The sequence below is a fragment of the Rousettus aegyptiacus genome, unplaced genomic scaffold, assembly GCF_014176215.1.
Source record: "Rousettus aegyptiacus isolate mRouAeg1 unplaced genomic scaffold, mRouAeg1.p scaffold_m13_p_7, whole genome shotgun sequence".
NCBI lineage: Eukaryota > Metazoa > Chordata > Mammalia > Chiroptera > Pteropodidae > Rousettus > Rousettus aegyptiacus.
Window position 1 is genome coordinate 97,751,938 of NW_023416310.1, and position 128,418 is coordinate 97,880,355.

Sequence of the window (128,418 nt, forward strand, 5' to 3'; positions counted from 1 at the left end):
TCTCCCAAAACCTCTCAGCCTTCTGTGAGCACACTGATACTCATATATCCCAGAGCAATGACTACAAGCAAAGGATGGAACTGCCTATCATTGAAGGCTTGTACCCTTTCGGCTTGTGTCTAGGGCTATACATCTCCCCTCTCCACCTTAACTGCCTAAGTAGCTACTGCTTGATACCATAATTGACATAAATGATTTGGTCTTTCTGGGTAAGAACTCAATGAATTCCAGGTAATTTTTTGTTTGGGGATGAACACGATCATTTTTTACTTTTGCAAGTCTGATCTTTGGCCATCCAACTCACCTGCAGGCACGTGTTAGTAAGGACACTGTGCCCATCCACCTATGAAGAATTAGTTTTATTCTTTGCTAAAAGGTTCCATGCAAACCTAAGTAAGGGAAAGCAGGAGTTTTTCTTCATTTCCTTTTTACTAATCTCTTAGTCCTGGTCCTTCAGAGAAGAAGGGAATGGGCCAAGGAAACGACTGGGTTGGAAGAGAGGAGAAAAGTCTCAGAGGGGCCCTGGAGTAGGACAGGATGAAGGATAAGGAACAGCAAAGATAGGGCCTCTAATGCTAGTTCCAATATGTACCTGCCCTTTTCTTCTTTCTCTACCCACGACCTACAGCGGTCCCTTTAATGACACTGTGTCTAAAGAATTGGGGGAGGAGGGGCATACCCAGACTGCCCTCTAAACATACAAATCTATCCCACTTTTCTACTTTTCGTGGCTGTTAATTTCCCAGGGTTTGGATCATCTCCAAAACCTGTCTCTGAATCTCTAACAGGCATTAGCATACATTTAAAAACGACACCCTGAGGAGAAAGAGTCATATTGTCAACCTCTAGACTATAGTATGCAAAGTCTTTCCAGGCAGGGTCTCATTGCGCTTCCTTGAATGTCTCCATTGTTAAGGTAGAGAGAAGCCACTCTCCCCACTCTACAGATTAGGAAAAGCGCGCCTCATAGCCGCCGCGGTTTCCTGCTGTGAGCCACTAGCCGCGCCGCAGTTAACTAGCAACAACGCACCTCCGCAAGGCTCGCTTCCGAAGGTCGAGCCCCTTACTCCCCGGCATCTCCGATGGGCCCCCTAGCGCGGAGCCTGCCGGGAGTTGTAGTTCAAATGTCCCGCAGCTCCCTAAACTTGGACTACAATAACCAGCATGCCCAGCGCTTCTTGCCCCCATCTCTTTCAGCCTCAGCCGCAGGAGAGGCTCGGCTGACCTGCTGACTAGGAACCGATATGGCAACAACTCTGGGCAGCGGGGAGCGCTGGACGCAAGGTACTAGGTCCTGGGCAGAGGGTGGGACTGAGCGGGGTTCGGGAGAGATCTGGGTTGGGGCTTTTGAAGGCCCTGGAGGACTGAGATGCTGGGCCCCAGGTGAAGGATGGAGCCTATAAGACGACGCTGAGCCTAAGTAGGGATCCGGATGAGGTGGGGAACCGAACCAGGGGCCGGGATCCAGAAACCAGGAGAGCTGGCTTAAGCAGAGGAACACTCCGAGAGCCCAGTGTCACCCTCGAAGACTTGTTGCCTCTGGCCCCCAGCCCCGCCCCGGCCGGTGCCCCGCCCAGGGCCCCGCGGCAGTCAGGCCCCGCCTGCGCCTGGGTGGCTCGAGGGTCTACAGGGTGGTGTGGTCTCCCGCAGCTTGCTTTCCTGGTCCTTATCCTCGCTGCCAAACCGGGCCGCCTGACCTTCTGTCTTGGTTTGGTCTTGTCCTTGCAGCCTGCATCAGGACCGATAGGCCGGCCTTTCCCATCCTACAGTCAGGCAGAGTATTGATCCAATACTTATTATGTACCCTGCATTATGCTGATCCTGCAGCAGGGATTGACAGACATGGGGCCCCTGAGATCACAGAACTCTCTGTTCACTGAGGGAATTTGACAGGTAAACAGCCAGTTACAACACAGGCTAAAGTCTTGGTCTAAACACAGCAAGGTCGTATGTTTTGGAAACACACAATGCACCCAACACAGCCTGGATGTTAGAGAATGCCTTATGGAGAAAGTGTTACCTTCGATTACATAAAGGATGCGTTGGAGTTAGGCTGACTCAGAGGAAGACTGTTGCAGGCCGAAGGAACAGCATGTGCAAAGGCACAGGGAAAAGAAAGCATTGCTGATCTGAAAGCAGTTTGGTGTTGCTTGAGTATAGACTCTAAAGGAGTATGTGGTAAGAGATGAGGCTAGAGAGGCAGGCTGGATCCATAAGAAATTTGGACAAGGAGCAGTGGATAGTCACTAAGGGATGTTAAGCAGAATAAAGATGTTTTTAAAGTTTTTTCCATATCCTCCAGATAGAGCATGAGTACTCTACCTTCTTTGACTGGATTACTATGTCCCTCTTTACATTTTGCAAGCATTATGATTAATTGAATCTTCTCCCTTTAAAGTATAACCTCTTTGTGGTCAGCAGTAGGTCTTATCCATATACTCCTTGATCTATCTAAGTGTCTTGTACATATTAGTTTATAACTATTAGTTTAAAAGAACTGAACTCACCTCTACTTTAAATCTTAGTGATGAGAGGCAATGCAACAAAAAATATTATTTGATGAGCAATGTCACTTCTGACCATGGACCACAGAGATCTAGGTTTCCTTGCACAGCACTAAAGACAAGGTATTGGGCAGATGCCTCTTGAGCCCCTTTTCTGGTTCTGAGTCAGAATTCTTTGCTGACTGACCACTGTAGGTATGGTGGACACTATTATGCTTCATGTTTCTAGCATTATAAGCTTTTTGTGGTTGCCTCCATATTTTTTCAAAGATGTTTGTTCAGTTTCATATGAATGCTTCAAAATCAGCATGATGTCAGCAGTCTGGCCCTTACACTCACTTGCTCATGTATACAAGCAGCCTCCTAGGTAGCTAAAGCAGGTAGCAAAGTTGATTTGCAGGTCAGACTGAGGCATAATGGAGGGGCTGTTGCTTTGCAGCTTACATTGATGCAATTAGAAGAAACAAATACCCAGAAGACAGACCTCCTGAAAATCATGACCCCTGTGGTTGCTGTAACTGCATGAAGACGCAAAAGGAAAAGAAGCCTGAGAATGAGTGGAACCAGACCCGGCAGGGTGAGGGGAGCACCACTTATACTGAGGAACAGCTACTTGGGGTACAAAGGTGAGTCTGTGGTGGGATTAATTGAGTGATTTTATGTAGAGTGCCTGGTGTGGACAATATGCTATATAAGTATTGATTAATGATGGTAATGATGATGGTGATGAATAGTTTCTTGGCCTCAGAGGCAAGACTAGGTGGTAGTGGAGTATTAAAGTATCATCTGAGGTATCTGCCCTGCTTCTGCTGTAAGAGAAGCAAGGAAATTCAACTGTATATAATAGACATCCGTACAACATTCCACCCAAAAACAGTAGAATACACATTCTTCTCAAGTATACGTGGAACATTCTCCAGGATAGACTATATGGTAGGCCATAAAACAAGCCTCAATAAATTTAAAAGGGTTAAAATTATACAGTGTATGTTCTCTGAAATTGAAAACAGAAAGAAATTTGTGAAATTCACAAATGTGAAAATCAAACAACATATTCCTAAATAACAAATAGGTCACAGAAAAAAATCACAAGGAAATTTAGATAATACTATGAAATGAATGAAAATGAAAACACAACATACTGATGCAGCTAAAGCAATACTTAGAAGGAAATTTATAGCTGTAAATGTTTATTTATTTTTTAAAAGATTCCAAATCAATAACCTAATCTTCTACCTTAACGAACTAGAAAAAGAAGAGCAAACTGAGTCCAAGCAGCAGAATTACAGAAATAATATAGAGTGGAAAAACAGAATATAGAAAAGCAAGTGAGAAAGTCAATAAAGCCATAAGCTAGTTTTCTTAAAATCCACAAATTGGCAAACCTTTACCTAGACTAACCAAGAAAAAAAAAGAGAATACTCAAATAACTAAAATCAGGAATGAAAATAGGGACGTCACCACCAATCTTACAAATATAAGAAATATTATAAGAGAATTCTATAAACAACTATATGCCAACAAATTAGATAACTTAGATGAAATGGGAAAATTCCTAGACAGATACAAACTACTGAAACTGATTCAAGAGGAAATAGAAAATCATATAGACCTACAACAAATAGAGATTGAATAAATAATCACAAAACTTTCTACAAAGAAAAGGCCAGGCCAGGCAGCTTCACTGGTGAATTCTCTTAAATGTTTGAAGAAGAATTAACTAATCATTTATAAACTATTACAAAAAAATAGAAGAGAATACTTTCCAACTCATTCTATGAGATCAGTATTACCCTGTAATTAAACCAGACAAAGACATCACAAGAATACTCAATTGTCGACCAAGATCTTTTATGGATGTAGTTCTAGCAATATATAAAAAGGATTATATACCTTCATCAAGTGGGATTTATCTCAGGAATACAAGGTTGTTTACCAAATGAAAATCAGTCAATGTAATCATATAAAGATAAAGGACAAAAGCCACAGGGTCATTGTAATAGGTACAGAAACATTTGACAAAATCCAACACACTTTCATGATAGTACTCAACAGAGGAGTAATGGAAGGGAACTTCCTCAACCTGATTAAGTCCATCTATAAAAAATTTATAGCTGATATCATAGTTAATGGTGAACAATTGAATGCTCTCCAAGATAGGAACAGGACAATAACAAGACAAGTGTGTTCACTCCAGCCACTTCTATTCATCATCGTACTAGAGGTTCAAACCAAGGCAGTGAGGCAAGAGAAAGAAATAGAAGCCATCCAGATTGGAAAGAGGAAGTAAAACTATTCACAGACGATATAATCTAGTGTAGGAAACCTTAAGGAATACACACACTATTAGAACTAATAAATGAGTTCATCACAGTTGCAAAATACAAGATCAGTGTACAAAAATAGAAAACATTTCATTTATAATACTATCAGAAAAAGAGGGAAATGCTTAGGAATAAATTTAACAAGAAAAGTGTAAGATTGTACATCGACAACTACAAAACTTCATTAAAAGAAATTAAAGATGATCTAATAAAGGGGAGGATAGCCTGTGCTCATGTATTGGAAGACTTAATATTGGTAATATGGTAATATTCCTCAAATTGATAAATAGTTTAAACATATTCTAATCATATTCACAGCTGCCCTTTTTGCAGAAATTGACAAGCTGATCCTAAAATTCATGTGGAATTGCAAGGTACCCAGAATAGCCAAAACAATCTTGAAAAAGAAGAATAAAGTTGGAAGGCTCACACTTCCCAATTTCAAAACTCACTCCAAAGCTATAGTAATGAAGACAGTGTGGACTAACATGAAGAGATATATAGATCAATGGAATAGAATTGAGAGTCTAGAAAGATTCTAAAAGCTAAAGAGCTAACACTCAAACTCTCAGAAGAAAACACAAATGTAAGTCTTTGTGACATTGGATTAGGCATTGATTTCTCGATAAGATACCCAAAGCACAAGCAACAAAAGAAAAAATAGGTATATTGCACTTCATCAAAATTTAAAACTTTTGTACTTCTAAAGATACCATCAAAAAAGTGAAAAACCAACTGACAGTACAGGAGAAAATATTTTTAAATTTTATATCCGATAAGGGATTTGTATCTAGAACATGTAAAAGTACTTAGAACCGAACAGTAAAAAGACAAATAACTTAATTGAAAAATGGACAAAGGATCTGAATAGGCATTCCTCCAAAGAAGATACACAAATGGTGAATAAGCGCATGAAAACTTGCTCAATATAATTAGTCATTATGGAAATGCAAATCAAAACCACAATGAGATACCATACCACTTCACACCCTCCCACTAGGATGGCTATAATCAAAAGCAGTACAATAACAAGTATTGATGAGGACATGGAGAAATTGAAACCCTTGTATATTGCTTGTAGGGATGTAAAATGGTGCGGGCAGTTTGGAAAATAGTATGGCAGTTCCTCAGGAGGTTAAACATAGCATATGACTTATCAATCCACGCCTAGGTGTATAGTAAGAGAAATAAAAACATTCACTGCCACAAAAACTTGTACATGAATGTTCATATAGCATTATTCATAAAAGCCCAGAGATAGAAACAACCCAGATGTTCATTAGCTGATGAAAATGGATAACAAAATGGGGAATATGCGTACTATGAATATTTTTCAGTAATAAGGAATGAAGCATTGATTGATACATGCTACAGTATGAATGAACCTTGAACATTATATGCCGAGTAAAAGAAGCTAGACACAAAAGTGTATAATTCCTTTCATATGAAAAGTCCAGAATAGACAAATTTGTAGAGACAGAAAGTAGACTAGTGGTTGCCAGGGACCAGGAAGTGTGCGTGTGGGGGGGTGGTTCTGGGAAGTAGGGGAATGAGAAATGACTGCTAATGAGTATGCGGTATCTTTTGGGGGTGATGAAAATGCCCTGGAATTAGATAGATAGTGGTGATGTGTGTACAACTCTGTGAAAGTACTAAAAAAACCACTGAATTGTATATTTTAAAAGAGCGAATTTGGTGATATGTGAGTTATAGCTCGATAAAGCTTTTATTAAACAAATTTATTTAAAAAAGAGAGGAAAAGGAGTTATCTACTGTGGAAGCAGGGATTGGACACCAGGCCAGGGATCCAAAGGAGCCCCAGGGTCAGCTCTTGGGGAAGTGCCCTAGCCAACATTCTAGACCCTGCATTAGAGTCCAGCCCGTGTCACTGACTTACTATGAACTTTTTGACAGAGCTCTGGGCCTCTGCCTGCCTAACTGAATTGTGTAGTAGCAAAAGACCGGAGACATTCTCAATACCTATCATTAGGGCATGTGTATACATCCATAAAATGTAATAATGTGTAGCTTTTTAAAAGAATAAGGTAGATGTATAATAATCGCCAATATTTATATAGGATCAGATGCTATCAAGCACTTTAATACTTTTTAAAAAAATTTTTTTAAATAAATTTATTTAAATTAGTTTCAAGTATGCAGCACATTGGTTAGGCATCTATATTGTTCATAAAACGATTCCCTCAATTGCTCCTTCCACTTAGCCATCATGTTAATGCTAACTGCATTCCCTGTGCCATGCTCCCCATCCTTGTGCCCAACTATCAACTACTAATTTGTACTTCTCCAATCCTTCACTTCATTCTCCCAGCCCCTCAACCCCACTCCCCAATGGCCATCACCAAATTGTCCACCGTATTTGTGAGTCTGGTTTTGATTAGTTTGTTTTTTGTTCCTTAGATTCCGCATATAAGTGAAATCATATTGTATTTCTCTCTCTCTGTCTGACATATTTCACTCAGCATAATAACCTCTAGGTCCATCCATGTCATTGCAAATGGTAGGATTTCATTTTTTTTAATGGTTGAGTAATATTCCATGAACCATATGAACCATGAATTTTTTATCTAATTGACTATCGATGGGCATTAGGTTGCTTCCATATCTTGGCTATTGCAAATTGTGCTGTCATGAATATTGGAGTGCATACATCTTTATGAATTATTGTTTTGATTTTCTTTGGATAAAAACCCAGAAGTGCAATTGCTAGGTCAAAAGTTATATCCATTTTTAATTTTTTTGAGAAACCTCCATATTGTTTTCCATAGCAGCTGTACCAATTTGCAATCCCACCAACAATGTGTGAGGGTTCCCTTTTCTCTACATCCTCGCCAACACTTGCTGTTTTTTGATTTATTGATGATAGCCATTCTGACAGGCGTGAGGTGATATCTCATTGTGGTTTTAATTTACGTTTCTTGATGATTAGCGACTTCGAGCATCTTTTCATGTGTCTGTTAGCCATCTGTATTTCCTCTTTGGAGAAGTATCTTTTCAGGTCTTCTGCCCATTTTTTAATTGGATTGTTTGTTTTTTTGTTCTTGAGTTGTATAAGTTCTATATAAATTTTGGATATTAACCCCTTATCAGATGTATCATTAGTTAATATCTTCTCCCAAACAGTCAGTTGTCTTTTTGTTTTGTTAATGGTTTCCTTTGCTGTACAAAAACTTTTTAGTTTAGCATAGTCCCATTTGTTTATTTTTTCTTTTGTTTCCCTTGCCTGAGGAGATATATCTGAAAAGAAATTCCTGTTAGTAATATCAGAGAGTTTACTGCCTATATTTTCTTCTAAAAGTTTTATGGTTTCAGGTCTTACATTTAACTGTTTAATCCATTTTGAGTCTATTCCTGTACACGGTGTAAAAAGATGGTCCAGCTTCTTTTTTTTGCATCTATCTGTCCAATTTTCCCAACACCATTTATTGAAGAGACTGTCTTTATTCCATTGTATATTCTTATCTTCTTTGTCATATATTAAGTGAGTGTATAAGCATGGATTTATTTTTGGGCTCTCTATGATGAATACTTCTTTTAATCATAACAAGAGCTCTATGAAATACAGTTATCTTATTAGCATATTTCAGAAGACAGCACTAAAGCATAGAGGTTAAGTACACAGCAAGATCAGATCCCAACTAAGGCATTTTGACTCCAGAGTTTATGTTGTAGTCTGGCAGTTCTCAAAGTGTGGTTTGGGAACCACAAGATCCTCCGGGGGGTCTGCAAGTTTAAAACTATTTTCAGAATAATAAAAGCACATTATTTGTCTTTTTTATTCTCATCCTCTCACAATTGTACAGTGGCGTTTTTGAGAGGCTACCTGATACATAATTAAATCATCATTTTGCTTTAAAATTTTTTGTTTTCAATTTTAGTATGGTAATTATTGATAGATATAACTTACATAAGCAAAAGCTCTTTTGGTGTCTTCAATAATTAAGAGTAGAAAAAAAAATCTGAGACCAAAAAGTTCAGAACTGCCACTCTAGTCTCAACTATTGTTCTATACTTCTCTATATGTTATGGATCAATCTCTAAGATAAATAGTTTTTTGTTTTTTTTTTAAAGCAAGATTTAGAAAGGTGATTATAATTACCTAAAAGCTGCCATTTAGTTAAGAGAAAAATAGAGAGATCTCTATACGTATACTCACTCTATACATAGGATTCATGGAAAACTAACAGTGGTTGGTTGTCCACAGGGAGACTAGGGCACAGGGAATGTGGAAGCAGCAAGATTTTTCACTGTCTATGGTTTAGTACTGTTGGATATTTTAAATAATATATACACATCTCCTTCCATGCGTACATATTAACTTTTAAAAACAAAGTTTAAAAAGACGGCCATAAGGAAAAAAGAGAGAGAGAAAAAAAAAATAGGGTGGTTAGGTGTTTCTTCTAGCTTTGGAGTCCTGTAGTTCAACTCTCAGGACCTTAGCTTGCACCTTGATGGTAAGGATTAGCATACTTGGTCTACCCACTTGCAAAGATGTAGAAAGAATAAAATATTAGATGTAAAAATACTTTGAAAGGCATTAAGATCTTGGTGGGAGGAGGACACTGCTAATGACTTTGAATATTTCATTAACGAGTTCACCAATTTTCTTTTAGGTTTGTTTTGGGGCTCAGAGATTGGGGGAAGGATTGATGTACTATTTGCAGTTAATTGTACAAAAGGGGCCTTTGTAGATATACATCTTTCTGATATGTTTTTAGGATCAAGAAATGTAGAAATTACTATGAAATTCTGGGAGTTTCTCGAAATGCCAGTGATGAAGAGCTTAAGAAAGCTTACCGAAAACTCGCCCTGAAATTTCACCCTGACAAGAACTGTGCACCTGGAGCAACAGACGCTTTCAAAGGTCTGATCTTGAACTCATACTTAATTCTACCCTCCTTGTGAGGTTTGGCCACAAAAGTGGTTTTTGACCTCTCCTGTGGTTGTTTTATAAGGCCTCAAGCAGGGTTTTTTCCCCTGCCATACCTCTTAGTGATTACAGCATAGCTCTCTCCTGTCTTCATTCACTCAATTTCTTTTGGAAAAAAATATTTGGTTTCTCTATAACACTTTTGGAACCATTCATCTTTTGATTCAACAAATGTTTATTGAAGATCTATATGCCAGGTGCCACGGTGGGTAAAACAGACATGATTCCTCTCGTGGAACTTACAGGCTGGTGGCCACTTGCAAGTACGGCCTAGACGCATCACCAGATTTCTTTGACTGCGGAACTCTTTTCGTGAAACCTCTGTGATTGACATGTTCATATGAAAAGTCTGTGTATAAAAAGCATACATACAGTTATAGATCAAACTTTTTTTCTATTAATTTCCATGATACTTTTAGAAAGATATTTTTAAAAAATATTTTGGGCCCAACACGTAAATTAAAATCTTACTTAAGAGCTTCATCTTCGGTGAAGTCAATGATTCAGGCAAGGATTATCAATGGATTCTAAAGCATTGGGTGATAGATTGTTGTTGAATAGGATATTCATATGATGTCAAAGTATTACCCTAAAGAATACTTATTGGTTACAAAGAGGAAATTTTCCTTTATAATGGAGATAGCTAGCTGTCACCACTTTGATCAAATGATCCAACTTATCATCCCCAAATACTGGAATAACCTAACATTATGTGGTACAGTACCTATGTGGTATTCTTGCCAAAATATTTGACCTTAATTTAATAACAAGGAAACAATCAAAATATGGGACATTCTACAAAGAACAGTGACCCACTCTTCAAAAGATTAATATGATGAAAAGCAAAAGAGATGGGGAGGGGAGATTGTTCTAGATAAAAAGAAACTAAAAAGACATAAAACTAAAGGCAATACATGAACATAGCATGGATTCACTAGGTGATAATGAATTGATACTAATTTTTTAGCTGTAATAATGGTATTGCGATCATGTAGAAGAATGTCTTTTTAGGAGAAATATGCTGAAATAGCTGTGGCCAAGTTTCAAATGGTTCAGCAAAAGAAATGTATACATATTATATATATATGTTTAGATGTATGCATAGAGAGTTGAGGGAAGCAATGTGGTAAAATGTTAACAACTGATGAATCATGTAAAGGGTATGCATGTGTTTATTGTATCATTTTTTCAGTTTGTCTATAGATTTGAAATTTTTCAAAATAAAAAGTAAAAAATAATAGATCTGAGAAATTTAAAAAGTCAACATGTATCTCAGAGGACAGTCTACCTTTGTTGACATGCCATTGTGAATTTAATTCTCCCCATAGTTTCTACAAGGAAACAAATAACCCACATTTTCTTTATACCTTCCTGTAAGCTATCTCACAGACTAATGCCATTTTTTGTTGTTGTTGACAAATCTGCCAGATTCCAAGGGATGTGAATATTTAAGCAACTTTCTTTAGTTTTTTTTTTTTTTCTGCTTAGCTGTTTTATTGCTATAAACATTTAATACAATTCCATGGTAGAAGAATCATAAAGAAATACTCTTTCTCACTGTGTTTCTGAGAGTGTTGGCTGAATCAGAGTTAGTGAGTAGGAATGTCTTAAAACTTCTTTTTTTTTGAGGTTTCTTTGATTGCAGGTACAGATTATATATTTCAATGAAATTGGACAAATAGGGAGGGGAGATGATAGTAAGCATATGTAATCTATTCCGTTTTTGATCTTTCATTGAGACAATGGAGATACATTTCTTAATTTCTAAAGACCATTTTCTAAAGGAAGCTGAAATAAGGTTGTGATGAGGACTTTGCTTTTACTTAAGCAATAATTTTGCTGATTATTTTATTCGAGTGATTGTTTCTAGATTTCAAGTTAGAATACCACTATTTATGTATGAACTGTTTCTAACCATAAACTATTGCTCTCAAGTGAAATAAGGACATATTTTTGATGAATAATAGTTCTTAGTTCATCTTGAGTCCAGTGTTGTTTCTGGTTTTACAAACTAGGTCATGGAACATTTCAAAGGCAAGCACTTTGTTGAACTTTCTAGCCCCAAGTACCTCCCTTGTGCCTCTGTGAAGTTATCCAGCACCAATCAAGACTGGGCTCTTCATTGCTGCTAATGTGATCACTGTGAGCTACAGCAAGGATTGTGTACTCAGTTGCTTTTTGATTTCAATTGCTTTTTGGTTTCGATTGCAGCAATAGGAAATGCCTTTGCAGTCCTGAGCAATCCTGACAAGAGACTCCGCTATGATGAATATGGAGATGAACAGGTGACTTTCACTGCCCCTCGAGCCAGACCTTATAATTATTACAAGGACTTTGAAGCTGACATCACTCCAGAAGAGCTATTCAATGTCTTCTTTGGAGGACATTTTCCTACAGGTTAGTATCCCAATATTATCATTTAAATAAATACACCCACACCCACACGTATGTATGTATGTATCAGCAAGCTCCTATTTGAGGATCTTAATAAAGAGACATGGTATGATGGAAGCAGCAAGAATTTGGAACCAGGTGAACTGGGATTTGAGGCAAGTCTCCAGCCTCCAACTGTTCATGATTTTGACCCAATCACTTAGTCTACCTTACCTTGTTTCCTACCTTGAAATATGGGCTTATAATACCTACCTCACAGGGCTGCTGTGAGAATGTTATTTTTAAATTCTTCATAAATAAGTAGAAAGATGCCTATTGTCATTATTGCAAAATAGCAACTGTATATACAGAGATAAGTTAGAAAAGAACCCCCAGAGAGTTGGAAGTTGGGATAATTAAATGCCCAGGAAGTGAGTTGAATTTTATGGGTTGCGGTAAGGATACTAGTGATACATCTGATATTGGGCAAGGAAGCAAACATGAGCATATTAGGCAGTACTCATGGCTCCCAAATGCTCTTTCTTTACTAGCCTTTTGGAGTTCTCTCACTTACTGATTACAAAAGACTATTTTAAATAAAAGTAAGAGAGCTAAGCACATTCCATTTCTAGCTGGTTCACTTGGCTTACCTACTGTTTTATTTTTCTTCTGGGTAAAATGGGACAATATTCTCCCCTCAGAGAATGACCTGGGAATAGGCAAGGAAGGAATGTTTGCCATATCCTCTACTAAGGGTCTTTCTTTCTTTTCCAGGAAATATTCATATGTTTTCAAATGTGACCGATGATACCCACTATTACCGCCGGCGGCACCGACATGAGAGGATGCAGACACAGAAGGAGGAGGAAGAAGATAAACCTCAGGTACCAAGGCAGGACAGGAGAATTGCTGCTCACAAACACTTGTGCTGAGCTGGCCTTTATGGTGTATGATCAGATATGTCACTAAAATGTGCTTTAGGAAAGCAGAGGCAATGGTAAGAAGAGCTGGATAACAGGCCTAAATAGGCCAGAATGGTACCCCCCTTCCCCATCCACTCTTTGGTGGTTATCTTAGGAACTCAGGAACCCCCTTCAAATATTTAGAACTAAAGGGAGTTAAGGTAAGGGATGGGGAGTTCTCATGAAGCTCAAGGGCAGGAAGTACAGCTGAACCTCATGACAGATGGGAATTAGGAACTGGGGTGCTGTTAGGCACGCACACAGCTGTGCTCTCTGTGGCAAGCTGGGGCCAGATTGTCCAGTTTTCCCACCTCTCTGCAGCCTGGCTTATTCTACTTCCCCTTAAAAATGGCCAGTCCATAGTGCCTAAGGTATGTGTTCTTTCTTCAAGTGACTGCCTAGCCATGAACAGTGATAAACCTGAATTCCAGATTCCTAGAAGAATGTGATTATCCCTGCTAGGGTTAGATGTCCCCCAGTCTCTTCACTGGCCAAAGCAACAACATAGCATAATGCTAATGTGGTCCCATGAGAGTCACAGCCTGGGCAGATTCACCCAAAGGTGTCCACTTCATTGGTTTTAGAAAAGGAGGCTGCAGGAGAATTATTAGGTATCAATCCAGGTTGTGGGCGGGTCTCCTTCAGCTTTCTCAGCAGAGACAACAGAGTTGTTTGATATTTCTCAGTGGAAAATACAGCCTTCCCAGAAGAGGCTTGGGCTTTGTGCAATGTGTTGATAATCTGTAGTTTCTTTGGGAAAATAATCTTATTTTCTATAAGCTTTATATTGATGAATAAAACTTACACCAAATATTTTTTCCTTTTCAGACTACATATTCTGCATTTATCCAGTTACTTCCAGTTCTCGTGATTGTAATTATATCTGTCATTACTCAACTGCTAGCTGCTAATCCTCCATACAGTCTATTCTACAAATCGTAAGTCAGATATTTATAAATCTAAACAATCTGAAAGACTTAAAGGTTTTGTCTGTACATGATTAACATTTCATTTCACCTTTTGTTTTAGAAAAACTAATTTTTGTATTTAAAGGAACAGCTGGATAGTAACATTGCAGAGACTCAAAAATACCAAGGGCAGTTTCCTGTGTGCTCAGAACATGGATTGTTTTGTTCTCAGCGACATCATCTGGTCAGTTGCAGAGCAGCAACTGGTTTCTGTTCAAATTAAATCCTTATCACACCATGCTGGAGTTAGAAAGGACCTTATTGAGTTTGTGAGAGGATTGCTGGACTCCTGTGGGTCTGGGAACATAGTAACTGAGATCCAGTTATTCTTTTCAATTTAATAAATTGCAAGAATAGGACATTTATTCACGATAAGGCTACATAGACAAACCATAGTATCACATTTCTTTGCTTTTGATGAAAATATAGAAATTCATTGTTATGTTTGTATTACAGAAAGATTATAAGTTCTGATAGGAATATTTTTATTTCTTCAATTAATTATTTCAGTTAATTCAGTTCTCAAAGTTTGATCCCCAGACCAGCATCATCAGCATCAACTGGCGACATGTTAGACATACAAACTCTTAGGCCTCTATGTCTGTTGAATCAGAAACTCTGAGGATGAGAACCAGCAATCTGAGTTTTAACAAGCCTTCTAGATTATTCTGATCCATACTAAAGTTTAAGAATAGCGTTTTTAAATTAATAATGAGAAGCCATTACTCATTATAGTTTAGTTGATAAAAACCTCATAAACTGTGGAGTATGTGGGGCAATGCAAAACAGGGAAAGTCTTTGTTGTTGATCACTGTAGACTAAAGACTATCATTCTAGGTCAATATCTTCATTTTACAAAGAGGAAGTCTGAGACTCAGAGAGAGGTTATTGCTAACAGTTCACATTGGCTTGATTCTCTCTATTTCCTGACTTTACAAGTATTCCATCTGCTGCTGTGACCTCCTTCCTTGTCAGGCCAGTAGGGCAGTCAGGAACCTGCTAACAAATTCCCAGAGGAAGGTGGGAGCAGTCATGGCCTGAGCTCTTAGATGCGCAGCAAGATCCTTAAGTAGAGAGATCAAAGGAAAATGCTGGGAAGAGGTCAAGTGTAACTCATTTGAGATGGAATTTGTCCAGTTAGAATAAATCAGCTTTCATTTTGTACATTGCTGTCACATTGTTTTAACTTGCATTTGGGCTCCCTTCTATACTTCCATATGGTTAGAATTTAGTTAACTCAGACTTGTCAATATTTCTGAGCACCAGATACCATTGGATATCTTAGACCCACAGAGAGTTAGCCCAGAAGCATCACAAATCTTTTGTCTGAGTTTTTTGTAGTTCTTACTTAGTAGCTATGTGCGAAGTACTTTTTATGTGTCCTGAAGATTGATGCTAGGCTTGTGTAAACAATCTGGTTATTTGAAAATAATTTAGTGTAACAATCAGTTCATTCAGCCAGCATTTACCAATAGCCTACTCCACATCAGGTACCATGTTAAGTCCTACACAATATACAAGTTTTTTTTTTAAACATTAGAATTCTACTTTTAGCATAGAAAGCAGTTTAGGAGAGGTGAATCCTTCAAGACAATAAAGTAACTATGCTGAGGCGGAATCCACAGTATGAACATGCTCACAGAATAGCAATAATGACATTATACTTATTGCTTTGCCAGAAAAATAATAAATGTTAGGTGCATTAGAAAATGATATCTTCATCTGCCCTGTGAAGAGAGGTGATTGTGATCATGATATTCCTGAGGCCAGTGCTAAGAGTGATATTACCAAATTTAACAAGCTTACCTGAGCCTCTCTCTCTTTGTTTCAGGACCTTGGGCTACACCATTTCCAGAGAAACCCAGAACTTGCAGGTGCCTTACTTTGTGGATAAAAACTTTGACAAGGCCTACAGGGGAGCATCTCTGCATGATCTGGAGAAGACAATAGAGAAGGATTACATTGATTACATACAGACAAGTTGTTGGAAGGAGAAACAACAAAGTAAGACGCTTTAGCTGGTGGCCATGCTTCCAACCTGAAGCATCCCCAGCTTCCTGATCCCTCATCTCTTCTTGTTTGAGTTGCACATGTTTATATAAACAGAGACAGGACAGAGGCCCATTGAGAATACTACAGAAAAAAGAAGTGAAGTGTATTGAAGGGACAGATGTGGCCATAACTTGGAAATCTTAGGAACTTAGGCAGGCAGCACTAGTTGCCTACCTGTCTTGTCTCTGAGTCTCTACCTCTCGCTGCCCATCTGCCCTACTCTCCTCTCTCTGTCAATTGCCTTCCTTTGCTCCTTCAGCCTCCCTTCCTTCATAACCTTGTTTTGCCATTGTTTATTTTGGTTGCTACCTTCCCAGTTGCTCTTCCAAATTCCCCAACCTCACCAGTCATTGGCCAATTTCTACATAACAAGCTTCCTCTGTAAGTTCTCATTGCCCACTGGCTTGGTCCAATTTCCCAATTTCACATTTCCCTAGAAGGAAATCTGATTGATTCATCCCTACTTTTTGAGCCAGACTAAAGGTGGTAGGTTGTTGGGATCGAGTTCCATGCCCCCTCCCTTCCTATCCAGTCGGTTGTGGCCACAGAACAAAAGTGACCCTCCCTAAGTCTGCCCCGTTAGTATGGGTGGGTGTGAGCAGGCCTCCTACTCTGTTTCTCCCTCTGGAGACAGCGGGGGTAACAGTGTCTACCACTTGGCTTATAGTTCCAGCGGGTGTTAATGGGGAGTGCTGGTAGCCAGGGTAGCCCTGTCTCTCAGCCAACAGAGTCACCTTTCACCCCGCTTGAATTCCACATAAACACTCATGCACACACACACACTGTTAGTAACTATCTTATAAAACTTGGCTTTGGTTAATTTTTAAAAAGTAAACCCTAACTCATTTTTTAAAAGGTTATTACTGGCTATTATTAAACATCTAAAAGTGTCTGATAAAATTAGGCCTTCAGTCAGTGCTGCTAAGCCCTTGCTGGCCCATCACATATCCCGCCCCACCCCCAGGTTAATCTCTCTTTCCTCTGTGTTCGCAAAGCAGTTTGTTTACCCTGCTAACACAGTACTGCTCTCACCATATTAGTGTTCTGTGGGTACACATCTGTCTCGGTGCTGGACTGTGGACTCTCTGAGGACAAGAACCATGTCTTAGTAAGTTTGTGTCCCAGGCATCTGGCACAGTCCTTGCTTCAGAACATGTGCTCAACAAATATCTTTTGAAGAAAGGATTCTCAGGACTGGAAAACAGTAAGAATGCTGAATATTAGCAATCACAAAGCAGGGTTAGTCCCTGGCCCTTAGGGACCTTGTCTGCCCTCTACTTCTATAGGGCAAAGCTGAACTCTCAGGTGCATTGGGAACATGGTGGGCAATGACTCTGGAATAAAAGGGGATTTAAGCAGAAGGAGGAAGTTGCTTTTTTACTGAAAAATCTGAAGGGTCAGGAAGTACCCTACCTCATGTTAAACTGGGTTTTACAAGTTTTCAAAAATTGGGGAAGAATTAGGAGCAAGATAAAGACCTTAGACTAAAAGGCAGTATACTCATGGACTCAAATCAGGTAAAGGCCACAGTATGTGTCCTAAAAGTCCTTCATTGTTTTGGGCCCTGGGAAGGTTTTGAATTTGTTGGTTTCTACAAGAACTGGTTGAAAATCTTCATTTCACAGTTTTCAGACACATACCCAGCCACACACACACAAACCTCAGATGGAACTATGCAAAGAGCTCATAGTAAGGATTGCAACTAAGGTGGCTTCTAGGCTTTTGTCCCACCTCCATGAGGCCTAGTTTCAAGGTTTGGGCATTCTCTAGGTATAAATAAAAATCCAGTGAATAAATATGATGCATGTACCCACAAGTTCCAAATTGGGGTTTATCAGCACACACCCTTCAAAAATCTATCTCTGCCATTTAAGGATGGTGGCTGTCCAGAGCCTCCACACAACCCAAGTGCCATTTGAGAACAAGCAGCATCTGCCCTCCGGATCCAGCAGCAAGTACAGCCAACAAGGTTAAATTTAGCACTTTGAGGTTGTAAAAATAAACCCACTGGAGAACAAAGTTCACTCTTGGCAAAATACCGAATGGAAACTGTTTTTAGCAAAGATAGCCATTGTCTTTTAAAATCTTTTGTTCATTTCTTTTCTCTGCTCCTTAGGATACTTAATCCAAATGAATTTCTATGAGTAATCCCTTACTCTGAACACTAATTGCCCTGTTTTCATTCACAGCTGCATCTAAATAATAAACCCTGTGCCAGGGGAAATGGCCATGCCACTCGGCTGGAATGGATAAAAGTAATAGGCAGGAACTGCTTCCTGGCCTGCCTGAACTGAGCTGAGCTCTCACCCTGCCTGGCAAAGGGGCACTTCTTTCCATGGCCCGGAACAGGGTAGCTGTTGGGCAGCAGAGTGGGTAGAAGCTTAGGCTCTGAAGTAGGGATAAATGAACTTCCCAGAGAAGCTGTATGGATTATAGAAGATGATATGAGTATAACACTTAGCCTGGTGTCTGGCACAGAGTAAGGCCCAGTTCCTGGTGGAGTCCAGGCCTTGCTGGATTGGATGCACACTGTCTCATGGGGCTGGGCTGGATCATAAGGACAGCTGGGATCTGTAAGGGTCTTACAAATGTCAAGACTCCAATCTAGGATTTTGTTCGGAGTGTTCTTGGGAGAAGCTCCGGGACTTGCTTCTCTTGGCAATTTGCCTGAGTCAGTTTACTGTGAAGGCTCAGTGCTCTGTCCGTCCATTACACTGGAATTCAAGGTAAGGGAAACATTTTGCAGAGAAGAAAAGATGTTTTCTGGATCCTGCCCCACCCCCCTGAAGGATTTTTTTTTTCTCTTAGAAGTTACTGAGTATTAACAGAACTTATCAAAACTAATATTTTCATTGAGTTGACCTTTGCTTCATTGAAGGGCAAAAGGATTCACTGGCAGTTGGGAGAGTAGTTTCTCTAAGCATGGTAGTGGGAGTGTGGGACATGGTTTCTTGAAACACTGACCTTGTGCAAGGTCATTGCTCTGGAGCAGGAGTCTCAATCTCGAGCATTGAAACCTGGTTTTGTGAACTTTATGAAAAGCAATGTGACATTTTAAGAAAATCATTCATATATGTGCAGTTATCTTTTATTAGCTTGTTACAGTGTTCTTCAATGTAGAAAATAGTAAGAATTACTAGCCTTAATGTTATCTGGAATGAAATTTCAGGCAATGAGGCATTTAGATAAGCTTGGTATGCAGAAAACTTAAGGAAATCAAAAATATAAAAGAATGAGAAGGAAGAAAAGACAACCTAAGGAAATCATTTCAAGGAAAAGCAAAGCCACAGAATCTGTTCCAATGTGATTCTAGAGGACCAAAGGGATAGACTGATTTTATAGAGGTCTCCCAGCCAGCTTCCCCACATGACAAAGGAATCAGAGAGACATGGAGTTAGAGCAATGCTCTGGGCAGAATGCAGGAGTAGAGTGCTTTCATTTGGGTGTGGCATATGATCCTCCATGAAGCTCCATTACCTGCAAGGATGACAGTGCCAAGGCAAGCTCTGGCTAGCAGGCACTGTGGGCACCCTTGCCAAGGGAAGACAGCATGTTGTTCTAGAGCCTAGGAGACTTGCTGCATGCCAAGCAACTGCTGGGCCAAAAACCAGACTCTGAGCCCCCATTGTAGAGGGAGGGCTTTCATGCATACCTACCCCACACTCTGGAGTCCTGTGCTTAATCTGCCCTTTGGGCCTGGTGTAAATAGAATCATTGTGAGCAGAAATGCCAGCCAGTGTTTTGTGTTGATAGAAACTTATTCAGAAACCAATGCCCATTGTTCCTGTTGTCTAAGTATTAATTCCTATTTCCAGGCAGTTCGATGATTAATCAGACAGGTGCCCCTCAATCCACCAAGAAAAACAAAATCTGTCAGCAAGATGATTAAGAATGGATAGACATATTTCCAAATGGTTAAAATTGCATCACAAGTATGGTCCTTTAAACATTGAGTTGCTGCCTGCTGTCGGAAGCTTTCAGAATCCACACGGCACTTCCAAGCATGCTATCGTGTTAATACACAACACAGCTCTGGAGGTGTTTTTCAGGCCTTCCCTCCTAAGACTGTCTCTGAAACTCTACAAAAGAATAAAAAGCAGAAGCAGACAATCATCACTGAGTCAGGAAAGACAGCAGAGATTATATTCTGGTTAAAAATAGAATGACCTTCTCCATCATGAAAACTAAATTCATTTAGTCAAGGAAACAGAGGTCACCTGATCCAGATGACTTCACTTTTAAAAGAGCCCAGCTGCCTATGGCCTTTGAGTTAGGGAATGAAGAAAGCCACCGACAGCCTGGCCTTCTGTAGAAGGCATACCCACCGGAAGTAGGCTCTTTGTCAGTTAGCATGTATGAGTTATGATCTAGGAACGCAGGGGAAAGAATGAAGCAGCTGTCTTTGTTTCAGATGACAGGAGCAGGCGATTGGACACCGTTCTCTCCCAACTGCCATCTGAATACCATTCGTAGGAAGACCGCGAAACAGTCTCCTCTTACTGCACATGTGCAGGTTTCCTAAGTCTGGTGCCAAATGTTCTATTGATAAGAACTAAGTCTGGTGCTTTTATAATAGAGCACAGATATTGCAGGACTCCAGGACTACAGGTGTCCTTTAATCCCTTAGCACCTGGTGTAGTATAGCTATCTGATACATTTCTCTTGACTAAATGAGTGTTTCTTAAATGTAATTGAAAGAGAAAGCATTAAATAAAGTAAAATAAGCTTTGATTCCAGAAATATTGAAATGAAACAAAGGAGCTCGATTCTCTTGATGAATTGGTTACCTCTTTTATCTTTCAGAGTCGGAGTTGACAAATTTGGCAGGATTATACAGAGATGAACGATTGAAACAGAAAGCAGAGTCACTGAAACTTGAAAACTGTGAAAAACTTTCCAAACTTATTGGCCTACGCAGAGGTGGCTGAGAGGATGATAGTCCTACACAGGGTTGGGGTTTTGCTACTTGTTACTTATTTATGTTCCTAATTCCATTTTATAATACAAAATTAGGAAATGAACATTTTACAATTTGCTAACTTTGTTTGGTGGGCAAAGTTGAAGGCGCTTGAGCATGGAACCAGACTTGTCATCATAGAATCCTTCCTGGGGATTAGCTCCAGGGGCCGGGAATAGTCCGTCTAAGTTGAATTAAAGGCAAAGCGCTGGATTCAACCCCCCAGCTCTACACCCGCCCTGCCTCTAGGAATGTAATTCAGGGCATCCCAGAGCAGATCCATGCATTCTTCTTTCTTCCCTTCTTCACTTAAGTCTCAGTACCCAGTCATTCCTAGACATAGCCAAAGCAGCTTAATATTTATTGCTTACAGTGTACACCAAGAATTGCACCTCTTCCTTCCTAAGAGTCATCATCTCCTCCAGGATTTGGCCTTTGGAACATGCTCCTACTCATATTTCCATTTTCTGAGGGGAATCTGGAGAAATGTAAACTATTGAAGTCAATAGTTTCCTATTTGCCTAATCTCTCTATTCAGAGTTATTAGCATTAATAAACTGCCTGATTTGAGTTTCTTTTACTTCTTTAACCCTCTCTTTTGCAGAGGGCCCAGAAATCAAAAGATATTGAGTGAAGCAGTACAATGGACAATGTAGAAGCAGGAGGGAGGGACCAGGGTTGAAGGTAAAATGCAGCACTTAGGCTCAGTGCAAGTTTACCAGTCTGTCATAGAACCCAGAGAATGTTATTTTTGTCATTTCCCCTTGCAGCCTCACAAATAAGCCGAGTCCCTACATCCCACAGAGGTACAGTGGTCAGACCTGAGAGGAGGTACCACCAGCCAAACAGGCTATTGGTCAAGCTTAGAGATAAGGAGGAAAGACCCTCTTGCTGTGGTTGTGGTGTTGGGGGGTCTGGTGTCGGCCCCAGTAGTCACTTTGTCTAACCCAGTACCCTGTAGTTTGTCATATGAGATACTTTTTCATATAGTCAACATTTATCGAGTACCTAGCATGAAGCAGGGGCTCTCACATATATTTTCTTACTTTAGCCTCCTCACAACTCTGTGAAGTAGACATCTTATCCCTGTTTTTATGAATGAGAACATTGGCCTAGAGAGGATGAATGGTCGACCTTGGTCATACAATGGATAGTGGCAGAGCTAGGTGGTAAGCTGATTATCAAGTAGAAAGTGTGAGATCATCCTTATTTCTCAAGTTACTCTAACCAGATTGGTAAAACAGAATCTTTCCCAAGGATGCTGCTGTTCCTCCCGACCCTGTGACCTTGTATCCTTTCTGTGGCAAGAACCTCTCTACACCAATTCTATATACAAACAAAAGGTTCCTCATTGGCACGTTGTTCCCCAGGCCATGTGGTTCTGGGCCTTCCTGCAGAGGCAAGCTACCAGATTATCATGAACCTGAACGTGGAAGGATCAGTAGGTGACAGTAATCTACACTCATGTTTTCTTCAGGATGGAAGGAAAGTTCCTGTTGGAAGGAGAGTCTACATGAAAACTGATTTCCAAAGTAGAATTTCTCCTTTCAGATGCATAGCCATGGTTCAGGTACAGGTGTCTAGCATGGTTCAACATGTGTTCCACAAGGTCAGGAGATGCATCTAGAGGTAAAGAGTGGGGCTTTGGTGGCTGGTAGGGGACAACTGCTCAGCTGTGGGGAGGAGAAGCAGCTCCAAAGACAGCCATGTTTTGCTGTTCAACTATGTCCATCCTCCTGGGTTTGGGGGGCTTTCTTGATCCCATCTGGCTGAGGGGACTTAGGAGGTAAAATTTTCCTGTGAGCCAAATAGGCTTATGGAAAGTCTTCCTGTGTACACAAAAATCAAAGCCCTCCTCTCCCCAATCCCTACTAGAAAATGGGCCATAATTAAACTGGCTTGACAAGTTAAAAGACCCTGCTCTAGATGTCCATGAATAGTATAGTCACATTTTACAGATTTCATGACAGACATGAGTTATCTGTGATGATACTAAATAGAGGCAATACTGTAACTCCCGTAAATGTCAGGTGTATTGTCTGTTTTTATAGCATTGGTGATCCTGTTTTATTTATTACCTAATAGACCACAACACTCACATCTGGTTTTCCTCAAGGGAATGGTATTTGCATTTGGTTGAAAGATAGTTTAATCTATTTGGTGTGGTCTAGAATATTATTAAACTATAATTTCCTGGGTCATATTTTAGATGGGTTGTCTACATGGCAGTAAAATAAGTGTTTTCCTCTTGCCTCCATCCTTTGGGAAGTTTCATATATAAACTCTTTAGGTAAGGCTTATTCTTGCTGTCAGAACTTGGCACGCAGCTCTGGAGTGTGTCTGCGAGCATTAGTACATATTGGAGATGTGTGATGAGATTGGGCCTCAGAAATAGGGCTTGAGGCTTGAGCAGAAACAAACTGTCATTTATTAGAACGAAGTGCTCTCTGCACTGTATGATCAGCTGTGAGGAGGGAGCATGAAGATCCTCACCACAAAGGACACTGTAGCTTGAAGGAATCTGCGTCCCCAGATCAGCAACCCTTGGGATTATCTGCTCAAACTAGAAAATGTCTGAACTTCCTTGATCACCTCCAGGCCTCACTGCTCAGAAGGAGTGACCAGTGGGAAAATGTCATTGCTATGCTTGCTCTTGGCAACTAGGAGAAGAAATTACACCGAACTCTGAATCCCATCAGAGCACGGGATCAAGCAGCCTGGCCACGTTGTGTGTTATTCTCGTTTTCATCCTCACACTCAGGACTGACTTTGTAAGGAGGCACTATTGGGATTTCAGAAACTTTCTGTTACAACTGGTCACAAATGCAAGTTGTCTCTGCATGCATTGTTTCTCACAGGAGCTAGCACTTAATTAGTATTTATTTTGGATTTGTCTGAGGTGTAAGCTTATCATCCTAACTGTTTTTGGAAAGGGCCAAATTACTATACATCTTATTTTTTGAGCCTGCATTGTTGATACTCGTGCAGTGACCACCAAATAACTATATTCCCATGTGTTAGATATTGATTACATCATTTGCATTCCACTCAGTATTTGGAATTAAAGATGTGAATGTTCTGTGACCAGAGCCAGGTTTGACACAGGTGGAATCAACTCCTGGTGGAGTCTGAATCCTTAAAAATCTGGTCACCTGATTTATAGCATCTGGATTGAGTGTATTTTAACAGAGAAAGAAATTAAATGATTTTATATAAAAAACTACTTTGTTTTTCCTTTGTTCCTTTACCTTTGCCCATGGCCCTTGAGCCCTGCATACTGCTTGACTCCTTTGGAGCCCCTGAGGAATAAAGAAGCTGTTGACCTCTGCCCTAGTCGTCCCCATCCATCAGTGGAATTATTAATGTTTAGAACAACAGATAGCATTGGTGGCATCACCAATTCTGTATTTGTTTTCTATCAAGTAACAGCAGCTGCAACATGACAACCAATGTACAGGTCAAAACTACTTAGCACCTGAAAATCGGGTGTTATCCAAGTTCCTTGCTGGCTTTGTTCCCTATGGCCCAAATTTAGGAAAGTCTTGATTTAAAAATGGTTCAGTTGGGTTCTCCAGAGTCCAACTGGTCATGATAAATTTAATTTGGAAAAAAAGATTAAGGTCAAATTCAGTTCAACAAAGGAGGAGAATTTACTATGTGCCAGGTGAGCTGAGCTTTTTGGATGGGGGTTGGGAACAAGTGGAGCCCACCACCAAGTCTCCTGGAGGTCACATTTTATGGAGGAACTAACTTTAGATAATGTTCCCCAGTGGGATGAATGTCAAAGATGAAATGAATGGAACCTTGGGAATATATAACAAAGGAATTTAAGCCAGTGTGGGGGATCAGTGAAGGCAACTCTAAGGAAGAGAGACTTGAAATACAATCACCCTTCTTACGGAGTACAGCGATTTTCATGATTTTTTTTTAATGGATAAGATGGAAACAACTCTCTGAGTATTCCCATTTCTATGAGTAGTAGCACCATCCATCTAAGTACAAAAGTCAGAGACCCAAGAAACTTTGTGTGGTAGACTTGATTTGGTGGACAATGGACCACCAAATATTCATGCCCTTGTGTAGTCCCCTTTCTGATCTGAGCTGGCCTTTAGTCTTTAATCCATAAAATGTGGCAAAACTGGCAGCTTTCATTTTTTTCTCCTAGGAGAAGCCAGCTGTCATGTAAGACCAACCACCTGAGACTACCAAGCTAACCATATAACAAAGGTACCAAACTGCTCTAGCAGCAAGAGCTGTTTATGCCAGCTAATAGGCAGAGCAGAAATGAGCTGTTCCACCAAGCCCTCTTCAAGCTGAAAATCATGAGCAAACAACAAAATGATTGCTTTTTTAAGCCATTAATTTTATTTTGTGGCAGTTTGCAGCAGTAGACAACCAAAACACCTTGGGTCCCTTTTTCCCATATCCCCCCCATCATTGTTAAATCCTGTCAGTTTTACCTCCAGAACATCCTAAATCTATCTACTCTCTTCATCTCCTCTGGCACCATCTGATTTCCAAACGACCGACCACTTCCTCTGATAAAAACTAGTGCAATAGCCTTACAAATATAAGTAGTCTCTGTGCATCGACTCAGGGCCCTTCCAATTGTACACCTTGCTGCAACCAGAGAGATCTTTTCAAAGCATAAATTATATCATGCCACCCTCTTGTTAAAAATATTTCAGTAGCTTTCTTTTGCCCCCAGAATAAAAATTGTCAAAGTTATTAGCATAGCCCAGTACTTAACAAGGCTTTACCAAATTTCTGGCCTCTACCCTTGCTTGCCCTGTACCTCTTTTTCTTTTCTGCCATACTAGCCTTTTAATTACTATACTCTACCAACCCCTTTTGCCCCAGGAACTTTGTTTACTGTCCCCTCTTTCTGGAAACCTTTCCCACACACCTGGCCCTCACCCCTTTGCTAAGTGCTCTCTGGTTATCTTACTAGGTATCAACTCAAATATCACTTGGTCATGGAAGCCCTCCCTGACATCCCAGACTAAGCTAATAAATCTCCCTTTAAAATACTCTTTCTTTTTTTTTCTTAGCAGTTGTCATAGCTATAATACTATTTATCTGAACAATGACTTAATTTGAGATTTGAGTATTTGTGTGATTATTGTCTGTCTCTCCACTAAACTAAGTTCCAGTCTGGTTTAATTTGAGCTGAACCTTGAAGGGAATGACATGCCATCTGTCAGGACTTCTTCTGGAAGTGCAGCCCAAAAAGTGAGATGTGCCCCCTCTCCTTGAAGCTGGACCCTGACTCCTTGACCAATAGAATACAGCAGAAATGACATTATGCTATTTTTTAGGCTCAGGACTTAAGTAACTGGCATCTTCCATTTCCTGATACTTTGGATACTTTCTCTTGAACCTAGTCACATGCTATGAGAAAGCCTAAGCAGCCCACAGAGAGGAACAAGACCCTTGTTCCTCAGCCTCGAATAAGGTCCTACCTAGTTGACAGCACCAACTTGCCAGTTATGTGAGTGAGCCATCTTGGCAGTGAAATATCCAGCCTCCCCGCTCCCACATCGACCATCCCAGCTGATACTGCATGGAGCTTTTACTATTGAACCCTGCCCAAACTGAAGGTTCCTGAACAAAATGGCTTTTTTTTAAGCTGTAAATTTTGGATAGTGTGTTGTACAGCAAGAGATAACCAGAACATCAACCAGGATGATAACCCTATGCAAAAAGATAGCCCTTTCTGGGGTAGGATCACAGAGCTTTTTGTGATGTCAGATTATCCTAAGCCCGCTGAGCTTTGGTTGGCCAGAAGCCCATAGTGTTTGCTGATATAGAGAGTGGGAATCAGTGGCAGTCCCCAACCTGGGTCCAGGCTGGTATGCAGGGTGAGGACCTGGATCCAAGATTCTCCCTTGCTCATAACCTCTCATCCCCAGGGAACTGGCTGCTGGAGCTTACTGTGCTCCAGAGTTTTGCTCTAAATAAACAAGGCAGCCTGATCCAGCTAGTGGGAAGAGTGGGAAGAGATATCAAGCAGCACCTCATGAAAAAACCCTAGAGAAGGGACATAGTTTAAGGAAAGATTCAGGGATCGATGCCCCAAAGGGATGTGCAGCTTTATTCAGGATAATTCAGGTGAATGTTCACATGATAGACAACGTTCCAGGAAGGCTCTGTGTTGAGGTACAACATCTATATACTCAGCATCCTCCACGTCTACACTGTCCAACGCAGTAGCCACTAGCCACATAAGGCTATTTAAATGTAAATTTTGATTAAAATTTTTTAAAATTTGAAAAGCATTCTTCAGTCACGTGAGCCACATTTCAAGTGCTGAGTAGCCCACATGTGGCTAGTGGCTGCAGTACTGGACCATGCAGATACAGAGCATTTCCAGGGCAGGAGTCCTGTTGAACTGTACTGTTCTGGGCCCTTTAAGATTAGCCAAAAGAAATGGTCTTGCCCTCAAGGACATGATAACAGACACTAAAAACAAGGGCTTTTACTGGGAGACCCACAGGAATGGCTACAATTTGCCAGGCCACAAAATCCAGCTAAAAAAAGAGGCCCCCTAGGGAGCTTTGGGAAGCAGCCTTGAATGACTTACTTAAACTTTCAGCTTTCCTCTCTGGTCACTGATAACATTTTTTTGCGAACTTCTTAATATAGTCATTTCCTGCTTGGAGGTATCAAATTCCGTAACTTTAGTATCCATTATGGTCAACAAAAATGCAGCACAGCTTCATGGTTAAGTACAGGGACTATGCAATCAAACTGCCTATGTCAAACTGTTCTGTGGCTTTGCTTAGTAACTTAATACCTTGGGCAAGTTATTCACTCTCATAGAACCTGCATTTTCTCATCTGTAAAATAGGGACATTAGAACCTACTTCCCAAGGTTATTATGAGGATCACATAAAATAATATTAATGTGGCATAACAGTGCCATGAAATAATGAATACCTGATAGTTATTAACTCTGATATTCCTCAAGCTTAATCTTATTTGGGTTTCAAAAAAAAGCTCTCAATGGGGATTCGGTGAAGGTATATAATCACCTTATCTCTTCCTACCTCCATTTTGGAAGTCTCCTTCATATCCCACTTTACTTCTACTAATCTCTAAAGGCTATTTAGGGGCCTCCCCAGCACCTTGTATTTGGCTCTAGTGTGGCTTCCCAGAACTTAGTTCCAGCGTGTGACAACCCTTATCTTGAGATCACTCTCCTTTTCTATCCTTGAGCTGCCTTTCATTGCTTAGGCTTAGGTCTCCTAAGTACTGAGTATGCTCTAGGAGGAAGAGAGGTCACAGGAAGCCGGGAGAAATTTAGATATTAGGGTGGGAGAAAGAGGTGTGTGACGCTAAAAAAGCAGGCGTTGCCTTAGACGGCTCTTGCTTCAGGGTCTTGCAGGCCCTGGGAGAAGGCTGGGGGCTGGGGGACAGTGTCTGAGTGTTGCCTGTTCTCTGGCCCGTAAAGGAAGTAAAGCAGAGCCCTGCCTGCTCCTCAGGACTGCGTGAGAACTACCAGATAAAATAGATGTGGAACTTCTCTATAAACTTAAATTCCTAAGGATTGTTAAATTACCCCGACGGCTCCTTTAAGAGGCAGACCCCATCCCTGCTAACAAAGCAAGTCCCCGCCTCCGGTTGCCAGGGTACTCTGTGGCGTCGCATTCCCATTGGTGGGCGACGTGGTGAGCTATCCAGCGGCAGCCATTTCCAACGAGCTGGCGGGGGCAAAAGATGGCGACGCCCGTTGGGTGGTCGCAGGGGGGGTCGGGGTCGGGGTCGGGGTCGGTGTGTCTCGCCTTCGATCAACTGCGGGACGTGATCGAGTCTCAGGAGGAACTGATCCACCAGCTGAGGAACGTGGTACGCAGCCAGAAGAGCTGGGGGAGAGGTTGGACTGGACGCCTAAATGGTGGAGTTGGGCCAGCTCCTGTTCCGATGCCGGGGGGCATACGGAGAGCACATTGCCAGTGACGTCGTCAGAAAGGAGGGCCCAAATGTGTTATGGCTGGTGGGAATGGAGCCAAAAAGGGCCGACGGTCTCATGAATATTTACCGGGGAATTTTAATCAAAATCAAGTTGTTCTCTACTCTCTTTGCCTTGTGCAAAGCCTGGTAGATATATCCCCATTTATTCACTGAGCCTCAAGTTTCCCCATTTGTAATTGGAGATGATTTCACTGCCCAAAGCCCTTGAGTACTGGCAAAGAAACTGTAACATCCTTTCTATTACATACATCCCCTCTTCAATGCCTAATGCAGTGCCATACTGAGTGCAGTAAGCACAGATTTGGCCCTTGTGCATATTAACGGCTTCTGACCCCCTTATGTCCCTTTTTTATTGCTTTCTCAATCAAACCCCAGTTAATGGATGCAAAGCATTGGAGCCACAGGTTATGTGGACAGGCATAGTACAAACCCTAGCCAGGTGGAGTTCACAGTTTTTCAGTTTTTGTTTTCTATCTAGGAAGACCTGGACATACCTTCATCTCAGAAATAAGATGACTTCACATCTCCTTCTCCCTCTAATGGCTTTATGCAACTCTAGGCATTGAATTACCTTCAATTTCCCGAAAGTACCCAGTTCTTCCTCCTGGCTACTTTAAAAGGTGGACTCCACCCCTGGACTTTTTCTCACAGTCTGGAACTTTTCCACCCTTCTTTTTCTTCTGGCCTAGTCCTAGACAGCAGTCAGATCTCAGGTGTGATCTGATGTCTCATTCTCCAGAAGCAGTTCTGACTCTTCCCAAGGCCAAGTCAGGGGCCTCTTCTGGACACCTCTTTGTTCTTTGCCATCATAACACACACTGTGTTAGAAGTGCTGACCATGGACTGTCTTATCCATGAGACTGGTTGCTCCTTGAGGACAGGACTTAAGAGTTGAGCCTCAGTGAATCATGTGGGACAATTCTCCCTTCCCAGGGCCCTGTCTCATCCTAGGTGCCCTGGACATCATCCCATTATCTATCCTTGCTCCTGGTCCCTAGTGGACACCTCTCCCCCCAGCCCCAGGCCCTCCCTGACCCAGGCTCTGTTGCAGATGGTTCTCCAGGACGAAAATTTTGTCAGTAAAGAAGAGTTCCAGGCAGTGGAGAAGAAGCTGGTGGTAAGTAATACCCTATCCAGGCTCCTGATTTTTCCCAATTTCCCAGGACCCCTGTTGTTGAGCAGAATCATTGAGTATTGGCCTCTGAGAGCCTCCAGTCCCAGTGGTGAGGACAGAATCTTCTTGTTCTCTGGCTTCTGTGTGCCCCTGTGAGAAAGGGAGCTGGTTAAGGGAGACCGGGAGACCCAAGGTGGCTTGGGGTAATCAGGTCACTGCTACTGCTCCTGCAGGAAGAGAAAGCTGCTCATGCCAAGACGAAGGTCCTCCTGGCCAAGGAAGAGGAAAAGTTGCAATTTGCCCTTGGAGAGGTAGAGGTGCTGTCTAAACAGCTGGAGAAAGAGAAGCTGGCCTTCGAAAAGGCGTGAGTGAGCCTTGGTTAGGGGGGATGGGTTGGAAGTCCTGTCTACCTGTCAGCCTTTCCACTCTTTCATTTGTTCTCCACCCAGGCTCTCCACTGTCAAGAGCAGAGCCCTGCAAGAGTCCAGCAAAAAGGACCAGCTCATCACCAAGTGCAATGGTAGGCGTGAGGCCCGTGCTTCTTCCCACGCTTACATACATGGGCTCTTCCCCAACAGCCCAGTGCCCGTGTCCAGGGCAGGGTTTCACCCCAACTTCTGCCCCCGGCTGAGGATACAGGCAGGCCCAGGCGGGCCACACCTTCGCAAAGGCCTTCAGGGACCAGGCAGGCCACGGAAATGAGGGAAACAGTTGGTGTACGATATTCTTCATGGCCATAAAGGAACGGGCTCGCTCCCATTTTTCTTGAAACATACGACGACCTTAGTCCACCTTTTATTTTCCCACTTTTGATGTATATTAGGAATAGTTTGCTTTACTCATAACTCTGTTATAAGAGGAAAAACAAGGCAAGCACAAACCCTGTTACAGAGCTGACCATTAGTCTCGAGGTGTGGGATCCCATAGGGAGAAATGGGGCCTGTGGTGATGTGGAGAGCCTTGACCCATCTCAAAGGCTAGTGTCTCTGCTGTGGGAATGGGAGTCCAGTACTGTTAGATCTTTAAAGAAGAAATTGGAGCCCAGGTTTTAATGGAAGCTTTTATGACTTTAGTGTTAGCAACTGATTTAGAAATTTTAAAAGTATTGTATGGGCCAAGTAAAACGTCTGTGGGCCATTAGTTTTCAACTGTGCTCCATGTCGATGCCTGTAGCCACTTGTGCTATGAGTTTGCGAGGCACTTTCAGTCAGCTACCCAGGGTCCCTAGACCTCAGGAATCCCTTTTATTTTCCAAGAATGCTAAACTTCTCATACATAGTTTAAGGAGTAGCTATGAATTCCATATGCAACATCTACTTCATTCACCGAAGCAGATTTTGAGTAGGCTAGAGCCCAGAGCTCAAGCCCAAAAGAGATGCAGTGTCTCTCCCGATGGGCCCCCACCTGAGGCCTTGGGCATCCTTTACTCTCCAGTCCAACTTTCTCTCTCTCCTGTTAAGTTATCTCACTGGTAAGCTGCCAGCAGGCTGCCATCTTGATCTGCCCAGGTGGGCTGACAGGCCTCATGGTTGTTTGAGAGCCCCCATTAGGCCCTCTTGGGGCCCAATAGGCAGTCAGTGCCTCCATACCAAGGGATGCTGGCCCATAGTCCTTCCCCTCTCTATGAATATTCCCCCCGCCACCCCAGCCCACTTCCCTAAAAGGAACCTAGGGTTCTTTCCTGGTGGTGCTAGGTAAAGATATCCTTCCTTTAGGGCATTTCCTAGAGATCAGCTAAGGCCACAAGGCTCTGTGTCTGCTTGTGGAAACTGTGTGAGTCATGGGGACAGAGCCTGGCTGCTTCTCCCGAGATTGTCCTAAATCCCTTCAGGAGGGCATAGCCCTCACCTGAGCAAATCCAATATCCTGAACCTTCCCCTGCCCTCCCCTGGCCTGTGCCTCCCCACTGCCACTTTCTCTTATATGGTTTCAGTTTGGTTTTACATACATAGTTACTTAATTTTTTCAAAAGGCTTTTCTAACTATACTCACATTGGGTGCCATTTATTTTAAATTGATCTCTCATTTATTTTAAAAGATTCCCACAAATTTCTGATGCTTTTTCCCAAAAGAACTTCACAAGCAGTCAGTCCAGATTAGTGGATGACCTGGGGAAGGAGTTTTGATAGTCCTGGTGACCCTGTAAGCTCATGTGTTCCTTCTCTTCCTTCACCTGTGTCTCCTCTTTTCCATGCTGTGCCTTAATTTTTTACATTGTCTCTTCTGAAACTTTGAATGCTCCCGTGCTTTTGCAATTTCAAAGTTGATGTTCTAGTTCATCTTTGTCCATCCTTTAAAGGCAGTGGGATTTTCTTCCTATGAGGATCAGAATTTTCCATGGCTCCTTGAGGGCCAGTTATATAAATGAAGCACCCTCAGATCTCTACAGCCTCATTACATTCTAACACAAATCACAAAAATTATCCTGGCATCTAATAAGCACTTAATTAGGGGATAAGCTTTGCCACCACTAATCTCCATGGGTCCTCCCGACCCTCCTGTGGAATAGGGTCTATCCCTGTTCCCGTCTTACGGATGAGGAAGTGGGTCTGAAAAAAGAGGCAACTTGCCTAAAGTGGTAATACTGTCTCACCAATATTAACATCATTTAAATATCACCCTGCTCTGTTCTCTCATCAGTTCCTGAATGTTAGCTCTCCTTTCAGGAGCTACCTCCTTGAGGGCAGACCCTACACAGGGCTGGGCATCCAGCTGGCCCTCAGAAGGCCTGGTTGGATTGAGATGACTGATTTGGTGATGTTTCTAAGTCCTAAACCCCCAGGGGCATCCCGTTTACTCATGTCACAAATAAATTTATTGTGTACCTTCTATGTGCCAGGTACTGTTTTGGGCATTAGGGTTAAAACAATGAATAAAACAAAATTTCTTGTTCTTACATCCTAGTAGGGGAGAAGACAAATGAGTAAAATATATGGTATATTAGGTATAAGTGCTAAGAAGAAAAATAAAGCAGAAAATAAAGATAGGAAATATTGGGAAGGGGTATAATTTTCAGTTAGGAGGGTCTCACCCAAGAGGTGATGTCTGTGAGGATCTGCAGGAGTTGAGGCCCGGAGCTGTTCGTCCTCCTGCCTTTGGATGGGGCTGCCCACCTCTCTCCAAGGGCTTTTGCCTGCCCTCATGTGAGTCACTTAGTCCAGAATAGAGTTGTGAAGTCACTGACACATTCATCAGACATTGTGGCCTCTCATCCCCCCATCAAGACTCCATAATAAACTCATGGAGAACCCCTGGGTGGGGGGAGCCAGGTTCTGAAAAGACCCACAAGGGAATGCCTTAACTCAGGAAGGAGCCCGTGGGATGGAACCACCTCCTCCCTGCCTCTCTCCCCCACAGAAATTGAGTCTCACATTATAAAGCAAGAAGATATACTTAATGGCAAAGAGAATGAGATTAAGGAGTTGCAGCAAGTTATCAGCCAGCAGAAACAGATCTTCAGGTGAGGGGTCTGGGCCAGGCTGGGGGTTGTTGATGGAAGTGGGGAGCCAGACCTCTGGCCCCTACCTTAGACTGTCCCCAGCCCATGCCCAGCCGGCTCCATTGCAGGAATCACATGTCCGACTTCCGGATCCAGAAGCAGCAGGAGAACTACATGGCTCAGGTGCTGGACAGAAAGCATAAGAAAGCCTCGGGGACGCATCAGGCCCGGAGCCACCAGCGTCCCAGGGAAAAATAAAATGGTCTTCGCCTTTCTATTCTCTGGCTGTATCACCTGACCTCTACCTCTCTGCTATGGGAGTCCCCATTCCAAACCTATCTCTATGGGTACCCCCCTCAGGCCTCACTAGTGGCCTGACCTCCAAGGAAAGGACAGAGTAAGAGATAGAAGGCACACTCCTTCCTTCCTGCCTGCCTACCTCCTGGGCCTTGGTGACCTAATTGAGAATAACTTAGGTTACCAGAAAAGCCTGGGACCACCACCTGCGAGGCCACTTCTGAGTTCAGAAGAGGATGCTGCTGAAGTCTCCAATCCCTGCTGCTTCTGTCTCTCCCTTGGGTGGTAGTGGGGGGTTAATGAGGGTATAGAGTTATAGCCTAAGGAAGGACTGCTTTGTTGTCTAATAGGCACTGTCACTTATTACTCAGTATTTAATCTTTGCCTATGTAAAGGCATAAAGGCAAGCTGTGTGTGTGTGTGTAGAGAGACCTACACCAAAACTTCAAAGTAGGTTCCAGAACCACAATAAATATGGGAAATCAACGTCCATCATAAAGCAAGAGTGTTATACCTGCGAATTACACATGCGCCTTCTTAACACTTCCCTTCAACAGAACAAGCTCATCAGTCTTCACAAATGGGAAGAAGAGAATGGGAGAATGCTGTCTCTATTTTTAGGGAGGGGAAACTGAAGGGGTTATGACTTGCTGAAGTTGCACATTAAAGCTGGATGTGATGGACAGCCTTCATCCTCTCAGAAGCCATCACTGATGGCTAGGTAATCATGGAGACATACCCAGGCAGGAGACCCACTCAAGATGAATCAGATGTGTCAGAGCTAGCCTTTCCTGGGTCAGTGTGAGGATGAGTGCACAGGAGGGGCCGGTGCTCTTGCTCCAAGGCCAACTGGGGCCTGAGTCATGGCAGGACCTTGAAGTCAAGGGCAAATGGAGCCCATTGTCATTGTCCCAGGACAATGACAGGTGGCAGCTGCTTCCCCACCAGAGCCTGTTCCTCAGGGCTAGTATGAGGTGATGGCTGGAATGAGGGCCATGAATGCCTGAGGGAGCAAAGGGCTAATCTTGCCTCAGAGGGGCTTCAGAGAGGGGACCACAGCTACTCCAAAGGTTCCTAAGAATCCCCACATCAGCATCCAGAGCTTGTTCTGGTTGCCAAAGCAGCCTATAAAAACTGTCCATTCCAGCCCCTTCCAATAGATTCCCACTAAAGGCTAATGGGTCCAGCCAGGGACAGCACCTTCCTGAGGCTCCGGCATTTGGGGGGCAAGGGGGCAGGGGGGCAACCTTCCAAGCAATGCTCTTTTATCACAGATTGTGGAGTGATGGGTCAAGGTAAATGGGTGCACTCTCGATGTCAAGCTGGGATCAGGTTACAGGGCCAAGGAGGTGGGGTGCCATGTGGTAATGGGAAGGTGCTGACGGCTTAGGGAAAGATGAAATTGCTAGCAAGACCTAGCCTGAAGATCTGGCCCTCCAGCTCACATTCTGGTCCACACTCCATAGTGTTTGACTTCAGGCAGGTCCCCATTCAGCCTTAGTTTCCTCACATGTGATGAGAGGAGTTGGGTGGGCCTAGGTCCTGGCTCCAAGTTGGACACCTGCCTTCCTTCCCCTCACCTTCTTGTCAGCCAAAGTCTCGCTCCAGCCCAAGCCAGAGAAGGGGCTTAGGAGGGTACGGGCTAAGGACCCACATCTCTCTTGCTGGCGACACCACTGGCTTGGAGCAGACGCGGCCGCTTTAAGGCGCGGTGACCCCATGGCATCCTCGGGCGGGGCGGGGACAGTACGGGCGCCTGCTGCACCAGCGGAGGCGAATGAGAGGGAGATAGTGCGCAGCGTCCGGCCCCACCATGCTGACCGCGCTCGCCCCGCCAGCCCTGTCCCGGCTCCCGGGTCAGCTGCCCGCTGCCCCCGCGCAGCGCCAGGACTCCTCCGGTTCGTCAGGCTCCTACCACACAGCTCCGGGTTCTCCAGAGCCCCCGGACGTTAGGCCGGACGAGAGCTGGGCGAATTGGCCCCGGGTGGCCCCTGTGCTGGGGGCGGGCGCGCAGCCTCGCCTGTCCGTCAGAGCCCAGAATAGCCGCCAGCAGCTCGGTCCCGGCTCGGGTTTCCCGCGAGGCCCGGGCTCCGGCCCACCGCCACCCCAGCCCCAGCTGCGCATACTGCCGTCGGGGGAGATGGAAGTCATCTTCGGCGCCGGGCCCCTGTTCAGCCCCTCCGACTCGGCGGATAGCAAGGTGCAACAGCTTACCGCCCGGGCTTTCCGCAGCCTCTCGCCGCCCCGGCCCGCGTCTCCCGCCCCTGCCCCACCGCAGCCCCAGGCCACCGATGGTGGCTCCCGCTGGGCCACCTACCTGGAGCTGCGGCCTCGTGGTCCGAGTCCTGCCACCCCAGCGCAGTTCGAGTGTGTGGAGGTGGCACTGGAGGAGCGTGCTGCACCCACCAGGCCCCGGACTGTGCCCAAGCGTCAGATTCAGCTGCGCCCCCGACACCAGAGTCCACCGCGGGAGGCCAGCGCGCCGCGCCCCCCACTGCTCCTGAGGACCGGCTCCCTAGACGAGTCTCTGGGCCGCCTGCAGGCTGCTGCTGGTCTCGTGCAGACAGCGCTGGCCAGAAAACTGAGCCCTGCAGTCCCTACCCCAAGCAGCGCCCCCTTCGGGCCCACCGAGCGGCCAGAGTCTGAGACTCGGAAAACAGCCCGCAGTACCCGAACGGTCCAGGAAAATGCCAGGTCTCGGCCACCCCGCATGCACTATAATTCAGCCCCCGCCCGGGCCCCACGACCGTGGCCCAGCCTCCGCGAACGCGCGATTCGGCGCGACAAACCCGCGCCTGGAACTGAGCCGCTGGGTCCAGTTAGTTCCAGCATCTTCCTGCAGTCACGGGAGAAGACGCACAACCAGGAGACGCACAACCAGGAACTCAAAACTAGGTTCCCGGGAGAGACTCCGGATCAAACCATCCTGAGACCACAGAGTCCGCCTTTCGAGTCCAGGGACCCCTGGGAAGTTCTGAGTAAGGCAGAAAGGCCAAGGTCACCGTCCCCGCTGTGGCAGGCTCCAAATGGGCCGGTGCAGGGTTTTCACTGCCCGTTCCCCCAGAACTTGTCCCCGTGGAATCGGGATATTCGGAGGGTGAGTAGTCCGTTGTCCCCCGAGGTATCCCCCTCATGGGAAAATCAGGAGTCCACCGTCGAGGAAACTGTCAGCAGAAGAAGCCCTTCCCCTCCGACACTTTCCCAGTGGAACCCGGGTGTTGCCAGGACAAGAAGCCCATCCCCTGAAGCTTCTTCCCCGTGGGAGGTTCCGCATCCGGCAGTCGGGGATAAAGCACAGGGGAGTAGGAGCTCGTCCCCGCTGGCACTGGCTTCATGGGAGGCTCGAAACCGTCCTGTTGGGACGTGGAGCCCATCGCCCCAAGAGACATGGGATCCCACAGTGCCGGGCTCATCGATAACCTCTACGCGGGAAGGTCTGAATGGCGTACTCCAGGAGAAGCGGGGGCTGCCTACGCCATCCGCACTTGGCAATCCAGAGCTAACAGAGGTGCAGAGTTCGTCCACGCGCGAGATGCCAGATCTTATGTTCCGAAGCAGTCAGCCGTCTCCAGAGGTGGTTGCACCGGAGCTGCCCCTCAGTCGCCTCGCGGGCACAGTGGATGTCGATGAGCTCCCAGAAGCCTTGGGCCCTGGAGGTATGACTTCGGGACACCTGCGCGTGGCTATTCCGCGCCCCCGCGACGTACGCAAGATCGTAAAGACCACATACGCGCCAAGCTTCCCCGCGGCAACGCCAGGCTCGGGACTGCCTGCGCCTCCGGCAAACCCCCGCCAGGAGGAGGGTGGCGCATTGGAAACGCAAGATCTCCAGGCCCTGGGGACCCCAGCCCCGGCTCACTACACTTCTGTTTATCTCAAGGACTTTCTACCGGTCGTGTCGCACCCCTACGAGCCCCCAGAGCTGTCCCCCAACACAGTCTCCCGGGACGTTTCACAGCCCAACGGGGTCATGCGGCGGAGGGCCGAAAACAGCACAGCGAAACCCTTTGCACGCACTGAGATCCGCTTGCCTGGTGCCCTGGCCTTGGGCCGCCAGCCAGAGGGAACCCGGGGAGTCCTGGTGCGTGGTCCTGGAGGAGAGAATCGGGTTGCGGAGGCCCCGCGTCTAGTCCCCGACGGCGATGGTCAGATTAGCTCTCTAGGTGGCGCTCGCATCTTACCCCAGCCGACGCCCATAGAGGCAACAGGAGCTCAACCATCCCAACCACTCCGCCCTAGTTCCCCTCAGGAGCACCCTAGCTCGAGCCCTGGGATAGCACCCAAATTGGAGACACCTCCTTTGGTCCCTGGGCCTGCGACTGCAGTCCAGTCGTCTCCCCTGCGAGAGCCCCAGGCGTTGGAGAACAGAACAGCTCCGCCCCAGCCCCGCGCTGCCTCCGCGCCTCCGATGGACCGGTCCCCGGAAGGCCCCTCCCAGGGGTCACGCAAGCCGCCCGGGGCCGCGCATGCGGGGAAGGTCCTGGTGGACCCTGAGAGCGGCCGCTACTACTTTGTGGAGGCGCCGCGGCAGCCTCAACTACGGCTGCTCTTCGACCCCGAGAGTGGACAATACGTGGAGGTGCTGCTCCCGCCCTCGCCCCCGGGGCCACTCCGACGCTTATACACCCCGCTGGCCCTGAGCCCCGGCCTCTACTCACCCGCCTATGGGCCTATCTCTGGCCTCTCACTGCCTCCATCCCCGGGCCCACCGGCCTTAAGTGGCACCCAGCTACCCTGGGCTTCTGAGGCGGGGGCTCTGGATGGGATGTACTACCTGCCTCTGAGTGGGACCCCTAGCGCCGCACCCCCTCTTCTCCTCTGTGTTCCTCCCAGCAACTCGGGTCCCACCCAGGCCAACAAGGGCTCCTTATTTTCCGTGTGAGGGCCTAGGTCCTGATCCCCATGTGGTATTGGGGTTTGTTAATGGCCTTGAAGGTTCTGGCATCCAGTCCCCTGCCCTTCTTCCCTTCTGTCACCTTTTACTTTTACCCATTTTATCCAGTTTTCAGACAGAAACTTACCTTCAGATGCTGTATCAGAGACCCCTGGGCTGATGGAGCTGGAGCACAGGAAGTAGCTGCCTACTTCCTTCCCCAGCAAAAGTATATACCCGTTTCCCAAGCATTCCCAGAGAATGGTGTGTTCGTGTGTGTATGGTGTGTGTAAAAGAGAGATGTCTCAGAGTCTTGTCTCTGGGAGCTCACCTGAGGGAGTGTTGGGGTTCCCTAGGAGCAGCAGGAATTGGGAGCAGCAGGGGACAGAGCTGTCCCCCAGAGGTAATAAGCTGTCCCTCCATGAAGGTGGGCACAGTTGAGGTTGAGCAGGCACCAGCCTTTGGCAAGCAAATCTGTTATTCTTTGAAAAAGGATCTTAACCTTGGCCTTGGTGGCTGTGGTAGAAAGTGGCTAGTGCAACCAGGGCAGGCTGAGTCTGAGAAAACGAGCCATGGGGACAGCAAATGGAGGTGGAATGAAGTAATAACGGAGGGTCAGCCTGGGATTTTGGGGGGTACTGGAGGGGAGGTAGGGAAGTGACTGTAGTCCGCAACTGGGAGCCTCACCCTTCATTCACCCCTCAACCCCAGCCTCTGACTTGGCTTCTCTAAGCCCTCAGAAATGAGCTGGCTCATCTGGGGACCAGGAGTGAGGGCTTTAGCCACTCCCAGGGTAGAGGGCAGATGAAGTGAGTCATCAGGAAGGACATGTGAGCAGAGAGAATCATTTGAGCTGTTGTTCCAGAAGAGTGGCATGACCCCTCTAGGTGGAGTAGAGGGTGGGTTACGGTTAGGATTGGAAGTTGAAGGGATACCCCTGTGTAGAGCAGGTCAGAGAGACTTGAAGCCCTCAGCTGGTTCCACTCTCCCAGCAACAGATGTGGTAACCATGCTCAGAGAGGTGCTGGCTCTGCAGGCTGGTCACAGGATAGGGAGGGACAAGACCCAGAACCTGTGTTCCAGTTGCCCCAAATACCAGGAATCTCTGAGGGCAGAGGGAAATGCATGGGGTGGGAGGTGCTTTGCATATGTGTGGGTTTCTGTGTAGCTCTGAACTTGAAATGGCTGGACAGGTATGTGATATGATGAGTTTGGGAAGAAGAGTGCCCATTGGAAGCAGTGTTAGGGATGGAGATCAATGCCTTCTTTAAATTTGAGATCCCTGGGGGGGCCCAGATTCCTTGGAGTCCCTGCTCCCCTGCCTTGGACTGAAAGTTGACTGAGAGAACTATGACTCAGAAAAACCTGGACATCTTCTCATGGCCAGAGATGCTGGTTCCGATAACATGGTGGGCCCTAGGCCCCTGCTGGGCCCCTTACCTCATCCTGATGCACAATAAATTGCTGACCCAATAAGCCATGATGGCTGAAACAACTGGTGTAAAGTGTCTGATTTCCTGCCATGACCCCTTAACTCCCACTCCCACAATGCCCTTTCATGTCCGGGTACAGCCTGGGTGGAGGGAATCTTAGGGCTCAGAGATGGAGATCATGTGTGTCTTTCATATGCTGTCATCCCTGCCTTAGTGAATTTGCCTCCCAGGGAGAGAGCCCTTGGCCGGAAACGATGCCCATAGCCTCATTCCTACCAGTGGGTGAGTGGCCAATGGGCTTTGGGGTCAATCAAGCTTGAGTTTTAATTTCAGTATGTCCCCTCTAGTTGTGTGGCCTTGAATTTGTCACTTCTCTCTGAACCTTTGTGTCCTCAGGGGTAGAATAAAAATGATAGTAACCAACGACCTCTTCCCCCAAGGTACTCAGCACAGTGCCTGCCACGTGGCCTGATCCCAAGATGTGGGAGGTATCAGCCTCTCTGTGTCCTTGTCCAGGCCCAGCCCCTCTCCTTGTTTCGTTGTTCGCTATCTGTGAAATAGAGCTGAGTTGGCTGAAGCCAGGGTCCCACTAAAGGAGGTGCATACGTGGCATCTCCTGGGGAAAGGGAGAGAATGGGAGGGGTGAAGTGTTGGTTCCCCATTGGTCTGGGCGAGGTGTTCCGGGGCGGCCCCCACTGCACACAGACACATGTACATCTGCATCCCACCCACAGCCCATGCTCACTGAGCTGGCTCCACGAACCATGAGGCTGTCACTGCCACTGCTACTGCTTCTGGGGACCTGGGCTATCCCAGGGGGCCTCGGGGACAGGGCTCAGCTCACAGCCACTGCCCCACAGCTGGATGATGAAGAGAAGTACTCAGCTCACGTGCCTGCTCACCTCCGCTGTGATGCCTGCAGGGCAGTAGCCTACCAGGTAAGTCCCTCCCCCAGCAGTTCCCCTGCCCAGGCCCCTCCTCAAGCCAAACCTCTCCATCTACCTCAGATTCTACCACTAGTCTTTGATCCCCCAACTCCCCACCCCCAGCCATCGAGCTAGATTTAGCCTCCCATGATATTGCCATCTTCACTTCACCTGAACCTCCATGCCTCACTTTACCCATCTGTTTGCCCAACAGAGACCAGACAATCTGGTACACCCCACAGTATCTTGAGAACCTAGGGAGTCACCAGCTTGTTGTCTCAGACCCCTTCCTTTCTATGCTCATTCTCAGATCTGGACTCCTTCCTAAAACATGACTGAGTATGTGTGCCTGTATACTGAGTGCATGAATATATGAGTATATGTGTGTTTGAGTTCACACACAAACCTGTCAAGTGTGCCTGAGTACCTCTGTGGGGGACCGAGGGAGCCTGAGTGTACACGTGTTATTGAAGACTGGGCTGCTAATTTTTTTCTTTCCTTGTTCTCATGGTTTAAAATAGCATGCATTGATGGGCAGGTGTGCCCTGGGGGAGGGGCCCCCATGCCCAGGGCTAACCTTCCCCTTCAGCTTTTCCTACCCACCCTCTCCATCCCAGGAAAGTAGATCCTGCCTTAGCTGGCCCAGTCCCCGCTTTCAGGACCTGGGGGAGGGCAATGAAGCCTGCCTCACATCACAGGTGCTTCCTGCTCAAAAGGCTTTCTTGCCACCTCATTCTCCCCCAGAGCCCCACGCTCCTGTTGTCCCCTCCCCTACACTGAGCAGTCCGGAAACCCTGGCTCACAGCCCCTCTGTTTCAGATGTGGCAACATCTTGCAAAGGCAGAGGCCAAGCTTCACACCCCGGACTCTGGGGATCATCAGGAGCTAAGTGAGTCAGTATACACAGACGTCCTGGACCAGAGCTGCTCCCAGACCTGGCAGGAGTGAGTTGAAAATCTGGTCCCTACCTCCCTCCTTCAAGAGGCAGGGCTGGTGTATGGAGGCCCCCAGTCTCCCACTCGCACCACACGCACCTACACCAGGGCTCTGGTCCCAGGTCAGGGGCTGGCTGGGTCCAAGTCTGAGCTTTGGAGTTGGGAGCAGAAGGGTAGGTGACCGGGGGACAAGGTCATTGTGTGACCATGGGCCAGCAGCTTCCCCTCTGTGGTCCTCAGTTTTCCATTAGGGAGGATCAGAATCTGGGTACTGAACTCAGCAAATGCCAGTGTGGTCAGCTTCATGTGGAGATGGGTGCCCCACTGGCCGGGCTCTCACTAATGCTATGTCCCTCTCCTCCCCACTGCCTCCAGCTATGGAGTCCGAGAAGTGAACCAGGTGAAACGTCTCACAGGCCCAGGACTTAGCAATGGGCCGGAGCCAACCATCAGTGTGATGCTCACAGGGGGCCTCTGGCCCACCAGGTATGACAGGAGGGTGTGGGGCCCCTGGAGACTTAGTTTGCCCCCTATGGGCTGGCTGAATCTGAAGCTCCTGCTGGTCTCCCCTAGGCTCTCCAGGACATGTTTGCACTACTTGGGGGAGTTTGGAGAAGACCAGATCTATGAAGCCCACCAACAAGGCCGAGAAGCTCTGAAGGGATTGCTGTGTGAAGGCCCCCAGGGGGCTTGCTCAGAAGAGGCGCCAGTCACAAGGGCAGAGCTGTAATCCAACTCCTTCTTCCCCTTTGGGTGATCTGCTCCTGAAGAGGGCAGGGGGGGTGGCTCCTTCTGGACCTGCCCCACTTTTTTCTGCAAGCTGCCTGAGGGCAGGGAGGCCTCGCTCTTCTGTACTGTCACTCTCCCTACCTCCTTCAGCTTTAGGGTGGGGGTAGGCAAGGCCTTTCTCTCTGGACTCAAATAAAACCCAGTGACTTCGATTCCTTTTCTCTACAAAATGTGTTTGGGGCAGGCTGGAAGGACAGAAATTTCTGCTGTTGTCACCTCTAAAGAGGTCCAAATACAGTCCCCACAATTTCCCAGAGGTGAATGAGATCTGTCATGGTTGGAAATGTCAGCGAACAGTCAAAGGCATGTGGATCCAGTTATGTGAACAGTGAAACCCCAGATCCTTCACGAGAAAGAAAAACCATGGAAAACTACATAAGCAGGCTACCTCGTGGACACGCCTACCACAACCTCTCTGTGCTATCAGTGCCCCTCCCAGAATTCTGGTTTCACTGGGACTACGCCCAGTGGCTGCTCATCTTCTAGACTGTCCCTGACCCCAGCTGGCATGGTTGAGCCCTAGGTGCAGGCCTGGGACAGGGTGGGGCAGGGCTCCTAGAACAGTATGGATTTAGCATCTTGGCTCTAAGTCCAGCTCTACCCAGAATTCTTCTGTCCTGGGGCTCTTCTCTCAACAACGGGAAAAAAGGACTCCACTTGGGGCCCACCTGGGTCTGGGAACCCTGGGCCAGGCGGTGTTACAACTTGCAGTTTCCTTTGTTGAGTGTCTCTTTGATCCCCAGAAGCACCGGGAGGTGGATAGAACAGACTCTAATCCCCTGATAACAGACACAGAAACCTAGGCTTAGACAACAAGAGGCTCAGGACAAATCCTAGGCTGAACGGTAGTAGGGCTGGGAGGGGATTTGGATTTTGGGGGTGGGGAAAGGTCATTGCTAGAAGAATAGGGGTACCCCAGACATTCCCTGACTACTCCAGCTTCCCTGAGCTGCACTGCAGCCCAGCCCCCTATTTTGCCTGAGGCCCCTCCTCCCTGGCCTTGCACCAGGAGAGAACCCCTAGGCACCAGAAGAAGAGCCAGGGCCAAGGAACCTTTGAGTTGCTGAGCTGTCAGTAGTATCCAGTGTGGAGCTAGGAGCCCTTGACATGACCCTGTATTTATGTAGAATGATTTAGAAAGACTCTCTGCATCTGAATCTGGGTGTCTGTGAGTCCTTTATGTGACCATATCTGAGACCATGTGCAACTTTGCAGCCTCGTCTCTGTGTCTGATGTGTGGTTTGGGTTTAATTGAGTGTCCAGGGGAGTGGAAGGGGTGAGGCTCTGTCCCCACAGCCCCCTGGGGAGTGCTGGGGAGTGCAGGGGAGGAGGGGTTGGGAATGAAAGTACTGAGGAGCAGTTCTGAAACTTCAAACTGGTCAAACAACTTTGAAAAACTTGGAGCAGAAGCCAAGAAGGGAGAGGAGAGGACAGGCTGACAGAGGAACAGGCTGGAGACTGGACAGGCTGAGGGATTCAGGCTCTGGCATGAAGCTGCTGCCCACCTGGAGAGCGGTGCTGCCTGTGGGCCCTCAGGGCACGGCCTGGCCATGGGCACAGCAACCCAGAAGTAGGTGGGCTCTAGGGGGTTGGGAGTGGGGAAGCACAAGGGGAGTAGAACCAGGGGCCTCCAGCCCTGCCCCTACCAGCTGAGGAGCCTCAGCCCCTTGGACCCTCCCCAGGCCCCCTCAACCAGCTCCAGGCCCCACGGCCAGGCTGGGCTGGATGGGCCAGGAGGGAGAAACAGACTGGGCTTGGCTCAGGGATTGGCTTTAGGGGCTGTGTGGCAGACATATGGTCACACAGGGCCCAGTTCTTAGAAAGGCACCTCACTCGGTTTAATGCTCTGCTGTTGCTGTTTTAAAATTCATAGTTTGAGAGCAGGGGCCCTACGTTTTCATTTTGTACTGGGTCCCACAGATTAGGTAGCCTGTTCTAACTGGGAGGGGAAAGGGATCCCAGTCCTGGACACAGGGGATAGGCAAGGCCAGGCCAACCTTGGCAGCTGCTTCTCCCACGGCTCATCTAATGTGTGCCTCAGGGACCTTGAGGGGTGAACAGAGATGGTAGGGAGGGCAGTGCCTTATCCTCAATTAATGTATGATTTACAGCATGAATGCAGGAATTTAGGCCAACTTGTATTTTATGAATAGTTTTCTAAAATCTTGCCAGCTATGTGGCCTTGGTCAGATCTTATCTCCTTATCTGTTTCCTCAACTGCAAAAGAGGTTGATGCTGTACAGCTCCAAGGTTTAAACGTGATAGTAGATAGATATTGCCTGGCATGCAGTCATCCCTCAAAAATGAGAGTGGTTATGATAATGATAATGATAATGATTAACTTGTTATAAATAAGTGGAGAACAGCCTCATTCAGAGGGTGACGCAGTAAGTGCCAGTTTCTACTCCTCTCACCTCACCCAGGGCTTGGCAAACTTCCAAGACTATTTATGCTTCACCCCCTACTCTGGCCCTCTCTTAGAAAACAAGAACAGGCCCTGTGCCCAAGCTCAGGTGCAGGCAGGAGGTGAATGTGACAGAGTCACGGGTGGCATTTACCACTCCACTATGACTAGAGTTAATACGTTACCTCTGCCCAGGGTCCTGCTTTCGCAATCGAGATTGGAGCTGGGGATCTGGTTACAGATTTACTTCTAATAATGTCTGATGTGTGGAGTAAAGTCCTCCTTGGCCTTCATATAACCATCTGTTCTTCTCCTCAGGAACTGCTCACACCTGTGCCCCAACGATGAGGGCACAGGAGGAACCCGAAGCGGGCCGGACACAGGTGCTGGGAGATGGGTGGGAGCTGGGTGGGGGCAGGGGGGGTGAGGGCTAGAGGGACTGCACAGGCCTTGTGCCTGGGAAGGCAGAGACAAAGGTTCTGATGAACTTGACCAGGAGTGATTGTCTCAGGCCGAATGTGGCAATTGGGGGATGGGGTAGGGGTGGCATTGGCGGTGAAAAATACTTCAGCTTAGGAATTGGCTGATTCCAGCTTGGGGGCCAGTAGGAGCCCAACCTACCCCTCCTCAACAGTGACACCCCAAGGACTTCCAAAGGGCAGAAGTGGGACCAGAGTGGGCCTAAGAACGCCTCTCCACAGTCTCCAGCCCTTGTGGCTCCCTCTCCTGGTGTCCTCCCAGGCCTTCTGACTTAGAGGCCCATTTCCTTGGCTAGAATGCCCAGGTCCTGAGGGCTTCAGGGGCCAGCACAGTGGACTAACTCCTGGACAAAGCAATGTGAGGTGGGAGCCAGGTGTAGCCTGGCTAAGGGATAGTTGGGTGGATGAACTGTGAAGGGGGTGAGGACTCCAGGCTCACACCCCATTCTGAGGAGCTGACAGGCCACTCAGGCACTTAACTGATTCTGGGGCGGAATCGGCTTTGCCAGTGTCCACCACTCCATCCCCAGTTACTGCTCTCTGCTGCCCCCAGCATGACTCCCTGGGCTCAGCAGGGACCTCCACGAGGGACCCTCCAGGGGCCTTGCCCACAGCAGGTACTTCCACGAGGGACCCTCCAGAGGCTGAGCCCAAGTTTGACATGCTGTACAAGATCGAAGATGTGCCACCCTGGTACCTGTGCATCCTGCTGGGCTTCCAGGTAGGCTTCCCCCCAGGGCCCCACCACCACCACTCTGCACACTCCCCAGGACCTCACCCCCTCCCTGGCCACCAAAGTTATCTTGGGTAACAGGAAGAGAAACCTACGGTCAGCAGTAGTGACTGTCACCAAACAGGGGTGGGGAAGAGGCTCAGTGCGACCTGAGAAAAGATTAATCCCCTGGGAGCAAGTGTCACTTCATCTGCCAGGTGAAGTGTCATGAAAGGGAAGAGGGCCCACTCCACAGAAGATTCAGGAATAACTTGAGGATAGATTAGTAATCCCCAGAGAAGTGAGCAATAGCCCTCTTGGAATCCTCTCTGAAGTGTCAGTCCTGGGTGGGTGCATTTACAAGGGCGGCGTGGCTCCAGTCCCACTGAGGTAGGCATGAGGACTGTTAAGGAGCCCTGTTTCCCTGTGAGCTTCATAGGCCCTGCCTAATCAACTCTCCTCCAACCCCTAGCATTACCTGACGTGCTTCAGTGGCACTATTGCTGTGCCCTTCCTCTTGGCCGAGGCGCTGTGTGTGGGCCGTGACCAACACATGGTCAGCCAGCTCATCGGCACCATCTTTACCTGCGTGGGCATCACCACCCTCATCCAGACCACACTGGGCATCCGGTGAGCTGCCCAGCCCCTACCCCCCCACAGACACACACACAGACACAGACACACACACACACACACACACACACACACGGGCATACACACACACTCAGTGGTCCACACAGCAGGAGCAGTGGTCTCTCTCAGAGGACAAAATGAGCTATTATCTGCCCCCAGCTGCTGCTGCTTCTCCCTGGTCAGACTTATAGCCAAGCAGCTAAGGTCCTACTCTTGGCCCCTGGCGCTCCTCAAGGAAGAGCAGTCTGTGGGTTTAAGGGAATGTGTCCTAGTCATGCTTTCCCCTCTTTAAGCCCTACTCGGGGTAATCAGGCCCACCTGCTTCCCTGCTTCCAGGGCCTGTGCAAATCTCTCCAATGACCTGTTTTCCTGGGGGCCTCTGTCCCCTGTGTACACAGCCCCTTAGGCCTGGGTGGCCAAAGCATGATGGTTTGTGGAGTGAGAGTAGGAAGGAAGATTGTCAGTAGGAAGGCGCTTGGATGCAAGAACAGAGATGTCCACTTCTGTGCACGTGGCCCCTCACAGTGCAGGAGTTGGTGTGGAGAAGGCAAGGGTGCAGGCATGGGCCAATGGCTCCATTCGTTTCTTCCTCGGCCCCCCAAACTATTAGAGTTCTATCTGGGGCCGCAATGATTTCCCTCTGCTCTGTTCCTGCCCTTGTCCCTCTGTGTCTCTGTCCCTGTGTGTGGGTCTCTCTGTCCCTCTCTCTGTGTCCCTCTCTCCCTGTCCCCCTGTTTGTGTCCCCGCCCCCAACCCTACCCTGCCCCTGCTGTTCTGTGCTTTTCTTTCTAGGCTGCCGCTGTTCCAGGCTAGTGCCTTTGCGTTTCTGGTCCCAGCCAAAGCCATCCTTGCCCTGGAGAGATGGAAATGTCCCCCGGAAGGTGGGCATATTTCTGGGGTCTGTGCTGAAGAGGGGGTGCCCAGGAGCTTGGAGGTCTGGGGGACTATCCCAAGTCCAGACACCAGGGTGCATTCGTGGTGGCATCTTCTTTCCCTCTTTCTCTGTTCCCTGTTCATATGTGCGTGTGGTCCTATCTCTGCCCCAGAGGAAATCTACGGAAACTGGAGTCTGCCCCTGAACACTTCTCATATCTGGCACCCACGAATACGAGAGGTGGGTTCGCATGTGGGGTAAAAGAGACCTGGACCTCAGGAGGTAGCTAGATGGGAGTGAGGGCCACTGCTGAGTTGGGGTATATGAGGGGATAGTCCAAGAGCATTTTTTTAATGTGGAAATTATAGCTTCTACATAGTAACTTATGACTGATCTTTGCTCTTCCAGGTCCAGGGCGCAATCATAGTGTCCAGCATTGTGGAAGTGGTGATTGGGCTGATGGGGCTGCCTGGGGCCCTGCTCAGCTACATTGGGCCTCTCACAGTCACCCCCACTGTCTCCCTTATTGGCCTCTCTGTCTTTCAAGCTGCTGGTGACCGAGCTGGCTCCCACTGGGGCATCTCAGCTTGGTGAGCGGCCACCAGGACTGATCCTTGCCCAGCCCCAGCCCCCTAACCCCCTATATGTTCATCCCCTTTAGTCCTGGCTTTTGCCCCCAACCTGGCCTACCAACCATCTCTTTGTTGTGCCTCTGCCCCCAGCTCCATTCTCCTGATCGTCCTCTTCTCCCAGTACCTACGCAACCTCACCCTCCTGCTGCCTGTCTACCGTTGGGGCAAGGGCCTCACTCTCTTCCGCATCCAGATTTTCAAGATGTTTCCTGTGAGAAGCTGATAGGAGGCTGGGGCTGGGACTAGGGCAGGGGCTGGACCTGTGTCCAGAGTCAAGGTGGGGGGCAAGGGCCAGAACAGCAGGGGAACTAGACCTTGAGCAGAGATGAGGTCCCAGCCAGGGGCTGGAACAGGTATTGGAGCTGGGATCTAGGGCTGGGGCAAAGACTGTGGCTGTGGCTAGGGCTGAAGTAGGGGCTAGTTAGCTTAGAACAAGACCTCCAGGGCCCTCAGTGTTCCCCTCCCTCCTCCCAAATTCAGATTGTGCTGGCCATCATGATTATGTGGCTGCTCTGCTATGTCCTGACCCTGACAGACGTGCTGCCCACAGACCCTACAGCCTATGGCTTCCAAGCACGAACGGATGCCCGAGGGGACATCATGGGTATCGCACCCTGGATCCGAATCGCCTACCCCTGTGAGTAATCCCACCTGGGCCCCTCTGCCTCTAACTGAGACCATCTATGAAGCCCATACTGATACCAATCCAGTTGGTGATAAAACTAGTATTAACTGCACGTGTATCGTGTGCCAGGCAGAGTGCTGTAAACTCAGAGCCTCACTCCAGTTTCATGACTGAGTGATCCCAAATAAGCTCCCACAACTGTATAGCACCCACCCCAGCTTGAAATTCCCTTATCTACATCCCCCCACAGACTGCCTAGTCCACTCCCCAACTCACCCTCCTGTCTTCCCCCACACCTCCCAGGTCAGTGGGGACTGCCTACAGTGACTGCAGCAGCTGTCCTAGGGATGTTCAGTGCCACGCTGGCGGGCATCATTGAGTCCATCGGAGATTACTATGCCTGTGCCCGCCTGGCTGGTGCACCACCTCCTCCAGTACATGCTATCAACAGGTATGCCCATCTACCCTCCCCAATATTTGATCCTCTCTGGGGTCACTCAGGAAGCAAATGTAGGGACAGGGTTGAGTCCCAAAGGTGTGGACTTGGGCAAGTCACTAATACTCTCCAGACCTCGTTTTCCTTACTTAAGAAAAGGGGATGTTCTCATTACTCTGTTGCCAGTAGCTGAGGAGATAATGAAGTCTGAGGGAGGAGGAAATTGAAACCCAGAATCTCCTAAGGGAGTATGTGCCAGGGCACTGGGAGTAGCGCTCAGACCTGGGCTCTTGGCTCCCAGACCTACTTCTGGCCAGGAGTGAGGAGCACTACAGACAGATGGTTGCAGCTTTCACAGTCCTGGAAGAGGCAAGAGGCTCTGCCAGGGTGATGGGAGGACACTAGCGGAGGTGGGCAGAGGCTAGACCAAACCCACACTCCCTTTCCTTACAGGGGCATCTTTATCGAAGGCATTTGCTGCATTATCGCAGGACTTTTGGGTACCGGCAACGGGTCCACCTCGTCCAGCCCCAACATTGGCGTCCTGGGAATAACCAAGGTGCCGCGCCCAGCCAGAGCAGCACAGAGGCCGGATTCCTGTGCCTCATGCTTCGCCCAAGCCAGTACCCACTTTGGCCCAGTCCCACCCTGTCTGAGGGGCCCCGCCCTACATCAAGCCCTGGCCCTCTTCTGTCTTGCTCTCATCCCAGGCCCCGCCCAACCCCTCCCTCCCCACCCGAGCCCTGGGACGGGGTGGAACTCACCCCGTCCGGCCTCGCCCCCTGCATCTAGCCCTGCCCCTGGCTCCCGGGCAGGTGGGCAGCCGGCGCGTGGTACAGTACGGTGCATGCATCATGCTGGTCCTGGGCACCATCGGCAAATTCACGGCCCTCTTTGCTTCACTCCCTGACCCCATCTTGGGGGGAATGTTCTGCACCCTCTTCGGTGAGTACCAGGTGGAGGCCCCAGGCTCCATCACGGTCGCAGAGTGGGGGAGCCCCCTCTCCCCCAGGCCGCGCGGCTTCTCTAGTGGTTCTCCTGCCCCCTCAGGCATGATTACCGCTGTGGGACTGTCCAACCTGCAGTTTGTGGACATGAACTCCTCCCGCAATCTCTTCGTGCTCGGATTTTCCATGTTCTTCGGGCTCACGCTGCCAAATTACCTGGAGTCCAATCCTGGCGCCATCAGCACAGGTGCCTTCACCTATCTGAATGTCACCAGGGTGGGGAAAGTTCGGTGAGCCAGACACTAAGCACAGCCCCTCCCTCAAAGGTACCATACAGATAGAGCCACGATTCCTGCCCAACTCTGGATATTGATCAGCAGCAGAGAGGCTAATTAGCAGAGACGTGCTTTACTAAGACACTTTCCATGGACAGGTATTGAACTTTACGTGTGCTCCTTTAATTTTCACGACAGCTCCAGGAGACAGATATAATCATCTCCATGTCACAGATGAGGAAAGTGAGGCTTAGATGATTTGCCCCAAGACAAGAAAAGTAACAACTGGGACAACTAGGAGTGGGAAAGGTAGAGGTATAGACAGGCTTTAAAGTTGGAGTTTGTACAGTTCCAGCTCTACATCTGCTCAAGGAAGTCAGCAGGCTGCACGAGTAGGGAGAATGTCCGAGCTCTGCTCTCCAAATGGGACCTTGACACCCATTGGCCCTTGGCCTATTCCACAGGCATTCCTGAAATGGACCAGATTCTGACTGTGCTGCTGACTACAGAGATGTTTGTGGGTGGATGCCTCGCTTTCATACTGGACAACACAGTGCCAGGTACCAGTCAGGCCTGGGAGGAAAATCCAAAACTGCGCTGGGCTCATCTGTACTCCAACACACAGACCTTGAACTGTTGCTATGGCCAAGTCCGATATGATGCAGGCTCTTTGGGCAGAGAGATGCAGAAATAGATGGGCTGGTGGAGTGCCCACTGGCCAGAGGCACAGACATGGCTCATAGATCTTGAAGAGGGTAGTGCTAAGAGTCATTCCAGGGCTCTATGAGTTGTTTCCTCTCCATTTCTTGATAGCCACTGGGGGTGAGGAGTGCTTTTGCTTTCTTAAAGTAGGATCAGTTTGTTGGCAAAACTCACTCCAAATATGCCAGCGCCTGTCACTCTGGCTACTAGAAGAGCCTCTAACGTTTTTCTTTGCTATTAGGGCTCTTTGTAAGAATTGTGGAGGATACTTCATGGGGGTCTCTGAGAATCCTCCTGGACATTTATGTGCCCAGTAAATACATGAAAACTAAATGTCACCAGATGCTCTCACTAGTAACAAGCAGTTAACATTTACCAAACATCTACTATGGGTCAGGCATGGAGTTGTCTCATTTTGTCTTCAAAAACTGTCCTGTGAGGCAGAGACTATCAACACCATTTTATATGAGGAAACAGAGGTTAAGTGACTCGCTGAAGGTCACATCTGCAGATTTTAAACTTTGCAAATCTGGGAATTTGTGACAAAGTCCATCTGATGCAGTCTACGGCCTGTGTCCCAGCCATTGCACCACACTGCTTCTGCTGTAGGGTTTCAGGTGAACTGGAAGACTAGGGAAAGCTCCATGGAGGCAGAGGCTAAGAAGACTGCATCAGTCCAGGAAGGTGAGGGATGAGAGTAGTGGGATGGCCTTCCATCTCCCACCACTTACCAGCCTGAACATAGCTGCTTCCCCCACTCTGAAAATGCAAGTCTTTATTCAGAGCACAAGAGTAAAGAGGCTAGCTGTGCACAGCTGGTGGGCTGGAGTGTGGGTGGGGAAGGGCTAGGGATCCTGGCATTTTTAATAATTTTAGGCAGCATCAGATGTTGAGGAAGCTCTTGGTACCAGCTACCACTTAGCCTCAATGACGAGGGAAATCTGCGGAGACGAAGGGTATTTAGGAGGGCAGCTATAAACTGAGGGGCTTCTCTGGTTTGAGTAGCTGGATTAAGCTAACCAGATGTTTACAGTCTCAGAGTGCCTCACTGAGTTTCTTGTGTCCTCACTGCCCATCAGCAACCATTCATGGTAGGGACCATTAGGTTATGCCACATCATCTTCAACAGTCCCTCAATATACATTAGAATTAGAATTTTTTTATTTTTTTGCTATTAAATTTGGAATTTGAATCTTAATCACTTGCTGAAAGTTACAAAGCCTGGCCGGCTCTGAACTCAGTCCTTAACCATGGAATCACATACCTTCTATATGATGGGCACACTTTGCTGATATGCCACTTTGCATCTCTTAGTCTTAACCCATTCACAACCCAATCTTAGAAGGGCAGTCAATTTAATTCACCAAATGCTAGAGGAGTTTACTAGCTTACCCTTGGGTTAGACAATGAAGGGGAATGTACAAAAACAAAAGTGTAAGTCATAGTTTGTTTTGAGGAGCTTTTAGTACAGACAGAAAGTAAAACTGGATTAAAAGCAATTTGGAGCAATGTCAATAAGCCTGGGCTGGAATCAGCTGGAGCGTTTTCTGGATGAGCCTGGATGAAACCTAGGAGAATAGAAGGGACCTGAAGAAGAAGACAGGGTACTTCAGGTAGGGGTGTACAGGGTAGGCAAGGGAGCTGAGTCAGCTGTTGTGTGTGTCCTGGCAGTAGTGAGGGGGTCAATCAGACACGAGAGTCCGATGCCACACCTCCAACTCTTCCCCCTCCGCTCTGCCCACCTGTGCTTTGTACAGCCAGACCCAGCTCAAACATTACCTCCTCTCAGCAGTCTTCCTTCCTTCTTATGGACCCTAGCCTTCCCTCAGTGCCCTCTCCTCCAAGATTTTGGGACATAAATGTGGAAATCTTACTTTTACCACTAGATTTACAGTGTTAGTCTTCATCAATACATGCCCTCTTGTGAAAACTTCAGAGATCTCATGCACCTCTCCTCTTCCTAAGGACAAATTCCTCTAGTTGTAAAAAAATTCTTTTGTGTATACCTACCACTTTACTTAGCTTGGCTTTCTGAAGTTTGTTATTATAAAAACAAGTTTACTTTCCAACTATGGGACTACACTGATTATAGTCTTTCAAAATATACCAACCTGCCCCACAGCATAGTCTGGGCACTATTTGGCGCCCATCAGCCCAGCACAGAATAGCCCCACATTCAAGATGTAGAATGACAATTACTTAACTGCCTGTTTATCATAGCATTTTGTATAATAGTGCGTGTGTGTGTGTGTGTGTGTGTGTGTGTGTGTGTATGTATGTGTCTTATTTTGAAGAAATGAGATTATGAAATTAAAGCATGTAGTAGAGACTGGCACACTGCAGATATTAATATAGAGCTCTGGCCAAGTTAGGAACTAAGAAATCATAGATTCAACAACTCTTAAAACCAGAAGATATTTGAGAATCAAGATACTCGATTCCAGAAGTCTGCCTTAGGATTAAGTTATGGGAATGAGAAGTAGCAGCAACTGGTCACTTACCAGCCGGCCCTGGTAAGTGACTCCACTGTCCTCTTCCAGGGAGCCCCAAGGAACGAGGTCTGATACAGTGGAAAGCTGGGGCCCATGCCAACAGTGAGATGTCTACTAGCCTCGAGAGCTATGACTTCCCCATTGGGATGAAGATGATAAAAAGAACTGCCTTTCTGAAATACATTCCTATCTGCCCAGTCTTCAAAGGATTTTCTTCAAGGTCAAAAGACCAGCTTCCAGGTCTAGAAGACTCTCCAGAAAATCGAGAAACTGGACCTGTATGCACCAAGGTCTGAAAAATTACTCCCAGGAAAGGTAGGATCTATTAGTCTATAGCTCTTGTGGGAGGGTTGGAACAAAAAACCATACCAAAGAAAAAGCAGTTTCTGTTTTTGTGACCTATTTGAGTGTCTTCATCAAGGGGGACACAGACTGGGTATAAAGTCAATATATAGATTCTGAATGGAATTCCTTAGGCATTTTGTACGTTTACAAGTATGCTGAAATACTGACCTCTTCAGCCTTCTGGGTATCTGGGTAGAAGCTGGGTCAACTGCAGCCCATGAGCCATAACCTTCAGCCATAGGCAGCCAGCTTCATCTCTGTACTCCAGAATGCTAAATAAAAAACTATAACATGTAAAGGTTGAGAAATACTGACATAGCAAAAAAACAGAAAAAATCCTCTCATATGCCTTGTCTTAATAAGTCAAAAGATAAACAGGATGACTTCCGTTTATAACTATGCCATATAGGCCCTGATGGGGTGATTATTTGTCCCAATGACTTCAAAATGTACTCAGTAGTGATGCTCTGAAACTTTCCATCTCTACCTGTTAATGCAGATAATACCTGGCTCTCTAGTCAAACATTAGTTTTAATGTACACATTCCCTAAGGGAGACAAAAAATGTTCCAAAAAAATGAGAGCTTAGCCTAGATGATTCCTTAGAGTAATAACAATCACTTAAATAGAACTTTCTAAGCCAGGGACTGTCTTAAGTGCTTGATGTATATTAACAAATCACATAGTCCTGAGATACTGTCATTACCATTTTAAAAAGCCAGAATTTTAAGTTACAAAAAGGTTAAATGACTTTCCCATGATCACTGGATTCATAACCAGGAAGTCTGGCTAGCCTGCTCTTAATCATTAGATTACAATGTCTAAGTTTATAATCTCCAATTATACTGCACTATGGTAATTTGGCAGCATGTAGAAATGAATTTATTTGCCTCCATCTGAGCTCAGAGAGAGAGGAGCTTTAAGTCTCATTTATTTGGCAGCCCTGTAGTACTGAACTGTTAAGAGAACAAAGGGGACTGACTGGTTGTATCATGGCTACAAAAAGAACAAGACCCAAGCAGGATCATCTCTGCTTCAGTTTATTAAAAACCCTGTGCATTAGTTTGCTATGGTAGCTATTAAAAACCACTGGGGCACAGGTGCTCACACCAAACGATCCCCAACCCCAGGAAGGATGTGAGGAAGAACTGATTACACGGCCTTCTCAATCTTGAGCCCAACAAACTCGAAAAAAAGCACAGAGGGCATTATCAATAACCTACTAGGGCCATGAGACAGAATTGTCTGTGGAACCAGGAAATTGCTAGTTGGGTGACAGTGTATCCCAAATAAAGATTATCCACAAACATATTATAAATAAGTTTATGAGGGGAAAAAAGGGAATATCTGTGTGAAGCAAACTAGTCCAATCAGACCAGCAATGGCTTGTGAAGGGCAGAAGCCAATGAAGGTTATGGTAGAGTAAGATTACCACCATATTGGTCAGCTGAAGTTTCTTAACATGGATATCTACAATTGCCCTGATGTTGCAGCCTGAGGCAAACGATGTGGGTTACAGAAAGAGCTTGGGGTTTATTTTACTGCTGTATTTTGGACAGATATTTGCATAACAACATACTTAACAAAATGGGATCTAATAGTCTGCTCTCTTGGCAAATCTTGCCAGCAGGTACTGAGGTACTGAGGCCCACAGTAAAGTGAGTATCACCACTAGAGAATCTGCATTCAGCACCAATAAACACAATCATCAGCTCGGTTCTACTATTATTTATTTTTTTAAATATTTTTGAAAAAATATAATTTTTTTACAATATTTTCAACTTAAACACTATTCACACTGAACACGTATGGCAGCTTAACCTACCCAAATATGAAGTTTAAGAAGCCAAAACTGTTCTAGCTTTGTTAAAAGAAAAGTTGTGCTGCAGACTATTGTAGTGATAGTTAACATAGCAAGGAAAAGCACCACTCAAATCACATGTTACAATTTCTTTGTTCAACTGGATTATGGGTTGGTCTAATGTCAGACTTCACGCAGGCATAGCTATGATGCAGTGACTCCTGAGAAGATGCAATTCGCAAATCACATACTTCCTCAGATGTAACATTAGGAGAATTCAGTATTTCTTACATAACATACTATTAGAACAGGACTAGTTCTAATCTGATCACTACCTTGTAACCTCAGTAACCAAAGACATACTTATCTAGAATGTATTTTTCCAAATTAAGTAATAAGGCTTCTTCAGGAGATTCTTTTTGATGGAGAGAAATGCAAATTTAAGTCTAAACTGAGAAATCTGCTAAACAAACCTAGAGCTTAATTTACTCATTAAGTTTAGACACTAACAAGTGTTAACCCTGAGAGACCAGTTTAGCCTCAAAAAAGAAATTTCACTAAGATTTAGAAGTCATTTAATTTGGTGCTTTGTTACAACTTGACTGGTGCTTCTTTCCTTGCTGTCTTCACATCAAGCCATGGGGCCAATTCTGTTTTCAGTAAATGTTTGACAGCTTTTAACTTAATAACAGTCTCAGCACTTTTATTAAGCATGCAAGACTAACAAAACTTTGGCAATGCATAAGTGTAACACAGTGACAAGAGAGAGCTTTTACAATTAAGTCTTCTAATACTGCCTTCACAGTGTGGAAATTGTGCTACATCCACCAAAAGAGGGCCCCGTCTACTCAAATATTTTAGTACTTCACCCCAGGAACAAACTCCTTTGCATTTGGATTCAGATTGCTCTTGACCTGGAAAATAAGTACATAAAAAAAGCAAGTTCATTAACAGATGGCTTCAGATACTCAGAAGCATTCAACCCAGATCCACATGCAAAAACATCTTCCAAAAAATACAAGACAAAAGCAAGAACTCATAGTTAAATTTTGCCCAAAAAATCTATGCCAGGAAAAGCAGGAACAAGATGTAAGATATATGTATTGTATCGAATTTTATCAACTTTCTAAGAAGTAGGAATTGAAATTAAATTTGCTTAAGTGTAACCAGAAACCCACTAACTTCACATAAATTAAATTAAGTGTCACAGAACAAGCAATTCTGTTCATATAGCTATAATACCCGACTTTCTTTAAAGTTTTGTACTATGCAAAAATATTAAAGAAGTGTTGAAATGATTAAAGTGACTGGGGAATTGTTTATGCATTAATTTTACTTTATATCCTCACTGAAAATAGTGTTGTCTTCCTACAATTGCTGTATTCTAATTCCCACAGGAAGCAACATATATAACAAGAAAACTACACGGGGAGTCAGAAGACCTAAGTTGGAATCCCAGCTCTGCCCCTAACTAACTTCCTATGTAAGCCTGACAAAGTCACTCTCCCTGGGACTCCAGCGGAAGAATGGGCAAAAGTGCCTGAGAGCCTTAGCGACATGTACCACCATTATTCTCTATCTCTGTATCTTTACTTTCCTAAACAGATATGTCAGCATATAGGGAATAGCTGGCAACTTTCCACTACCACATATTGGAATGCAGGCTGAAAAAGATGGAAGGAAACCAGAATAGATTCCAGGGCCAGAAATGTAGGCATGCTGCAGGATTTTAGAATGATTCTGAGCCCCCCCTATGTCACTTACTTCAAGACCAAGCACATTAAACATCACGCTGGCGCAATAATTTAATCTTATGGTTTCAAAATTTATATACAGCCATTTCCTTGTACAAGACATAGTCTCCCTTCTCTCAAATACATATAAACTTTAAAAGTGTGAGGTTTAAGTAAAAAAGCAGTGTTCTTGAAAATGCAATCTTTTGGCAGCTACAAAAGAATGAGAAGGAATTAAAGTAATCTCAAATAGACCAAGTCAAATAAACTTGTTTTTAGATAATGGATTTATCTATCCTGGCTACAGATTAAAGTTACACATAACACCCAACAAAGGGCTTTACTCATCAGAGCAACCAGGATAATTTGCAGAGTGACTAATGTAGCCATAAGCAAGCATATCCTAACAGAATATTCGTATCATACATCTGCTCAACTGGTTACTGTCATTTACTACAACAAAGGCAATACCACAATGTAAATTAAATTTCAGTGATCTCTATACACTCCTTTAGAAGAATGTTTTCCAAATGCCTGATAGGCTGTCGGTATCCTCTAGGAGTAGTTTTTAAAAACAAACATGCCTAGATGACTGATTTTGCAGGTCTGGGATGTAGCTTAGGAACTTTTTGTTTGTTTTCAGTGCTTCACAAGTAATTATAATACACAGCCAGGTTAAAAAATCACTGCACAGTGAACAGAGGATAATTGCAAAAAATACTTCAGAGTTTAGGGATAAACTCCAGAGATCTTGTAGAAGCAACTAGAGACTAACTTCACTACGCACAGGTTAACATTCTCACTTTAAATTATTTTATCTTAATTTTAGTGAAGGACTCATTAGGTTTTACTCTAGTACTGATGCTTAATTATTACAATTCCTAAAAAACAAAAAAAGACCCTTTTACTACAAATATATCATCAGACACTGAGATAACATGAAAATAGGTTTGTGTTCTTTTCGTCAAGAGCTTGTAAAAGTCCTTATTAAATCACAGTTCCAAAAGGAGTTACAGTTAACTCAATGAAAATCCTGGATTTCTTGAATTCAGGAAAAAAAATTCCCGAATTTTACCTTTCAGATAAAAATTTGCAAAAATCACCAACTATTTTAAGATAAAATTAAAGAACACCTCTCCGTTAAGCTACTTTTGTATAGGTAAGTCACACAGACACACTGTGTCCTTCTTCCGTATTAATGCTTTAAGACTTTTATGTCTCCTAGAGCAACATAGTTATCAAAACTAAAAGCAGTGGCAAGAAATCTGTAAGTAGTCTCAGACTAAATCCAGAGTGTTTCCAGAAGTCACTCCATGTCATAAGTGGGACTGGGAAGCTTCTGCTTCCATAGTAAAAAGCATTTTACAATTTCTAAAGGGGAAGAGATGTATAACTCTTCTTAAACAGAGGGTTGCTGGCTTTTCCACTTATGGGAAAGATGAGCTAGGTTTTAAAAAGATGAAAAATAATTTTTTACCACAAGATCTTCCAGAGAAGAGCCATCACTGATAACAAGGTCATTAAATTGGTCTTGGATTTGGTCCATAGTTTGTGGGAGATCTCGAGCTGGAATAAACCACTCATGTTCTTCTTCCTCTTCCAGCATTTCTTGGAAACAGCGTTCAATAAATTCTTCTTCCCATAACTCCTCTTCTATCTGGATTTATAATAAATAAAGGATAATTTATAGCATATTTGGTAAGACATCACTAGGAACAGCTTAAAAATATCTTGAACCATTTAAAAACATAAATGTCGTACTTCCTCTTCTGCTTATGTCCTAAGGAAAAAAAATGTTTACCATAAGACCTAAGATCTGTTTAGGGTTTTATGTCTTTACTTCTCTTAGCAGACTATATTTTTTTTTGCACTGAGGTTGGAGAGGAAGAAGTAACAAATAAAGAGTGCTCCCACTGAGGAATGCATGTCAGAATTACCTGTGATACTTTTAAACTATATAAACCCTAAACCTACCCAAAATGACTGAAAAAATTTTTAGAGGGTAAGATCAGGATATGGGTAATTTAAAAAAAAAAAAAAAAAAAGCCAACTGAGTCTCACTGAAATAAGACTACATTGTTTTATTCTTGAATATGCATCATTGGATATGGTGAAATCAAGCTGGCTACTTACTACCAAAGCCGTATTAGGGAGGAAACTGTTAGAAGATGGGAAGAGATGCCAGATATATGGGAATAAAAGACAACATTTATCAATGTAAGAAAGTTCTCTAAAGAGAAAAGTGGTGTCAGATACTTCAGGGTGATTAGAGAACCTCATGCGAAAAACAGAAGAATTCTACACCTTAGTACCTGTGCCCATCTGCTCTTGATCCCTATTCTCTTGACTTTCACTGCAATAGAGTGATATGACTGGCGTAGGCAGTGGTTTCCAAACTTAATTGCTCACTGGAACCATCTGGGAGCTTTTAAAAAACAAGTTTCCCAGGCTCCACCCTAGTCTTCCAGAAGCTGAATCTCTGAAAAAGGCTCCCTAACCTGATAGTACTCAACATCCAGATAAAATAGGACTAGTTGCACATAAATCCACGTATTTCATATATAGGGGACCAGATAAAAAATACATTTCAGGAAACAAGTACATCATTTGAGGACTCTCATGGGGTATGAAAAAGAACATGTTTGTACACAAAACTAACTTGTCTGTTGAACTCCTCTTCATTTTCCATCCACATGTACTCTGCAAATGGATTGTCATCTTCATGAGAATGACCGTTAATAATCACATCTTCATTGATGATGCTTGGGCTAGTACTGCTGCGACTTGGATCTTTCATGGTTGGCGTTAGTTGTCGTTTTTAACCTTAAAGCAATAATACAGATAATTTAGTTAGTGATTTTTTTCTTAGTGAGCATCTATTATTACCATGCACATGATATTTGGGCAATTGGAAATCATTTTTTCCCCCAAATGATTTTAATGTTTAAGAAATTAGATGACAACAGCCTATATTCATAATGTTTTCAGACAGCAGTGAAGGTAAGCAATTGCTTAAATGGGTGGTCTGGAAGAGTTAAGTCACCAAGTAACTTTACAAAAAGCAAATTCTGCTTTAAAAAATATTTTAAAACCCAGAGATTGAAAGTGAAAACAAATTCTTAATAACTTCTTAGTTTCTCAGTCCCAAGATATAGCTCTGGATATCTCGACTTTGTAGCCCACTCTACAGCTGATCTCTGAACAACATGGGTTTTAACTGTGAGGGTTCAAACTTATACACAGATTTTTTTCAACTGACTGCAGTTCAACTGGCCACTGTAGTTCAAACCCATGTTATCAAGAGTCAACTCCACAGCTGGGAACCCATGTATGTGGAGGGCTCGCTGCAGTTACAAGCGGATTTTCGACTCTGTTGCTCAAAGGTCACTGTATTTGCTTATCTCTGGGTCCATATGAAGCTCCTCCATGTCTGCATTTCCTCATTGTACAATGAATTTCAGGCATCCAACCTTTTTTTCAGTACATCCATCTTGTTGTACAACCACCACTTCTGTATCATTTAATCTCTTTTCATGTAAGTAAAAGCAGTATCTAATACATTAGGTTTGTTTTCTTATTCTACTCAATACAGGTATACCTCATTTTATTGTGGTCTGGACTGGAACCTTCAATATCTGAGGTATGTCTGTAGATGATAACAGGATCTAGCCTAACTGATAACACTGCAGGCTAAGAGTTCAAAGCATGAGGTTTCAGATTCTACAATATTCTACCAATGCATTAAGTCTAAAACTGCTATAAATGAGTTTACAACATAAAAAGAGCTACTTTTACATAAAGTCAAACAGTAGTGTGACTTGTATCAAAGGAAGAAAACAGCATACCTAATATGAGAATAGTTAAAAACAAACAACAACAAAAACATAAAACAAAGTTATTAAAATCAAGTAAAACATGAAAACTAAAGTCTCTTACTAGAAGTAGTTTCTTCCTTGGGTTAAGGTTCAGGGAGAGACTTGCTCTATCTGTATTGCATAGCTGTTTAAATTTATTTTAGGGACTTATCCTTAAGGGGGAATTAGCAAAAATTTGTAACTGTTAATATGAATTTATTCTCTAAGCTGGGGATAGGTGGTCCTATCACAACACAATGTAACTAAAAATATCACTATCAGATGCTACTGTCATTAATATTCAATATTTGAATACTGGTAGTGACATTTAGTAGTGACATTTTTAATTAAGAGGTCCTCAAACTAAAAATTACTGATAACTTCTGCCCTAGTTACTGTTGTATATATATGAAAGAAGAAGAGACAGACTCTGAAATTTATGTGCTCGGGTGTGGGTAGAAAGAAAACATTTGGGTTAGGAAACAGAGGCACTGTGAAAGCAGACAAAACTGGAAACGGACAATGGATATTGTTGATATTTTTATTTATCATTAATCTTGGATGAAATAAACCCTTTATTTTGATAAAAAATTTGACTAAAGAGCAATGTTTCTCTAAAGAAAATTACTCGTTCTTATATTTCACGCTACCAAACATTTATATGATGATCCTTAAATGAATTACATTTTGTATTAACCTCAAATATTATGAAAAGCAGTGGACAATCCTGTTTTGTAATTGAATAGAACTTTGTTTACTCTGCATTTAAACAATCATTAAACTATGTTTAAAGACACCCCACTCAAAAGCAGGGTTGGGCCTGGTAAGTACTTGGATGGGAGACTACTTAGGAAGACCAGGTGCTGTAGGCATTAAAAAAAAAAAAAAAAAGACACCCCAATTTAGAACAGCTTTTCATTATTATTTTCCCAACATGTATCCTATTCCAACTTGTACCCACTAAATCCTTTCAGAATACCATAATTTTAACAAGTGACATCTCAATTAAAAAGAGTAAAAATCATGTTTAATATAGGATATTCAAAAGTCAAATGCACTAAGTAGTTAAGTAGCAATTCTTTATGTAAGACATGTCCACCTAGAAATATTTCTAATTTATTTTAAAATAGGCTTTCAGGTGACTAAAGTCAATTTAATACAAATGTAAAATATTTTTAAAGAAAAGTGTTTTCCATATATTTTATGAGCACAAGCTTATCTAAAACAATGAAAATTCTGCTTCAGCAAATTCTATATCTGGGAATCCCAAGGGACTCCTTCCCTCATTTGATGCCAACCAGTAACAAAATATAAACAGTGCTTATATTTTGCTTATAGCAAAAAGGGCCCAATCCCTGCATTTGACAAGACCCTTGGTCTTCTTTTTGCCTGTTATGTCATCAAACAACCTGTGGATCTGGTATAGGTCCCAGTGAAAGTCTATGCAGGATGATAAATGAAAGTACTTTGTCAAGCAATATTTGGGAAATAAATAACCGAAGCCAAAAAGAATGAACTAGAGCCTGGGTACTAATTATCTATAGTTAAGGGAAAGAACAACTGGCCAGATTTCTGGCTATAGGAAGTCAAGTGAAAACGAGAGGGGTAAGAATTATTTACTTTCAGAACATTGACAGATGTAAAATTACTGAACACAGCATGTTCTAAAAAAAGGTAATGTATTGGATTTAAAATTATCTTCTGTCCCGTTCTTGATCCTTCTTGGATCACATATTTTATAGTGTATCCTTTGTGTGTTTGCTATTTTAAAAACTTGAATATATAATTCAAATACCATAAAGTTTACAATTTAAAAGTGTCTGATTGGTCTATGCTGAAAACAGTTAAAGACAAATGTAGTACCCAATATTGCCCGGGCCAAGAAATAACATTTGGGGTAAACAACAGGCAAAGCAAAAAGCCTGGAAGGAAAGGTTGGTGAAGGAGGTGCTAGGGAACAAAGGCTTTGAAAACTCCAGCATATTCTGGGAAACCTAGTAGGCCATGTGTATGCCCAGTGCTCAGAAAAGACCTGAGAAGACCCTACACTCTTACCTACAACTCTGGAAAAAAAGTGAAGGCTAAAAAAAAGTGGTAAATCACCTGTGTGTTGAAGGTGTACCTCAACATACACAACAGTCCATCTGCAAAGACTGGGAGAATTTTGGTTTTTGTTTACAGGTATTTAAAAAAAATTTAAGTAACTAGCTGACCATTAAGCTAATGGAACAGAGATTTCTTTCAATGGCCATACACAAAAGATTACAAAGTTTTACAAAATTAGTTTAGAAAAGTTACAAAATAAAAGAAGGTAAAAGAACAACCTTGGGGAGAGGGGAGAATGTGATTTCCAGAGTTTCCACATTGTAATATTCAAAATGCCCAGTTTGCAACAAAAATTTTGAAACACGCAAAGAAATAGGAACATATGGCCTATATGTAGGGGAAAAAAACCCCAGAAACTATCCTGAGGAAGCCCAGACATTGGACTCATTAGACAAAGACTTTAAATCAGGTATTTTAAGAATGTTTGAAGAGCTAGAGGAAACCATGTACAATGAACTAAGGAAACTCTAAGAATGATGTTTCAGTGAACAGAAAATATCGAGAGAAATTACAAATTCTGGAGTTGAAAACTATAATAACTGAAAAGTTATCAGAGAGTTTACAGTAATCTTTCAGTAAGTTTTACTTTCTAGTAGTACAACTCCCTTCTCCATCTTTCTTTGGGAAGAAAAGCTTTAATATTTATTCTTCATATGAACTTTAGAATCATTTGGTCCATAATAGTCTAACTAGAATTTTATTAAATTTTGAACTTGATCAGGGCTGATGTTTTTATATTAAGCCTTTTGGCCAGGAAGACAGTATATTTACTGGAAATTGGTTTAATTCCTAAAAATGTAAACAAATCGGGACTTCTTTTTAGCAATGGTGAGCTAGATCATTCGAACCAATATTTCTACTAAAAACTATAAAAATATGGATGACATATTTTACAAGAAATCCTTAAAAGCATGAAAGTGTTGACAAGAAAGTAAAGTGAGAATTCAGAGAGTGAAGCATAACTTTTAAACACTGAAGCTGCCTTTGCACTGAGAGCTTTTTTCCACTAGGCTTCTTTGGGTTAATTCCTTGGATGCTTTATGGGGCAATAAGCACAGAAGTCAAAGTAGAAAAGTGAAAAGAAAATCCTTCTCATTCTAAGCTGGGACCATAAAGGGCTATATGCTCTGAGTAAGGTAAACCAAAAGTAACCCCCCGCTCTCTATCAAGCAAATCAGGAGAAAAAGGTGGGAGGGTCCCACTGTGGATGAGAGGAATAAATTCTCATCTCCTGGGAGATCCAGAACATCCCAGCTGTGAACTTAGTACGAAGTAGTCCTGTATTAGCAGTGTCCCCAGTGCCAGTGCCTAGTAAAAGCAAATGGGGAGGAAAGTATCTTCATTTTAGGCTTTAAGGACCTCTACAAATAAGTTTTCAAGGGCAATGAACAGAATATGATTAAAGATAACCAAATCCAGAAGGAAAAAACAAGACACAATGAGCAAGAAACAGTACAATTTATAGAAAGTATAATCAGACCATTCCAGGCTTTGAAATTGGGATAATGTAACTAACACAGATGACAAAAAGAATTATTGCATATGAAGCTCACAAATATCTTTGGAAAATAGCAAAGTATAAAGAGTACATAGCAGATTTGAAAAAGAGACAACCAAAATTTCTACATATACAGAAATCACAACAAATAAAAACGTAATAGGTTTGGTAGTAGATTAGATACAATAAAAACTGGAAGATAAACATTACCCAGAAAATATCAAAGGAAAAAAGAGAGAAAATTACAAAAAAGAATTCCAGCAATATAAGGGGCACAGTGAGAATGACCAAATTCCAGAAGAAAAAAATGGGACAGATGCAGGATTTGGATTTTCCAGATTTGATGAAAGACATCAAGCAACATGTTTAAGAAGCCCAAGAATCTCAAAGTTAGATAGATACAAAGATATGTTATAGTCAAACTGGAGAATATAAAAGAGAATTCTTAAAAGCAAAAACAAACCAACACAAGGACATTTTTAGAAAAGTGGTAAGAAAAATCAGCTGGTTTTCAACAATAATGAAAAGCAAAAGTCTACACAGAAAGAAAATAACTGCAACCCCAGAATGCTAGACTCTTGCAGAATATAGCTTTCAAACATAAACAAACAAAATTTCCATCTTTATATTCAGGAACAGTTTGAATAACAGGAATTATGTGATTTGATTCCTGAAGGTAAATGAATCTAAACTTACATGGCTTGGCATTAGTTAAACTAGTACATCTTTAACAAGCTTTAATTTTTTCTTGTTATGATTGGCCTATTCAGGTTTTCTTACCTCTTTGGTTAACTATAATAATTTATATTTCACTACAATTTTATTTTCTCCAGAATTTCAATTTTGTTACATATAATGAAAAAGAACGTAATTTGCACAGAATGTAACTTCTAATTTCTTCTGTGTCATAGCTAATTTGACTTTACGTTCCTCATTTTCTCTATTAGGCCTACCAGGGATTTATCTTAGGAAAAAAAAAATTCCAGTTTTGCAATTTGCAGAACAGTGTGTGTAATAAATTCATATATGTAAAAGAGGGGGATCTGTGTGTGTGTTCATGGTTTACAAATGCACAGAATCTGAAAACATATAAAAGAAACTAAGCAGCAAATCATATGATTAGAAGAATGTATCTAGAATATATAAAGAATTAAAAAGACAAACAACCCAATTTAAAATGGGCACAGAACCTAAGTAGACAGTTCTCCAAAGGACACAGAAATGGCCAATACACATACAGAGAAGCTCAACATCATCAACTGTTAGAGAAATGCAAATCGAAATCACAATGAGACACCACTTTATACTACAATGGCTAGAAAATATATATCTACACAAAAACCTGTACTATAATAGCCAAAAAGTGAAAATGCAAGTCCCTCAGCTGATAAATGAATAAATACAATGTGGTATGACCATACAATGGAACAGTACTCAACAATAAAAGGAAATACTTGATATATCATGGATGAACGATGAAAAAGTAAGCGAGAGAAGTCAGTCACAAAGGACCGACCACACATTATATGAAAGCTAAGGGGTACATGGCTTCTTTTTTCAGGTAGTGAAAACGTACTACTAAAATTAATTTGTGGTGATGAATGCACAACTGTGAATATACTAAAAAAATACTGTACATCTTTAAATGGGTAAATTGCATGGTTTGTGAATTATAATTCAGTAAGAGCCGTTAAAAAAAAACTGAGAATACTGGTTGTCTACAGGGAGAATGAGGTGACTAGAGATATTTTTGTCATATCTTATGTTTTGAATAAATTATCTATTAAAAAATTCAACTTTAATAAACAAAACCCCTGCTTTTGGTCTTACTGATATTTTCTACTTATTTTTATTTTATTAATTTCAGTTTTCACACTTTTTCTTTCTACTTAATTTCAGCCAATTTTTGCTTTTTCAAGTTGACAAACATGTTTATTTTCAAACTTTCACGGAAAATTTTTATGTGTAAGTTTTCCCTATAAGTTTTTCTATAGAATGTAGGTCTTACCGATTTTAGGCAATTACCAATTATTTAATTTATATTGACCCACAGATCCGGCATAGTATTTTCCTTTATTTCCAAGCTTATGTTCAAGTTCTTTTGGTTACCTTCTGATGTCCTGATTTGTAGCTATTATGTTATAAAATGCCAGAAAAACCTTTACTTTTGGGGGTTTATTACAGTTTTGATTACAGACAGTTATGATTTTTCCAAAATGTTCTGTGGGCCTAAAGGGAAAAATGTGTCATTTCTAAGGCACAAAAATAAATTCTAAAAGTGATATACACAAGCCCTCTACTATAAGTTAGATTATTTGACCCAATCTAATAGGGGATTAACATTTTTGATAACTGATGTTTGGTTTTACGTTTTCCATCACAATTTCATGTTTAGTTTCTTTTTATACTCTATTCCTGTAAAGTTTATTTTCCTATCTTAAATGGGTTAAAATACTTTCTGTGACAAACTGAGGAATCGTAGTTTTTTTTTTTTTTCAAGTTTGAGATATGATTGATGTCAGAGCACTGTTTAAATTTAAGGTATACAGCATAACGATTTGACTTACACCTACTATGAAATTAAAGAGATTTAAATACTCTTCCTGTCAATTAAAAATATACTTTGTACACTCCTAACCAATTGAAAACATTCAAATGCTTTTCCTCCTTCAGTGTATGTAACCAGGTCCCTGCTCTCAGACAAGGCAAGACCTTTAGAATGATTTAGCTTCCTCCCCCACTGCTGGATCTATAAGTATTAGGTTTTCTCTATCAATACATATCTTTTTAAACAATTTAAAAATTTAACACTTAAAATTCACGCTATTATCTGTTTTACAAGATTTATTGCTGACCAGTTTCTTTTATTCATTATTTTCCCCTAACTTGACATCTGTTTTAATAGTTCTTCTACAGGTTACCCAAGGATATCTAAGGCACTGCATGTCTGAAAATGTCTTTTGCCTTTATATTTTAATAATCCAATGGGATAGACTTAGACTTCTGTCAATAATCTACAAAGACCCCAGCTTTCACTGTTGCACAAAACTAATTTTCTTTTTTTGGTAAACATCATGTTTAGCTGAAAGCATAAATGGGTATCTAACACTTAAATTCAGAAATTTCACTAGATTTTGGTTAGGTGAGAGACTTTTTTTCCTATTAATGCTGCCTGGCACTTTCAATCTACAAACTCTATCTTCAGCTGTTTTTTACCCTCCTGAAATGCCTCTTACACATACTGGTTTCCAGCAGTGTTCATTTTATATTCTCTACACAATTTTAAAATATGGTCATCTTTTAAGTTTTAGAAACTTTCCCTCCAGTTTCACCTCTTAAGAATGAATTCTCATTAAAATTCAAATCAAGGTTTCTCTGGTCTCTTTCATTAATCTGACTCCACAGATAACCACTTTTTCTTATTCCTTTGGATTCTACTTTGAATTATTATGACTCCTTCATATTTTTGCATATATATATGTTTTTAGCAAACTAGATGATTCTTTAGAAGTTAGTAAGAAAAGAAAGAATTTTTTGCATTAGCTTGTTTTCCACTCAAAAGTTTGTGAGCAGCATTGAATTTTTTGTTTTAATGTTTGGCAATATAAAGTAAAGATTAAATATATGAGCTCTGGATCCCTCTCTGTGTCTCAGGTTCTCTAGCTGTAAAATGAATCACAATAGTAGTACGTAGGCAGAGAGCCTGGCACATAATGGTATTATCTATCTTGGTGTTTATTAAACATTTAGAGCAATTAAATGTTGCTACAGCAAGGTATTAGGTAAAAAATCACCAGTACAAAAACCTGTAGGAGTGAAACATGTCACAGAAAAATCCCAAAGAGTATAACCCCAATCTCAACTGCAATAACAAGGGTGACCAGGTAAGAGTAAGGTTCACTCAGCACTGCCTATTATCACTACTGAGCAAAACTCAAAGCACATCAGAAACACTATCCAATGTGGTAACCACTAGCTACATAACTATTTAAATTTAAATGAATGAAAATTCAACACAATTAAAAATTTAGTTCTGCAGTTGCACCTGACACATTTCAAGTGCTCAATAGACACAGGTGCTTAGTAGCTATCTTACAGGGTAACAATTGCTTTAAACAATGAGAAAATTAGGGGGGAAAAGATTGAATTACTGGAACTGAACATTAGCCTGTATCAAATGCAAACTATTAAGGAACCTGTGCAACACGGCAGTCCAGATTACAAAGGGAATAACTTGGACAATTTTAATCTTAGATTAGGTTTAAATCCTAGATATGCTAATAACCACTTATAGTATCCTGGATATGCCACTAAATCACAGGCAGCATAGTATAATGGTTAAAGGCACATAATCTCTGGACTACTAGGATTTGAATTCCAGCTCTTACTAGCTGTGTAACATAGGGGCAAGTTACTTCACATATCTCATTTGTTATCTTTAGTAGGTAGTACTTACCACTTATGGACATCAGAGATTAAATACTTGTAAAAACACTTAGAACAATATTTGGCATTTCTAAGTGCTACAGAAGTATGTGCCTAATAAAATAAAAATAATTTCTCAAATTTCTATTTCCTTAATTTCAAAATGGGCAAGATAAAAAACTTGCTCTGCCTATTTCAAGGTTGTTATAATAATGAATGTGGAAACTGTGTAAATTAGAAGAATATGTAAAAGCACAAGAAGGGGCAAGCACCTTATTTTCCACCTTCTTTTACCTTCCACAATATCCATGAAATTGCTGTGCTAACAGAGAACATTTTACAAACGTTTATATTTTTTATTAAAACTGGAACATCGTCTACAGTCATGCTACCCTGAACACGCCCGATCCTGTCTGATCTTGGAAGCTAAGCAGGGCTGGGCCTGATTAGTACTTGAATGGGAGACCACCTAGGAAGTCCAGGTGCTGTAGGTGTAAAAAGTAAAAAAAAAATAAATAAAATAAGGGATTGTAAACTGACAAGGTCCTTGTAATCTGAGGTCAACCAAGGGTTGCCTCACCTGAAAAATAAAAAACTGGCACATCACTCTCTAGGGTCTTAAAGGGTAAAGCTGAATAAGTTGCAGAGTGCTTAATGAAAAAAACAAAATAAAACAGAAAGTCTACTATAAACTTAATCTGTCCCAAATAGGGTAGAGATTACCTACCTCAATTGAGATCTTTAAGGAACAATATGCAACATACTAAAATAAAAACAATCAAGCTTCCAAGCCTTTAACCATTATAGTGAGTCTCCATCGCCTAATTCCCATCCCTTAAAGAAACAAATAGGGTATTTCTGTAGTTAACTTATTTTTCTCACAGACACTATTTGTGAGAAAAAATAAGTTTTGTTCAAGCTCACAATTAACAAATAGCATAAACAGGGTAATATGCCCCAAATTTCCTCTTTCACAACTGGAAACAGAAGTACTAGGTGGAATCTTATTAAAAATCCTTTTTGCTTATTTGTAAACATAACCTGCAGCGGATGAAATTTCAAAGGCTATTTAATGAAAATGCACACCAACACCTGATCAACTGCTCGAACGCAATTTGTGAAAAATTATGCCACCGCGGTACCAAACAAAATCTGCCAGCACACGCAAAATGGGAATTTGTCCTCTGTTAAATGCCCAAAGCTGTCTGGTGTTAGATCTTCTCCCATGGCCAATTAGAAGCTAAATGCTTTCTAGAGTTTGCGGTGTCTGTGAGGTGACGGAGCTACAAAAAACTGGGACAAGACAACAAAAGGAAGCAAAAAGCCTCCTTTTTGGAGTCACCGGAAAATACTATTACTGGTCTCTTCAACAAATGTCTTCAAAAACAAACTTAACTACAAGCCAAATATATATATTTTGGTGGTGGTGGGGGAGTAAGCACAAAGTAGACAGAAATTAAAAGTAAGGTGACCAGAATCAAAGAATGTGAATTGGATGGGCCCTTATAAGTTCATCTGGCTCAAAATCTTCCCGGGGAGTAGGGATTCCCAGTAACCCAAAATTTCTCCTCTCTGAAGCATGGGATACAATACAACTAAAAATAAGGGGTAACGGAGAGCGAAGAAACAGGAAAAGGGAATCACAAAGGTACAGGCCCCTGGTCAGTTGCAGAAAGCTCCCCTAGAACTCTCGTCAGCCCGGCAGTCCCTCGGCCCCTTTCTCTTCCCTGGTCCCAGTTTCGAGAGGAGCGCGCACGCGCAGCAAGTAGAGGCTGCGCGTGGCGACGCGCAGGCGTAAAGTGGGGAGAAACAATGAGCTTTGTTGCCGAGACGGCCGTGGGGGGCAGGGGAAAGGGTACCGGAGGGGTGTGTGTGAGAAGGGACTGGAGAGAGGTGGGGACGCGAGAACGTGCCATCCCGGCAACCCTCGCGCGCCACCGAAGACCCGGATAAAGTCCTGCGCGATCCAAATCATAAATAATAATGACAATGAGAAAAAAGCGACGGCCATTTCTCAGAGAATAAAGAAACTAAATAGGTCCATGATCATTTCTCAGACTCAGCTGAAAGAGGCAAGGAATAAAGATGATCATACAGGGCTAAGTGGCCAACAACCCAGGGGACCCTCTAGGCCCCTCAGCCATCGCCGAGGTGCTGTCCCTCAACCGCCAGGGCCGTCACACCCTTCTCGCCGTTCCGCCCGGGGGAACCCCTCACCCAGTGCACGGCAGCGGGGACGGCAGCCAACGAATCCGGTCGGCCTCCGCGGATCTCCACAAGCAGCGCCGCTCCCCCGCTCGACGCGCGCTTCGCCCGCCGCCTCCCTTCTCCAGTCCAAACAAACACCCAGCCCGGAAGTGACTTCACTTCCGCCGTTGTTGGCCCCGCCCTCTCGTTCTGCGATGATCTCCGAGGCCACTAGAGAGCGCGCGAGAGAACATGCGACCTCAAAGTTCTCGTCTCCCAGGTGGCACAAGTGTGCATGCGCAACGGTCTTTTCAGCGTACCTGGGCGTCCGCGGATTACACTGGGAGTCCTGTCGCGTTCTCTCTGGGAGACTTGAGGGGGGCTGGGCCAGTGTCCCTACAACCGCTCATTTTTCAAGAATGATGGGATGCAATGAGTTGGCAAGCTGGAGACTGAAGTCCCTGACAAGATACACGGACTTGGACTCACAGACAGCAAGTTTCTTCAAACACACTGACACCAAATAGGAACATCTAGATAACGACAGCGCAAACACCCACATACCAAACGTAATACAGGGTCACATTAACAGTGACATGCACTGAATCACAGAGATCCTGACACAAACACAAACAACAAATTAAGGCAAATTCACAGCAGCATACTGATCTGCAAGACCCGCAGTCTGACACGTGCAGGCACACTCACACTTTTTGAAGCTAGGCTTTTACACAGATGCAGATTGTGAATACATTGGTCACAGGCGGCCTGTGGAACTTTTCTAATGAGATGTCAGGATCCAGGAATTTCCTAGTCCATGATCCTGGATGCATTGATCCCCAATTGTTACTCAATCCATGCTTTCTTGATATTATTGGCAAGCCCCAATATTTTTAGATACTAAAGAACAGTGTACAGTATAAGAAATTGGATGTTTGAATATGTATCTTATATTTGAGAGACAAAAACTAGGAATTTCTGCCCTCACAGGAAGGAAAATGACAAATTTACCTTTTTAAAATTTTATTTAAAAAATGCTTTTGATATCTAAAAAAAGTAAAAAACAAAAACAAAAACAAAAACACTCTCCGTGGGAAGCCTTGAATTCATGAGGGTTAGTCCTCTTTGGGGACATCTCCTTCATTGAAAGTCTGTTTTGGTTCAACCCAAAGCCTCAAAAAATGAAGTTTTTCTGCCATAGCCGGAGTCAACCTCTGTAGCCACGTTTGCAGATCTGCATTCTAAACTGGAAGGGTCTGGCTCGTTTGTTGAAAAGACACCTCTGGGAGGAAGAAGACTGTGCTGTTTTACGTCTGGGGAGTGTAATTCATCCAAGGAACTTGGAAGATAAACTATCAACCTGAGGCTGGAAGCCATGAAAAGTAGAGTAGGAACAAAATAAAAAATGGGATTTAGATAATCTGTAGTCGAGCGGGACATTTTTAGAAACTAATCATAGGATCAATTGAATTTGTTACTTAATAACACAAACCACTTGATTCTATAATAATGAAAAATCTTTGTTAAATCCTGGTTTACTTTAATCTGAACCATTTGAAAGATTATGGTTTCACACACACACACACACACACACACACACGGGGGTTAAAATTTCAGATTCCAGCTCACAGTTAAGAGTTCACCATTGTAAATTAGGAAAGTTCGATGGGCCCACAGTACTTCCTCGGTATCCTCTGCCTACCTTTCCAAGGACCCTCTGCTCACTTGCAAAATAGGGTTCATAATATGACTAGATGGTGTTGGTGATGGTCTACGAATGGAAAATGTTAGAGCAAAGGCTAAAAACAATTTGCCGATGAAGACAGACACTGCAATGGGACCACTAGAAGTCCAGATTAAAGATGCTGCAGAAATTCATGTTTAGTTCAGGTAGTAATCCTAACTTGAGATGGAGGTTGAAGTAGGAATCAGAAGAGGATGGTAATGAGGACACAAGATAGCTGTGAATAGGCTTCCCCTCTAAAATACCACCTTCCTGCAGACCTGAGTTATTATACTGTAAAATGCATGGATCACCTGACTCAAACACTGCACCTATAAATCTGACCAGACACTGGACATATGTAAGGACATAAGACTATTAACAGATACATTATAAACCATTAAAAAACCCCAAAGCCTATCAATAGGGAATTGGTTAAAAGAATTACTAAGTTATTCAAAAGATGACATAGTCATTGGCGTGGAATACCTTTTTTGTAAAAGCAGGTTGCATAACAGGACATACAATCTTCTAAGATCAAACATGTAAACATTGGTATGTGAGTATAAATGCAATTATCTGATGGAGTGGCAATATCTGTAACATCTCTAGATGATCAGATTTTGAAGGATTTGGGGTCTTGTTTTTTATAGTCTGAATCTCTATGAAAGCTTGAATTGCATTTATAAACAGGAACAAACTCACACCCGAAATGAAGCCTGACATACGTTTTTAGTTTGGTAATGGCCTTGTCCCTATGCTCACTTGTATCATGTGGAAATGGCAGAATACATACAACTTAGCATTACTGTCTTGGGTAAATATCTAGCTAGCACTGTGGAGGTAAGAGGTGGTCTCTGCTCTAAATGTTTTTAATTCAGGTGAAACAGAGCATCATTCAACCAACCTTAAATGCCTATGTACCAGCACTGTTATAGACACCAAGACACAAAGCAGTAACTGACATCTTTTCCTATAAATTATTTTAGTGAATTTTAAATACCACTTCACACTCATTAGGATGGCTGTCAAAAAAAAGAAGTCAAGAATGTGAAATTGGAACCGCTGTGCACTGTTAGTGGGAATGTAAAATGGTACACCCGATAGGGAAAAACAGTATGGGATTTATAAGAAAATTAAAAGTAGAATCACCGTATGATCCAGCAATTCTACTTCTGGGTACATATCCAAAAGAACTGGAAATAGGGAATCAAAAGCGGTTACTTGTACACCCATGTTCATAACAGCATTACTGACACTTAAAAAATGGAAGAGCCAAGTATTCAGCAATGGCTGCATGGATAAGCAAACTGTGGCATATACATACAATGGAGTATTAATCAGCTTTTGAGGGAATTCTGCAACATGCTATGAGAAGTATTAAATAAGCACGTTACAAAAGGCAAACACTATGACTTTTACATGAGATAAGCAAAATCATAAACATATAACGGTGGCTGTGAGGGGCTTAAGAGAAAGAATGCTTAATATAGTTTACATTACAAGATAACTTTTGGGTATGGGTAGTAGTGATGGTTGCAGGATTGTAATACTGAAAGTACATTTAAAAAACGGTGTACTTTTACCAAACAAAAATGAAAATCCCCTAGTCTGACTTAAAAGGTGGGTCAAATTTGTGTAGGCAAGATTTAGAAAATAAGTAGATGAGGAATAGGTAGTTTCTGCAGAAAAATAATGTATGCCTACATGTGTCAAACTCTGAAGGGCAAAAGCAATTCCATTTCTCCAGCGTGGTCCAAGAACTTTTTTGGTTTTGTGCAGCACAGCTGCTGCTTAGAGAAATGGGTCAGAACAGAAACACACTCTGTACTTGTGAGAAGCAGGAAAATTAATTAGGTGGTCTCTAATACTAGTTTCCCATTTGTTTTATAAAGAATCATTTAAACTGCAGTCCCTTTCCATGGGCTCTCATGACACTACAAAATAAATCAGAATGCAGTTTCTATGGGAAAAGCTTTAAGATTCAAAGAAATGGCACCCAGGATCATAAAATATTAGACATATTCTGCTATTGGATTGGGCATGTCTGACTTTTGTCTACTATACCCAACAGACCCTCCCTTTTCACATACCCTATAGTACATCTGGTTTTTAGAGCTTTTAAATTGTATGGAAATCACAAAACTTTTTAAGGCTCTAACTATTAAGTTCAAGAAAAAGTCAGAACTAAAAATTGTGACATTTTTAAATGTTTTTAAAATTACTCATATATTACCTTCTCACTCAGAAATTTCAGCCTAATCTCATTTTGGCATGTCATGTATCTAATTAGTACTTTTGAGCTCTAGCCAATCTAGTTTATCAGCAGTGATAAAAGATAGCTAGCTATTCCCATTTTGCTATTTACTTGAAATTTCAACTGTTTATCAAGCCATTTCCTTAGTTCCTATGTTGTGATTAAGAATGGTAACAGTAAAAAAGAAATACTAACGGAAAAGAAAAAACTCTGGCAAAATAATTCCAAAAACTTTGTTTCTGCCCCACTAACCTTCCTTAAAACGTCTGATTGCACCAGGTCCCCCCAAAATTACAAGACTTTTTTTAATGTTCTGAGCAAAAAATACTCAGGAAAGCAGTTTTCTAGGGTTCTGAAATGAGGCTGTCTCTCATTAAAGAAAACTTTGCACAGGCCCCCAAATGGTGATGATTATTTACCAGTGTTTCCCTTCCATTCAGGTTTCAAACAGCAGCAAAACTTGCAAAAAATATCTAATCCATGCATCTAAATACAATAATCTAGCAAAAACTCCTCAGCTAATCTTTCTTAAATGTAGTATCTGTACTTGACATCACTACTACCTGTGATTTGTTAAAAATGTAAAAAGACCTAACCAAAATTCAGCACATCATAAAATCTAGGAGCAGGGCCCAGCAATGTTTCAACTAAATCTCCAAGTAATTTTGATGCACGTAAACATTTAAGAACCACTAGTCTAAAGGAAAAGTATCTTGGCCTTACCTCTGACATTCATTGAACTTTTATCAGAATGAAGGGGCACTTTAACCCCAGGCTCAACCAACAGCTAAGGGTCTCTGCCAGGGACTACAATATCAAACTCATTACCATTCAATATTTGAGCTTTCAGCTATACTGTTATATTCTATGGAGACCAATAGAGTTCACATTGCTAAGTATTATTGCAAATTATCTTAAATAGCCCACAGACCCTACCAATTGTTACCGATTTTTAAAAAATGTTCTGCAGTGTTCCTGCAAGATTTCTCCTACACACCACAAACCTCTATTATTTTTACTCATGGTAATGTTCTATTTTACTGTTCAAAGATACCACAAATTTGTTGTGAACAAAGCCAGGCAAAAAATGTGTATTCTAAATACCTGCCGTAATATTTAATAGTGCTTTATTTCCTTTTGTCCCCATCACCGTTAAAAAAAACCTTAGAAGATATAATCTTAAAAAGTTCCTTAGAATCATACCACTTAAAATCTTCACAAGAGATAGTATTATGTTCTCTGGGTAAAAATTCCCTTCTTCATAAATAAATTTGAAATGAAATTATACTTAGGATACTCAATATTCTGATCTCAAATTTTTCAGTAATGCTTAAAAAAAAAAAGAAAAAGGCTGCAAAGCAAATCCAAGGTGTTTATAAAGTTTCCCCCACAGGATGAATGTAAGATTAAACTAAAGGCTAAAATGGAGGTGGGAAAAATGTTCCTAAAACTTTACAGCAGGTTTAAGTAGAAACATTCTTACTAAATAAAAGTTTGCCATAATCTGGGAATAAGCTGTTATAGGTTTATTTATGAGAATTTCTGCTTTCTAAATGCTATCAGATGAAGCTATCAAACATTCTTTTCTACAGCTTGGTACATCCAACAAAATAGGACCTATGGGAAAAAAGCTATCATTGACATGAAACAATTAGGAATTCCATTGTACACATAATGCTTTGTGTAGTTGTTAGTTAAAAGTTGGAATTAAACAAAAGTGGGTAATTAGTATAGGCCAAAGTAAAACTGAAGAAACTGGCAAATTTTTTTTGTTCATGTTACATTAAAAAATATCATCTGACCTTCAGAGGTATACCATAAAATTTTATCGAAATATTTGATATATCATTTAATACACTTAGAACTAAGAGTTTCAAAAAGAATTCCTATAAGTTCTTATTAAATTAAAAAAAAATTGAGAACTCATATTCCCTTATACTAACACCCCAACATTTTGAAAGGTTGCTAGAATTCTTACTATTCCACCATGTTATTTTCAATTTTAACTGTTAACTACTTCAACATGTCTAAACATTAGCATTTGCTTTTTGTCTTTAACATTTATAACTCCTGAGGTTTAAAAAAAGCCATGAATAGTTCCACTTTTTGTTATGTAACAGGAACAAGAAATCCACCAGCACCAAAAACTTTAAAACTCAGACCTTTAGTAGCAATCTTTAGAACACTCTAGATTGAAAATGTAAAAATTTGTTAAAGCATGCAAAAGTGTAACAGTGAATAAAAACCACAACTGACAATATATTGGTTAACATTCCAAACATGTATAACCAATGAACATGGCCTAGGTTTTTTTTTATTGGTATTCACTTCAGAAACTTGAATCCACAGATATAAGCAGTATATAACCAGAAAGTTACAAGTAAACACAGATTATACATGCAAATTTCTGTTCACAAAGATCACATGTGCAGGTATATGAATTAGAAGCGTGCGTCTAGCTTATGGCCAAACTTTTTTAAATGCAGAAATGTAAAATTACAGCTTGAAAATATGAAGAGATGGTCTATACACTTCAAAAATCAAATGTTGCTTATACCAGATGTATGACAGCTATAGGATTCAAGTGACAAGCAATAAGGTTTCAAGAAATTAATACTGGTCAAAGAGAATGGGAATATTTTTACATCTCACTGAAAATACATTGACTACTAGAATACGAAATCTAGCAGGAACTTAGGGAAAAAATTACAAAATCTAAAGCCAATTACTTAATATTTCTTATTACCTAAGCAACAGCATAACATTAAAAGAAAACTGCACCTGCGTTTTAATTGCTAATTTCACATTAATGAAGTTCTCCAAAAATGAAATGTAACCAAAAAAGCTTCAAACTCCAAATGAGAAGTCTACAAGGCTCAGATTAAAATGTGGAATGTTTCAGATGAAAGTAATAAAAATACAATTGGTTTTGTTCTTTATTGAATGGAATCAAAAGTTTTGACATTTCTTTGAAGCTTAGAACTACTAAATTTCATTTCTTTGAATAGTTCTATGTATCTTTTTCTTAGTGGTGCAAATTGTCTTAAGTAGCTTACGAATTCAGTCTCTACAAGTACTTCTGTCTGTTACCGGTTTGATAAAACAAAAACAATTTTTCATTAACTTAACCGTATATGCATTTTTGCTATAACACAACACATGAACAGACATCTATTATTTTTCCACTAAAACAAAAGAGTACAATAGTTTTCTTCTAACTATCAGTATTGTATTTTAAAAAAGTTAACATTAAAAACAAAGAACCATTATTTTCTTTTGAAATCATTAAGATTCTTGTACATCTTAAGCTTCCTTCTTCTGCCTGCGTTCTTCTGCCAATTTATTCAGAAATTTCTGGAAAAAAAAATTACAGGAATTGTTACTTAAGAAAAACATAAATGGGTTAACTCTAAAATAAAATATTCTATCCACGTTTGAGGACTTGGGTGCAATTTAACTATATAACCTTATCAGTATTTTAAAGATTTAGTTATTCCTATTAAGGTACACAACTAAACCGGTTTAGGACACAATAAGGCACAGGAAGAAAAGGGTCAAATGTGAAAAATGGTTACTTGAATGTGCAATTAACCCTAACTTATAGAGATGAGAATATAAGACCACAGTCACAAGAACTGCCACTACTCTCCAAGAATGTAAGATTAAAATGACATGCACTTATTCAATGCCTTTTCTACTAAAAACAAGAGGGCAGAATTTTCTTAAAGAGTTTGTACTAAATATCTGAGGTTTGTGGACCATTTGGTCTTTATTTCTAATGCTCAATAATTCTGTTATAGCACTAAAAGTATCCATAGGCAATACTTAACCCATTCCTGTTTAGGGGAAAAAAGTGCAGCTCACTGCCAGCATTAATTTTACATAAACACGTTCTTTGAGGCCGAAGCAAATCTGACTGGTTTTCCGTGAGAAAGTAAAATGTAAAAACTGTTCTTGGAATTATTTCTAAACAGAACTTGTCTCTAATCCTAATGTAACAGAAATGTACACCGAAATCAGATTCATCAAATCAATGTTCAGCTAACTGTTTGAGAACAATGTTAACTTCATGCATAGGAATGCTATGTTTTCTAGGATTTGACATTTTCGCTTTCAATTATTATTATATTTTGGTAATACCACTACTAATAACAGAATGCTATAAATAGAATGTCATTTGTTTCCAAAGACTATTGATGTAGTCGAGTGGTGCAAAAATAATGAGATATATTTCATGGCAAACTTAGGGGATAAGATGAGGACTGTAATTTGCGAGTTATCCTGGGGTAAATGCTGCAACTGCAAGCGCTGCTGGTGAGTATTCTCAGGGCAAACAAAAAATGGGTTAAATAATCATGGCTGTGTTCCAAAAAACTATTTATAGACGGCAGCAGCTGGGCCACAAGTGTAGCTTGCTGACCCTTGTGTTAGACCTGCAACTTCTACAGTTCCTGAACACCATAGATCTGTTAAGACCTTAATGAAAGCACCAAAAATAATATAAAATAAAAATAAAAATAAAATAATTAAAAATTTTAAATGTAATCTAAACATGAAGTTTCATCGCTCTTGGTTTATCAACTGTATAGTTATTACAAATTAATGATTAAAAGCCATTATATCCTTAAAAAGAAAAAAACTCGCCCAATTAGAAAAGTATTGCGTTATTTATTATTAGCAAGATATTTTGTACTACAATAATAAAGCTGACCAAGTTCCTTTAAAACAGGAAATAATAGAGCCACCCCCAATGGAACAAATATCTAGAAAATATTAAAAAGCATAATATTCTCTATGAAGTATCAAGCACCCAGAGACCACTTTTATATTTATCTAAGTAACAGCCATAGTTTCTGCCTGACACCAAATAGCTTGATATCAAATCAAATCAGATCTATTAAATTGTTCCCACCTCTAAAAATCACTACCATTCCTTTTCCATATCCATGATGGTTAAGGATAGGTATAAGCAGCAAACCCTTATATTTAAAACAAGTGATTCAGATAAGTATTGGATTTCCTAAACCCAATGCTCTCTTTATCTAGTTAACGCAAAGAACATGTTTGAATATTTTTGTATTATAAAGCAGCGTGGAAAACCAAGTTATCCACAATTATGAGGTGTTTAACTCAAATCTTTCAAGCTTTTCCCCATTATTTATTTCAATGCTTAGTTCTTAAAGAAGCCAGTAACTAAAATATGAAATTTTTAAATATCCAAATAGGAATTTGTTATTTATTACTGTTGTTTTTATTAATTTATCCCAATATTTTTATATTCTGTTGATCATAAGACTTACTGAAGTGTCATTCCTAACAAATAATAATTTAAAGTCAATGCAAAAATGATAAGACGTGACACTTTATAAAGTTGGAAAAGCTTTGTATTATGCCGCCTGGTCTTCAGGCCTCTAGTATTTTCCAAATTAGTGAAATTATAGTCTAATACTCATTTGAGAACACTTTATCAGAGAATTTATAACATCGTTGGAAATTACCAAATTATCATCATTTAACTAAGTGTACTTTAGAAAGAGGCTGAACAGATGTTTTTTCTAGAATTGATTTAACTGCGTTAGGCTCACCAAAAGAAAAATGTTATCTTAGTCCACAGAAGGTATTATACACATTTTACTCTCTATAAACTTACATGATTTGTTAGTTTTCACAAAAGAACTCTTCCTCTTTAGGATTTAAAATGCCTTACCTTTAATTTCTGATAATGCGGAAGGCTGCTGCAATGAGTATTCTTTGCAACTTCTTCATTTGTATAAAAGAGTGAACACAGCTTACAGTAAAACCCTGTTTTAGGTATCACATAGTCTATACCTAGAACACAAACATACATTCTTACAAATTCAGTGAACTGATTATTTTAATTAGTGTTCTCAAATCTTTTTTTCCTGTCAGTATGATCTGAATAACATTTTATGAGAAGTCCAGTATAGCCTAAGGTAAAACGGAATCAAACAAAAAAACAGTATTAGTTAACAGAATTGTGTTTAATTGTTGTGTAAGGTTCCACCTATTTTATAGTCTTAAAAAGGCAGAAATATAACAGACAAACAAAATAAAAAGCAATGTTAAATTCTCGGAAACCTTTATGAGGGAAAAAGAGAACACACTGAGTAATGATAAAACATAATACAAAATCAGGAAACTTGGGTAAGAAAAGAGAGAATGCATCACTCAAGATTTACAAATTGTTTTGTACAGAAATAAATTTAAAACACTATCAGAACTCATGTAAGACCAATTTAAAAATCTTATTTAATAAGAGTTTGGGGAGGGTGCGAGGGGAAGAACAAAGCCTTAAAGCTCACCAACAGGAACATTGGGCTGATACGGTCCAATTCTATACTCATCTGGGATTGTATAGTCCTCCTTGTTTTCATCACTTTGGCCATCTGCATTTTCACTTGTATCTTTGTTGGGATCATCAGGATTCTCAGCAGATTCAGCGCCTGGTTCTGTATTTTCCTCATTTTTAATTCCATTTTCCAACGCTGCTTCATTTTCTTGATCAAGTTCCTCGATCTTGTCCACCTTAATTTCAACCAAACCATCATCATTTTTGTCACCAGATTTAAATGCCATGCCCGATTTACGAAGTTTCTGAAGTTCCGAATCTTCCTCATCACCAACCTCATCTAGAGTGACAAAACCTTCCATACTCCCTGGGAAACGACGCTGTTAAGAAAGACAAATTTACTCTGCAACAATTATCCTGCAGCATCCCTTCCATTTGCTTTACTTGAAGGGAAAGGGATAGCGTCTTTGTTTTTATTCATTCTCTTGAAATACTTTTTCCTTTCCCCCCCACAATTTACTGACTTTAAAAACACAAGCTTGTTTTAAGACTAAAGGCTTGCCTCACACAAAGAACAGAAAATAAATGATATGAGGATACTCATATTCAAATGTCTACATTTTATTAGAATTTTATGCTTCTAGGGAATGTATCAAAGAACTGATTTAATGTAAGTAATTGAGTGATGTCCTCTGAAAAACAGTGTCTTATAATACAACTGTTGTTTAGAGAACACTTAGTCTAGAACAGTGTAGCAGTTAAAAAAAATCAAGTACTGGAGCACAACTACCTAGGTTTAAATTTTGGCTCTGCCACTTATAAGTACCATAACCATGGATAATTTAATTTTCAATGCTTCAATTTCCTCATTTCATGAAATGGGAATAACAAAGGTATCTACTGTATATGGTTATCATGAGGATTAATTACCACGCAGAGCTCAGAAAAATTTAGTTTTCTGATAGTTGAATGTTTCTTAGAAGAAACCAATACGATTATAAAAATCTCATTTCAAAGTCATTTAACATTAAGTGGCTTCGAAGCCATTTTAATGCTCTAATCCTTAATGTAATCATTAAGAGTCAGTATACCATGGCTTTTACTATTCTTTATACCATGAATGTATTTTTATACTCATATTCACCTGACACGCTCTTATTTATAACATATGTTCTAGGAAAAATGTTTTTAAAAGCTATTAAAATATCTGATTGAGCTTAATATTTCTCAAATAAAAAAAATTATTCAAGTTCAATAATATTGGAATGAATGGCAAAATGTTTTAAGTATCTTTGGTCACTTAACTAACTTATTGCAAAGTCATACCTCATGTTTTTACAAGCAAGCTCAACTACACAGCTGCCTACAAGTTCTTATATATACTATCACTACAATATAGAAGTATGTGATAGTTTTATGTCTTTCTCCTTCATCACTAAAAAGTTCTTTGGGAGTTGATTTTTGCTAACTATAATAAGAGTTCTATTTAATCTGTTTATTGCAGAGTTTAGATTTAAATGTTTATATTGTAGTTCATGTCTGATTTTTCTAATATAAATGACTAATTCTCTCTGATCTGACCCTGCTACAGTAATTAATTTGACAACTTTTATTTGATCTAGTTTTCTATTAGAACAGGACAATATAAAATCTTTACCTTTTTAAGCTTTTTCTTTGCAGCTGCTGAAGCACTTGTATCTTTTTTCACAGCTTTGTCTGAAGGTTCCTTTTTCCCATCAGAAGTGACATCACCTAAATTAGCAAGATCTGTCTCATCTCCCACTGAACTGCCACTTTCTAGCAGTGCTGCTGCTTCTTCTTCATCTACGAGTAATTCATCTTCAGATTCAAGAAGCATGCTAGGTTCTTGTTCTGCCTGGTCATCCTTTGTATCTTTTTCACCATCTTCACCTGACTTCTCTTCTTGTTCTTTACCTTCATTTGTACTTTCAGTCTTCTGAGAACCATCAGTTTTGGATTTCTTATCACTGGGAGATTCTTTGCCATCTGGAGAATAAGATCTTTTTCTGAAATCAAAAAGATACACCTCAATTAAGTCTCCTGAGCTGGAAAACAAAAGTTTAATATACTAGTGTACACACACACACACACACACACACACACACACACACACACACACATTACCGAGATTTATCTTTTTTCAGCAAATCAATGCCTCTGTTGGGAATCTAAAAGACAAAATTTTGCATTAGTTAAATAAATATATTAAAATATTTACAGAATATATAATTGTCCAATAATTGATAATCATCCTTTATATAATCAATTAATAAATTTATTAATCCCTATAATCATACCTAAGATTTTAAGCTGCCTATAGGCAGCAGTTCATCACAATAAATATTTCAATGGAAGAGTGGATAATAAATATTTTGGTAAAATACTGTTCAAATAAAATCTAAAATACAGTAGATAAAAGCGATAAAGGTGCTTTTACAGAACACCAGATAAAAAACTTCTGAGGAAAACCAGAAAAAGGAAAAAGGTTGCTGTCTTTCAATAACTAAACCTTTCAATAAGAATGTGGTGGCTTAAAATATGTGGAAATAAGCTTTATAATGATTACAAATGAAGCACTACATACCCTTAGTACCAATTTTTTATATTTTTCAGACAGGTCAACTTTCACACATCTCCCCTGGAACCAAAGGGCCTTTTTCAAACAGTGGTCAACCATTGCCATTGCATCTTCTCTGGTCTCCATCTCTATAAATGCCTTAGGACAAACAAAACAAAACAAAACAAAACAAAACAAAACAAAAAAAACATTAGAAAGGAAATTATTTTTCTGAGAACTGTATAGAATTCTTGTGCTTATTATTTTTTCTAAAAAGTTATTAAGAGTTAAAAATTCATCCAATAAAATAAGGAGTACTTGTCAGATTTACAAAGTAGTACCAATTAAACTACGTATAGTAGGCTTTCTGCAAAAAAATAAAATAATAATAAGCTTAGAAGATACTACTCAAAATAGTCTAAAAACAAAAAATAATTTTAAAAAATCTGGAAGGACAAAAACTCAGAATGTTGTTACGGCAAACTGCATTAAAAAAAAAAAAAAAAGGAAAAGAATCACATATAATGTGGAAAGCAACACAATAATCCCAGTTGAAGCGAGAATAAAGAATATCTATATACATACACATAGGAAGATCTTGGAAGCAAACCCTGGAAACAAAACTGCCACTATCCTGAGCAGGCGACAAAACTTTTACTTCCCACTTTAAACTTTTCAGTATTTATTCAATGCTTTACTTGGACCATCTATGACCACATAAAATTATTGCTTGGCTATGAATTTATCTATGAGAAGATAAAGAAAACTACTCCCTTTGTTTTCTTTACTAAAAATTATGCACAAAAAAGTCTTAAAACACAATCTTTTTCAAAACCTCTATATGTATTATTACCTGACTTTTCATCCTCATCAGTATATAATTCTTTATTTTCCCATAAGGCTCAGCAAGCTTAAGAACAGCACTGTCAGAATATCCAGAATGAGGTAAATTGCTGAGATGTATCACTCGTCCAAGCTCTTGCTTTTGATCAAACTTCTGATCTGGCTTCCCTTCGGGTTTCTTTAATAACAGGGGAAAAAGGGGGAAAGGCGCAAGTCAAATGTTGGTAGATATGCTATAATTATTAGCTAATGGTAGATATGCTATAATTATTAGCTAAGAGTTAATATTATCTTATTATTAGCAGCAATTTTAAATGTCTAAACTTAACAAATATTAAAATGAAGTATTAAATGATTGACAATACAAATTTGGAAAAATAAATATTACCTTTATTCTTTTATACTTCTGGGATAAATGAACTCTCACTGGTTTGCCAAATACTAATGCCGGTGTGGTTGTATAATAATCCACTGCAGCCTGAGCATCTTCTGTGGTTGCCATTTCAATAAATGCCTGAAATTGCACACAAAAAAACTATTTCAAACAAACAAACATTGCTCAGTCTTTCCAGACATATTTAATCATTAAATAAAAAGCACTTCAAAAACTCAACATTACCAACTTGCTGTTTTATTAAAGGTCATCAGATTTTTTTTTTTTTTTTAAATTTTCACTCTACTAAAACTATCATTTATGTTCACTATAGATTTGAAATAATGATTTGGTACCATTTTGGTAAAAGTTTTGAAATGGTTTTCCAAGGATCCTTTTACAGCCCTTCTAGTAATATAGTGATAATGACAATTTACTACTTAAGAACCAATTTATAGTTACTAATTATTCATTAGTTACCAGAATTTAGTATTATAGCAGGTCCTTAAATAACATCTTTTCATTATAAAGTTTATGAAATGCCAAATCAACTTTAATTTACAATTAACATGTAGCAAAAATGGTTTCATCATACATCGTTTTATTTTTAAAAATCTATTGACAACATTAAGTGAAGACATATATTATCACACTTCAACTACTGGGTTTCCCCCTATACTTTATTCCGTGTGGATGACTTAAGATTACATCGAATGGTTTTTCTATACAAAGCCTGTAATCCCTCTAGAAAATAAAAGGAATTACATCACTAAAGGAAATCAATCCCTCTAAGTGATGAATAAATACTATACTTATTTCAACTCATACCTCATTGATTTTATTTAAAATCAGATGATTGGAAATTACTCCAAATGGTTCCACCAGCTGTAATAACTGATATCTCAAGTTTTTCCCTCGCTGAAAATCCATGATGTGAACAACTCGGCTAGTTTCCTATACATTAGGAAAAAATTCATGTCAGCAAGGCTCTTTAAAAGCAATATGAAACAGGTTATACATTGAAACTTTTATAGCCTAATAGTAACCAGAGAACATTTTAAGTATTTAAAATAACAACTCATAACAAACATTCTAGGGAATTTAAAAACTATCCAGGGAATAAAATGTCAGAGAGATAGGGTAAATCTCAGGTTTCAAAAAAGTCTCTGCACCTATTTTAAAATTGAATATTGTGTACATTAATAGATAGCAAATTTCTTAAGACTCTGAATCAAGGTGAGAGATATATAGACTATGGGCAAATGAAAATTAACTTTTTAACTCTTATCAAAGTCATGGGAAATACTGATGGCTTTCAAACTATAGTGGTCTTCCTACTGAAAACACTGACACAGATTCGATCAGTAAAGATTTAACTCAGACCACATTCCCCAAAACAGCAGAGAGTAAAAACAAGAGCCGTATTACTGACCACTCTGCCTTTCTGCATGTGTCTTGGTCCTTGCAGGTTCCCATTTCCAGCACCTTTATGCAGGGAAAACACACTTTTTTCAGTACTGTAATAACTATACTTGCTATAACAGGTATTTCAATTAAAGAATGAACACCTTTCAAACACTAATAAAAGGATATTACAAATATCATGATACCATGTTGTCTCATGCAAAATATATATAGTACCATATTATTTTCAAATAACATTTTAATGAGCTTTCTTTTGTCCATAATCACTGCATTTTATTTTTAGAGAAAGATAACATGAATTTCATAATCACCTAGATTTCCTCTTGGTCCAACTGCTGGTCCCCCAAGATGAAATGAAGGAGGTGGAGGTCCCAGAATTCCTGGTGCTGGGTTTGTAGACTGCTGTAACATGAACGGATCACCCCTAGTAATGTGAGAACATAAAATGTTAGCATCATAAAGATATCCATCAGAAATAATTAAAGTTCATTGTTAAAGTACCCCTTATATGACTATGATTTTAATCTTTGGAGGCATTTATGTGTGAAGCAACTAGGAAAACATCTATAATAATAGCAATAAATTAAAAATTACTGCTTAAGTTTCCAAAAAGTCTTTCAACCCAGTGACTTTTACCGAACCCTCAGATTCAATAAAAAAATTCAGAAACTACTTTATGAAATGTTGAAAGTTTAACCTGAATTCCTTACATTGATCTCCTTTACAAATAGCAGCTTAAAATTTTTAACTTACATTGTGTGTCCTGTATCATTGTCAGGATTCCATTCTGGGTAGCTTTAAAAAGACCAGAAAATTAACTTTAAAATAAAACTGTCCTTTTCACAAATTAGCCTTGTTTGGCCCTTAAAATAGAGATTATTAGTAAAATTATTTCAGAGTCTGTTAGAAATATTAGTTTAAAACATGTCATCTAAATTTTTCCAAAGAAAAATTTCAGAACTCCAAATCAATCCAAACAAATGAAAATCAACTTGTTCTGTACAGTTTGAAAACGTAGGTAATGTTGAAAATAATTTTTTTTCTGTATTTGTTAAGTCATAGGAAAAGTGCTGCACAAGGGACTGGAAATATAGGCTATATAGGGAAACAAGGACTGACCACAGGTTTTCTTTCTCCAATATTAAGTACCAAGAGGATAGCTGAGTTGTCAACTAGAAAGTAAAGGCAGCACCAACAGAGCAATTGCCATTCCAGTGAACAATGGGTATTATGTGTTCAATTTCATTCTAGCAGCTTAAACTCAGAACCAAAGGTATCTCAAAAGAAAAAATTACATCCTGAAGGATATTGCTTGATAGCTAATTTGTAACTTCTAATGACTTTCCCCCCTTTCTGTATATTCAATATTTTTGGAGCATGTATTGAAAATGTTCTTATAAATCTATTCTCTGTATCAAAAGCTATCTTTAAGTCTATTAAAAATTCCTGCAATTTGTATAAAAAGCCAATGTTTAATTACCCTAAAAATAATCAAATAACAAAGTATCACTATCACTAAATTTAATATTCCATGTAAGATTCCAGATTTAAACTATTTGTAATTAGTATGAACTATGCAGCAATAACAGTGGATATTACGAGTAAATGATGAACTCCCCAAAACCAATCAATGGCTGTTTCTGATTCACAATAAGGATGCTTTAAAGGTATTTCAAACTCCTACATTTCAAGAAGAAGCTGGCATCGACGACTGTGACTTGCTCCATTGATATGTTGACTCCACTCCTGCAGCAAAGTAAATTAGTAGAATTAACAAAAACAAAATGAAAATATTTTCATTTGAACCATTCAAACTCTAGGATGTTTCTCTATATATGCAATATCATAGGGTGTACAAACACCTGCCATTCACTAATACTGAGTTAATTTTAAAACCATTTCTCTAAATCCTTGTATAGCTTGATCCTGCCCTCAAATACTCCATGCACATTCTTGGAAAAACTGGACAAAACTTGGTTAACATACTAATAGACCTGACAAGGAAAAGATATAGAGTTAATAAAGATCAAGAATAGTAACTGACTTGAGATCAGCTAGACATTAATTTCTGTTGTAGACCAAACTAAATTATTCATGTTATATTATTAGCATTGCTTTTTTGTAGTACTCTAAATACGACAAAATATCCATGCTTACCTACTTTTCTAGAAAATATATGCTATAAATGTGAACAATTAGTTAAAAATAGACTCTTTAAGGAATCCAGCTTTTTGAGGTATGTTCCAAGTATACTACAGACCAAAAAGCTAAGCTGATTCGACAGGAATGGCTTTTCTAGAAAATGTTCCCCATTTATCAAAAAATTCACCTCCCATTATACTTCCCAAAAATAAGCCAATTTCAGGATGCCTGTTTCCAACTTTCAAGGGAGAAAAACATTTCATTTGGTCAAAACTTGCTCCTTCGTGGTTATTTTAAATTTGAAGGAATCAACTTTTTTTCCTATTTTGTGCAAATAAAATTTCCTTTCTTTACTTGAAAATCCACATATAAATGATTGATGTTTTAGGTAATATAAGAAAGTTGCTAGGAAAAGTTGGCTCTGCCACACTGCCTGGGTTCCATTCCCAAAGTGCCACTTCCTAGATGTGAATCTCTGGTAAAAATATTTAAATTCACTGAGTCAATATTATCCTAGGGTTTTGTGAAAAGTAAATGAATAAAAGCAAACTGCTTATCATAACATTGCCTGGCACACAGTAAGTGTGCAAAAAAAAAAAAAAAAAAGGTGATTATTACACTGCTTATAAAGTTATCTTGTTGTACAATTCCTGCTTTATAAGTATTATTCTTTTACAAATTCCCACAAAATGAGGCAACTTTTGTGACATCCACACTATCTAACAATTATATTTGGAATATAAAACATGGTCAGGCAATGTTTTTAAAAGGGTCTCACTTCAAGCTTAACTAAAACAAGCAAATTACAAGAGATACCTTTTTAAAATGTTTTAGATTTATATTTTATAAATGGGATCCTAATTTTTAAAAACTGATTTATATCACAAGTTTACATACATTCCTATGCCATAATAGAATTAACTAAAACCCCATGAGAGAATTAAGATGGAACACATCCAAACAGAATGGCACTTCTCAGAACTTGAAGAGTGCTCTCTTAAAGCTAGATTGTCTTTTGAAAGTAATGGTTAATAGCTAAGGAACTCAAAGAGATCTCTCCAGCTGGCTCTACAATCAGATATATGGGATATAAAAAGGTTTTACTTGCAAAGCAACAGACCACTGACTTGTTGAAGGCCACTTTTTAAATGGCTGTAAGCAAGAGGAGCCATAGGTAAAGTTCACAAAATCCAGAAGACGGATTAAACAATTAACTCAGAATTTTCTAAACTAAAAATATTCTCAGCTTTTATTTATAAAATATCCTTGAGTAGCAGCGTGTTGGGAGAGAACACTATATAATAAGTTACCCTATTAGGAATGCTTCTAATTTACAGATGACCAGGGTACCTACTTGAACAGAAATCATTTATATCCAATTCCTATGCCCTTTAAAAGTTCAAACTTATGGTAAAACTGCAGCTGATCTTTCAAAGTACTAGAAGGAAGGCTAAGATCAAAGAATCATTTACAAACCTCCCAAGCTCAACCATTACTAATTTGTACTACCACGCCTAACCTTTTACTGTTTGGTGTAAGGTGAGGATTAAGAGTCAAAGGGTTTTTTTAAAAAACTATATCCTTGGAGTCTACATTGAAGTAACTCTAACATCAGAATAAAGAAAAAGAATTCAGTTTTTGAATTCGGAAATTCTGTAGGGAAACCAATCACCTTGATGTCTTTGAAATACCTACGTTATATAAAGAAAGGATAATTTGGAGAAATACTTCTAGAATGGCAGAATAAAGAATAACTTAAGGGCTTCTAGAATCCTAAAAAGGAAAAATATGAACTCAAGTGACAAGACAACAAAAGGGCAGTTTTCTCTAGTGAAAGGAATTTGAAGTTGTATAGAAAAGCAACCCGACATTCTAAAATGACCTAGAAAGAAAAGCAACACCATCACTGAAAGTCACTTAAAATGTCAAAAATGACAAAATAGATGTTTTTCACTTAAAAGTTCCTTAAGAAGTTTTGATCATGTAGGTTATTTAATGTTACCATTAAGTGAAAAGAACAGATTTTCCAAGTTATGCAGCAATACCAGAGAGCAGGATGAAATGTTTAAAAAATTTTTCATTATCTACTTGAACCACAGAAATTTTCTCCGAAGTCACTGTAAAATGAGTTAAGGACCACTACTAAATGTGAATATCTATTTTATTTTTTCTAATAATGGAGGTACCTGGAAAACATCAGCTACGGAAATGAAGCCAGGTACTTAAAATTGGTCCAATTTACGAATATAAATTTTGTAAATTAAACAAAGGGACTCTAAAACAGATCTTAAATGTTCCCAATATTCTGACAGAACACCAAAACTAGCTAGGTACCTCATTCTTGAATCCAGTTTCATTGAATATTTTTAAATTGTTATAATTTAGATCCATTTATTATCATTATTTATTAATATTGTTCAAAATCTCAAAGGTAACAAAATTTGGAGAAAAAAAATCATGTATAAAAATAAAACTTTTCTGATTAAAGTCCCCTCAGTTTCCTTTTATGTTCCTTTACTCAATAATTTTTCTACATTCAAACAAGGTTAAATTACTGCTCAAAGTCAGGATAAGGAGACTTCCAACAGGTTTCGATTTACAATGACTGGAGTCATAAAGATTTTAAGTTCCTTATAATCACTTTCACTCGAGACACTGTAACTAGCCATTTTCCTTGGAATTTAGAGATCCTTTCTGAGAGCACTGATCAATATTGCCATTACTGCAAATAGACAAGGAGTAACAGAAAAAATGGAGTCACTAAAGTTTAATGGACCTTTTTAGTGCTGAACAAAAACTAAATTCCATGATATATTTAGTATATCCAACAAATCTGAAAAAAGATAACCCCCAAAATACCAAATTTTTCTAATTTCTACAAGTTTGGGGTTTTATGTCTTAAATGAAAATTAATTTATGAACTTAAATTTAGCATTTGCTGTTTATTTTGGTATGGAGTAAAGATTAAAATATTCCTTGTTTGTATACTTAAAATGTTTACATTAATTCAAAAGGTCTTTGTATTACAGAAATACGTATTTAGCTAATTACTTTTTAAAGACATTTCCCAAAATACTCTTAATTCAAATAACATAAGCCTTTTCTCTTAATTATGTGAAACAAAAATACTGAGATCCAGATTAAAAAACAAATTGTAACAATCTGTTTTAGTTTATTTGAAAATTAATTCACTAAAAAATGCATTTAAAAGGGATAAATATGAAAAGAAAATGACCTTTCCAGATGTTACTGTAAATAAAAAACCCTGTAACATTAACCATCAAGTCAATTTCATGGCAGCAACAGGTTCCAGTTAAATAGTATTAACTACACAGCACATCAGGAAAAATGGATGGTCATCGATCCAAACTAGCAGAGTGCTATAATGTTGACTTTAAGTCAACTGCACTTTTTTTCAGGGGGGAGGGCGGGCGGGGGGGGGGGGGATCAGAGAATGAGTAAAATTGAAACACTAAAAGAGAAAGGACAACATATTTAAAAGGACTTTTTGATAAAGTTCCCATTTTGCCAGATGTGACAATTAAAGCAAAGGAGAATTCACTACATCTTTGTTTTGTTTTGTTGCTCAAATGACTATACCAGAAGTCTAAGCCTAAGTCAGAAAAAGAATATGCTTATGAGGAAACAGAGCAGGATACTGCAATAGTTGATTTTTCCAAGTCTCTAAAGGGATAGATGTAATATGGGATAATAAAAAGTGAGTTTTGAAGTATGTTTAAGAAAGTTGTGGAAAAGGAGAAAAAAAATGATGAAAAATTTCAGTCACAGTATGAGAGTTTGTGTTAAAGGGAAATCAAAAAAGGAAGAATGAACTAATCTAAAATATGAAACATACTGAAACAAACACCAGGGCTCTACATTAACTCTTTCCCTGTAGCCACAGATAAGGAAAAAAAAAGAGAATTGTTCAAGAATCCATCTTTACTACATACAAATCAGCAATCAAGACAGATGGAGATCTGAAATCTAGCATCCTGAATAGCACATTGACTGCAAAAATAAAAATAAAAAAATGCTGATTCAACAAAGCAGACAAAAAACTGCTTAAATATGATTAAGAAGAACATATTGATGCCAAAAACCAACAAGAAATCCCAGTGGATGACAGCTTTGTGGCCAGAAGCAATCTAGGCAGATTGTATTAATGTAAAGCCCTGGTTTAAAATGCTCAAAAAACAATTACCTTCCAAATAAAGTGTTCTCAAAGTATAAAAATTCTTGATCAACTCAGTGTCATCAGACTACAGAATCAGAGTAAAAGATATAGGTAAATACAGAATAGACACTACAATGTAAAAGAAATTAGAAGCATCTGTTGCATTAACTCACCTTATTAGAATGAACTGGCAAATCACATATAGAGCACAGATGGGGATAACCCTTCGGTAAGAGTCCATGGAAGTCTTCAATATTGCTACTTGGAGGAGCGCCCCTCTTTTTCTCAAAGAGAGATCTCTCTTGTAAGGGGCCAGGACCACGTCCCATTCTCTCATACTCACTGTCAAATTTATGATAGTTATGCGAGGTCTCACCAAAAAAAGAATCATCCCTACACCTTTCTCCATCTCTTAATCTGTCATCTTCATAATCCATTCTGTCATAATAACCAGATTCTTGAGAACGACTTCCATGGTCATAATCAAGCACTGGGTTGAGACTAGGACCACGATCATCAAAACTATCTCTTCTAAAGTGCCTTTTTTCTTCCCAATCATCCCTAGGTACTCTGTATGGTGGCTCCCGTGTAGCAGATCTGCCATCTCTACCATAACTCAATGTAGGGCCTTCTTCAGTTCTCCTCCTTTTAAGCTGTAGAAGGATTTGGGGCAAATTCTCAGGAGTAATCTTGTCCTCTGGATAACGACTCAGTTCATCTAAGTCTCTAGCAGACAGACCAAAGCTGGCCAAAATGTTACTGGCCTGGTCTGCATCTCCACGGTGTTGAGAAGACAAAGGGAGTGGACCTCTACTTCCAATGTTAAATATAGACTGCAAATTATGGGAAGAAGTACTAGCAGAAGACAGTGCACTATGAGCTCCTTGTTGATTCAATGAAGAACTCATTCCAAGATTCATTAAACTAGCAAGGCGTGCAGTACCCTGGTTCATCCTTCCAAGAGATGCTGGCATACTTAAAGACTGGGTAGCAGCAGCAAGAAGGCCTATTCCTGCTGCAGACAGGTCACGCCCATGACCCTGCGAGTCCCTACCGAGAGATGACTGCTGGAATGACTTGGACATTGTAGAACTATCTCTTGGCTAATTTATAGATTACCAAAAATTTTTTTTTAAAAGATGGCCAAAAAGAAAGCTCAAACTACAAAACTAGGTCAACTTTGCTTCAAAAAATGGTAACGCCAAGAAAAAGGATCAATAAGGACTGTAGAATCTTCTTCAAGCTGAGAACCAGCAGACAACTCTGTAGAAAAATAAGCAATTTTAGTCATAAATCCCTTTAAGTAGATGCCGTTTTTTTAAAGAAAAAAAACTTATGCATCATGTTGATAAAAAAAAAACATTTAAGATCTCAAACTTACAAGGAATTTATTATATATCTTAAACAGATTCCAGATGTATGCAGAGCCTGCATATAGATATTTAAAAAGTGGTCTTTCATGCTAAGGTTTAACTATTAAAGGGAATTTCATACTAAATTTAAAAACATTTCAATTGAAGGGTTGGATGTCTGAGTACATCAAAATTTCAGTAAAAATATAGATGGGTCTCTTCTTTCAGAAGAATAAAAATACACCCTATAGTATGATGCTTAAGTTCCAGAAGACTAAAAACAAAACAACAGCAAAAAAAAAAAAAAAAATCAATGTCAGCAAGTCAAAGATGAATCAGTTGTATTCTGCTTTAGAAAATGAGACCTATTATAACTACCAGAAAGAACCAAGTAAAATAACAAATGAAGTTTAGGTGTCAAGTACCTACTGTAAGATCTAAGACCAAACACAATAGCTGAGACCTTTACGTAGTAAAATCAACTTAAGGTGAAGACAGATGTGAAGAAAAATAAGTGACTTCCGACAGTTTAAGAATTTCCGCACAAATTTAAGCCATATAACTAACTGCTTTCTTACTGTCCACCTTCTATCAGGCAGTGCTTATTCCATTTCTAATATTATAAGGTAAGGAGAACTAAGTATGGTCAGCATAGAAATAAGAGACCGCCCAAGAAAAACCCCAGGTACAGGAAGTGTAGGTGATTTAAAGAAGTGAAACTCCCCAAGTTAGCATCCACCAACACTCATCTAATTTCAGGGCTTCAGAATCTCTAAAACTCAAATAAGGTAAAAATGAAAATGAGATCTTGCATGGATTTGTGTAAACTTTTCACAAGAATAGCCACAATCACTTGGAAAACTTTAATTTTGAATACAATTACCCAAGATGTGTTTCTGGATGAAATTTTTTCTCTCAAGTTGTCATTTTACCACAGAAACGGTTATGTAAGAATTTCCAAAGCATTTACATATGATTCTCACAAAATATTAAATGATGCACATAACAAATGTAATTGATGAAAACACCTTTTTATAATCACGACGACATAGGGAAGTCTTAAATTTTTGGTACAGAATTCTATTTGGAGGCTTTGCTCAGTTAAGTTTTATACGTTTGATCACCCATACATACACCTAGGCATTGATAGTTCAACATATTAAACTTTACTCCAGTAAAAACCAGGCAATATTCAATAGTTACAAGTCAATTATGGGACCAATCCCACCAAGGACAGGAAAAAGCAAGGGAACACTGGACGAATATAGTGGTAGAGGAAGTATTTGAAAAAAAAAATCACAGGCAGGACTAGATTTTACAAAAAGATGTGACAAAGTTAAAAAGACACAGAAATGCTGTCAGAGGTGACTGGAATTACAGATGTTTTTGGACACCAAGAAAGATGAATTTGAGAAAAGACACCAAAGAAACTAGTTCTGGATTAGATCCACTATATAAACTACTTAGACTTTAAGAATAATAAAATAAAGACAAGAGTCGAGTGGACTTTGGATGAGTTTCTTTGACATCTTATAAATGTTATACAGAATGGCAGCTGAAATATTGTGTATAAACAATGGCAGGACCCTCTAAATTTTCAAATACTTTATATTTTAAAAGGTGAAAACTTTGAGGGTTTTTCAAAATCAGTATTTCAAACTACCAAAGTTATTATTAATTGCAGTTTTGTCCTTCATGTAAAAGCTCTGTATTATTGAAAAACCAGTTTTTTGAAAGAACTACTCTTTTCCTTCAGGGAAATTATACAATAGTGTTATGTATAAAATTTTTATTGATATTTTAAGGAAATTATCACATTGCAGAGATCTCAATATTTTCTTTGTATGGTACAATGAATACGGTGTATCTGCAAAAAGAAAGATTAAGAGAAGTAAAGGTAGGAAGACGATAACCTTAAGACAAAACAAAAAATAAACTTCAGAAAAAGGGCAAGACAATGTTTATATCTGACGACTTGTAATTTAATTAAAAATAACCTTAATATTCTTGACTCAGTTTCAGCTTAAATGCAGCCAGACCGACACAAGAAATTGAGAGTAGTATTACTGAATAGGAACTTAAGCCAGATCTTTGAAATACAAACAAAATTCTTATAAAATCTTTAAATTAAAATGAATTGAAAAATCTGACATGACAACACCATTTAAAGAGCATTTATGAATACAATTCCTTTAGTATCTTTGGTGATTGGTAAACATAAGACAATTAAGCCATTTGTTAAAAGACTCATTTAAGTGAGAACTACCATTAAAGTTAAGCACAATACTGAAATGTTTACTAAATTAGATTTTTAAAAGATTAATAGCTTTTTGTTTTATTTCCATAATTATAAAGTTGTCTTTTCACAGTGCATTATACTAGAGGTTTAACTTGAAAATAGTTCCTTTGAGATTAACCTAAAATGTAACATCAAAATCTAATTTACCCACTTAAAATCTTTATGTAGCAAATTCTAAATGCCCATCAACACAGAATCTTTCACTTTCAAAAAAGTACCTCCATCTCCCCCAATCAGAAAAACAATAAAAGAACGACTAACATTACCATAATTAGGCTTCACAAATGCATTTATAACTTGATAAGCAAATTCTTAACGAACACATTTTTACAGACAATTCTACTAAATAATTTACCTAGAGTTAAAGCTGGTTTATGATCTAATTGCAAATGCTACTAAATGTAAAACCTTACAAACAGCTAGAAAACTGTAGTTTGTAATACTCTCCCTCTGAATTAAAAACAAAAAGGGCAAGAAATTTTCAATTTTCCAAATGTTCTTTCAAGGTCAAACTTGTGATTTGTTAGCTTCCCAAATATGTGTAAGGTAGCAATCAACAATACCAATATGGTAAAAATGTCCTAATTATATCATCAATAGATGGCACGTATAGCTCATTACTAATTTCAAAGTGTAGTCATTTGAAAAGGCAGGTCCTTCATTTTTGTCATTGTCATACAAAAGCATTGATTTCTGTGGTCAGAACTTTTAAACTAAGCACCAACTCATTTCCAATTAAAATACAAGGTTAGGTTAATAAGTCTCAATTTAAAAATTTCTCATTTATTAATTTGATAATGATTTTCCAAATAACTTATCAACATAGCTTTATATATATTTATATATTATATACTTTAATATATTTTAATTTGTATTTCATTTAAGGGTTTGATTTTTAAAAATGATTATATCCCAGGAACTACTCAATTTTTCATACAGAGCTTGAGCCATTTCGAAACCTTATACTTTAAAAAGTGAAGGAATTAAGTACAAAGTGGTAGTTACCAAATACTCAGGGGAATGTAAAGCATAGGGAATACAGTCAATATGATAATAACAACGTATAGTGCCAGGTGAGTACTAGACTAGCCAGGGGGATTACTTCGTAAATTATATAAATGTCTAACCACTATGCTGTACACCTGAAACTAATATAGTATTATGTCAACTGTAATTGAAAAAATCAAAAAAGAGCGGGGGAGGTAAAGGGGAACAAGAGGCTGAAATTTCCACACATAAAACAAGTCAGTCATGGGGATGTGATATACAGCATAGAGAATACAGTCGATAATATTGTGATAGCGTTGTACAGTGTCAGATGGTCGCTGGACTTATTATGATCATTTCCTTAGGTATATAAAGGTTGAATAATTATGATGCATACCAAAAACTAATACAATAGTGTATACAAACTATATTTTAATACAAATCTTTTAAAAATTAAAAAAAAAAAACAACCTTATACTTTAATGTGTATTCTTCAGTGTCATGATCTCATCTCACTTTGGCATACCTATGAGGGACTTAAAAGGCTTTTTAAAATATACTGATTCTCGGAAGCTAAGCAAGGTCGGGCCTGGTTAGTACTTGGATGGGAGACTAGGAATACCAGGTGATGTAGGCATTTAAAAAAATTTTTTTTCCTTCCTACTTTCAATTAGACATTAAATATTTTTCAAATTAAAGCAACAAAGGAATGATAAATCCGTACTACAGGATAGAAACTTATTCCATCTACTCGACAATTTGGACTCTTAATTTTTAACCTATGATATTAATTTGGCTTACTCTTTTCTCTACTTTAAAGCAAAAGCAGTGGTTTTTATCAATGCCCCATTCTGCACCTGAAGATTTCCCCCTCAACTCATTGTATGTTCTACTCTCTTGGCTTCCACTAACTTATACAACTTTGATTTGGTATATACTGAAATTTTTGGAGCCCAAATGCCTTGACTTGTATCCTGTTTCTATTATAAAGTAGCTGTAGGACCTTGGGTAAATTACTTAACATCTGTTTGTTTCTTCATATGTAAAATGGGAATAAAAGCAAAACCTATTTCATGAGGCTGTAAAGATTTAATAAAATGACACACATAAAACACTTAGTCTGGTGTCCAGCACATGGTAAGAAACAGTAAACTACTTTTATGTAATCTGATCCTCACAATGAGAAAGCGAACTTTAGAGATAAAATGACTGATCCAGAGACATGCGAATAAAGAGCATGTAAACCTTTCACTGTACTGTACACTCTTATTTCATACATCAACCTCAATGCCCCATCCACTTCTATTCAAAGCCAGAATTCATATTTAAACTTTGTAACAAACCAGAAGTCAACTTTAAAAGACTAGTAGGAACCTAGACAAGTAAAATTGAAGAAAAGTGGATCCTAGTGAAAGTGTACAAATTAAACCTCTTTTCTTCATTCTTTATTGCTGGTAACCTTTAAGTTATCTTCTTCTTATCCTCCAGAACAAAGTCTTTACCTCTCTATTTCCTCTGCTATAATCTTACCAAAGATCTTTAGTCCTCCTGCCTTTCGGCTGGCCTCCTTGCACGTTTTCAGATTCCAATATAAATGTCCCAAAACACCACCCACCCATCTTACATTCTACTGCTCCAAAACATACTACTCACTACTTAAAATCCACACTATGGTTTTCAATGCCTATCATATATTGGTTGCATTCTACTTATCTAAAACCACTTTCCACTATATGTTAACACATTATGAGATCATTTTATAATAGAGTGCTCAGTACTTGTGCAAATTAACAGAAATGTTTCTTCTCCTCTCTTCATTTAATACTAGCATCTCTCTTAAGGCCCAGCACACATCCACTTCATACGATGCATTATACAAACCAGCATGTGTACATTCAAGTTTAGAAACAGAACAAGACTCTTAAATACCTTTTACCTACCAATTTCCAATGCGTCCCTTCTGCAGTTCCTTATTTTCAAAGTTTTACTTATTTATATCCTTAAAAACACATTAATTTTGCAGATCTAATTTTTTTACAAGTTGACTTAATATGTATCATTACGTGCTTTAAAATCCTGATTTATACAGGAATAAAACCTACATTTTAACTGCAATATAGATACCATTATGACACAAATACTTATCTATTCTGCATATGATGAACATTTAGGCTGTATTAAATCTCCTGTGTTACCAAGAATGCGGCTACGCATATTTCTTGGTGTCTCCTGATGCTTAAGTGTAAAACTCCCTCCTCCATGGTGCCTTTCCAGAATACCATCATCCACACAAGAGTCCACGGTTAAGCATTAAATTGTTCTGATGTCTCACACTTCACAGCAAGATCATTTTAAGTACAAATGTTTGTTTTTCTTCTATATTGCTTTTCTGTTCTCAATTATTTCAAGAGTCAGCTGCTCAACAACTTCACTTTCAAATTTCAAATATGATATTGATGGTTCTCCTGTAAGTTACTATACCAAATGAAGATGTTTAATAGTTTAGTAATCCCCACAAATGGGGAGAAAACATACAAATCAACTTGAAAGATCAGGAAGTTCTGTATCTTCATTAGCAACCTATGATACACTGCAAATCAAAGACCCTTTTAAGACTAGTATCAATAATCACTTTATAACTTGCTACATTTACTGCTTGCCCCCTATGACATCCACCATAGGCATTTTCCCCTTTGCTCTTATCCAGCACATCCCAAAGGGATTCTGCTCTAAGATATGTACCAACGACCATAAGCTACAAGGACTCTAGATCAACGTCAGAGATATGTCATTTAAAAAATGTTGTAGAAAAGAGCAAGTATTTTATATAAATTAGCTTTTAAACTTTAGCCTCTTAATATTTTTAATTGAGCCAACAAGTAGGCTCACTACATACCTAAGAATTATAAATTACAGCGCTTTATTTCCCTAACAGTGAAGACATTATAATAACCATGTGTGCGTGTATATATATACTGTCTACAACCCTTCCACCCCACCTCCAATGAACTTGGTATTGTCTATGCCAAAGTTAAGTCAGTTGAGTGCACTAAGAACTGTTGCAGCAACTGTGGGACAGTTTTAATGCAATTCTAACTAAAATAGGTATGTTAAAACAAAGTACTTTTACCTAAAAGATGTACTAAGAACATCAAATAAACGATTATCCAAGTCTTTGGTTTTGCTCATTCTTAAAATAGTTAATGACTGGAGTGCATATAGTAACCTAGTTAGCATTAGTCTTGATAATGGCAAACAAGATTTTTACATAAGACTGTGTTCAGATTCCTATGTTTGTCTACATATAACGAGCACAAATTTTTGTCACTTTTGAAAAAAAACAAAAACAAAAACCTGCACTTCAGATCTCAAGAAGGCTCACCTCTACTTCAATTCCTCTAAAAAAAAACCATACACGAGAGTCTGGTTTTTTAAGTGGCCCTAACATTTACAAAAAAAACTCCCCACATTACAAAAGTAAATATAATTTCTTCTGGAAATTTCAGGAAAACACGAGGAAGAAAATATAAATAACCCATTAACTCCAACGTCTAGAGCTAGACTTTTTTTTGGTTTCTATTTTTATATTTATTTATGCGTTCCTTTAAACAACAAAATATTAAAATTGGCCCCAGTAGTGTTTTACATTCTTTCCAATACTATATTCTATTGTCATTTTCCCATCATTACTCTCTTCTTAAAACACTGTTTTAAGTAGCTGTAGATTTCCATTGGATGGCCGCACCAAATTTGTAAATCACCAAATGCAGATTGAACCTTTTAGACTTTTAATATGCTTAATAACCCAGAGTAACATTTACGTAGAGAATTTTTTTTTGGTACAGAAATCTTTAACATACTATTCCCTTAGGATAAATTCCTGTAAGAGAGTCCTACCATTTTAAAGTCTATTTATTAAAATATGAAGAGTCTAAATAAAGTATCCAATCAAGATGTAAGCATTCTAGAACGCCACTGGCAACACTGCCACTGGTTAACCAGATAATCACCACCTCTTTGGGCTTTAATCTTCTATAAAATAGGGATTCGAACTACATTTTATTTCTAAAATTATGTGAGACATTTTCTTTGCATTCCTCAGTTGTTAACATTTGTTACCATTAACTGACTTGTAAGTTGACACTTCCCTAAAAGCATTCAAAAAATTAGTACGTTTAAAGACTCTTTTACTATATACAACGTTCCGATCAAGAGCAGTTAAATCCTTCCCAATTAATTTAAAATGATATGTAAAAGCAGCACCACTTACACAGCAGGGAAGGGAGATATGTAATGATAAACTGAAAACTTCCCCTGGGTAAAGTGTACACTTGTTATAATCATATAATGTTAAATACAAAGGAAGAAATGTAAATAAAAAGCACTTCAACACAACATCTTCTGGCTAAAGAGCGTTTTTCCAAATCTTACATAACAAGCCAGAAGAATCTTAAATGTAGTATTTAAACTGTGTTTGATTTCAAGTTTGCAAAAACATACCACAGAGCGTTTTTGCAACAAAAACCTGTCTTCCTCGCCTTCTAGATTATTAAAATTCTAATGCTGAAAAATTATGTGAAAAGACTGTATAGATGACTGAACCGTTGAGTTTTTAAAAAGAAATTTTATTTAAAAAATTTAACCCTAAAATATTTTTACCCAGAGAACTGTTTAACTGGGAGAAAACTGTCTTATTACTTAAAAATCTTAAACCACGCTCTGTTCAATAACCAAAACGCAGCATCAATACAAAATCTCATGACTACGACATGGGAAATCAACGATTCTCATTATTCCAGCACGCTTGAAAGACTAGAAATTTCGGAAACGCCATAATCGTTCTAGAAATAACTGGCTGGAAAACTAACTGATCCAATAGGAATATTACACAGAATAGTGCGACAGGGCAGTATAAACATCTGCAAGATATTCCTCCAAGGTAAGCGGGGAAAGTCCCTGTGTAACACAGAACATGGCACAGCGCTAGCAATAAAAAGGACAACGATGCGACTACACCACGGTCCTCCAAACCCTTTGTTTGGAAACCGGAAGGTCCCACACCACACGATCCTCTTTGGAAGAACCTACTGACAATATTTTAATAAAGGGAAAAGGAATGTGAGGTGACTCTCTAAACAAAAACTAATCTCTTGCCTCGCAGCATACTGCAGAAAGCTTTATCCACGACGCAACACGAAAAACAAGCGTTAACGTTTCATTTTCGGCCATTTTTAAGCGACGGGGGGTGGGGAGGAATTGTTTCTGAGGTCCGGCTAAAATCGCGCGCGCGTGTGGGCGGGGGACGGGGGAGTCTTAGGGGGCGCTATGAAGCGATGGGCGAGGAGCAGAGCGAAGGCCTCGACACCAAGAAATTCTGCTCAAGCGGCAAAGCTTTTGAATCTGCGAAATCCTCCATTTTAGGGCACTTTTCAGGCGCAAAGGGAAAAAAAAAAGGCAAACAAGTATGTGGGATTGCCGCTATCCAAGAACTTCGCTATCTTAACTATCCTCCCCAAACGGCAGGCCCCCTATGGACAGTCGGTCCCTCAGGCCTCCGGCGCTCCTCCCTTCCTTTCAGCTCTGCAGCTCGCGTGTAACGGGTTCATCGTCCCGCCCCCGCCCACAGCAAGACCAGGACGCGGGAAGCTCGGCTCACCGGCTGCCCTCAGAGCCCCCCGACTCTCCCGCCGCACCCCGGGCTCTTGACTGACCGAGTGTTTCCCTCCGGGACCGCTCACCTCTGTCGCCCGAGGAGGCTGGCTGCGCCGCCACTGCGCTCCTAACATGGCGGCCGCCGATCAGGCGGCTCACATACGCAGCGCGGAGGGAGGCAGAGCGGGTGAGCGGGAGCGAGCAAGAAAGGCGCGCCGCCGGCTCCCTACAGCCCCTGTCGCCATCGCTGCCTCCTCCCGGCGGACGCAGAGAGCCCCCGACCACCCCACCCCGATTCTTACCCGCTTCACGCCTACCTTAAGGAAAGGGAAAGGGAAAAGGAGAGGTACCTCTCTCCTAGCGAACAGGACGCGAAGGATCCCACAATCCCCCGCAGCAACGGCGCTGGTAAGAGGTGGCAGCAGCGGCTGCAGACCAAGAACAAACCCACTCTCGCGAGAGAGGCTGCCCCCACCCACCTCGGGTCTTGTTTCTGCGCGCGCCGGGCCCCTCCCCCTACTCAGAGCGCGCACTTCGCTCGCGTCCTCGGCGGCGATCGTTGTTCTCTAACCCGGGAGCTCGCCTGTGGCGGGAAATGGAGAGAGCGATAGCCTACTAGTTCGAGTCCCACTACCCCCAAAAGCTTTTTCCCCCAACCCCTAAATTGCTTGGTGTAAAATTTAAATAGAGTATGCATGCATTGGAAGTGAGTCGCGGGAATCCCTGGCTTAAACCGGATTTCTATCCTCTCAGACTATTCTCTGATTATTTGCCTAGGAGTGGTAGGAAGCGCCAGGAAGTGGGAACGGATACCATTTCAGTTATTTTTTAATCTCAGGAATTCTGTTTAGGAAGGTCGTTGAGGTGGAAGACAGCAAACCCATCCAACCGAAAATACCACTACCGCCATTTGGTGAATTTGAATGTAAAACTCTTGAGACTGATACAGGTTCTCTATGAGCAAAGCAGTAGCACGTGTGAAAAACCTGAGGCGGACTGTGATAAATTGCAGATAAGGCTGGAGAAAATGGCCATTTCCCTGGGGTTGCAAATGCAAATGCAGAGGGACAGGCAGTCACCTGAAGTCTGAGGTACATCAGCGAATACAAGTCCTGATTAATAGCACTCAAATTTGAATAAGTGTGCTGAATCGGATTCGCATCTTTAAAAATTATTCCGGGTCCACTGTGAAGATAGTGGAGGGGGAAAGATGAAGACAACTAGGGACCAACAGAAAACTGAAGAGATCTTTTAAGACGAATCCTAATTTGATTGAATATGGAAGATAAGAGACGTGTCATGGGTGAATGACAGCACAAAGGTTAACAGTGCTATTAAGGAGCACTGGAAGATGTTTCAGCTGGAGAGACAAGGCAAGTTCACTTTAGCATCAACTTTAAAGAAGTATTTACGGGTCTTGAGCTGGGGAGGGGGAGGGGGATGATGAGGGGAGGGAGGGTGTGCGTCAGTGGCAACTTTGAGTTGATATAAATGAAGCAATAGGAGATAAAAGTATAGTGAATAGGAATGCCTTAGGACCAAGCCTTGGGAAACTACTCAGGTAGAGCTGAATGGTAAAGGAGACTGAATATGGAGGTGAGGGGCGGGCTCGGGGTTATTAAGGGGATGAGGGAGTAGGGGGAAGCAAAAATATATATACGGGAAAAAGGAGGCACAGAAATTGTGCTGCCTTGATAGCCAGAATATTTAAAGGGAAAAATAATTAACAGGGCTAAATGCTATTGTCAAGACTAGGACTAAAACCATCTACAAAAACTTTAGCAACATGGACATTATTAATATTGAATTGCTCAGCACCAGAGGTGCTGAGTATATGGAAAGGAGGAAGATGGAAATTACCCAATGCAGAAAAAATTTGGCTGTGAAGGAACTGGAGGAGAAAGAAGGGTCGAGGAAGGTTGTTTTTTGTTTGTTTGTTTTAATATGGGAAGAATTTTGAGCACAATTATGTTAATAGGGAGGGTATCTTAGGAAAGAATTGATTGAAAGAAAAGGGAATTATCCCTTCTTTTTAATTCATAATGGATGCTCCTAAAAGAATGGGATCCAAAGAAGGGAGTTGTGCTTTTATTTTAACAGGAGTTATTAGGTCTGAAGACATGGGGATTATGGTCAGGTGACTTCAGTTTTCTCTATGACTAAGTCATCTGTTGAGGTCTAGAGTTGTATCAGGGAAAATTTTCAAGTGGCCATTGTGAAGAGTGGAATTGCAATCTCACCTTTCTTTGTATGCTGTATAATTTTCTATAGGTTCTGAGAAGGAATTTAATAGAATTCAAGGCCTAGGGCTCCCTTGAATAAGTGATGTTTAAACCTACGTTGGATGAAATCTTGAGGATCCTAATTCTTTTTGTGAATCTTAGTTCTTCCTTCCATTCAAAACCAGGTCTGCCTTCTACCCTGTGAACCTTTGATTCCAACTGATCTTGGCTAAAACTTCCCTTTATGTTGTCCCCAGTTCTTAGATGACACAAGTGGCTCAGCTCCTCTGGAGACAGAAACATGAATGCATCTTAGTTCAGATATGCACTTACCCATGCTTTTGTATAAAGCTGTAATGCCATCTGGTGATCATCAGGAGAAGAAATGTCAAACTTTTTCAGTTGAGTAATTAAGATCTGCTTAGTGGCTTATCAGCAAAAACACACATTGGAAATCAAAGTTAATACAAGATTTCAGTCATCAAATGCTTATTTCATGATGGATAATGTAGAAGGGTGGGGGTGAAAGGTGGGGGTATATAATGAACAATAAGGTAAATCACCAGCCTAAATGTGGGCCTGGCTATAAGCAGAGATGGAACTCTATTCACATTGGGTTACATGGGAGTCAGTATGGTGTTCACTAGATATGGTAAAGAATGGGGCTATGAAACAAGAATGTCTGCTGAGACTTGAAAAGTCTAAGTCAGCGTTCCCCCACCTTTTTGGCACCAGGGACCAGAGCTCCTATGAGAATATAATGCCTGATGATCAGAGATGGAGCTGAGGCGGCAATGCTAGCTCTGGGGAGCAGATGCAAATACAGATGAAGCTTCCTTTGCTCACTGACCACCTGCTGTGTGGCCCAGTTCCTAACAGGCCATGGACTGGTACCAGTTCATGGCCCAGGGGTTGGGCACCCCTGCTTTAGACTATTAAAACCAGGAAGCTATAAATCAGTGGCTCTTTTTACCAGTAGCATAGGGGTGGAGGTGGGAAGGGAGGCTTAAAAGGTTTTCCCCAACTTCTATTTCCATATGTAAAGGCAACCACTACCAACTTTTTCTTGTGTATTCTAGGATTTTCTAAAAATAAATATTTTTATATTTATGTGCGAGCACATACATGTGCTTGTGGTGAATTAAAGATAACCACAAATTCTACTCTTCTCATGGAAGAGTGGAACCAACTTCCCCTCTATCCGTGTTTGGAAGGGCCCTGTAACACACTTTGACCAATAGAATGCAGAAATGACTTTTAAGATCTGCTTTCATCCACTTAGAATCCAGTTGCCATGCTGTGAGAATCCCAACCAATGTGAAAGGCCACATCAATATAACCAAGGCCCATCAGTCAGCAACCCCAGTGGAGCTCCCAGATAACAGCCAGGGCCAACTGCCAAAGTGAAGCCTCCAGATGGCTGTAGCCCTAGGCAAGCCCATGTAGAATGCAACCACCCAGCTAAGCCTAATCAACTCACAGAATTTTAATACTTGTTTGAACTAGTACTGAGTTTTAAGATTTGTTATGCAGTGATACGAAACAAAGCTTTAAGATTACACGTTATTCTTGTTTTACTTCTTTGGGATATCTTCCAATAACACTGAATAGTATTCTATTTACATGGATGGCACAAAATTTAACCGATGTTCTTCCAATTTACAATTTAGGTATTTTCCTATTTTCTGCTCTTCAAAACAGTGATATAAAAAACTTTAGTACATATTACTTCATACTTGTAAAAGCATATATGTAGTTTAAAACAAATCCCGTTTTCTAGAGCTACACTGTCCACTGTCTAATAGCCATAAGCTATACTCACTTTCTGAATCTTACTATATTTATTTAGCTAGTGGACAGTTGGGAGAACATTTCTGCCATTGCAGAAATTTTTATTATACAGTTCTGTTCTAGAGCCAGGGTCAGGCAAAATTTCTGTAGAGGGACCAATGGTATTTTAGGCTTTGGACCATATGGTCTCTGTCAGAAATATTCTGCAATTGTAGTGCAAAAGCAGTAACAACCAATAAATGAGCATGACTGCATTCTTAACATTGAAATTGGAATATCATAATTTTCACATCACAAAATATTCTTTTGATTGCATTGGTATTGCTTAGTCAGAGTATACATCTTAAAATTTAATAACTAGATTGTCCTCCTTAAAGATACCAATTTTCGCTGAACAAATGAGTGCCGGTTCCCCTGTTCCTTTGATAACTGTTATCCAAATCTATTTGAAAATCTGATTGCTAAAAAATGGAAACTATGGATTTTATTTGCTTTAACTGGGATTAAGCATCATCTTTCAACTGTTTGCATCTTTTGCCCACTTATCTATTGGGTTGTTGAGTTTTTACTTTTTGATTTATAAAAATTGTATTAAAGAAAAATTAACAATTGGCAAACATCTTTTACCAGTTGGGATTTTTGTTGTTGTTCATGGTGTTTTTCTATACAGAATTTAATCTAGTCACATCATCCATTTTTTTCCCAAGTATTCTTTTGTTTTTAACTTAGAAGGTAAAGCCACTACACAAAGAAAAACTACTTTTGTTTTTTCTTCCCGTATTTTTAAATTTTAATTTAGTTCAGGATCCATTTCTGGACTTCTTTATCTGTTCCATTCATTGAGTAATGTGCTAATACAATCTTGTTTTATTCTTTTTGTAATATTTTAACACTGGTAGAGTTAGTTTTTCCCTTATGATTCTAATTTTTGCACATTATGGTTATTCTTATTTTCCCCAAATGAATGTTAGAATCAACTCTAGTTCCAAAAACAGCCCTGTTATTTTTATTCAGATTTTAAATAACTTAGTTTTCTTTAGAATTATTTTTATGCTCAATTTCTTACACATGGTATAATTTACCATTTAAGGTTTCATTTGTGTCCTATCAATATTTTAAGTTTTCTTCATATATAACTTACGTCTCCGTAAGTATTCCTAGCTTTATTTTCCTTCCAATTTATCTTCAAACTGATTACTCGCTACTTCAATGAACCATCTTCAGTTGACAAACATAGTATTTAAGTACACTTACCATCTACAAGTGATTTTTACCTCTTTCCCCACTTTTCTTCTTTTGCCTAATTGCCTTTAACGGTACCTTTGAACAAAGCTCTTTTTCAATAGAAAACACTTGTAGGGCTAGTGTTTCCCTATTAAACATCACACAGGTTTTGGGATTAAGATACATTTTACTAAGAATCTGGACTGTCAGCAATTTTAGCAAATGCCATTTTAGCATGTAGGGAGATTACGTAATTTTTGAGATAATTCGCAAATATTCTCAATGTATTCTTAAATAAACTAAGAATGACTTGTTGTATAATTGTTTATAATGTGTATCTACTAGTCTTTATCCCCTAGTTAAGCAGGTGTATATCACTATATATGTGACACCAAAAAGGGAACTCAACTTCACATTCACATTCTAAAAAAGTAACCCTTAAGGAATTTTTAAATGTCTTAAAAATTCTTATTTTGACCCTCATTGAACCCATAGTTTAGTAGGACACACATGAAAGAATTTTAATAGGATGCGATAAACCCTATCATCGGGCAAGACTAGGAATGGGGATGTGTGACCCATTCAGGCCCTCCAGAGGGGCACTGTAAAAAACCTAAGAGACTCATGGTTGGTTATGAGAGAAGGGATGAAGTATATGGGGCCTCTCTTTAAAGACTAAAAGCTATGTCTATATATGTTCTGTATATTATGAGCAAAAGGAATCCTCCTCAAGCTACAGCGAGACTGGTTAATATACTGATGGCCTGAAACAAGGTATTTGGCATTTTTTATGACACCAGAAGAAGACAGGCATTTCAGTAAACCTGAAAGATGTTAGTCTGAATGAGGCTGGTGATTGAAGACAAGTGGATATTTATGAGAATTAGTTGGAAAGACTTGGGGCACTATGCATGGAAGCCCCAGACTAACCACTAGCTTTGGAGCCAGATTCATTGAACAACATAGTAGTTCCTGGACCCACTATGTGACCTTGGGCAAACAATAACATGTATCCTGTAAGACTGTTGAGAGGATTAAGAGATATGTAGAATAAAGTTAGCAGTTCTGGAACATAGTCAACGTACAGTAAATGTCAATATTCTATGATGCCACACATTCTGCAGCATATTTACAAAAATCTTTTTAAAAAACCATATTCATTTTTTTAGGTTCCCAGACTAAACGTGTTAAAATTATCCATTTAAATCTTGTTATAAACTTTATCCTGGCACCTACTTGTCAGTGCAGTGACTGGTGATTAAGATTCTCCAAGTTATAATTAACAGATGTTTCACAAATGTCCTTATAGATTGATTACCAAAAAAGTAACAAAAGCCCATACATATAGTTAACATAGGTCTCAAATTTTAACAAATCCTCTGCAAATCTCTTATTTTTAAGTTAAATTTAGTTTCAAATTGTTGTGCACTGTTATATCTTCAGGGTCCATTAGTCAGTGATTTGGAAATCAGACACCTTTGTTTCTATGTTTCTAATTTTTTTAAAAAAGAACAAAACCAGCACTCATTACTTTTACTGGGGTATTGAAAAGCAGGATATGCCTATGGCCTTAACTCTATTTGGGGTAGATAATAAAACATATTAATATTTACCAGCTGAGTTATTTGTAGGAATTGAGGCTGCCTGGCTAAATGGAAGTGAGGTAAACCTTTAGAAGTTGGTCAATACCTTCTCAAAGGACTCATGGCATGTCTAGCTCTGTGGTAAAACATGGTGTAGACATATAATGGGTGCTCAGTCAGAGAAGGTAGTTTTTCCACAGAAGTGCATTCTGAGCTAAGATCTCAATGTAGATACAGTGAAGGAAGATGGAACCAGAAAGGGAAGGAAACAACATGTGCAGAGACAGTAGCAAAAGGCTTATTAAAGACTGAAAGAAACCAGTTTGCCCAGAAGAGTATCTAAGGGTGGTGAAGATAAGGTGGGAGAGGTAAGGGACAGACTATGCAAAGCCTTGACAGGTGAGCAGAGACTGTTTTATCACTTATCCCCAATGTCTAGCATAGCATTCAGATAAAAGCCATAAAAAAGGTTTAAGTTAAATGACCAGACAAGATGAGCAATTAGCATAAACTATTGCCTCTTCCTCTCTCCCACCCATGGAGATATTATACAAATAAGGCAGTGTTTAGAGATTGAGAAATGATGAAGAATTCCCTGGAGGAACAGATCATGACTGGGTCTTACTATATAACAGGAGTAAGAAATGGAAACCCAGTACAGAAAAGGAGTCGGAGCTATAGGAGTTGTAGTATAGGCTGGGACAAAATTTTTCTTATTCTGTCCTTTTCCCGTCCTGCTCATTGCTTCATATCCAATCCACTAGCTGGGGTGGCCAGCACATTACAACCTTATTTAGCCCCTGGAGTTCTCTAGAGAATTACAACTGAGGGGAAGGAGAGGGGGCTCTACCACTCTGGTGAAGCCAATTCTAACTCAGAGGCTCTGTGTCGTAAGGGCACCTCCACTCTCCTTCAACTTATTAGGACACTAGTGTCTGGGCTTGGCTCCTCCCTTTTACCAGCAGCTGACACAAGAGTCCCCTCCTCTACTGTGAGCTCATCAGGTAAAAATAACCAGTCATCTGGCAACTACAGCATCCGCTATAAAAGACAAGTCTCAAAGACCATAGGATAAAATGTGTTGAATATTAAAAATGGAATGTTTATAGATAATAATGAACTATGGATCCTAGTTAGCACACACATATATTTCATTGTTCTGCTAGCTGACAGGGCCTAAAAGCAACACCACCTCAGTATCAACACATCTAGCACTCAGATCTTGGTTCTTTAATACCATTAAATAATAAAGGAACCAGGGCTCCTTGAGTAAATGGTTGACTCTGAGATAGGGAGAGGAAAACTAGATGAACCTGGAGCATCTTGTAGTGCCATAAAATGAGAAATATTTAAAAACAATGATGGAGACATCTTGAAGGGACACAGGTGCTAACCGAGAGCTCCCAATGGCCAAAGCTGGAACACTTTGAACAAAATTAAGTATTATTAGATTATTTTCCCAAGTATAAAATAAATATTCTTGAGTCCACAGTGGTATAAATTGAATAGAAAAAACCTCAATTTATTTCTGAAAAATTTCAAGCAACTTATGTAGGCATTCCACTTTTAAGAAGAGTACAACTCCTAAGTGTGGGCTGTACATAGTGACTTCATTGCAAAGAGTACAATATTGGGTGGAAGAGAGTAACTTTACAATGGAGAAACCTGGCAAATAAGACCTCAGCCAGGTGATCAAGGCTAACATCAACAGTAATAAATCATAATTAGTATATACTCTTGATATGTGATGGGAATAGCACTTTACCTCTGTAGTCTTCCTTTCCAAATCCTTTAAGCCCAGCCTAATTATGAGAAAAACTCAATCCTATTGAGGGACTTTCTATAAAATACCTGACTCAAAACTCTAGGTCATCAAAAAAAAAAAAAAAAAGTCTAAGAAGCTGTCACAGCCAGAATGAGCCAAATGAGACATGGCCAAATGTAATATCCTCAATAGAATCCTGGAACAAAGGACATTAGATAAAAACTATGGAAATCTGAATAAAGTATGGACTTTAGTTAATATTAACTGAATATTAGCCCATTAATTGTGACAAACATACTATACTGTTAATATTAGGGGAAACTAGGTATGGGGAACATGGGAATTCTTTGTATTACCTTCGCAACTTTTCTGTAAATCTATAACTATTCTACAATACAATAAACTTCGAGGTCTATTTTATCAGCCCCCTACCCTGGTAGTAGTATAGTTACCCTTAACATTCTCATACCCCAAAAGGCCTTTACTGGAGAACTGGGAGGGCCAAAGTAACACGGGCTCCTTTTTAACCAGGCCTTAAGATACTAAAATGACAAATATGTGACCCAGCAAGTTGGCTCATTAAGTATTCCAAAACAGTAATAAAGAAATAGATGTTTTTAAGCAGACATTCTAATATTACAGTTGATTTGTTAATTCAGTGAAATTGTTTCCCTAGAGAGTATTGGCAGGCCCATTAACTGGAGCTGTTCATAAAGTCCCAATTAAGCAACAAGATTAACAGGAATCTCTGCCACTTTTTAAAGTTCTTAATTAGTTGCTCTTACCATGTTGTTTTCTTTTGGGTGAATTCCTAGGCACTAAACCTCCTTTTAGTGTCCCTTTGGGGCCTGCAGAATTTATTCCTGAGATTTTGTTTTCCTGATTAAAATTTGAGATGTGATCCAAAATTTCAATGCAAAAATCCATTTTGCATTGAAAGACAATTTCTCTCAACTCTGAAAGGAAAATGAATCACTAACAGGCAACAGGACAGCACTCAATACTCGGGGCCCCCTACTGTACCCACTTTAGCTTTTCCTCTTAATATGATACAGGATTGTGGCCTGAAACTTGGGTAGAGCAACGAAGAGGAACACTTGTGTTTACTAACTGCTTCCTATGGTCAGAGGTGGTAGCTTGGATTTTGGGGGGAGTGGGGTGGCAATTAATCATGCTATATTTAGCTCTAATTAGGCACAAAGATTTTTCCAATCACATCACCTAGAGATCACTTCACCCACTGCTGTTTGGCTGCCAGTCTCTTGTCTCTCTCTTCAGCAATGGTGAGGCGGATACCCTTGCCACGAGGAAGAGAAATCCACGGTTTGTTGCCTTTGCCAACAACAAAAATGTTGGAGAGCCGGGTGGCAAAGCTATTGCCATTGGCATCTTTCACATGAACCACATCAAAAGAGCCAGGGTGTCTCTCTCTGTTGGTGATCACACCAATTCTTCCCAAGTTAGCGCCTCCAGTCACCATACAGAGGTTACCAGTGTCAAACTGGATGAAATCAGTAATTTTGCCAGTCTCCAAATTAATCTGAATGGTGTCGTTCACTTTGATGAGGGGATCAGGGTAGCGGATGGTGCGAGCATCATGAGTCACCAGATGAGGGACTCCTTTTGTGCCCACAAAGATCTTTCTCACTTTGCACAACTTGTACTTGGCCTCCTCAGGTGTAATACGATGAACAGCAAAGCGACCTTTGGTGTCATAGATCAGACGGAAATTCTCTTCAGTCTTGTCAATGCTGATGACATCCATAAAGCCAGAAGGGTAGGTCACATCAGTCCGGACCTTGCCATCAATCTTGATAAATCTCTGCATGCAGATCTTCTTTACTTCATCTCCTGTTAAGGCATATTTCAGTCTGTTCCTTAGGAAAATGATGAGTGGGAGACATTCTCTCAGTTTGTGGGGACCAGTAGATGGACGAGGAGCAAACACACCCGTCAGTTTATCCAGCATCCAATGCTTTGGAGCTGCTACGCGCTTCAGATGCTTCTTGGGACCACGAGCCATGGCTGCACTGGGCACAGGAAGAGTGGCAGCTTAGATATTTACAGACCAGTAACCCTGCTAGTCCAATTTTAGTCTCCACTGAAGTATGGGAAAAAGATGATAAAGAGAAAAAAATGAAAAAATTTTAAAGAAATTGTTCATTTATAAATGAATAAACTTTGAAATGTTTTACTTCACTTAGATTTACGAGGAAATAAAAAATTCAAGCCAACGGGGAGTAGATGACTAATTAACTTCACTTATCAAGTAGGAGATCCCATTTAGTTATTTTAATGTGCATGATTAAGTCATTGAAACCTCTTAGGGTATTAAATACAGGCACAAATACCAAATGAATTATTCCTTTTCAAGTAGCAAGACAGGGGCCTCTCTCTGCACCTGGGTAGCATTATCATAGTCTGGAAGGCAATTTGTATACTCAGAGGAACTTGAGATCCCATATTTTAAACCCTGGCTATTCATGATAAATATTTCCCCTTTCCTTAGAAGCCATTTCTATTTCACAACCTAGGCCTGAGTCTGTAATCGGGCTCTGCTAGAAACTGAAGACTACTGTTTTTTCTTAGGACCTCTTCCTTAGGTATCTATTAAAAGAGAACCACTATGATAAAAGTAACCCATACAATTTTATACATAAATCCCAAACATAAGTAATAAAGACTATTCTCCTACTGGGTAATTTACTAAAGTCACCCATGTCATCTAAGAAATGAAGAGTTTAAGGGTGTATGGTAAAGACTTGGTATAAGGCAAAGGTATTGATAACATGGAATTTTTCACATGTTGGTACTGTCCCTGAGTCTGTCGCTAAGAGCTGTCAACTCTCAAGGCCTGAATTTCATTATCTAGAACAAGAGGCTTGCCATCTATTTTTAAAAGGCCCTTGAGCTTAGAATGGTTGGGGCAGGGGGAGGGGGTAAAGTTTGTTGTGACACTGAAAATTTTACCAAATTCTAATTTCACTGTCCATAAATAAAGCTTTATTGGAACACAGTAATGCTCATTTGTTGCCATATTGTCTATGGCTGCTATTACACTGCAATTGCAGAGCTGAGTAGTTGCATCGTAGACTATATGATGCACAAGCCTAAAATATTTTCTAGCCCTTTACAGAAGTTTGCCAATCCCTGCTCTAGAATAGCAGTGTACATACTACTACTTTCTGCATTAGTGGAAATGTTCTGAGCTGTCCAATATGGTATTCACTAGATGCTGATACAGAGAAACCAATTTTATTTCATTTTTGTGAATTTAAATAGCCACACGTTGCACTGCAGAGCTCTAGGAAAGGAGGGCTTACTTTTAACTTTGGACTTTAATTTTTTAGAATTTTAATTTTCCAACTGTAAAGAAAACCTCATACCACTACTACACTTCTGACCTGATGTGTGGGGTTTTTTTCCCACACCGAGCAACTCTGTGCCACCAGCTGGGTGTCCTACAATTTAACTCAATTCTGATACTCTCTATACCGGCAGACAGCACAGGTTAAGGGTACATTCCTTAAGACTGCCATCCCCATCTCCAAATCACAAGTCCACGTTGTTACCTGGGCTTCTGACTAACAGGCTAAAAATTCGAGGTTCCCACAACCTCCTCTCAGGCTTGCCTAATTTGCTGAAGGAGCTCACAGAGGCTCAGGAAAAAAATGTACTGTTTACTAATTTATTATAAAAAGATCTGATAAAGGATACAGATGAACAGGTGGAAGAGATGCATAGGACAAGGTATATGGGAAGGGATACCAGGCTTCCATGCCCTCTCCGGGTGTACATCTCTCCCAGCACTTGCATATGTTCAACTACCTGAAAGTTCTCTACACCCCATGCTATTGGGATTTTTATAGAGGCTTCATTACACAGGCATGATAAACTATTAACTCTATTTCCAGCCCCATACCCCTCTCTGGAATAGGGCATGGCCTATGTTACATACCTAGGTGTCACACAGGGCTGTCAGATATGAGGTCCTGAGGGACACAGGTTTCTCAGGTGAACTCACCTAGGGTTCAAAGAGGAAAGGAATGACAAGATCTCAATGAGATCCTTTTCTCACAGAAAAAAAAAATTGTTTGCACCCAGACTAGGACCAACTCCACAGGAAGAGTTATTCCACTCTCAGAGGTGCAAAACGCTACCCAAAGGTACTTGGCCACAACACCAAAACAGTGATTGAGGCCAGACCTCAATAAAGGCAGCGCTTGCTCTTCCAACAGTGTAACACCATCCGAGGCATCACACTAGCCTGGATAGCTGACAACTGCTGGATGATTCCTGAAACACCTTATTTGTTTCAGATGCCCAGGCAGCCCAGGTAGAAAACATGGATACAGGTATCCCCAGGAATTAAATATTGAATGCAAAACAGAGGTCGGAAAGCACTGATTGCAGATCGATTATAAAAGGATATGATAAAGGATACCGATGAACATCCAGGTGGAAGAGATGCACAGGACAAGGTATATCGTAAGGGATACCAAGCTTCCATGCTCTCTCTGGGTGCATCACTCTCCCTATACTTTCATGTATTCACCAACCAGAAAGTTCTCTAAACCCCATGCTGTTGGGATTTTTATGGAGGCTTCACCACACAGGTATGATCAATTATTAACTGCATTTCCAGCCCCTTACTCCCCTTGGTAGAGTAGGGGATGGACTGAAAATTCCAAGTTTCTCAATATTGCTTGGTCTTTCTGGTTACCAGCTCCCACTAGAACAAGATTCCAAATCCTTTAAACACATAGGAAACAAGAATCCTTTCCCCATGCCTTTAGTCATTTTATTCAACATTCAAGGAGTTCTTGCCACGTGCTGAGCACTGTGATTGGGGATTTAGCAGTGAACAAGGCAAAATACACTATCCTTTACCTCATGGAATTTACAATCTCCCTATAAATTCCTCAGATGGAATGATACAGATTATCTTAAAGAACCTACATGCCTTCAAGACCATAACCATCAAACACATACTTAGCCCTTCAATGTGTGGCCAAATTTGTTGAGGGCACATATAGGTGGATTTTGCCTCCCATTTGTTTCCTGAAGGATACCAACTATATCTATTTAACATATTCAATTCAATGTTGGAATGAATAGGGACATTTACCTCAAAACTCCATACAGACTGTCCACCTGCCACTAATTTCCTCTTCAGGAGGGCCGAGGATGCACTACTTTCAAGTCGCCCTAAAAAGAAAGATTTCACTGTTCAATACCCCAGACTATATAGCAGCTCCTAAGGCTGCTACTCTGTAGAGATAGAAGCAGAATGCAGTCTGCCATTTATAATTTCTTTTTAGGTGAGGCAACCCTTGGTTGACCTCAGATTCCAAGGACCTTGTCATCTTACAATCCCTTATTTTTTATTTTTTACACCTATAGCACCTGGTCTTCCTAAGTGGTCTCCAATTCAAGTACTAACCAGGCCTGACCCTGCTTAGCTTCCAAGATCAAACAGGATTGGGCTTGTTCAGGATGGCATGGCCGTAGACTGCCATTTATAATTTACCATATTTTTTATATCCTAAGGGATTATTTTATTTCCCATTATTTGTCTTTTTTTTTTGGCCTATGTTACCATTAAAGCTAACCATCCCCGAAGTCCTCTAGATTATCACTAGTCTTAAGACTCCACACATAAAAAGTTATATTCACAATGAACATAAGGTATTCATACAAAGCACTCAAAATTTAGCTGAGAATCCTTTTAAGGGAAAGCAAATTGATAAAACAAAATCGGTTTTGATAAATAACTCCACCTCCCAACATCCTCGCCAGTTCCTTCTATGGAAACTAAGATGTCACTTCACAGAAGCAGTCAGCCCTACTGGACAACCTCCAACATCACCCTGAGTGATTTACTGTTTGCTTAAAACTGAGGACCATCTCTTCTCAGAAAACTAGCATTCTAAAACAATATCACTACAAAGATGGCTCATGATTTACTGCTCCAAAGGGGCAACAACTCTGCTTACTCCTAAAAATCACTAAGAAACCAACACAAATATACTGTCAGCCTAAAACAGAACTTACTATGGTTCTAGCTAGGCCTAGGGTCTATAGCCCCCCAATCAACTGCTATTTTTTTTATTTTAATGAACTAGAGAAGGATGCCTATAATTTTAAAGAAAATTCACATCAGCATTACTCTACACAAGGCATTCTCATAGGTAACTACAGCTATGAAATTCTTCTATGAAGGGATCATCCTGACTAGCTTTGTTTGGTGGGAGAGTAGGAACCATGAATTTTGATTTCAGTGAAATTAGCAAAAATCTCATCAGCTTTCTCTGTATAAGGCCCCTTTTCAGCACTTCGTAGGCACTCAAAAAAGCCTCTTCTCTACTTAAACATCCTTCCATAGCTTGATTCCCTTTGTTCTATTTCCAAAGTGTGATTCATTAACTTCATACTAGCCAGACCTGTTGGACCAGAACTACTCAGAAAGGTTTGGAATTTTAGATTTCTTCCTACAAAGTTATGCTCTTAAAGATTTAACTTTAACAGATAAGCAACTATGCTGGCATCTGGGATAGTTAAACAACAGAGTTGGCATGAACCAGGCCCAGAATGCCAACCAGCTACTGGCTGCTGTTCTCCCAGCAGTGTAACACTTGCCCAGGTACAAGGCAACCTAGGCAGCTGCCTACAGCTGGAGCCAAAGGTTGGCAAATGGAATTGCACTTACCTGGCACTGTTAAATTTGTCCAAAGTCCACAACTGGCCCCTCTGTAATCAAAGCACTCTAGGTCAGGGTCGGCCACTAGTTAGTGAACACTTGTGTGTTGTTCAAGACCCCTGTCCTCAAAATCTTATAAAAGCGAGGCCTGAGTCACAGAAATGATAGCAGGTGGTAGTATCAGGAAGCTGGCTCTGCCACTTAACAGCCAAGAGCAGACTAACTGAACCTCTCTGTATCTGTCTCATTTGTAAAATGGGAAAGTCATTAATAGTACTCTGTACACAAGGTGGTAGGTAGGATTAAACATAATATAAATTATGCCCACAGGATAATATCTGGTATAGAGTGGGCACTCGATAGACACTTGCTATTATCAGCAGCTACATTCCAGGCAAGGAGATGATGGATAGGAATGAGTAGAAGGGAAATTACCTTGGGAGAGAGCAATGGGCAGTGAAATTGTTAAGGGTGGTTAAAACTAGGTAGAAGAGGGCCTCGATTATGTGACCTCTTTAAAAAGCAGAACTTTAGAAAAATAACTGGATGTAGTAATGGACGTGAAAGGAACGGAGAGACAAGTTGCCATTCCTGTCAAAGACTTCAACATTCATTGAAAGCAGTAACTAAAGTATTTGCAAGAATGTTAATAAACATTCCTACCCAACCACCCACCCACCCTTCTAATTTGCCTTATTTCTATAAGGTTAGGGTTTCTAAGACCATACTTTTTCCTAGCCGTCCTCTAATTTCACTCCTAACCGCCTCCAAACAATTTAAAGGAAAAGTAAACTAGAGCGGGCGCATTGTCCAAGTGTAAAAACAAATCTAAAAATAGCCTGCCCTTTCAGGGGCTTGGATTGAAGAAACTGACCCAGCTCCCCTGGACACGTGTTCTTCACAGCCCTTCCAAAGTCCCAGGCCCTCGCATCTGGGGAGCGAGGCTCTCCGAGACCAGCTCTGGGTGACTGCCCAGGTACAAGAGAGGTGGGAGAAAACGGGAGGCGACTCTAAGGCTACGATCTCCCAGCGTCTCTTCAAAATGCCCTCCAAACCTGGAGTCACGAGGAAACCAACCCCAGTTTCGTCCAGTGCCTCATAAGGAGCCTCCCTACAGCTGCCTCTAATCCTGGGCTTGTAAACCTCCGAGTCCTCTCCCTGCTTGGCCCTTACATACCCACACGTGTCCGGAGCTCCGCTGGCGTGCTCCGAACGCGGCAGGGGCCGCAAGGAAAAGGGCAGCTGGGAACTTAGCGGAGCCCCGCCTAGACTACTGGGCGGGGCCTCGATGTTCAGGGGCCGGAAGCCCCGCCCACGAAAGGGCGGATTGGAAAAATGGGAGTGCGGTGGCATAGGTGATCACACTCCTCACAGGAGCTGAGCTCCAGAAGAGAAAGAATAGGAATCTAAACAAGGGCTACGTTTTTTTTTTTCATTTCCACCCCCTTTGTTACTTATGGATGGAACGGGCACTGGGTTTGGAGTTGCTAAAGAAAAAACCTGGCGTGTACTAGTGCACCCATGCTTCCTGCCCGCCTACTCTTAGCGCCCCCTGGGACGCTGGTTCCTCTCACACGTGTGGCGCCTTTCTGTTCCTGTAGGTTCAGCCCGCGCTTTCTGCAGACTCAGCCCATGCTTTTTCCTACCCCCTCTTTCTGGCTTTCACCAGCAGTGCTCTCACTCGGCCAACGGATCGCTCCCTCACAGAGGTCACTTTGGTTTTCAGCATTTCTCCAGGAGGTTTTCGGTTACATTACACTGGTCACTTCTGTAGGCCTAACCCTAGGGGATCAACCACATCCATGGTGCCTGCAGTGGGATCCTTAGCTACAGCAGCTCAAGAACTCTGGTTCTCTCTGCCAAGCTTGCACCGTGACACAATCAGCCAAAGAGGCCACAGCCTTGGTCTGGACATATTGCTTGCCAAGTTACCAGCATTTCTTTTGAATACTAAAATTTCCTTCCCCCTCAGATTGAAGTAAATATAATCCCGTCCTGCTAAACAGCTGGAGAAGCTGGGGCCCAGATGGGCAAGGTTTAGCAGCAGTAATTTCTAAATCTATTCCCCAAATACTAGAGCCCTTTATTTCCTAGCCCCATCCCCGACATTCTACCAGCTCTGCTGAGCGATTGCACCTGGCACCTTTGCTAGGCCAGCTCCTGGGAATCAGCCACTGCTCTTGGCATCTGCCAACGTTTTTTATCATCTTTCCTCAGCTTTTTCATGCACCCAACCCTCCCAGACCTCAGCTCAGAAAGTCAAGAACCCTAAATTGATTCCAGCAAGACATCATCAGCAATAAGGCCAGAGAGCCACTGGAAAAGTGGCAAGCACAAATCCTCTCCAGTTTTGATAGAGGTGGACACAGGCTCTGGTTGGAAAAAGATTTACATAAATACAGCAATTTAGAAAATTACATGAGCAGCACCGGCCTGGTAGGCAGGAGCTCTCCTTTGCAGTTAAATAGGAATGTGGCTGAAGATTGCTGCTATAATCAATGCCCATATCCAGTTGTCACAGTGCGTTCATGAAGGAGGATTATAAGAGCTATAAAACCGAGTAGATTGGGTAGGTAATTGTCCTGTGGAGCTCTGCTAAAGGAGAAATTGCTTTGGCATCTCATATATTTTGCTTTCTTTCCTTCCAAACACACAAAATAGAGAAAGCAGAGCTTCTCTGAGGATTCATGAAAAGGAAAGATGAGGTTTGTGTGATCCTGTGCATATGTGCTTTCAGAGAAGAGACAGGAAGTAATTGAGGCTAAGGAGATACTAAGGCCTCTGGGGAGAGAGGTACCAATGACCTGATGAGAACTGGATTCACAGATTAGTCCAGGTAGAAGGCAGAATTTGTGTGGAGGGAAGGCTAGCCACTACGAGTAAAGGAAGCTGAATGGTGGACCAGGTTCTCATGTCATATTGAAAATATAGATTTTTATTTTTTCAATATAGGCCATTTAGTGTCTTTGGGAGAAAACCTAGGTTATAATTTCTTTATTTCCTAGTTAAAAAATCCTTTAGAGTCAACATTCTTAACCTCCATCCTTTTAAATTCCGAATGCATTTTGGTGTTGATTTATGTGATCTTTTACCATATTCTTGCAAAGACAAAATTGTTAGGAATAATACCAAAAAAGAAAAGGTAAAATCTCTAGAATAAAATACAGCCAGATGAAAGACAAAGGATTAAGGTAAGTCCATTAGCTCTGGGTTGACCTCATAATTGAAAGGCTGGCCGTAAGGGGACACTAGGTCCCCAACCTTCTTGCCTACATTTCCCTTTCTATTCTCTCCTCACTTTTCTCCTTGATGCCCTTTGCCCCTGAGACTGCTTTTTTTCTCTCTTCCCTGGACAAGTACCACCACTAGAGAAATATTTAATTTGTTCAGTCAGTCAATTAACATTTACTAAACACCTACCATTTGCCAGATTATGTTCAGGCATTGCAGATAGAGCAACAGAGTTCCCTACCTGCCTAAAGCTTACAATCTAGTGGGAAAGAAGGACAAGTATAGGTGTCTGTGGGCATATGTCAGGCGGCAGTTAACATAGCCTGGGGATTCAGGGAGAGTACTGAAGATAGCAGTATTCCCTCTGGATGATTCTAAGGGCTTAGAGTAGAAGAGGGATCCCTCCTTCATCCCTGTCCTCCTGTTACTACTCCCAAGTTGGAGTGGGACCCTGCAGATCTCATTATTTCTCAAAAGCATAGTTGGATTAACAAGAATGCAGAGAAATTGGAGCCCTCATACACTGCTGGTGGGAATGTAAAATGGTATAGCCACTTTGAAAAACAGTCGAGCAGTTCCTCGAATGATTAAACATAGAATCACTTTATGACTCAGTTGTTCCACTCCTAGGTATATACACAAGAAAATGAAAATGTGTGTCTACACAAAACACTTGTACACAAATGTTTATAGTAGCATTATTCACAATAGCTAAAATGTTGAAGCACTTCAAATATTTGTTAACTGACAAATGGATATACAGAGGTGGCACATCCATAGAGTGGAATATTATTTGGCTGTGAAAAGGAATGCATGAACAATGAAAACATTACATTAAGTTAAAGAAGACAGACCACATATTGTTTGATTCCATTCATATGAAAGTCCAGATTAGGAAAATCTATAGAAACAGATAGTAAAGTAGGAGTTGCTTAGGTCTGGGGGTTGAGGGGATAGGGTGATAGCTAAAAGTTACATGATTTCTTTTTGAGGTAGATGGAAATGTTCTAAAATTGTGGCGATGGTTGCACCTATCTGTGAACATAACAAAAACCATTGAATTGTACTCGTTAATTGGGTAAATTGTATGGTATTGACCATATGTATGATATATCTCAATGAAGCTGTCAAAACAACAATGAAAAGCATACTTGGGGACCTGGAAGATCTGCAATTCTGGTTAAAATTGTGGGCTGCATGGTCATGGTCAATTTTACAGACTAGAGAGGACTTTTTATTTGGGGTCCTGTGCCCTCTCAGAGCTCCTTCTCAGTAATAGAGAAGCTTAATGAATTTGTGTGGGCAGCACAAATGCAAAGGGGTAGACTGTGCATTCTCATACTACTTCCTCTCCCTCATGATGATTGACTCCTTTATAATGATTTAGTTCAATGTTTATATTGTACCTACTGTGTTGAAAGCATATAGACCTGAAAGAGTCAAAGTCTCTTTGTTCCCTCCAATGGTTAAAATTAAATTATTAATATAATACCCTCCATATAAACAAATAAAGCTCTTTAGAAGATAGGTGAAATGTACAAAGAATAGTTTCAAGGCATCCTGGGATTGTGGGCTCCCTTTGTGACATTTAGAGAAATGTTACGGTGACATCAACTAGAGCAAGACCAATTCCCAGGCCTTCTTGATGTTGAGCAATTTCCAAGACTTGGCTCCCTCCTCACATGCCTCCAATCACCCCTTTGTTTAGTTTCTACACTCAATTACTTAGTCTATTTCCATACCCTTCATTTTCTCACCAACTCCACCCCAAAATGTCCAAATTGGCCTTCCCATACTGAAACCATTTGCCGGAAATTCATTAAGCTGAACACATGGGAAATTACAGAGGAGATTTCACTTGTCACTTAGGCTCAAATATAGAAAGTAATTTTAAAAGGACAGTGGCGAGAGTCTATTTTTATCTTCCTTGTTTGTGCTGAATTTTAATCTTACTGTCGCTCATTCTCTTCCTGGCTACCTCATTTCTTCCTTGCTTCTTTAAAATAAATGTTGGCCTTTTTAACCTTTGTCCTATGTTCTTTTATCTTACTTTATAGAGTCATCTCTTTCTGCCCTTCACTCATTCAACAAATATTGAGTATATCCCATTTGCAGGTCCTTTGCTAAGCTCTAGGAGGGGTACAGTGATGAATAAGACAGATATGATTCTTACCATTATGGATATTACAGTCTGAGGCAGGAGGATATCAGGTAGAGTGGATTCAGATTCGATCACAGGAAATCCTTGACGGAATTACTTGCACTTTTCTGATGCTGAGTTTATTCTGTAGTAGTAAATGGGCATGTGAAAATAGCCAGAATCTCAGCATGTTTGTGGGGTTAGGGAATAAACCAAATATATACTAGGAATGCAAGGAAACTAAAGACCCAGGTTTCTGTGTGATATATACAAGTCCCCCAGGGAGGAGGAATGTAGATTTGGGAAGCACATATGGATTTGATTATGTATCCACCATTTACATATTAGCTGTTTGACTTTAGGCAAGTGACCTTTGGACCTCAGTTTGCTCACTTATAAAATGGGAATTGCAATCTCTACGTTTTAGGTTGTTGTGAAGACTGAGATATCATATACGAAGGACCAGGCAGGTGCTCAACTTGAGTCATTTTCTTTACCATTACTTCCCTATTCTACCTTTGAATACCATGATTACAAAAAATACATACATACATACATACATACATACATACGTACATACATACATAAAAGAAAAGAAAGGAAAAGAAAGAAAAAAACCCAGTTTCCCAACTGGTGGGAAATGAAGCTCTTCAAATAGTATTCACCAATCATATACCCAGAGAGATGGGTTGTTACTATATTGATTACTGTGAGTTGCACTATAAATGCAACTTATGACAGTCAAATCACTCTCTTCTTCTGGGGTAAGGGAAAGGCAGTAAAAACAAAATTGTAGGAGAAAGACTGAAATGAAGTATAAGAAAGGACTACCTCATTATGAGGCCTGGAAATGTGAGTAAATGCCAGAGAGAGCTACAGAATTTCCTTTTCTAAGAGTATCTGTTTGGACTGGGCTAGGGCAGGCCTACGTGGAAGTGGAGAATAATCCTGTCAACCTCTTCATGTCCTAATTAGCCTAGGGAATCTTTGCAGGAGAAATTGCTGTTCCTCTTCCTTTTCCAAGACAAGCATGCTCTGAGGAGATGAATGATGCCAAGAAGGCGTATTGCTCACAAGGAAAAATGGCAGCTGCCATTTTAGGCACTTAATAAGTACAATATATTGAGAAGCTGCTGATTTGGTTTACCTGATTTCTCCTCCCTGATAAAGAAGAAATCTCTTCAATCGGAAGTTCTTTGAAGCTGAAAAGGAAGCCTGAGCTCCAACTGCAGAGGCAACATTTAAAGAAATAAGCCAGCTCAGCACTCAGCACCAGGATTCCTGGATTCCCAACCTTGCCCTCACTCCTGGGAAATTTCAGTTTGCCTTTGTTCAGCAGAGTTCTTGTCAAAGAGGAGGAGTCCAGTTGTCCTTTTCTCCCTTCGCCATCATTTTTTTTCCCTTGTTCTCAATTTCCTTCTCTCCTCTTTTGTGCCTCCTTTTCTTTTTCTCCTCCTCCTCCCTCATCCCAATTTCCAATTCAGCTGTTGGATCTCATTGCCTACCCCAACTTGGATTTCTGTTTCAAGGACTTTGTAATTCTTTCTTGATCTGAAGTACTATTTTGATAACAAAGGCAGTTCTCTTAGCAGTGTTTCCCCCCAAGTGTAGTCAGGTGCATTAGAGGAAGACCTTTCCTCAGGATTTTCAGAGCCTTTCATGTGCTAATGTGAATCGTGAATGTCTGAGCAGTCATTAGAAATTGGAACTCACATTTCCCAAACCTCTTTGATCTTTTTTTTCCCCCTCAGAGCTTATTTTGGGACATGGCCTTTGGAATACATTTCAGAAACCCATATTACATATTAGGTTGTTAAAAAATACTATAACATTCATCATTATTGGATTTCTACAAACACCCTATGGTAGGACAGGGAAGTTATAATTACTTTACTTTACAGATGAGAAAAACTGAGGCTCAGAGAGGTTATGTCTGGCTAACAGTACCATAGCTAGGCGGCAAGCAACAAAGCCAGGTCTTCTCATTTATGGCCCTACTCTCTCTGCACTGCCTTGCACTGCATTTAAATATAATACATATGTGACATATATGGCATATAATATGTGATATGGGATCTAGAAGACACATATAATTGGCGAATTATGACATTTATTTGTTTCCTGTTTACTAAACATGTATTGCACATCTATTATGTGCTTATCCCTATTCCAGATGCTGAGGATAGAGCAGTGACCAAAATAGACAAAAACACAAATTCTTGCCTTTCATGGAGCTTACATTCTAGTGGGGGAGATAGAAATTACAAGATGATTATGTAACATATTTAATTATATATGTTACATAATCATAAGGGCTTAGAATAAAAATAAAGTAAAGAAAAAGCAGATGTGGGAGTTGCAGGGGGATCAAGGAAGACTACAGTGAAAAGGCTACATGTGAATAAAAACCTGAAGGAGATAAGGGAGAGACCATGCAGAGATTTAGGAGTGGCTAGGAGGGGGCTCCAGCGGAGAGAAAAGTAAATTCAAAAGGCCTGAGGCAGGAGTGGGCCTAGGATGAAGTTGAGCTGGGGAGAGGGTGAGGTGGTAAAAGATGAGGTTAGAGAGATTGAGGGGCTGGGGTCCAAATGCTAGATCTTATAAGAATATAATGATATAATGGAGATGATGTGCCATGATGTAATAATACCATATGACAGTTTATGATACTATTGCATAACAAATTACCCCCAAACTTCAAACATTTATTTTAAGCAGTTTCTGAGAGTCAGGAACTGGGAGCAGCTCAGTTGAGCTGGCTCAGGGTCACTCATGATGTTGCAGTCAGGCCGTCTGCTAGGGCTTCAGTCATCCGAAGACTTGTCTGAGACTGGAAGATCTGCTTCCAAGCTCACTCAGGTGGCTGTTGACAGTATTGGGTCTGTCCAGAGACAAAGACAAAGACAGGGCCCTTTTGAGATCCTCTCCCACCTCAGGCCCTGCTTGCTTGGCCTTGGCTGTCTAATCAGAGTGGGCCAGTTTCCCAAGTTGAACACCAGATGGCATCGCAACCTCAGGAGCGAACAGCTGAGGCTGCAGACAAGAGCAGCTACCCTATTAGGAACTCAGGCTCCTGCTGGGCGTCTGGGGGCTCCTGGGTGGTGGGGACCTGCCTTCCCTGCTCCCAACGCAGGGAAGTTCCTACGCTATGTCTGCAGATTGGGTACTGTGGGCCGGTATCTTAGAGAGCACAGCCTGGAGCCCCAGTTAGGAAACAGATGGCGTACACAGGGTCTTTTCTGAGAAAGATGAAAATCAGAGGTTTCTATTCCCTGAGTGACTGTGTGTTTTCCATCACTGCCTGTCGTTTGCTGATGCTTGCTGGTAAAGGTCTTCATGAAATATATCTTATTTGGGGGGCTAGCAGATGCCTGGCAGAAGCCTCCTGGGGTGGCAAGATGGGACCAGAGACAATTTCAGGGATCAGAGGGCTCTGGAAACCACCTAGGGAATCTCAAGGGCTCAAAATTGAATCCCCTGCTGACTCAGATGAGGAGCTACATCACCCAGAGAACCGCCTCCCAGCAACACAGGCAGGGCTCAGTCCTGCGGGCTTTCTGTTTGTGCCTCAGTCTCCTTTCTTCTCCTTGTATTTCTGACTCCTCCTCTCTGTTCCA

At 40.8% G+C, this 128,418-nt stretch overlaps 8 protein-coding genes, 1 non-coding gene and 2 pseudogenes across 27 annotated transcripts; 6 read left to right on the forward strand and 5 right to left on the reverse strand.

Moving 5' to 3' along the window:
* The first annotated feature begins 1,142 nt into the window (after positions 1-1,142).
* Positions 1,143-21,658, forward strand: DNAJC18 (DnaJ heat shock protein family (Hsp40) member C18). Its single transcript, XM_016136870.2, has 8 exons — positions 1,143-1,284; positions 2,944-3,130; positions 9,565-9,710; positions 11,988-12,173; positions 12,924-13,033; positions 13,940-14,049; positions 15,911-16,083; positions 20,935-21,658. Exons 1-8 carry the CDS (start codon positions 1,245-1,247, stop codon positions 21,057-21,059), a joined length of 1,077 nt encoding a protein of 358 aa, XP_015992356.1. The 5' UTR covers positions 1,143-1,244; the 3' UTR covers positions 21,060-21,658.
* Positions 21,659-28,674: 7,016 nt separating this feature from the next.
* Positions 28,675-34,415, forward strand: SPATA24 (spermatogenesis associated 24). 2 transcript variants are annotated; one of them, XM_036224841.1, is made up of 6 exons: positions 28,675-28,936; positions 30,114-30,179; positions 30,410-30,540; positions 30,626-30,696; positions 33,534-33,636; positions 33,729-34,415. In XM_036224841.1, the coding sequence occupies exons 1-6, from the start codon at positions 28,808-28,810 to the stop codon at positions 33,871-33,873; spliced, it is 645 nt and encodes a 214-aa protein (XP_036080734.1). In that variant the 5' UTR covers positions 28,675-28,807; the 3' UTR covers positions 33,874-34,415. The 2 variants fall into 2 exon arrangements, with proteins under 2 accessions (XP_036080734.1, XP_015992372.1); XM_016136886.2 differs by having other exon boundaries at positions 28,680-28,936; positions 33,744-34,415.
* Positions 34,416-35,427: 1,012 nt separating this feature from the next.
* On the forward strand, positions 35,428-40,828 carry PROB1 (proline rich basic protein 1). The gene has a single exon (XM_016136871.2). It carries the CDS (start codon positions 35,726-35,728, stop codon positions 38,792-38,794), a length of 3,069 nt encoding a protein of 1,022 aa, XP_015992357.2. The 5' UTR covers positions 35,428-35,725; the 3' UTR covers positions 38,795-40,828.
* Positions 40,829-40,932: 104 nt separating this feature from the next.
* Positions 40,933-44,094, forward strand: MZB1 (marginal zone B and B1 cell specific protein). Its single transcript, XM_016136887.2, has 4 exons — positions 40,933-41,156; positions 41,964-42,088; positions 42,455-42,565; positions 42,653-44,094. Exons 1-4 carry the CDS (start codon positions 40,956-40,958, stop codon positions 42,807-42,809), a joined length of 594 nt encoding a protein of 197 aa, XP_015992373.2. The 5' UTR covers positions 40,933-40,955; the 3' UTR covers positions 42,810-44,094.
* A 124-nt stretch (positions 44,095-44,218) lies between these two features.
* SLC23A1 (solute carrier family 23 member 1) lies at positions 44,219-59,436 on the forward strand. 4 transcript variants are annotated; one of them, XM_016136881.2, is made up of 16 exons: positions 44,219-44,438; positions 45,591-45,655; positions 46,305-46,472; positions 46,936-47,093; positions 47,889-47,977; positions 48,143-48,210; positions 48,379-48,560; positions 48,693-48,813; positions 49,083-49,239; positions 49,531-49,678; positions 50,117-50,222; positions 50,479-50,608; positions 50,714-50,857; positions 51,350-51,445; positions 54,128-54,394; positions 57,622-59,436. In XM_016136881.2, the coding sequence occupies exons 1-15, from the start codon at positions 44,357-44,359 to the stop codon at positions 54,373-54,375; spliced, it is 1,962 nt and encodes a 653-aa protein (XP_015992367.1). In that variant the 5' UTR covers positions 44,219-44,356; the 3' UTR covers positions 54,376-54,394; positions 57,622-59,436. The 4 variants fall into 4 exon arrangements, with proteins under 4 accessions (XP_015992367.1, XP_036080731.1, XP_036080732.1 ...); XM_036224838.1 differs by having other exon boundaries at positions 50,479-50,857; XM_036224839.1 differs by lacking the exon at positions 57,622-59,436 and adding an exon at positions 56,051-56,953 and having other exon boundaries at positions 50,479-50,857.
* Positions 56,137-72,202, reverse strand: PAIP2 (poly(A) binding protein interacting protein 2). Its single transcript, XM_016136888.2, has 4 exons — positions 72,058-72,202; positions 60,617-60,780; positions 59,435-59,614; positions 56,137-57,138 (listed from the first exon to the last, which is right to left on the reverse strand). The coding sequence occupies exons 2-4, from the start codon at positions 60,752-60,754 to the stop codon at positions 57,082-57,084; spliced, it is 375 nt and encodes a 124-aa protein (XP_015992374.1). The 5' UTR covers positions 60,755-60,780; positions 72,058-72,202; the 3' UTR covers positions 56,137-57,081.
* Positions 70,216-70,334, forward strand: LOC118605770 (annotated as a pseudogene).
* Positions 72,203-77,518: 5,316 nt separating the features above from the next.
* MATR3 (matrin 3) lies at positions 77,519-104,636 on the reverse strand. 8 transcript variants are annotated; one of them, XM_016136875.2, is made up of 15 exons: positions 104,496-104,636; positions 94,029-95,118; positions 89,221-89,282; positions 88,290-88,331; positions 87,848-87,960; positions 87,544-87,596; positions 86,940-87,065; positions 86,127-86,252; positions 85,749-85,916; positions 84,923-85,054; positions 84,463-84,506; positions 83,975-84,344; positions 82,331-82,697; positions 81,715-81,836; positions 77,519-79,361 (listed from the first exon to the last, which is right to left on the reverse strand). In XM_016136875.2, the coding sequence occupies exons 2-15, from the start codon at positions 94,938-94,940 to the stop codon at positions 79,311-79,313; spliced, it is 2,688 nt and encodes an 895-aa protein (XP_015992361.1). In that variant the 5' UTR covers positions 94,941-95,118; positions 104,496-104,636; the 3' UTR covers positions 77,519-79,310. The 8 variants fall into 8 exon arrangements, with proteins under 8 accessions (XP_015992361.1, XP_015992363.1, XP_015992358.1 ...); XM_016136877.2 differs by having other exon boundaries at positions 82,331-82,553; positions 104,463-104,603; XM_016136872.2 differs by having other exon boundaries at positions 104,463-104,603.
* A 7,824-nt stretch (positions 104,637-112,460) lies between these two features.
* LOC107506231 (40S ribosomal protein S4, X isoform) lies at positions 112,461-120,798 on the reverse strand. 8 transcript variants are annotated; one of them, XM_016136897.2, is made up of 5 exons: positions 120,608-120,679; positions 119,440-119,480; positions 117,859-117,938; positions 116,689-116,754; positions 112,461-114,755 (listed from the first exon to the last, which is right to left on the reverse strand). In XM_016136897.2, exon 5 carries the CDS (start codon positions 114,751-114,753, stop codon positions 113,959-113,961), a length of 795 nt encoding a protein of 264 aa, XP_015992383.2. In that variant the 5' UTR covers positions 114,754-114,755; positions 116,689-116,754; positions 117,859-117,938; positions 119,440-119,480; positions 120,608-120,679; the 3' UTR covers positions 112,461-113,958. The 8 variants fall into 8 exon arrangements, with proteins under 8 accessions (XP_015992383.2, XP_015992382.2, XP_015992375.2 ...); XM_016136896.2 differs by having other exon boundaries at positions 112,461-114,760; XM_016136889.2 differs by having other exon boundaries at positions 112,461-114,831.
* LOC118605860 lies at positions 116,820-117,020 on the reverse strand. The gene has a single exon (XR_004952261.1). It is a non-coding gene; the product is annotated as a small nucleolar RNA SNORA74 (small nucleolar RNA).
* On the reverse strand, positions 118,125-118,243 carry LOC118606323 (annotated as a pseudogene).
* Positions 120,799-128,418: the final 7,620 nt, after the last annotated feature.

What these genes read in the sequence shown, in the direction of transcription:
- PAIP2 (XM_016136888.2), bottom strand. Translation starts at nt 60,754, where the DNA reads ATGAAAGATCCAAGTCGCAGCAGTACTAGCCCAAGCATCATCAATGAA. An exon ending in AAGAGGAGTTCAACAGACAA is followed by an intron (nt 59,615 to 60,616) that starts GTTAGTTTTGTG and finishes TTATAAATCCAG; the next exon opens with ATAGAAGAGGAGTTATGGGA. An exon ending in CTTCTCTGGAAGATCTTGTG is followed by an intron (nt 57,139 to 59,434) that starts GTAAAAAATTAT and finishes CTTATTTTCCAG; the next exon opens with GTCAAGAGCAATCTGAATCC.
- SLC23A1 (XM_036224838.1), top strand. Translation starts at nt 44,357, where the DNA reads ATGAAGCTGCTGCCCACCTGGAGAGCGGTGCTGCCTGTGGGCCCTCAG. An exon ending in GCGTCCTGGGAATAACCAAG is followed by an intron (nt 50,223 to 50,478) that starts GTGCCGCGCCCA and finishes GCTCCCGGGCAG; the next exon opens with GTGGGCAGCCGGCGCGTGGT. An exon ending in TCCTGGCGCCATCAGCACAG is followed by an intron (nt 50,858 to 51,349) that starts GTGCCTTCACCT and finishes CCTATTCCACAG; the next exon opens with GCATTCCTGAAATGGACCAG.
- PROB1 (XM_016136871.2), top strand. Translation starts at nt 35,726, where the DNA reads ATGCTGACCGCGCTCGCCCCGCCAGCCCTGTCCCGGCTCCCGGGTCAG.
- SPATA24 (XM_036224841.1), top strand. Translation starts at nt 28,808, where the DNA reads ATGGCGACGCCCGTTGGGTGGTCGCAGGGGGGGTCGGGGTCGGGGTCG. An exon ending in AAGCTGGCCTTCGAAAAGGC is followed by an intron (nt 30,541 to 30,625) that starts GTGAGTGAGCCT and finishes TTCTCCACCCAG; the next exon opens with GCTCTCCACTGTCAAGAGCA. An exon ending in GCTCATCACCAAGTGCAATG is followed by an intron (nt 30,697 to 33,533) that starts GTAGGCGTGAGG and finishes TCTCCCCCACAG; the next exon opens with AAATTGAGTCTCACATTATA.
- LOC107506231 (XM_016136899.2), bottom strand. Translation starts at nt 120,783, where the DNA reads ATGCCACCGCACTCCCATTTTTCCAATCCGCCCTTTCGTGGGCGGGGC. An exon ending in GGAGCTCCGGACACGTGTGG is followed by an intron (nt 114,761 to 120,607) that starts GTATGTAAGGGC and finishes TCCTGTGCCCAG; the next exon opens with TGCAGCCATGGCTCGTGGTC.
- DNAJC18 (XM_016136870.2), top strand. Translation starts at nt 1,245, where the DNA reads ATGGCAACAACTCTGGGCAGCGGGGAGCGCTGGACGCAAG. An exon ending in CAGCTACTTGGGGTACAAAG is followed by an intron (nt 3,131 to 9,564) that starts GTGAGTCTGTGG and finishes ATATGTTTTTAG; the next exon opens with GATCAAGAAATGTAGAAATT. An exon ending in AGCAACAGACGCTTTCAAAG is followed by an intron (nt 9,711 to 11,987) that starts GTCTGATCTTGA and finishes TTTCGATTGCAG; the next exon opens with CAATAGGAAATGCCTTTGCA.
- MATR3 (XM_016136875.2), bottom strand. Translation starts at nt 94,940, where the DNA reads ATGTCCAAGTCATTCCAGCAGTCATCTCTCGGTAGGGACTCGCAGGGT. An exon ending in TGGACCAAGAGGAAATCTAG is followed by an intron (nt 87,597 to 87,847) that starts GTGATTATGAAA and finishes CCCTGCATAAAG; the next exon opens with GTGCTGGAAATGGGAACCTG. An exon ending in CAAAGAAAAAGCTTAAAAAG is followed by an intron (nt 82,698 to 83,974) that starts GTAAAGATTTTA and finishes CTTTCTTAACAG; the next exon opens with CGTCGTTTCCCAGGGAGTAT.
- MZB1 (XM_016136887.2), top strand. Translation starts at nt 40,956, where the DNA reads ATGCTCACTGAGCTGGCTCCACGAACCATGAGGCTGTCACTGCCACTG. An exon ending in TGCTCCCAGACCTGGCAGGA is followed by an intron (nt 42,089 to 42,454) that starts GTGAGTTGAAAA and finishes CACTGCCTCCAG; the next exon opens with CTATGGAGTCCGAGAAGTGA. An exon ending in GGGGGCCTCTGGCCCACCAG is followed by an intron (nt 42,566 to 42,652) that starts GTATGACAGGAG and finishes GGTCTCCCCTAG; the next exon opens with GCTCTCCAGGACATGTTTGC.